The 144,179-nt window shown below is 38.7% G+C and overlaps 2 protein-coding genes across 6 annotated transcripts in view; both read left to right on the top strand.

Annotated features, from left to right (window-relative positions):
- il1rapl2 (interleukin 1 receptor accessory protein-like 2) overlaps positions 1 to 41,335 on the top strand; it is a 647,587-nt gene extending 606,252 nt beyond the window's left edge. The window contains exons 10-19 of the mRNA XM_061927700.2: positions 3,709 to 3,849; positions 7,040 to 7,100; positions 13,018 to 13,127; positions 21,008 to 21,153; positions 21,368 to 21,445; positions 21,527 to 21,643; positions 33,728 to 33,850; positions 34,135 to 34,377; positions 34,515 to 34,545; positions 34,785 to 41,335. Coding sequence (XP_061783684.1) covers positions 3,709 to 3,849; positions 7,040 to 7,100; positions 13,018 to 13,127; positions 21,008 to 21,153; positions 21,368 to 21,445; positions 21,527 to 21,643; positions 33,728 to 33,850; positions 34,135 to 34,377; positions 34,515 to 34,545; positions 34,785 to 34,873 — 1,139 coding nt within the window. The 3' untranslated portion in view covers positions 34,874 to 41,335. The remainder of the gene's footprint in view (positions 1 to 3,708; positions 3,850 to 7,039; positions 7,101 to 13,017; positions 13,128 to 21,007; positions 21,154 to 21,367; positions 21,446 to 21,526; positions 21,644 to 33,727; positions 33,851 to 34,134; positions 34,378 to 34,514; positions 34,546 to 34,784) is intronic.
- A 12,525-nt stretch (positions 41,336 to 53,860) lies between these two features.
- On the top strand, positions 53,861 to 136,745 carry LOC133575337 (traf2 and NCK-interacting protein kinase). Of its 5 annotated transcripts, none has more exons than XM_061927993.2 (33): positions 53,861 to 54,007; positions 62,946 to 63,011; positions 88,857 to 88,913; positions 91,258 to 91,383; positions 91,705 to 91,815; positions 93,317 to 93,407; positions 93,541 to 93,671; positions 94,633 to 94,687; positions 94,824 to 94,902; positions 96,171 to 96,343; positions 100,286 to 100,358; positions 100,509 to 100,632; positions 101,126 to 101,230; positions 101,321 to 101,455; positions 103,176 to 103,235; positions 107,472 to 107,783; positions 108,354 to 108,488; positions 110,265 to 110,399; positions 112,069 to 112,139; positions 112,611 to 112,690; positions 113,873 to 113,961; positions 114,219 to 114,313; positions 120,169 to 120,256; positions 120,438 to 120,602; positions 120,947 to 121,052; positions 122,013 to 122,168; positions 122,269 to 122,412; positions 124,045 to 124,179; positions 124,289 to 124,389; positions 125,174 to 125,323; positions 134,271 to 134,430; positions 134,637 to 134,776; positions 135,001 to 136,745. In XM_061927993.2, exons 1-33 carry the CDS (start codon positions 53,951 to 53,953, stop codon positions 135,082 to 135,084), a joined length of 3,789 nt encoding a protein of 1,262 aa, XP_061783977.2. In that variant the 5' UTR covers positions 53,861 to 53,950; the 3' UTR covers positions 135,085 to 136,745. The 5 variants fall into 5 exon arrangements, 4 of the variants coding, with proteins under 4 accessions (XP_061783977.2, XP_061783975.2, XP_061783978.2 ...); XM_061927991.2 differs by having other exon boundaries at positions 114,216 to 114,313; XM_061927994.2 differs by lacking the exon at positions 107,472 to 107,783 and having other exon boundaries at positions 114,216 to 114,313.
- Positions 136,746 to 144,179: the final 7,434 nt, after the last annotated feature.

The raw sequence follows: 144,179 nt of genomic DNA, 5'->3' as shown, positions 1-144,179 counted from the left end.
GACCTTGCTTAGTGGGTATGCAAATGTACCAGTTTTTGGGCAGTGTGTGCGCTCTGTCCTGAGTGCATTGAATGAAGAAACCAGACAAGACAGTGCTGAGTATTTGTTTTCTCATTTAAGAGCGTAAGGGAGAGTCTCCTGTCTGATTTAGTGTGCAAGCAAGTCAGCACCCTGGCTGGGAGTGTGGCTATTTCTGTTTGCAACAATGTCGCCTGTATAACATTTCCAGAAACAAATTCTACATCATAGAATCTACAACCTTTGTAATGTTTTAATGTATGTGTGACATCATTATCATCCATCCATTCATTTTCTACCGCTTATTCCCTTTGGGGCCACGGGGGGCGCTGGAGCCTATCTCAGCTACAATCGGGCGGAAGGCGGGGTACACCCTGGACAAGTCGCCACCTCATCGCAGGGCCAACACAGATAGACAATCGAACTCTAAATGCAGAAAAATCATACGAGGAGGCACTATGATACCTCCAGTTACAACACAGAGTCAGTATGAATTGGGGTGGCGTATGTGAGCCAGCAGGTACTTCTTGTTACCATACACCACCTTTTTTCCAAAGAAAAACCCAGCGGCTTTTTTTTCCCAAACTTTATTTACGCAAACAAAATACAAGAAATATATCGTAATGCTCTGCTGTGTGAATAAAATAATGTAACTACCGAGACAGCAGCTTGTATATACAAGCTCAAATACATGCAAATAAGAGATAGGACCCTAAAATATTTTTTAATTCTATGAAATTAAATAAATGTGACTAAGAAATATTTGATAATTTGTTTATGAGAGTGAATTATTATCTTATTGTTATATTTGAGCAGAATGTATTGCCATTTAGCGCATCCATCCATTTTCTACTGCAACTCAACCAACTCCAAAGTGCCTTACCTGCTTTAAACCTCACTGCAGGTCACTGATTTAGTCCCAAAGATGAACAAAGTACTACAATATTACAATAATGTGCAGTCTATTGTTAATTTTACACTAAAATAAATGTTTTTTAGAACGCTCCCTAAAATACTATAAGAGCCGTAGACCATCCAGAATCTACCAATTGATATCTCTCATTTATTATCTGTATATGATCGCGAGAGATATAATTCAAGATTCAATGATTTGTCATGTCAATCCATGGTAAACTGATTTGATTTAGTACGGAGGTCATTGTTCAACCAAACAATCATTCATTTCATGTATTCATTGTCTACAGCAGTGGTTCTTAACCTTGTTGGAGGTACCGAACCCCACCAGTTTCGTATGCGCATTCACCGAACCCTTCTTTAGTGAAAAATAAAATGTTTTATTTTTTCAAATTCAAGAAATGTTTTTTTACTGGTGCACAAAATGAACCGCGCATGAACATCACCTTGTTCAAAAAACAAAACCAACCTAGTGCACGAACTCACAACAAATTGCACACCTTACACACATTATCATGAATTGATTAACGCGGACCCCGACTTAAACAAGTTGAAAAACGTATTCGGGTGTTACCATTTAGTGGTCAATTGTACGGAATATGTACTGTACTGTGTAAACTGTACTGTTTCATTTAATGTATTCTCTTCCTTTGCAATCTGCGAGTAAAAGTTTCAATCAATCAATCAAAAAACCTGCAAATCAGATGGAAAATTAGAGGGAACATTTTTTGGGGGTATCCATAATACGCCGATAGGGAGAAGTTTTTATTTACACGATAAGTCGGATGTGTCTTTACTTCCGTGGCGGAGGCTCCGCCGAACCCCTGAGGCCGACTCACCAAACCCCAAGGGTTCGATCGAACCCAGGTTAAGAACCACTGGTCTACAGCCTAGCCAGTCCAGGGTTCAGAGGGCAGTCAGTCACAGTATATTGTATATAATCATACTCACATTCACACCTATGGACAATTTAGAGTTTCCAGTAAGCCTGACAGGCTTGTCTTTGAAATGTAGGAGGAAGCTAGAGTACCAGGAGAAAACCCACTCAAGCACAAGGAGAACATGCAAAACGATTCAAACTGACTCAAACCTCCTCCAAACAAACACTGAAGTTGAAGTTAAAGTGTAAGTTTTCTGAGGTTGATGAAAGAGCATAACAGTGCACCTGCAGTAGAAATGTGAGATGCATTCAGAAAACCAGTGAAAAGCTGTTATCTGTGCAAAAGATTGGGGAGATCTAGACCATTCAAGTGCCAATCGGGTTATAATGTGAAATGGTTTGTGTAGTTGTCATCCCCGTGCGTTTGTGTTTTGGTATCGAGAGACCGAGTGTCAGCAAGATATTAATGGACCACATTTACAATGGTGTCTTTCACCAGCCATGTTCCATGCATCTCCCAACCACTCCTATTGCCTGTGATAGCGCTATCATTCACTCAAAGACACCACTACAGACTTGAGTGAATACAGCTTGCAATATGCTGCTGTAGTGTCTCTGGTCACATGTACTAAAAGCAGCTTTTTGTGACTCTAGTTTTGTCGTTGCAGGATGATTTTTGCATAGGCAAAAGTAAATAAATATTTCTAAAGTGAGACATTTGTTGTCAAAATAGGATCTCGAAATTATCATTCACGCGTTAATTTCGTCAAGAATTGACTAATGCAATTCTCTTTTCACTCTCTTCAACAAGACAACGCTAAAGAGACTTCAGACTGTACAAAATGCAGCTGCCAGACTTTTGACCTCTGCACTAAGAACAGCCCATATTACCTCCATGTCATCCAGTCTTCATTGGCTTCCAGTTAAATTCCGCATTGAGTTTAAGATTTTAGTCCTGACATTTCGTGCATTGCAGTACATCACTGACTTGCTGTGCCCCTACTCTTCAGGGCGCAGCCTCCGGTCTTCAGGCCAGGGTCTTCTAAAGATCCCAAAAACTTGTTTTAAAACCCGTGGAGACCTGGCATTCCAGGCTATAGCTCCCAGACTCTGGAACAATTTGCACCAGTCCCTCTGTGATCTTGACTGTGTTGGAACTTTTAAGAAACATTTGAAAACTTCTCTTTTTAGTAAAGCTTTTAGTCATTGCCCTTTTTAACTATCATTTTTAATCCACTTTGTATCCTTTTTATGATGTCGCCCCTGTTGTTTCAAATTGAATTGTTGTTTTACTTCACCTATGTTTTGTACAGCGCTTTGAGATTTTATCTGTTAAAAGCGCTTTATAAATCAAATGTACTTACTTACTTACTAAAGGACACACCCATGCTGTTAGATGGAACATACTAGCTGTGTCATTTAGTGTCTGACCTCTGTCAAGAATATTGTCAATGATCAAATGAGGCAGACAAACAACAATCAGCTTTGACTGATGAATTATCCTTTGACAGCCAAGTCATTTAAATAACTAATTTCATGCGTCTTCTCTGGCTTGTGTTTGCGCGATGGAGTGTCTTTGTAGCTCTGTCATTTACTTGGGTTCAATTCAAATCAATCTGTTTTTTATTGGCAAGAATGTTCATAAAAAACGGTGAACAATACCATTATATATGATTATCAGCATATGTATCATACTAAACATGTGTAGGTTAATCAAGATTGTATGTTTGTATATTTCACAAACAAATTGCATTGCTATTTGTGCAGAGACAAAATTGAGACCTGCAGAATTATGTATGTGGTTATTTATACTGTGAATGTAATAGTTTCACATGAGTATCTGTTGTGATCGTGTTTGTTTTATTTCATTCCCTCCCCTCTCTCTGTGAGTGCAGATATGTATCGTCTGGAGTTGGCTGGTGGACTTGGGGTCATATTGCTGCTGCTGGGAGTCTTCACGGCACTTTATAAGTGCTACAACTTGGAAATCATGCTGTGCTACAGGAGGCATTTAGGCAGTGATGAAACCGAAGATGGTAAGTGTTCCAAGTGTTTTTACCAGCAGGTGTCATTACAACGCCAGTTGATACAAGTATAAATGTAGTCCCTTTGCATGGTTCTGATAGGTACAGCAACAGATATGATCCAAAACCAGAAACACATAAACACCATAGAGCAGACGCAAGAGTAAAATGCCAAAAACCAACACTGCATAACAGAAATTCTGTGAATCAAGTAACAAAATGAAGGTTAGCAATGCTACCAACATTTGTTAGACATAAAAAGGAGCAAAAACATACACTAAAACCATATATACATACATACATACACCATACATATACCATACACAACATAAACCATACATACTGCATACACGTTTTTATCTTAGTTCCTGAGTTATTCAATCCAGATTTCAGTGCAGTTTAATCAGAGTAATGTTGAATATTTATTGATCACACATGGGTAAACAGTTATATTCTTCCAGCATCATCAGGATGACAGCCTGACTCCTCACTGCCAAGAAGATCTAATGATGCCAGCCAATTTCTGTGATTACCAATTATCTATCCTTTAGACATTACAATGCACTGTAGAGAATATGAAATATTATAAACAATATTAAAATATGTGAAATTGTAATGAATCTTTGCAATAATGGTTTGGAAAAAAAATACAAATGTTACTTTGGAACTATTAATTACATGTAATATAGATAGGGGAAACATTTACAAAAAATGTATGAAGTATTTTACATATACCATGAAATTAGATACATTTAATGAAGAGTTAACAAGTACAGGAAGGAAATTTAAACACATTTGTAATGACTGTACTTTTTAATCTATACAGTACATAGTTTTTAATGCCAGTCTGATATCCGGATAAATATTTGTGAAAGAACAGTTCTTACTTGCAAAGAAGCGAGGAAATTGGATTGTTCTTGTTTGCTGTTGTTCCTTCACTCGGGCCCCATGTCAGCAGTTCATTGGCATCTCAAAAAATAATGTCTAAATTCTGGATAACGAGGACTGCTGAAATGAAAAAGGTGTGAAAGATGACATTTATGACACACTAAAATGGAGTAGGATGTTTGTGCCATCACGTTCATTGTCATCGACTCACAACAACGTCCTGACATTTTTTCCCCCAAAGATTGTCTCATTCCACGAGAAGAGTGGGCATTAACAAGCTTCATCAAACAGAAGGAGTCCAGTTGCCTCAATTCAACCTTCTCTGGTTACCATAACTGAGAATCTACACAGACAATTCAACAGTCTTACAATAAACTCAAAGACTCCAAAAACAGGACAGAAAAATGGTTTCTGCTATGATGTTAGTTTATTTCTAACATGCAAACAGTTACAATGTATTACACCACAATTTACAGTTTTACATTTTAAAATGTCCAAAAAGGAGTAGGAAGAAACTCAGTTTGAAAATAGTAATACAAACCCCGTTTCCATATGAGTTGGGAAATTGTGTAAGATGTAAATATAAACGGAATACAATGATTTGCAAATCATTTTCAACCCATATTCAATTGAATGCACTACAAAGACAAGATATTTGATGTTCAAACTCATAAACTTTATTTTTTTTTGCAAATAATCATTAACTTAGAATTTTATGGCTGAAACACGTGCCAAAGTAGTTGGGAAAGGGCATGTTCACCACTGTGTTACATCACCTTTTCTTTTAACAACACTCAATAAACGATTGGGAACTGAGGAAACTAATTGTTGAAGCTTTGAAGTGGAATTCTTTCCCATTCTTGTTTTATGTAGAGCTTCAGTTGTTCAACAGTCCGGGGTCTCCGCTGTCGTATTTTATGCTTCACAATACGCCACACATTTTTGATGGGAGACAGGTCTTGACTGCAGGCGGGCCAGGAAAGTACCTGCACTCTTTTTTTACGAAGCCACGCTGTTGTAACACATGCTGAATGTGGCTTGGCATTGTCTTGCTGAAATAAGCAGGGGCGTCCATGAAAAAGACGGCGCTTAGATGGCAGCATATGTTGTTCCAAAACATGTATGTACCTTTCAGCATTAATGGTGCCTTCACAGATGTGTAAATTATCCATGCCTTGGGCACTAATGCACCCCCATACCATCACAGATGCTGGCTTTTGAACTTTGCGTCAATAGCAGTCTGGATGCTTCGCTTCCCCTTTGGTCCGGATGACACGATGTCAAATATTTCCAAAAACAATTTGAAATGTGGTCTCGTCAGACCACAGAACACTTTTCCACTTTGCATGAGTCCATCTTAGATGATCTCGGGCCCAGAGAAGCCGGCGGCGTTTCTGGATGTTGTTGATAAATGGCTTTCGCTTTGCATAGTAGAGCTTTAACTTGCACTTACAGATGTAGCGACAAACTGTATTTAGTAACAGTGGTTTTCTGAAGTGTTCCTGAGCCCATTTGGTGATATCCTTTAGAGATTGATGTCGGTGTTTGATACAGTGCCGTCTGAGGGATCGAAGGTCACGGTCATTCAATGTTGGTTTCCGGCCATGCCGCTTACGTGGAGTGATTTCTCCAGATTCTCTGAACCTTTTGATGATATTATGGACGGTAGATGTTGAAATCCCTAAATTTCTTGCAATTGCACTTTGAGAAATGTTGTTCTTAAACTGTTTGACTATTTGCTCACGCAGTTGTGGACAAAGGGGTGTTCCTCGCCCCATCCTTTCTTGTGAAAGACTGAGCATTTTTTGGGAAGCTGTTTTTATACCCAATCGTGGCACCCACCTGTTCCCAATTAGCCTGCACACCTGTGGGATGTTCCAAATAATTGTTTGATGAGCATTCTTCAACTTTATCAGTATTTGTTGCCACCTTTCCCAACTTCTTTGTCACGTGTTGCTGGCATCAAATTCTAAAGTTAATGATTATTTGTAACAAAAAAAAAAGTTTATCAGTTTGAACATCAAATATGTTGTCTTTGTAGCATATTCAACTGAATATGGGTTGAAAATGATTTGCAAATCATTGTATTCCGTTTATATTTACATCTAACACAATTTCCCAACTCATATGGAAACAGGGTTTGTACAATTGCAGTGTGTTGCACAGATACACTGCTTGCTTGGGGTGATTCATTTATATATTTTGAGAATTGCTTTGGATCATGTTTATGCTTTGTATGGTATCTTGGTATACAGCACAACCCCTGGTTATTCATTTCTCTCAATCTCTGTATTTATTTCTGTGTCCAATGTAGATAATAAAGAGTATGACGGATATCTCTCTTATACGAAAGTGGATCTGGATTCATTGGGCAGGTCAGCCACCTCTGTGCACACATGCTATATTTAACATTGTCTTCTTCTTTATCAACTCTATTTAAACAGAACACACACTTATGCAGTACACACATTACTGGCCAACACATGCTAGTTTACTAGGGTGTAAGTCAGGGGTGCTTGGTATGTTTGACTCGGGGGCCACATTGGGTTAAAATAATTTTGCCCAGGGTGGGGCTAAACACACTTTTTTTTTGCATTTCTTAACAAATTGCCTTATTTCAAGGTGTAATTGCTTGACATTGTTGCTTATCTAATATCTAACATGGGTAGCACTTAAGTATGGGGAACATATTCTGTGGAACATATTCTAAGTAACAAAGACTTAATTTACAGTTATTTGGACACTAGGGGGACATATAGGGTTAGGGTTAGGGTTACTATTAAGCAATAATTCTGAGGTTATTGAGGGAAGAATCTTAGTTAATGGCTTACTGGTTTTATAATAAGGTCATGCAGAATAAGGCATTAATAAGTACTTAATAATGACTAATTAAGGGCCAATATGTTACTAATTTGCATGTTAAAAAGCAACTAATTAATGGTGAATATGTTCCCCATACTGAAGTGTTACCATAAATGGTAAATGGGTTATGCTTGTATAGCGCTTTTCTACATTCAAGGTACTCAAAGCGCTTTGACACTATTTCCACATTCACCCGGGACGGTATTGCTCGGTTGGTAGAGCGGCCGTGCCAGCAACTTGAGGGTTGCAGGTTCGATCCCCGCTTCCGTCATCCTAGTCTCTGCCGTTGTGTCCTTGGGCAAGACACTTTACCCACCTGCTCCCAGTGCCACCCATACTGGTTTAAATGTAACTTAGATATTGGGTTTCACTATGTAAAGCGCTTTGAGTCACTTGAGAAAAAGCACTATATAAATGTAATTCACTTCACTCCACTTCACTTCACCTATTCACACACATATTCACACACATAGCGGGAGCTGCCATGCAAGGACCTAACCACGACCCATCAGGAGCAAGGGTGAAGTGTCTTACTCAACCCTCAGGTTGCTGGCACGGCCACTCTCCCAACCGCGCCACGCCGTCCCCATAAGGCATGGGTGTCAAACTCTGGCCCGCGGGCCAAATTTGGCCCGCCGTGTAATTTAATTTGGCCCTTGAGCCAATATCAAATTAACATTAGAGCTGGCCCACCGGTATTATACACCGCATTCACCGCTAATACTCATACTTGCCAACCCTCCCGATTTTCCCGGGAGACTTCCGAATTTCAGTGCCCCTCCCAAAAATCTCCCGGGGCAACCATTCTCCCGAATTTCTCCCGATTCCCACCCGGACAACAATATTGGGGGCGTGCCTTAAAGGCACTGCCTTCAACGTCGTCTACAACTTGTCGTCATGTCTGCTTTTCCTCCATACAAACAGCGTGCCGGCCCAGTCACATAATATATGCGGCTTTTACACACACACACAAGTGAATGCAAGTCATACTTGGTCAACAGCCATACAGGTCACACTGAGGGTGGCCGCATAAACAACTTTAACACTGTTACAAATATGCGCCACACTGTGAACCCACACCAAACAAGAATGACAAACACATTTCGGGAGAACATCCGCACCGTAACACAACATAGACACAACAGAACAAATACCCAGAACCCCTTGCAGCACTTACTTTTCCGGGACGCTACGATATACACCCCCCCCCCCCGCTACCACCAAACCCCGCCGCCCCCAACCCCGCCTCCGCCCACCAAGTTAATGTTGATATTTACCTCAGAAGGCTGCAAATAAAAAAGATGCATAACATTTTTTTATTTTTTTTTTATTTAATATACCATTGATGTTTTTTCGTTTGTTTTTTTAAAGTTGATTTTGCACTGTTAAGTTATATAAGCGTTGCTTGTTCCATATTCAGTGTTAAAGCAAATCAGTGTAGTAAACTGAGCAATAATTAACGTTTTATTCATGCACTTTCTCTTGCTTCTTCAAGGCTTGAATGTCTGATTCATTCATTATTGTTATTTTATTTTCAAATGTATTTTCAGCCTGTGGAAAAAGTTAGTGTTGATATTTACCTCAGAAGGCTGCAAATAGAAAAGAGGCATTACATTTTTATTTAAATTTTATTTGATATGCCATTGATATTTTTTCATCATTATTATTATTTGAAACTGGATTGTGCATGTCACTATAAAGTTATATAAGCCTTGCTTGTTCAATATTTAATGCAAAACTTGTTTGGGTCCCTATTAAAAGGTTGATTTGTTCAACCTTGGCCCGCGGATTTGTTCAGTTTTACATTTTGGCCCACTCTGTATTTGAGTTTGACAACCCTGCCATAAGGCATTAATAAGTACTTAATAATGACTAACTAAGAGCCAATATGTTACTAATTTGCAGAGGTGTGGACTCGAGTCACATGACTTGGACTCGAGTCAGACTCGAGTCATGAATTTGATGACTTTAGACTCGACTTGACAAAATGTAAAGAGACTTGCAACTCGACTTAGACTTTAACATCAATGACTTGTGACTTCACTTGGACTTGAGCCTTTTGACTTGACATGACTTGCTACTTTCCCCAAAATCCAAAGCTTAAAAAGTTATTTGGGAGCGCTCCGTATCTTTCATTTTCTTCGTCTGTGTCTCTCCGCGTGTTGTTCCTGTCAGCTGGTGTGCTGTCAGTACAACAGCCAATCAAATTAGATCTACGTTGTTTTCATCACGCAGCATTCATCCAATCAAATTGCAGTACAACCAATGAAGAAGAGTTTTTCAACAACGTGCCAGTGATAAACAATTATGCCAAAGTTGGTTTCGTTCGGGTATAAAAACTACGACTTGGTCAACAAAAAACGAATTGCCGTATGCAAATCACGCAGTTCGAATATTACAGACGGAGACGCAACAACGTTCAACATTTGAAGTTGCACAAAGAAGGGTAAGTTTTGAATGTAAGATAACGTTTATTGGCTAAGTAACGTGACTTTTATTTGCTGTGTAGTTAAATCAGTGAGGCTGCAAACTCACTGCTAACGTTATAACCATAGACATCTTATAAGTAGACGCAGCATAGAGCGCTACTGCCTACTGGCGCAGACGAGGCGCGGGGCCGCCATCTTGGAGTGGTGATCCGCTCCACTCAGTGCAATTCATTTGGCAGGAGCAATGAACTGTCAGCGCATTTAATTTATCTTACCTCACTGAATACCACTGATTTTCACCCCCTTTTTTGTCATACGTGTAGCTATGATAACAGACACATGTTTTGGCGTGTTTTATTATTCATAGTTTGCTTAACAGTAATATAATATTCTTATACGCTATAAGTGACCAGACGTCCGAGATCAAAACTGGGAATATAATCCCAGAGAAGGGGGGAAAAACGGTAAACTATTTTTAAGTTGAAGAAACAATATGATTAGGTTATATATACATATGCGTATATCCTACATAAACAATGTATGAATACATTAGATATCTATATATCTTAGGGACCTATAGACTGTATCTCTGTTGCTTCAGCAGCAGAGAGTTTATTCTGTCTTGACACTTTGTATTGATATTTTCTATTACATTCTTCCCTTAAATGATCATGTTTGCAGTGATTGTTTTATATGTATTATTTTATGTAAGTCGCTTTGGATAAAAGCGTCTGCCAAATACTTAAACATAAATAAACACCTGAAAGTCTTCATATCAGCTAAAACCACCAATCTGTTTCACTGGATTCAGAATAAAACCAAATTCTGTTTTACCCAACAATGTTAGTATTTGAATATTGTTACTTGAAGACTTATTCCTGGTTACAATTATACTGTTAAGAAAGTATTGTCTTATACTTTGCCTAAAATGAGAATGCATCATAATCAGTGGCGGCTGGTGAATTTTGTTTTAGGTGGGGCTGAAAGTTTGTAAACCAAACCCCTGTAGGGGCGTCATCCTCCCCCAGAAGATTTATTTGTGATTTTCACATACAAATATTGAAGATCTTTGATCCTTCTCAACTCTGTGGTAATATTATTTTCATAAGATACAACCAATAGTACGTTAATGTTAAATCTTACTTGTGAAAAGTAATCCCCCGATTCCTATTTTCAACAGTCCGCTCATTTGAGCAGGAAAACGCTGAAAGCTGTCAACTGTCAGTTTAGGCTGCTCGCCGGCTCCTCATCACCACTTCAAGATGGCGGCAAATTGCTCACGTCACAGCAACCTGCGTCTACTTATAAGATGTCTATGGTTACAACGTCATTGCAAACACGGCAATCTGTTGCGTCCACTGCAGTTTGCTACGTTATTCATACTTTTTGTCAAGTGATTTTTTTTTAAGCAGGGTTGCATGAGGTACCTACACATAACGTTACGTTAGTCAATGTATCACACACAGTAACGTAACGTTAGTCAATGTATCACACACAGTAACATTACGTTAGTCAATGTATCACACACAGTAACGTAACGTTAGTCAATGTATCACACACAGTAACATTACGTTAGTCAATGTATCACACACAGTAACGTAACGTTAGTCAATGTATCACACACAGTAACATTACGTTAGTCAATGTATCACACACAGTAACGTAAAGTTAGACGGTGGTCAGCAGCACCGCGTATTTTAGCCACCTACAAAAAGACAAACATAGTCAAATAAAGGTCAGTTAAAATGTATACTATATTAAGAATATGTGTACATATTGCATAGGGTCCTGACATCTAAAAAGTACAACTCTGTTCATTGTTATGTTCATGTATTTGTTATGTTTTTCATGTGTATGCACACATAAACACACATACAGTATGAGATGAGATCAATGAGATAAGGTAAGAACAGGATAGAAACTGCTGTGGAACTAGTTACAATGCAATATGCCATTGAAATACAATGTTAACACTTTTGTGCAAATAAGTACAGTTGCACTTGTTTTTTTCAAATGTGTTTATTCTGTAAAGGAATGAGTTACATGTTTAAAATGACTGGTTAATAGTGCTATTTTGAAGTGCAATGTCAGCACTATGTTTTTCCCTGCTATTTCAAATGCACTTGTTTTAATAAATAAATACAGCGTTTTAAAAGCATACACAATCTGTGTAAATATATTAGTCTGTGGTTAAACGACTTGAAAGGACTCGAAACTCAAAATGCAGGACTTGGGACTTGACTTGAGACTTTCCAGTCTTGACTTTGGACTTGACTCGGACTTGCCCTGTCTTGACTCGGGACTTGACTCGGACTTGAGGGCAAAGACTTGAGACTTACTTGTGACTTGCAAAGCAATGGCTTGGTCCCACCTCTGCTAATTTGCATGTTAATAAGCAACTAATTAATGGTGAATATGTTTTCCCCATACTAAAGTGTTACCCTAACATGGATACAAATTAAGACATAACCCGCATAATTGTTTCCATTTCCTGAAGTCTATAACTAGTTGAGCAAAACACAATTTTATTTTGATAATTGTTACGTACCTTTTGCACTGGATGGTACTTACTCAATCACTCCAACTTGTATTGATACTTTTCTGGTGGAAACACCAGGTACTGTCAGGTACAAATATGAGTACAGCATTTGTCTTGTTCTGCCTTGTGCGTTCAATGACATGATTTTTTCTTGGGCTTCCTGCAGTAACATTTGAAAGTGCAGAACTGCCCAAAGTCAATCCCAAGCTGGTACTTGGCAGTAAAAAAAGTGCAACATCAAAATGTGTATCTTGGTGTACAGTGCAATCCCATTATGAGGTGGGTTAAAGTAGAGCCAGCCACCTACTGTGCAGAGTTCTAACAGCAAGCTCAATTTGCAAACAGTCCCATTATGTTTATAGGCGAAGGCAAGTTATCAGTGGCTGGCTGCCGTCAATAAAAGAATGTATACACTTGATGATGTACTTGATCATGCTTTTGTGTGACTCTTGACTTATGCAGAACGAGCAGCGATGAGGAGACGTTTGCTTTGGAGATCTTGCCTGACGTGTTGGAGAAACATTACGGATACAAGCTGTTTATACCAGACAGAGATCTCATTCCAAGCAGTAGTAAGTATCCATCAGTCATCTCGCTATCGACCCGGCTTGGCACACACAGAAGCCTAAAACACCCAGAGTGATTACTTTATGTGGTTATGCATCATAACATATTCGCAATGCGCTGACACACATGCTATGTATTTGGTCACAGTTGTACCTCTCTAACGTCATTGGGCCAAATTCCAGCCAAAACACACATGCTAACGTGTTTCTGTCATTCTTAACCCACCACACACACACACACACACACACACACACACACACACACACACACACTGAGTGGAGACATTCTATCCACACAATTTTTCATCATTTCTGGGGTTATGTGTCACTCTCTGTCCTGTACTCAAGGGGGAAATTTGGCTGTTATTGCTCTATCTGTCAATGCTCTGACCTCACTTACACACACACACACACACACACACACACACACACACACACACACACACACATACATTCCAACAAACACTATCAAAGATGGACAACCACAGTCTTTTTAGAATACCATAGCATTTTCACTGAAACTATTATTTTGCTGGCAACAGATATTATCTGTGTTGTATTCATGTTTTATCTTCAACTCTGTGAATGATTTCAAGTCTCTTCTGACAAACTGTTCTTGCTAGTAAAGATGGAAACACAGCTGTTGTTGTAAGTGTCTACAATGACCGCTTGAGGACATCAGTTATAATTTTTTTTTTTCTTAGCGCAAGTGTACCGACACATTCTTCTTATCTCATATGCACATTGAGCGTTAAATCAGACAACTAATAATTGTGTTTGTTTTGAATTTTTCTGATTCATATATGTATACATTTATGTATTGTTGCATTTGAAACAATTGTATTGTTGATTATAGATGTAATTATTGCTATAATTCATTATCAATCGTGCTATTTCTATTGTTATTTGTATTGCTCCATTTGTAGTGTAATAATGTTCATTGTCATTTCTGTGTTATTAATATTTACTTCACTAACTGTTTCTTTGCTATCACTTTTTGTATCATATTTGTACGTATCAAATTAGCTGATGTTGTTGTTGCTTTTGTTTTTGTTGTTGTTGTCTCTCTGTCTTATCCCCGCAATTTCCCCCTCTGTCTTCCTTTTTTTCTCTTTATATCCCCTCCTGCTCTGGTCCGGCTGTGCCAAACATTAAATAAATCCATTTAACAAATTCAAATACAAATAAAGCAACAAGAGAAGTATTCCACACTTCTCTTTTGTAAAGTAAATCTGTACAGCATATCAGTGACGTGCGGTGAGGTTGATGGCTGGTGAGGCACTGACTTCATCACAGTCAAATTTACAAACATATGAACCCTAAAGAGTATCTTATTCACCATTTGATTGGCAGCATTTAACGGGTTATGTTTAAAAGCTCATACCAGCATTCTTCCCTGCTTGGCACTCAGCATCAAGGGTTGGAATTGGGGGATAAATCACCAAAAATTATTCCCGGGCGCGGCGCCGCTGCTGCCCACTGCTCCCCTCACCTCCCAGGGGGTGATCAAGGGATGGGTCAAATGCAGAGGACAAATTTCACCACACCTAGTGTGTGTGTGACAATCATTGGTACTTTAACTTAACTTTAACTTTACACATACAAACTGTAGCACACAAAAAAGCACATTTAATTAAAAAAACTTTATTATGGTCTTACCTTTACTTATAAGTGCGAGAACAGTGGTGTTTGTGTTGGAGGAGTTGTGAATGAATGAAATATGAAATCCATGCTGCAGTCTGCAGGTGTACCTAATGTTGTGTCCCTGCAGTCGTTCACGGCTCCTCCGGCGCGAGCATTGTTGTTTTTGCACTTTTTGGCTTCTTGTTAAGTGACTTTTTTTGGGTGGATTCGGTTTTTGCTCGTGGAGGGTTTGGGTGTGGGCTTTGGTTGGTGTGGCGCTTCCGTCGGGGGGTGCATTCTGCGGCGGGGGTGCATTAACCGGCACCAGGAGACGGGATTACTGCGAGCCTCACACAGTGCGTCTTCGCAGCAGTTTTATGATTGCTCAGCACAAGAAATACGTTACACACATACAGTTGTTGACAAAATACACTGTACATTATATACCTCAGCTAACTAAACTATGGAAATGTATAATATAGTTCATATAGCAATACGGTCTCACTGCACAGCAGGCCAGCAGTTAGCCGAGTCCGCAATCCATGGTGAGGCACAACTGAGTGACGTGCCTCAACTGGCTGCTGATCACCGCACCGTCTCTTCTCAGTATTTGAACGACAAATGTGAAAATTCAGCGATTTTTAATAAAAATAATCTAAAACTGGTGAAGTTAAATGGAAAATAACTTTATAGTATAATCACTGAATACATATAACAATTTAATTTTTTTTTTTTCTTTTTACATTTTTTTTCTTTCCATGATGGCAGGTGAGGCCCCGTCTCACCTGCCTCCAGTGACCGCACGTCACTGCAGCAGATATGGGCATCTATATCAACAATATGATTTGCCCAAGTGGCTGGACAGGACATGATAAAAATCATTAAAAAAAAAATCAGATTTCTTGATGATTAAAGATCAGTTATACTGTATATCATGATGCTTTTATTGGACGACAACTGTACACATTGACGAGCAAGAGGCAGGGTGGATTTGTGTGCACAGATTTAATTATCTTTGGAGGTTTCCAAACACATACATAAAGATACAGATTTACTGACCTTTAGTTCAGTTTTAATACATGTTTTATAGTCAATGAAACACGGAGGTGGTTAGACAAAATTTGAACTCAAGTAAGAGCATCGTTCGAGCTGTGTTTTTCGATTACTGGGTCGTGAGGTGCCAGGGGGTCGCATGCACAAGGAGGAGTTCCATTATTTCTGTCTACAATTTAGTATTCATTATGGCTTCTCGTACTACAGCAGTAGTTGGTGTGAGTGTGCATGTGTGTGAGAGAGAGAGAGTGTGTGAGAGAGCCACTACTACAGCATGCGCTACAAAAGAAGCACTTTTTACAGTCACTAATGATGCTATAACAGTGCTAATGGTAGCTTATGTGCAGCTAAAACATAAAAGAAAACATCTAAAACTTACCGCAATGTGTTTTCTTTAGTTGAAAGTGGAATTATTGTAGGCTGAAACGTAATCGTTTCCACTGACACAGATGACAGCGCATGATACAAAAGTTATTTTGTCTTGTTTGTAAGTAAACATTGACATCGCCTCATCTGGCATAATTTCCTGTTTTATTGTGTGAAGTTTGTGTGAGGTCATGTGACTGCTAGGCTCTGTTTGGTTGGTGAAATGGAGTCAAACGTCACTAGTGCTGGAAGAAGTTTCTCTAACAAGCCAAATGAATGTGTCTTTGCGAGCAGATTATAAATAATTGCGTTATAAATAGATCCAAATAAAACTCAATGTAAAAGTAGCTTTACTTCTTTACAAAAATACAAAAAGTATGTTGCATTAAAACTACTCTGATAAGTGCAATTTATCTAAAAAGTTACTTAAGTAAATGTAATATTACTTCTTACCCCTGATGGAACATAATATAGCCTTGTCTTCCCAATTCTGAAAAGCACAGTAGATAGGCGGTATTTGTGGTGTTTGGTGTTATGTTTCGAGACCATCCACAAATAGCAAGTTAATGCGAGTAATTGAGACGGCCATAAAAATGTCTGTTTTTGACTCGTTGATAAATCCTGGATTTTAATGCTGCATCGCGCCGCCACTGTAAGCTAAGCCAATTTGCTTCTTCTCCTCCAAACTTTCCTGCTAGGTTGACATGGACATTCTCCTTTGATTTCGGATCAACATTTGCACCAAACTGACCGCTGTCATTTTTAAATTAAATTCAGCTCATGTCTCACACATTTACTCACGATAAATTAGAAAATGTTTAGGTGTTCACTATAACTAAATGACAATGAAAGATGATCAGTAAAACAGAAGGAATTAGAGTCCTTGTCTAGCCTTCAGCCTGATCATCAAGAGTAGTGCTTTTATCAGCACTAATATCATGCCCTACTTTTTATGCTATTTTTATGATTTTATTTTAATGATTCTTATTTTGGGGGAAATGTATGATGATATTGTTTTACACAATTACAAAGATACCAGCCAGGTGAGATAATAATAATATAAATGTCAATAGAGATGTAGGGTGGTTGTTAATACATTTAAAATTAAATAATCAAAAAAGGAAAGGCAAGCATACATAATTGTATCAATGTTGTGCCAATTAATCCTGAGTGTGAAATTGCAGTGGGTGTGTCAGAAGATTTCTCATTATTTTAGCAATTCGTGCTAATCATCTGAAATAATAAACAGCTGCAGGGACCTACTTTTTTTTTTTTTTTTTTTAAACAATTAAGACTCACACAAACAGCACAAAAAAAAAAGGTCTTTTTAGGAAGGTTTCTTCATCAGGTTGAAGCAACGCAATTGGATCATCAAAACTACTTGGCGCTATTTTCTGAACTATAAAATGAAGAAGAACATAAACTCTTGGCGGATTTTCAGTTTGTTTAGAAGTGAAAGTTCTGACTTGACTGTTTTCTTGACACACGTCTTGCACCGGAAATGTTGTACAACATTCCTGACAACGACAAGGGTCATTTGAGACGTAATGCAATGAATGTATTTCAATGTATTTAAGGATACCTCAAGCAAGGAAGATGTCTAAACATTCCACTATGTCACTTTATTACTGTATGTGTATGAAATATTCACCAACAACTGTTTTCTATTATTGTGAGATTGATGGCCATTTCCCAAAATGGGTGCCATGTGCTTGTTGTGAATCTATCAAAGTAAACTTAAATTGCTGTCTTTGTTCAACTCTGTTCTGATAATTCACACAGGGCCTGATTTACTAAGATCCAAATACCACGCGCTTAACAGCGTGTGCAATCTATCAAATTGTGTGTACTATTAACGGGCGTGTTGCGTGTGAGCGACTGACACTGCATGTACAATTGTAAAGTTGTGCAGGCCGCCTTATTTAAATGAGGACTTTGTGTGTACTATACGGGGCATCACCATCACATACCTACTCAGTGGCCTAGTGGTTAGAGTGTCCGTCCTGAGATCGGTAGGTTGGGAGTTCAAACCCCGGCCGAGTCATACCAAAGACTATAAAAATGGGACCCATTACCTCTCTGCTTGGCACTCAGCATCAAGGGTTGGAATTGGGGGTTAAATCACCAAAATGATTCTCGGGCGCAGCCACCGCTGCTGCCCACTGCTCCCCTCACCTCCCAGGGGGTGATCAAGGGTGATGGGTCAAATGCAGAGAATAATTTCGCCACACCTAGTGTGTGTGTGACAATCATTGGTACTTTTAACTTTAACTTTAATCACCACGGAGACACTCGATCAATTACTACATATTCATTTTATCATGCTCCTAGCTGTGGCGTTTGCTGTGTTTTCAAATATGCAGGAAACATCTACCACCCATTTTTTTTCAGCGCTGAAGGTGCTCATGGGAGAGAGGCTGCACTTACTGTGCTGAAGACGCAAAAAAATGCATAGGCTAAGAATTTTTTTCCATATAGGAGATACGTTAATAATATATATTACCAATGAAAAAACGAACAGCGTTAACAAAAAAAAATGGCAGCGGACATAAAAAACGCATCAATTAAATTTGTTTTAATCAGTCAATGAGGGGAACTGCACTTTTTTAGGAATTTTGCATATCGTTCCAAATCATTCTGAAAAACATGATGACGGATGGATGTGTTTAATGCATTCTAAATACTAAATAAATTCAATCAAAAGTCCGCTTACAATGAAGCATATGGAAACCGTTCGATTCTGCCTATAGAGCCCCTAAAAAACATCCAAATACCTTCATTAGGGTTTTATATACATGATGTAAGTATATATGTAATGTAGTAAAGGGAACATTTATATTAACATTTAATATTTACGTTTTGTGATAATTTTAAGCATACGTGGTTCATTAACTAATTGTTTTTTTCTTCATCACTGGTTTCTGCTCACTGCAGACTTTATGAGAGCCAACAAACAAAATAAAACATCTCTTACTGTATAATGTCCACTGTCATTAGGATGCCGACTGCTAGGATGTTCATATATTCCTATTTAAATGCAAAAAGGCTCATAATCCTCGCGAAGAAACGGGGTGGTGGGGCGATAAGCGATTTTCATTGAAAAAAGTGTCCCAATTTGTCGGATTATATCTTCAGCCATCTACTTTTCAGGTGAGAGGCATGATTTAGGATCGACAATAAACGTACTGGGAACAGGGAAACGAGGAAGCAGTCGATGATGTAAACATGGGCACACGGGAAGTGATCACAGCGCCGCCATAAAAAGTTTGTCTGCGTTAGCGCTTATAATAACAATATCACTAATACTTGGTTAATATTCAAGTCACCGCTTTTTGAATGGTTATTTATCGGATTTTATGGGCGGAGCTCCCACTGGCTCCACTGTAAGCAAACTTTTATTTACGTTTATTTAATACTTAGAATGCATTGATAAAAATCCATCCATTGTCATGTCTTTCATAATGATTGTGAACGATAGGCAAAATAAATAAAAGAAAGTGCAGTTTTAAACCACCCAGCATGCAGCTATAAAATTATAAAATTATGTTGCTAAAATATAACTTTTTTTTTTCTTTCTTACAGACCATGAGAAATGTTGACGCACACACGTTTAGAACGTAGGATTCTCTGCCAATCGTCTGTCTTTGCAGCGCGAGCACCGAGTGTGTGTCAGTTTGCACATACTTTTCAGACGTGCTCAATAGTGCTCTCAAAACAGTGATGAGTTTTGCTAAATCACATACTTATATATATATATATATATATATATGTATGTTTGTACATATATATATATGTATATATATATATATATATATATATATATATATATATATATATATGTATATATGTAAGTATATGTATATGTATATATGTATGTATATGTATATGTATATATGTATGTATATGTACTGTATGTATATGTATGTATGTATATATATATGTATGCATGTATATGTATGTATGTAAAAATATATATGTATATGTATGTATATATATATGTATGTATATAAGTATATGTATGTATATATATATATATATATATATATATATATATGTATGTATGTATGTATGTATGTATGTATATATATATACATATATACACATACATATACATACATATGTAAATATGTATATACGTCCATATGTAAATATGTATGTATGTATGTATGTATGTATGTGTATATATGTATATATATACACCCAAAGAGCTTAGTTCATATACATATACTGTATATACCGTATATATACTTAGAAATGAATCAATTACATCAAAAACCACATTTAGGTAACAGGACTGGGCTGACAATTCAACCCCCTGACTTATAGTCATGAATTAAATATCATGAACATCCAAAAAAAATAAATGGTTGAACCTACTTTTGGCCTCCACATGGCCTGCAGAGGCTTTGAATTATGTAACTTCTTTTGGACTGTGTCACTTATGGAACATTCACTTTCTTCAGACAGGGACACTACTCAAGTTTGAATTGTCATTATTAGTTTTTTGAGAAAATTGACTTAAAATAAAGCTGAGATAAGTAACACAAGCCACATTCATTTGTGCATAACTGTGCCAGTTTGCACACACATTTCAAACGTGCTAAATATAGACGCAAAACAGTTTCAGGGTTGATTAATTACATTGTGAGCACTAAAAGATTACTTTGCATCTTCTCCTCCTACTATTGTAGTGTTTAGCATAAATTCTGCATGTACATGAAGACTGACACGCTAAATGGATTGTGCTCGCTGATAGGCTCATTTAAGTGACGCCTTTTTCAGGATTGTACATTTTTCAACCAGGTCTTTTTCTGAAAAGCCTCCATTTTTTGTCTCTCTTCTAGCATACATTGAGGACCTGGCTCGTAGTGTGTTGCAAAGCAGACGTTTGATCATTGTTTTGACTCCAGAGTTTGTGGCCAAAAGAGGCTGGAGCATTTTTCAGATAGAAACACGCCTCCACTCTATGCTGGTTACAGGGGAAATCAAGGTAAAAGTCAAGAAAAAGAGAAACTTGCAAACATGTTACATTAGCTTTTGACCATCCAGAGCTTCCACATAGAATTTTGTTCAGACATATTTTAAAGGCAATTTTTGGTAAATGTCTACTGTAACTCCTAGAGTCAAGTTTTGGAGTGTTAGCATAAGCAGTATTTAATATCCTAATGTTTATTTTCATTGTTTTTTTTTACTTGTCTGCATAGGTAATCATGATAGAATGTGCAGATCTAAAGAGTGTGATCAACTATCAAGAGGTGGAAGCACTTAAGCATACAATAAAGGTATGTAAAAAAATATAATAAAGCCAGATTTCTCATTAGCAATATAGATCAATAAAATACCATCTCTTCACCTCTCCTCAGGTTTTATCTATCATTAAATGGAGGGGTCCAAAGAGCAATGAGCTGTCGTCTAAGTTTTGGAAGCAGGTGATCTATGAGATGCCAGCTAAACGAAGAGAGACTTTGTCCAGACGTCAGGTAAACTGTTGCTGTTGTCCAGCGAGTCTGTCTGATTGACAATGAATCTTGACTCTACCCAGTGTTCTTCATTCCCAAGTTGATCCATTTTCTCTTTAACATGTGGCTGAAGTTAGCTTGGTTTTCTTTATTTTTCTCAAGCCATAAAGAAGGTGTAACATTTACATTCAAGTTGACATTGAAAATGCCTTAACCCTGTAAGACCCGGACATAGAAATACATGAATAAAAAAATATTCAACCTGTCAGATGGTGTTGTAGGGGGCATTTGGGAATTAAAATGAAGTGTTGGCAAATTTTTCATATTTTGATAAGGTTTTATGGAACCGTTGTAACGATACAACGTTGGGTGAAAAGGGTAGCAAAATTTTCCATAGGCCATTTGTATTCATTTTCTGAACATGTTCCACATGTTTTCACTTCAGTCAAACAACTAAGGGTTCATTTGGATGCTTATTGCTCATCACCTTGACTCAGAACACTGTAAAATAATAATTATAATAACAACATTACTCATTTTTAATGAAAAACACACATTTTCAGGAACTTCTAGGGTGGTCTATGCTGTATATACAAGTTGGCTTTGCGTATGATTTTGGTAATGTGTCATGTGTACAACACTGTTGGTGTGATCAAGTTCTGCATTGTTCTTCTGGCAACCAGCATGCATGTGCTGACTATGTTCACTTGCAGTGAAAGTCCAGGAAACAGTTCTTGCTGTCCGAGAAGCATAGACGCACTTCACACTTGTGGCATTGTGTGTTGGTGTACCCAGTAGGGCAATGCCTGCAGCGGCCTCTCGTTGTTTTCTTGGGTAAATGCCCAATCTGATCGTGGCGCACATCCAGTGGCAGGTGTCCACACGATTTCTTGTATGTTGTGCTGGTTGGAGCCGAGGATGGTCTCTTGTCAGTGACCGGGCTGCTTTAGTTTGCAAAAGTAATGTACAAATGTGCACAAAGAGAAGGACAACATTAACCTACCCATCTATATGCTTATCATAAATACCATTATCATCCTAGAACAACAAACTTTTACTAAGTTGCAGCAGCACTTAGCAAATATACATACCGTATTTTCCGCACTATAAGGCGCACCGGATTATTAGCCGCACCTTCAATGAATTACATATTTCATAACTTTGTCCACCAATAAGCCGCCCCGGATTATAAGCCGCGCCTACGCTGCGCTAAAGGGAATGTCAAAAAAACAGTCAGATAGTTCAGTCAAACTTTAATAATATATTGAAAACCAGCGTTCTAACAACTCTGTCCCAAAATGTACGCAAATGTGCAATCACAAACATAGTAAAATTCAAAATGGTGTAGAGCAATAGCAACATAATGTTGCTCGAACGTTAATGTCACAACACACAAAATAAACATAGCGCTCACCTTCTGAAGTTATTCTTCATTCGTAAATCCTTCGAATTCTTCGTCTTCGGTGTCCGAATTGAAAAGTTGCGCAAGCGTGGGATGCAAAATGGCCGGTTCCGTCTCGTAGAAGTCATCGGAGTCAGTGTCGCTGTTGTTCTGTGAATCCTGCCTTCCGGAAAGCTCGGACCACAGTTGTGACCGAAATATCTGCCCAGGCATTTACGATCCACTGGCAAATGTTGGCGTATGTCGTCCGGCGCTGTCTGCCCGTCTTAGTGAAGGTGTGTTCGCCTTCGGAGCTGTGTGAAAAAAGCCACCCGGCCTCTTCGCGTAAACTTCCCTTAACCACTCGCTCATCTTTTCTTCATCCATCCATCCCTTCGAGTTAGCTTTTATGATGACGCCGGCTGGAAAGGTCTCTTTTGGCAAGGTCTTCCTTTTGAATATCACCATGGGTGGAAGTTAGCATGGCAAGCTAGAACCACAGTGAAGGATGACTTCTCATTCCCTGTGGTGCGAATATTCACCGTACGTGCTCCCGTTCCACAGTGCGGTTCACAGGAATATCAGTTGCTGTGAAATACGGTAGTAATCCGTGTGCGGATGGAGAGATTGCGTCTTTTTATGAACCGGATCCTTGTCGCTTTGTAGGAGCCATTTTGTGGTCTTTACAGATGTAAACAGGAAATGAAACGTACGGTGATATCCGCGCGTTTTTTCTTCTTCTTCCGGGGGCGGGTGGTTGCTTACAGTAGAAGAAGAAGCGCTTCCTGTTCTATGGGGGCGGGTGCTTTCCTTGGCGGTTGCTTGCGTAGAAGAAGAAGCGCTTCCTGTTCTACCGGGAAAAAAGATGGCGGCTGTTTACCGAAGTTGCGAGATCGAAACTTTATGAAAATGAATCGTAATAAATCGCACCGGGTTATAAGGCGCACTGTTAGCTTTTGAGAAAATGTGTGGTTTTTAGGTGCGCCTTATAGTGCGGAAAATACGGTAGTTTAGTTTAGCCTTCTGCATAACTAAATGTTTTTTTTTACTTTTAGTTTGCAATATTAAAGTGCAAATGTGCACAGACAGAAGGAATAAGAGTGTGTAAATTAAAATATATTGTAGATTCCGAACAAAACATATATATTTAGACTACACAGTATCCTGGTAGGTAAACTAGTCACAAGGGAATATTTGCTACCACATTGACCCATGGTTGTACATATACAACCAATATAAAACATCATCTAAATCATATTTTTTTGGAGGTATTTCACAATAATAACATAGGTACATATTCTAGACATTATAAAGATCACAGTAAAAAATATTAAATGCATTCTACGTACATTGATTTGATCAATTTGGTCCAGTAAAGAAAAGGGTTGTCACTCTGCGAAGATTTTCAAGTTGTGTGAGATTCTATAGCCTATGGGCGGTCCTTAAATACAAATTTTGAATGTAAAGTCATTGTTAGACTGAACAATAGACCCTAATGACTATGTTAATGTGGTGGGTGGGGCAAAATGAAAAAACTTTTAACCCTTTTTTAAATCAAATAAAAATTTTGTAAATACATCACTGTGGGTCTTAGAGGGTTAAAGAAAAATGACTCTCACTTGTTTTTGACACTGCCTGAGTGTTACCCATTTGACAATGTATTTCTCATCGTGGTCGTATTGCAGGGATGTAGAACTGCTCTGTGTATTGGCTTGTTTCTAAATTGCCTACCGAAGCTCTTCTTGTTATGACGCAGACTATGGAACTATGAAACTATATACAGAGGGGTCTCACTCACGGCCCACGGTACCATCTATAGTGGCCCCCACTTGACTTCATAGGTTAGTGTACAATAGATATAGATTCAAGATTCAAGAGATTCAAGATTCAAGATTCAAGATTGTTTGTTGTCATATGCACAGTTAAACAGACAGTTTGCCGTACAATGAACATCTTACTTTGCTAGTAATATACCACACTGAGCTATACAAATTTGAAGACATTGCAGTGATCTTGTATTGTACTAGATCAGGGGTGTCAAAACATACGGCCAGGTTTTATCCAGCCCGCGGGATGAGTTTGCAAAGTATAAAAATGAGCCGAAATATTTGAATGAAAGAAACAGCTGTTCTACATCTGTCAACTAGATGTTGCAAGAGCAGTTCTTTGTATCTTTGTAGATTATGCTACATATGTAAAAAATAAATAAATAAACCACATGATGTTAGTGCACCAGTCGAGGAAAATGAGCAAACTACATAAATACTGTAATTTGATTTTGATATTATTATTTTTTTATCTTGATAGATTCAAAATTAACACCAATGAGTTGACTGATGAACATTATCACATAATTTATTCAGAAAGTATAAATAACGACAAATAAAGGTAGAATACTATTAACCGCAACATGTAAGTGTAAAAAAACAAAAAACAACAGCATTATGATTTGTACATTTTCAGAATGTGCTTGTTCTATTTTTAAGGTATCGTGCCGTGATTTTACCAGTCCGGTCCACTTTGAAGTAGATTTTTCTCCATGTGACAGCCGATCTAAAATGAGTTTGACACCCCTGTACTGGATCGAACACTAACTGCAATCACGGTGCTAACACAGAAATGACAATAAAACAACCACACAGTGGGCAACTACTGCTACTACTACTCAAGGTAATGATAAACTATGGTAACTCTGAACATGTAAGTTTATCATTTTTTTTACAAAATAAGTGTTGCAAAGCACTGCGGACTGCTTTCCGGCACCAAGTACATGTTTAAAATGACTGTAGCTGTTTATTATCCTCCATAAGCAGTAGTATACTTGCCCTGTGTGTGTGTTTATCTCTTATGTGTTAAGTTACTGTGGGATGGTTTTAGCATTATTTATTTCATGATAATGTGAGTAAGTTGTGTTGAGTAATAACATCCTGCTGTTTCAATATTCAAGTTTGGTAATGGCCACTGATTGCTCAATCAAAGAACATTTCCTATGAGGCATCTCTAACCATCTCCCGGGGAACTCAACTGTGTCAAAATATAAGATTTCTACACTCAATGTTATATCTATAATGACTTAAGGCCGACAGCCTCGGGCAGGGAAATTCATTTGAATAGTTTTAGGGGCCACATTTCCAGAAAGCTATATTCTAAAGAAGTAGCTTCCTCTACAGTAAACATTTGGTTTTGGTCTATTTATTTGTCAGAGTTACAGGAGCGCTCTGCTATTTTTAATGATCTTCTGCTCAAAAAAATTAGTCAAAGAATCTGCTGCAAAAATGGGAGCCTTACACGTTTTTTGAACTAAACTTGCGGGCCACCAGTTGGCTAGTTCAAATGATAAAAAAGAGAGGACCTAAGATGGAACCTTGAGGAACACTACTAGTATAACTAAAGTTGAACAAATTACTGCATCTGATGTAAATAAGCTACAACAACACCTTAGTTGCATAAATCACATTATGGAGAAAAAAATGGTAACTGCCAAAAAGGAGAGGAGGACTTAAAGGGGTGCTTTGAGGAACGCCTCAGTTATATAAATCAGAAGTTTAGACCCCGGTGTTCTATGTTTGCTAGCAAGGCTAAAATGTCAATGCACTGCACTCTCTAAAAGCCCTAGATGCTATTGTCACATATGCATGTACAGTAGATGGCAGTATTGTCCTGTTTAAGAGTGTCACAACATTGCTGTTTACGGCAGACGAACTGCTTTACGGTAGACGAAAACGTTACTGCTGTTGTTGTGTGTTGTTGCCGCGCTGGGAGGACGTTAATGAAACTGCCTAACAATAAACCCACATAAGAAACCAAGAACTCACCCTCGATCATTCTACAGTTATAACGTGATTGGGCAGGCACGCTGTTTATATTGTGGGAAAGCGGACGTGAAAACAGGCTGTCGACACGTCACTCAGGTCCGCATGGAGCTGGAGGGGGCGTGGCCTCCAGCTCCGCCTGAATTTCTGGAGATTTTCTGGAGAAAATTTGTCCCGGGAGGTTTTCGGGAGAGGCGCTGAATTTCGGGAGTCTCCCGGAAAATCCGGGAGGGTTGGCAAGTATGCCAGTGGGTGTATACATTTCCATCATATTAATATTTTACAACACTAAACGTATGGTAACACTGCTTAGTTTAAGGTATTAAGTGGTTCAAATGCTTAAACTGTATTGTTGAATATACAACATAAACATTCTGCAAGATGGTATTGTAAAAAAAACAAAAAAACATAAAGATACTCAAATGGGTATGAAAATGTCGTTTATTTTATGTGCTTTTGCTTCCCTCGAGTGCAGACATTTACAGGAAACAGATGGTGTGTAAAGTGCACACTGAATATATGTAAATCGGGGGTATGAAAATAAGAATGACTGCATAAAGTGTGTACACCTCAGGTGGTAGATGCTCTGATAAGCAAAATCATGTCTTCCTGCAGCTAAGAGGGAATGCTTATGACAGAAAAACAAACAATGCACAGAATCTTCAATTAGAATACCAAGTGAATGGTGCCCGCACTTTATTAAGGCAAATGGACATAGTGGATACACATGACATACAGTATATATCTAACGCAAGCACTACAGAGAAGTGCCTCTCAATTTCTTATCCAAAGAAACCTTGTTTTAGAAAAGACAAACCATTTTGACGTCACGTTATCTGTAAGCCATGAGCGTACTGAATTTGTGCATAATGCTTTTCAGCTTGAAGCATGTACTAAAGACGCAAGTGACGCTGTTGCATGGTCTTCAAAATATTATTGGAGATTTAAAAGATATCACAAGATATGAAACATATTTCTTTGGAGGCCTAAATCACATTTTCCCTGTCCCACTATTTTGTTGCGACAGCTTTTACTGGCTCTTTAAGACCGGGGCAAATGAAATCACAGTAAACTACATCTTTACCTGATGTGTGTTAAACTGAAGCTATGCCGCCTGAAGCCTCAACCAAAAACATTATGAAAAAGTAGTGGCATTAAATATACAGTATTGTAATGTTTCTCAGAGTGTGAAAGAACATACATTTTGCCTGAAAAGTGCAAAAGTATTCCAGAAAATCCTAACATATACAGAGCATGTGCTTCTCCTAACTTGAATTAATTACAGTTAAAATGTGTGATAATATATCAATCAATCAATCAATGTTTATTTATATAGCCCTAAATCACAAGTGTCTCAAAGGGCTGCACAAGCCACAACGACATCCTCGGTACAAACATATAATTATGTTTGTATTATTTTTGTATTCTGCTCATAAAATGTTGGCACCAAGACAATACAGGATGTCCCTGGTATTAGTTGAGTTTTAATGTAGGTCAGAAGAAGGAAGTCTCAATAATGAGACCACAACGCTGCTGAGTTATCGCTGTCCATTTCATGGGAACAGATCCTTTCACATGTTCAAAGATACCATCTTTATTCTTCATGGTGGTCACGACAGTCCAACAGCCTAGACCAGTAATTCTCAATTATTTTCTGTCAATGGGACGAAAAAAATATCCACGCCCCCTCTTAATTTATTATTTAATTAATTAAAATAATCATCATCGGCGGTCACTTGAACGAGTATGACTATCCTCCTGTTAGGAGTGTATCCCTTTACGGAGGATGCCTGTGCGTGACTTTGTTTTACGTGGGGAGACTGGTGCACAGACAGTCACCACACGATCCTTGACAGAATCGGGTCAGGGTCCAGTGGCATGGAGTCCAAGACGACTGGGGACCCTTTTCTGCTGCAGCCTTCTTCCACCATCGCAGCCGTTGTGGTAGTTCTTAAAGGGGAACATTATCACAATTTCAGAAGGGTTAAAACCATTAAAAATCAGTTCCCAGTGGCTTATTTTATTTTTCGAAGTTTTTTTCAAAATTTTACCCATCACGCAATATCCCTAAAAAAAGCTTCAAAGTGCCTGATTTTAACCATCGTTATATACACCCGTCCATTTTCCTGTGACGTCACATAGTGATGCCAACACAAACAAACATGGCGCATAGAACAGCAAGCTATAGCGACATTAGCTCGGATTCAGACTCGGATTTCAGCGGCTTAAGCGATTCAACAGATTACGCATGTATTGAAACGGATGGTTGTAGTGTGGAGGCAGGTAGCGAAAACGAAAATGAAGAAGAAACTGAAGCTATTGAGCCATATCGGTTTGAACCATCTGCAAGCGAAACCGACGAAAACGACACGACAGCCAGCGACCCGGGAGAAAGCAAGGACGAATTCGGCGATCGCCTTCTAACCAACGATTGGTATGTGTTTGTTTGGCATTAAAGGGAAACTAACAACTATGAACTAGGTTTACAGCATAGGAAATACATTTGGCAACAACATGCACTTTGAGAGTGCAGACAGCCCAATTTTCATCAATTAATATATTCTGTAGACATACCCTCATTCGCTCTCTTTTCCTGAAAGCTGATCTGTCCAGTTTTGGAGTTGATGTCAGCAGGTCAGCGAAGCTAGGGTCGATATTCTTCTCTTGATCATCTTCGGTGGCATAAGGGACGGTGTCAGCCAAGACATCCAGGGGGTTTAGCTCGCTCGTCTGCGGGAACAAACTGCCGCCATTGCTTGTCGTGCTACCGAGGTCCTTTGTCCCTGAATTGCTCACACACTCCGGCAGATTCAATGGGGGTCTGGCGGCAGATTTCTTTGACTTTATAGTTGGAAATGCATCTGCTTTGAGTGTCGCAGGATATCCACACATTCTTGCCATCTCTGTCGTAGCATAGCTTTCGTCGGTAAAGTGTGCGGAACAAACATCCAATTTCTTGCCACATTCGCATCTTTGGGCCACTGGTGCAACTTGAATCCGTCCCTGTTGGTGTTGTTACACCCTCCGACAACACACCGACGAGGCATGATGTCTCCAAGGTACGGAAAACAGTCGAAAAAACGGAAAATAACAGAGCTGATTTGACTCGGTGTTTGAGAAAATGGCGGATTGCTTCCCGATGTGACGTCACATTGTGACGTCATCGCTCCGAGAGCGAATGATAGAAAGGCGTTTAATTCGCCAAAATTCACCCATTTAGAGTTCGGAAATCGGTTAAAAAAATATATGGTCTTTTTTCTGCAACATCAAGGTATATATTGACGCTTACATAGGTCTGGTGATAATGTTCCCCTTTAAATCTACCGTCTTCCGCCTGCTCCGCCGTTGAGGTCTTCACCGTATCCCTGGCTAGGGGGCAGTCAGGTACTAGGCCTTTGCCAAGGGCCACCTGGGGTAACAGTAGTAAAGGGGTTAACCTCCTCGTGCCCCAAGACCCCATAGAGGAGCCTCCACTGCCGGATGCACTTTAACGTCATGCCCAGGACACTTTAAATTAAAATAATATTGACAACCTGATCATATCAATTTATTTATCGGAATGGGAATGTTGTCTGTCTATTTGTGTTGGCCCTGCGATGAGGTGGCGACTTGTCCAGGGTGTACCCCGCCTTCCGCCCAAATGCAGCTGAGATAGGCTCCAGCACCCCCCGCGACCCCGAAAGGGACAAGCAGTAGAAAATGGATGGATGGATGGTATGTGTCAAGCTATTAGTTGAGCCTATCTTACTTAAGGATATTATACTGTATATCCTCATTACCTACCTGTTTATGGTAGACCCAAGGGCTATGTGCACTTTGTTACATTTCCTGGTCAGCCTGTTAATTAATTCAAGCACTGCTGCCACCTAACTAGAGGTATGGGTATCATTCAAGTATTCAAGTCCCTTTACTTTGAACTTTCACTCTCCTTTTCTTTGATGCACTGCAATCAAAAGAGAAAAAAACTTAAGTAAAAAGAACAAAAGTGATGTTTTCTTTTCTCACCGAATGGGTACCGAAACTTAGCATGGTTTATGTTGGCACCGGTGCCAAAATAAACCGTTTTTTGGTAGTAATCACACACCAAAAAAATATTATCTATTGGTGCTTGATTTCAGTGCTAAATAAATGCTCGCTCAGCCAACTGCAACATATTGTGATATTGTGCAAGTAACGTCTTGTAAATAATGTAGCGTCCCGAGACTCCTGACACTCTTTTTACACGTTATTGGTAACTTAAACAAGCCACACACACATTTTGCCAAAGTGCTAGCCGCAACACAACACTTCCTCATTTAACACCAATCACGGTCACGGCAAGTGAGGTGCATTCGGGAACCTCGAAATGAAAGTTACTATTCTGTTCAACTTGCTTGTCACAAAATTTTGTAACAATAACAAAGCATTGCTTACATCACGCGACAACTGGCGGCCCGAAGGCCAATTTCAGCCCAGGAATGACACTATACCAGGGGTGGGCAATTAATTTTTACCGGGGGCCGCATGAGCAACCCCAGCACTGCTGGAGGGCCGCATCGACAATATTTCAATTAAATTTTGCTCAATATTACTTTTGATATACCGTAAGATAAATAAGAATAATAATAATAATTAATAGTAATAATAATAATTTAATTTAACCTAACTTAACTTTATACAAAAGCAGATTGCTTTTGATGGTTTTATTTTTAACACTGTCTTACACTACACTTCCTGATGTATAACACAATGCAAAAATGTCAATTTCTGCACAGGGTTAATTTAAATTTTGCATCCTCTTTAAAAGTCCAACATTTTTCCCCGTCAGATTTGGACAACATTCTGTTGTCACACTTGCCAGCTTGTCCCATTTCAGTCCTAACATGTCCAAACACGCATTTACCTGTGTGAACAAGTCATTACCTGTGGTTGTCTCTTTAATTGACTGCATGGCTGCCAGCTACTCCGTAATTTGAAAGTCTGCAGTTATCCCACGTAAGAAGATGAGCAGCTGGGCGGTGTCACGTACATCGCAGCTCTCATCCAAAGCCAGCAAACAACAGTCAAAGTCGGCCGTTCTGTTCTTCAGCTGAAGCTCCAAGTTTCCGGAAATATCAGCGCAACAGAGTCCAATAAGCACTCCTTAATAAACTCTCCGTCAGAAAACGCCTTACTTTTTCTGGCGATTTTGTGAGAAATGACGGAACTTGTCCTGACGGCTGCATATCTGGGGGTGTGAAATATGGCAAAAAGTCCTTGTTGGGTTTGCAGTTTTACCATCAACGCATCAGCCTCCCTTGCGCACTCTTCATCAGACAGATTCCGATATTTTTCCTCGTGCTTCGTCGTGTAGTGGCGATTCAAATTATATTCTTTAAACGCAGCAACCTGTGTACCACAAATTAAGCACACGGCGTTACCTTTAATTTCTGTAAAGAAATATTTGTCAGTCTATGTCTTGTTGGAAACACGGCATTCGTCATCAATTTTTCTTTTTTTAGCGTGAGCTGACATCTCGGTGGTAACCGTGCATCACTCGTCGCTGTGCACTTTCACTCACAGGTTACACCCGGACATACGCCCATAAATAAAAATTTTCAAAAATAAAAGCAGCACAGTTGTATTGCACGCATGACTTAGATGTTTTTTTAAAATGTATTTTGTAATTTGTGATTGCTGCTGTTCACATTCACTCACAATCACACACGCGCATACGTCCACACGGAAGTAATACAAATAACGCTTTTCAAAACAAAAGCAGCACCGTTGTATTGCACACTCGACATAGATACTTTTTAAAATGTAGTTTGTAATTTATGATTGGCCTCACGCGGGCCGGACAGGGACGCACAAAGGGCCGGATGTGGCCCGCGGGCCGCAGAATGCCCAGGTCTGCACTATACCTACCCCAGAGTTCAGTTCAAAACTTGGGAAACAAAAATTTCTCCAGCAAATTCCTAAAAACACTCGAGTGCTCCGGTTGTAGAGAGCAGGGGTTCCTAACCTTTTTGACCCCAGGGCCCAACTTTTCCACTCAAATTTTAAAACTGAATTAGTAATCTCAATTCATCTTCCGGAATATACAAAGTAAAACTAATAGTGAAGGGAAAATTCCGGACACCCACTCCGTAGCTTTCTGGAAATGTGGTCCCCAAAACAGTTGAGTAGAATATTCCTGCCCCACAAATGACTTCGCCTACATATTATTTCACAGCATACACACTTTTTTCTACAGTATTATAGGTTTACATGGTTAAATGGCACACCTTGAGGACAATCCCAAGCTTCAGAACCTTGTCATGTTGAAATGCAATTATTGGACTTATTTATCCATGGAAAGTCAACTTTAACAATATAAGTCTAAGAATAATTGTCTTTTTCAATTCCTGGGCAAATGAGCACTCTGCTAAACATCTTCACAAGAATACTGAGCATAAACCTTCCATCTTGCTCAGTAACCTATTCAATAGGCGTGTGGTGGTGTGGCTCGGTTGGTAGAGCGGCTGTGCCAGCAACTCAAGAGTTCCATGTTCAATTCTTGCTCATTGGGCACTACGCTTTACCCACCTGCTCCCTGTGCCACACACACTGGTTTAAATGTAGCTTAAAGATGTAGATAATGGGTTTCACTATGTAAAGCGCTTTGAGTAACTAGAGAAAAAGTGCTATATAAATATAATTCACTTCACTAGCAATACTTTGACTTCTTGCCTTGGCTCAATGGTTTCATTACTTTGAGAAGAAGCAGAGTACAATTTAATTACTGCATTAAAGTATGTAGTTGTCAGCATTGTTGTTATGCACCTGAATGGCAATGTTGAAGGTTTTCAATCTTTCTCCTAGGACAATTTTAACTTACTGACGTCCAATCACTTACTCAAACATGTTAATGTTTCCCCGGAAATGTCTATTGTTTTGTTTCCATGGTAACAGGTAATGGACGCAGGTGAGCAGGGCCTCTTTGGAGACCTACAGACCACCGTCTCCACCATTGCCATGACGACCACCTCAGCATCCCTGGTGCCGCCGATTGAGAACCGTCATGGACATCATCAGGTCAACTATTACCGATACAATACTAATAATACCAGAATTTTTAGAATGCCATTTAATATCTCATACTAGTTTGATTCTATAGTTGCCATGTAGTGTAGGTTTTAAGAAAGCTGTCATATGTTTGAGGTTTCTCAGCTCTTTTATAATTTAGACTTTGTTTCCATTTGTGATCTTTTTTTATGATCGTGTTTGATCCCGTGCCTCTTCATGGGGTCAATTTAATTGTCATTCAGAGTCATGCTGCATGATAAAAGTTTAAAGAAAATGTCTGATTTCTTTGGTAGGTTTCCTTGGCAACAGAGATCCCTGACTACAACCAGATGACCTTGCCTCTTGGAGGGGGTCACATGGCTACAGCAGCCCAAATGAGGCATTTCTGCCGCAGCTATGAGTTCCATCTTCCCCCACAGCCTTCTGCCCTGTCGCCTCCCCTCCCGCCTCCTCCATCCACCATGCAGTTCTCCACTCTGGGCCCTGGGGGGCGCCATGTCTATTGTAACATCCCTATGACCCTTCTGAATGGACAGGTGGGGAACAGTCATTGTTTATCACTTGGAAGAGAGTTCCTAGTTGTGTATTCTTTCTTACCCCTCAATGTTCTTGTTTGTGTGCATGTCCCCAGACTTTAAACCCATTGAAACTAAACCCCCTTTTTTCTCCCTAGGGGTTCAGGGCAGTTGACTGGGGAAGAAGAGGTCTGTTTGGATAAAACAAATGTAGAACGCAAATGTCATCCACCCTTAAATATGTTTGTATTTCTCATAGATTGGGCTGTAGATCTGTTTCATGTGATATTGTGACCACATAGGTGACAGTGCACCCTTGTCATACTGTATGGCATTGTAGGATTTACATATGATTAGGATGTAGAAGATTACAGCCAAAGATGGAGGTAATAGCTGCTCATCAACTCGTTGTTTTGTGTGTCTCGTAGGTTTCTCAGAGCAACACACTTGGAAAGAAGCCCAAAGTCCACCTGAAGAGCACCTTTGTACCAATCACCAGCAGAGAACTAAGCTCTGATATCTGGTAGAAACACTTCTTTGCTGGTACTGGATTAAAGACTACTGGTTTTGCAAAGAACTTTGACTGGGGACACAGGTTTTTGGACCTTGTACAGACATTGACTTGGGCCCTTTCCATCCCACGCTATGAACACAAACTGCTCAAATACTACAAGAAGGTGTGGGTACAAAGTGTTTGGACACACTCAGATTATCAAACTGATTGTATATTTGTATTGAACCTACCACTGATACAGTTTGATTCAAACTGGTAAGCAGGAAGTTAAGGATTAATAACAAGCACGAACGTGTTGAATTTTTGATGTTTAGACATGAAAATGTCCTCGGAAAGGTCCAGGATATCAAAACAGTATTTAGATATTCACCAATCATTGTGTTGTATAAGGGTAACACTGAAAAGACAACAAAATAAAAATGTTACAAGAATGAAAGACGATCAACTATAATACTGTATCACAAATTTTAGAGAGTAAATATTATAAAACTATGCCAATAAAGTTACAAATATTTTAGGAACTAAGTCCTAATAAAAAAGAAGAATGTATTTACTGAGCTTATGTCAAAATTTGGTCTAACTCTAGAGCAAATCACCATAATAATTATTTACTAATAGTTTTTCTAATAAGGGCCATATCCTACATTTGCAACATTTCAGACTTATGATTATGTTTAAAATGTTGTACTACACAATGTGAAAGTACCATATCATGAGGTCGGTGTACTCTTAAGTTATCCCTGCTTTCATTTTCACACCACTCCTAAATCGCTTACGAGAACTTTTCAAAATGTTAATTTCTTAAACTTTAGGAATTCTATTTATGACACCTTGCCTCATGCCCAACATCACTTCATCTTGAAATTGGCAGCGAGAAAATGTTTCTTGGAAGTTAGAACTGTGTCTTTAAACTAAAGTCAGGCAGTAATTTCAATATTTTTTGGTTTTCTGGTGAGCTAAAGACCTATTTAACAATCACTGAGCGGTGGCAGGGGTGGGTGGCTGTCGCCGATCTTTAACCCATGACTAATCGTAAGCATGGTGGTCAAGTCGCAGGGTGCCGAATCCAAGCATTTTAGCCAAGATGAGAAGAATGCAGATTTACCCTGAACACAATTTAAGATTGAGTAGTCCAAAGCCCCCAAAATGAGAAGAATATAATTCCGTAAATTATATAAAATTCTTCTTTTTTAAGATCAAACAAAGCCAACACAGGAGAACATTTTTTAAATAATTATCTTTCAGGAACAGTCCCAAACGTTTGCTCAATCACATGATACTGTTTCTATTTATGAAGATTGATGTGACAAAACATTATTTATTTCATCCTCAATGTATACTTAAAGTAACTTTAATGATGTAAAACAAAAAATGTAATAGTGTAACTTAGCTGGGAAACAATTTAATTCTCCTAAAATTGGGGCTGTTTTCTTTTAGTATTACCACTTATTCTAATACAATTATTTATGACTGTCATTGTATTTGTCAAAGTAGTAATACTATGTTTTCATAATAGTACAGCTTTACTCATATGAATTCTGACCTTTTACTAATATCTTATTATAAATATTATTTTTCTTTGTTTTGACAATCTCGTTTTTGTCTTGTGATATTACATCTTTAATACCATACCATTATTTTTGTTTCTCATAGTATTGTGAATTTATTTTCTTAATGTTTTTATGTCACACTTTTTTTTTCTAACATTGCAACCTAATTCTGATCAAATTACGATGTTTTTATTGCAATATTATATATTTATGAAAATTGACTCGATTTCTTCTCGTAGTGTTCCAATTGTCTACATTTAATATCGCCAGATCTGGCCCGCCACATCATTTTGTGTGGCCCGCAAAAGCCTAGAAATAAAGTGTGTCAATAAAATACTTCATCTTTCTTACTAAATGTACAGTATTCATTATTTCCATTTTGGCAAAAAAAATGTATGTGCTTCATGAAATTGCATATATTTTCAAACTCTAATATTATCTGCAACAAATAATATATTTTGTAATACAATTTTAGATCACAATAAATACTTAAATATCTGCTTGTCACTTCATGACACGGATGTAAAACTCATTTTTCATTGAGGGCCACGTTGCAGTTATGGATGCCCACAGAATGTCGTTTTTAACAGTGAATATAATGATGTTATCACGCAATTGCCTATGCATTTGATTGCAGTATAATATTTCTTTACGTACACATTTACGGATAACTTGCTTTTAAATCATAAGTCAATGTTACAAGCAGATAAGTATTTATTTTGTATTTTAAGAAAAAAATATTTGAAATGTATCTTAATATAATGTTTGTTGCGTGATCAAATAATGTTAAAGCCAAAGACATGCAATTGCTTGCAGTACAGTGCATCCGGAAAGTAGTCACAGCGCTTCACCTTTTCCACTTTTTGTTGTTTACAACCCTAATCCAAAATGGAATAAGTTCATTTTTGTCCCCAAATTGTACACACAATACCCAATAATGACAATGTGAAAAGTTTTTTTTTTATTATTATTTGCAGGTTAATTAAAAACTCAAAAATCACATTTACATTTGTATTCAAAGCCTTTGCTCAATACTTCGGTGATGAAACTTTGGCAGCAATTACAGTCTCATGTATTTTTGAATACGATGCCACAAGCTTGGCACACCTATCTTTGGGCAGTTTCACCCATTCCTCTTTGCAGCACCTCACAAGCTCCATCAGGGTGGCTGGGAAGTGTTGGTTTTCATCCAGGATGCTGCATTCATCTTTCCCTCTATACCAGTGGTTCATCATCATCATCATTCATCATCATTTCTTTTTATTCCTTTCATGAAAATGCATATACAAGCCATATACAGTTGACACTTTCATTGTTTTTTTGTTTCTTATACATTTCCATGATCAGAAAGGAGCAGATGGAAGAATACTATTCTTATATTTATCTGCCCCCTTTTTAACAGTGGTTCTTAACCTTGTTGGAGGTACCGAACCCCACCAGTTTCATATGTGCATTCACCAAACCAGAACCGTAATCATAAAATGATGTTATTATATTAAAGAAATACTAATAAAGATATATCTTACAAATGGAAAGTTACAGGAATGGACACATGATTCCATGTTTACATCTCATTGTGCAACATGTGAATGTTTTAGTGGGAACTAAATGCGATATCTGAAAGGGGTACACATTATTTCCAAAACAGGACCCCCGCCCAGACATATAATACTAGTACACAGCTCATGAAAAACAATATGTTATAGTCAGTGTAAATGGGCCAAAACACTTATATTAGAAAATAATCTCATGGTAATAAAACATTGAACTTGTTATTTAGTCAGGTTTGGGACAGGTGTGCTGCAGGTGTAACCACAGTGCATGTGCACGTTTGACGTCGCTCACATTTGCTCCACCGAATGCTCAATGAGTTTTTGTGTTTGCACATATGGAAAATTAGAGGGAACATTGTTTGGGGGTATCCATAATACGCCGACAGGGAGAAGTTTTTGTTTACACGATGAGTCGGGTGTGTCTTGACCTCCGCGGCGGAGGCTCTGCCGAACCCCTGAGGCCGACTCACCGAACCCCTAGGGTTCGATCGAACCCAGGTTAAGAACCACTGCTCTATACTGACTAGTTTCCCAGTTCCTGCCACTGAAAAACATCCCCACAGCATGATGCTGCCACCACCATGCTTCAGTGTAGGGATGGTATTGGCCTGGTGATGAGCGGTGCCTGGTTTCCTCCAAACATGATGCCTGGCATTCACGCCAAAGAGTTCAATATTTGTCTCATCAGGGTAAAACTAACCTGTCTCACGACGGTCTAAACCCACGTTCCCTATTAGTGGGTACATTAAAACTGGAAAAAAAGAACACTTCAGCATGGATTCTATTTTGAATGTACTGTAGGCCAGTTTCAAACACTTCATTTTTTTTATTTTAAAAATACAAGTTTGTGTCAAGGCGAACTTGTATATCTGCATTGTTCTAGCCAAGTAAAATTTTAAAATGACAAATGCTTTCCTAGTTGTTAATCGGTTAAACCATAGCTGAATAATTGTTTATTACTGCATTTGAAACTGTTTGTCTTTGTAGAACAGTTAGTTTAATGCTGTTCGTGAGGTACAGCATAGGTTAAGGGAAGTCCCAAAGGCAGAAGAAACCAGAGCACTGTCTTTACATGAGCTGTTGTGTTCTTCACTGTTTTTTTATCTGATTTTATTTATTAAGATTATTTATTATATTGATGCTATTTATTAAGAAATAAACAATTATGTAAAATAAGCAGCTTCATTTATTTTAATTTAAAGTAATGTATATTAAAAATTTAATCATCCTGTATCTTTAAGTTACATTAATTATGACAGTGAACTTAAAATCATTGTTTTATTTGATGGCCTTCCTGCCCTGACATTAGGCCTTTGTTCCCCTTAAAAGGTTGACAACACCAAATACCAAGTGGCCTTGCCCCTGATAAAATTCCAGGCCTGTTTATGTAGATGTGATTTTTTTTAATTATTTTTATCTTTAATACATTTGCTAAATCCACATTGGCATTATGGGGTGTTGTGTGTAGATATTTGGGGACAAAAAGGAATGTATTCCTTTTTGGGAATAGACTGCAAGATGAAAAATGTGGAAAAAGTGAAGCACTGGGAATACTCTCAAAATTGTCAAAATTGAAAGAACAAATACCTTTCTTAAGAAAGATTAATTGCTTTACCGACACATATTATTCCAGGCTTTCGAAGCCAAATTAAACAATGTGGTGGGCCAGATCTAACCCCCGGGCATTGATTTTGACACCTTTGCCTTACGATTTATAAGCAAGTTAACCATCCATCCATCCACTTTCTACCGCTTGTCCCTTTTGGGGTCGCGGGGGGTCGCTGGAGCCTATCTCAGCTACAATCGGGCGGAAGGCGAGGTACACCCTGGACAAGTCGCCACCCCATCGCAGGGCAAGTTAACCATTAATTTTTAAACTAAAATTCTAATAATCAAACGCATAGGTAGTTGTGTAACAACGTCATTAGGTGATCACTGGTACAAGCAGACCTCACTGCGATGTGGCCCTCAATAAGAATGAGTTTGACACCCCTGCTGTAAATGTTCATATTATGTTATTTTTCATGCAAAAACACAACTTCTTCATAATCTTTCAACCGTATCTTCTTGTAGTATTTTCCTCTCCCAGTGCTGCCCTAATACTTCACGATGTGGTGCTTAACCACAGAGCAAGAAAAATGATACAAAATCCCAAGATGCAGGTATTTAATTAGACACCAAGCACACCTGACATTTTGGAATGTTGATTGTTCTCAGACAAGCGTGGTTGTCTCATGTGATGGATCTCAAAGAATAATCCTTGGACCTTACCAACAGACAAATATACCCTAGCATTTGTCTATCTGATACCAATCATGGACTTCTTAAACAATTACAACCAGAAAATATATATAACTGTAAAACTAATTTACTGGTGTGTGTGGAAATAATCTACAAACATTTTTTTTTGCTTCACTGAGAGAACGACAATGGAAAGAAATAAGCAGAGGTCAGTGTTCAAAAGTGTGTAGGGAACATGGATTTTTCTATTTGCATGATCACCCAATTAGATCCAAGAATAATAGATAGACACGATCATTTGATATTGAAGGACATATTTTAATTAGTAGAGTAAAAAGAGAGGTGCCTCTCCTAAATGTTCAGATTGTTGTATTATTTATTTAGTTTTGACAGACTTTTATTCTTTATCAACTTTAGTGAGTTTAACCTGGGTTGGGTTTAAACGTCCGTTTGTTTCAATAATCTCTGTACAGCTTCAATGACGTACACCTACAGTAAACCTATACAGGAGTGATTTTTCTTCTCCCCTTACAGTTTCTGTTCAGGGTTTTTTTTTTCTGTCATTCTGTTCCTTTTTCAAGTTGGACCAGCAACAGTCAGCCACACCGAGTTCTTCTTTGTGAGCTGTAAGTACGACTATTATTCAAACAATTATTATTGAAGAAAAGGGGAGCCAATTTGAATTTATGCAAACGTACTGTCTTTGTCTTTACAATAATAGAACCAATCAATTCTGGATATTTGAGATTGTAATACAGTACTGAATATTTGAGTTGTTATATCCACTGGCAATATGAAGCCAAGTGCTGATCTGCTTCATTTCTTTGAATATGTTTTTTTGAAATATTGGTTGGAATAATCTAAAAAGAGAATAAAATGAGTTTGTTTTCTATAATGTGGATTCCTCGACCTGGTATTGTTTTGCAATGTGTATCTATGGGCTTTGAGTGGCCCCTAAAGGGGCGCCAATAGTTATGTGTTTCTCAGGTGTGGTACGCATTGGCCGCAGCGGTATTCAGCTGTAATACAGCATTTGGGGTAGTGATGACGATCAAACAAACAGAAGGAGTCTGGAGCTAAAGTCATAGAGAAGTTTCTTAAGTACAAAAAATATGACTAAAGAGGTGAAGCTTTATTTTCATTTGCATTTAAATTTCATTGACATTTTAGTTAAGAAACCCTAACTCATTCATTTATTCAAATATTCATAATTTATTTATTTTAGCAAAACATAATGTTCTCATCAGTCATTTATAAGTCCCTTCTTATAGAGTATATTTGGTTTTCTAATCAGCCTGATTAAAAAAAAATATTTTTTGTGATTAACACATGGTTTCATATCATTTGACAAGGTTGTAGGTCAGGTATAATCTTTGAATATGATTAAAACCAAGAGTAAGATTATTAATTATGGCCCCTGTGAAGTGGAAAAGTTGGACTCTGAGGTTAAAAAAAAAAGATGAAGAACCCCTGATTTAGAAGACCTATATGTTACATGCTGCAGCCCTGCCAGGTCCAAAAATCTGGATGACCGCCTCCTTAAATTTAAGTTCATACCCTGCAAATTTCAATTACTGCTTTTCAGGAAATATAATTACTGTCGAACAGGTTTTCATCCACGGATGAACGTGCTCCATCATTGCATGGCGACGTCTGAATGCACACCGGGGCTCTCAAGCAGAGTCAGTAGGAGAGAAAAAAAACTTAAAATGGTAAGACAACCCCTTCAATTAAATCATACTTTTATGTGTTTGAGAAGAACAAAGTAAATAAAGCGTAATTCATTTACATTAGCTATGTGAAGGGAAATGAGCAGCAGCGCCCTCTTGTGGTAAGCATAAATTGACTAGCGTCAATGCAAATCCAGTCTTTGTATTTTGCTATATTTCCTTATTTCGACTTGGGTTATCTCAGTTGATAAAAACAAATGCACCCATTGGAGGGCTTTGTTTCAGGGTCATGACCTCCTCAAGGCGCTCACACTCGATACAGTAAGTGGAAAACGTAATGTTATTTTTCAATGTCGCTCCATTGGCATGTCTATGGAAGTTTCCTTAAATGTTGATAATGTGACACTGAGTGTGAACACAACCTTTTTATTGCAGCTGTGTGTGTTCATATGGGAGCACAAATTACAACATACGCCGTGGCGGGCCGTGCGTTTCCCACCTAGGCCTTCAGTGATGTCTGACTTCAATGATTACCTCTCACAATACCATACATACTGTCAACATTTTAAATTAAAAAAACATAATAAATGTGAAAAAATTCAGAAATAAAATATCTGAACTCACATTTTATCGCCGGGACAGCTGAGCTAGCTTCCGAGGTTGGCCGGCATAGTCTCACAAGATGTAGTTTCTCTTTAAATATCCTACCTGAAAATGGCCTTGTAAATATATGCGTTGTCTTGTCTAATCATAAAAGATGCAGACGAGGCGTGTAGTCTTGTGAATGTTGTCTGTCTATCTGTATTGGCCCTGCGATGAGGTGGCGACTTGTCCAGGGTGTACCCCGCCTACCGCCCGAATGCAGCTGAGATAGGCTCCAGCACTCCCCGCGACCCCAAAAGGGACAAGCGGTAGAAAAAGGATGGATGGATGAATAATAAAACATTTCTTATTTTATTTTTTATTTTTTAACTAGGAACTTCTCGCGGGCCGGATTTTGGACGCTGACGGGCCAGATCCGGTTGTAGTTTGGGGACCCCTGGTCTATATTGACAATATAAAGTCGTTCTCATCAAATACCTGATGCAATTGTTCGATTTGAATTCAAACCGTAACCATCCATGCATCTTTAATTCTCTTGTCTCAAAGTAGGCTTGCAAAGCCATTCGCTACCTGCTGCCACCTACTGTTACGGAACCAGTACCAGGTTACTCTGCTGATCTCTAGACAGCACAGACACTCAACAACGGCACATTATTTGCGGATTCTAATTATTGGTTTGCAAAGAAATTGATTTTTACCCATTAGGTGAAATTTCCCACGGCACACCAAACAATATCACACGGTACACTAGTGATGGAGGTTGAAAAACACTGTAATACACAAAATAAATGATTGGATAATGTGTTTTCCCATGTTTTACTATTACTCTAAAACGTACATCTTTCATTTTGGCCTGTCCAGCTACTGCGGGAAAATCATGTTGTTGTTGTAGATGCCCATATTTGCTGTACAGTTTTACTTCACAAAAGAGAAGTGTGGGATACTTCTCTTGTTGTCTTATTTGTGTTTGACTTTATTACATGGATTTATATTAATGTTTGGCGCAGCAAGAGGGGATAGAAAGAAGGAAAAAAACGAAGACAGAGGGGGAAATTGCGGGGACAAGTGGGGGATTTTTTCCAAAACATACGTCTAATCCTCCTGCTGGCCCCACTATGGACTGGACTCTCACTATTATGTTAGATCCACTATGGACTGGACTTTCACAATATTATGTCAATGCATCCGGTCTCCCCTAGAGGGGGGGTTCACCCACATATGCGGTCCTCTCCAGGGTTTCTCATTGTCATTCACATCGACGTCCCACTGGGGTTGTGAGTTTTTCCTTGCCTTTATGTGGGCTCTGTACCGCGGATGTCGTTGTGGCTTGTGCAGCTCTTTGAGACACTTGTGATTTAGGGCTATATAAATAAACATTGATTGATTGATTGAATGAACTTAAAAATAAAGACAACTTCAGATTGTTTTCTTTGCTTAAAAATAGAACAAGCACATTCTGAATTTGTACAAATCATAATGTTGTTGTTTTTTATTTTTACAATTACCTGTTGCGGTTAATGGTATGTATACTTTATTTGTCGTTATTTATATTTTCTGAATAAATTATGTGATATTGTTCATCAGTCAACCCATTGGTGTTAATTTTCAATCTATCAAGATAAAAAAATGATATCACATTCATATTACAGGATGTTATTTATGTAGTTTGATCATTTTCCTTGACTGACGTACTAACATTATGTGGTTTATTTTGTACACATGTAGCATCATCTACAAAGATACAAATAATTGCTACTGCGACATCCAGTGGACACATTTAGAACAGCTGTTTATTTCATTCAAAAATTTCAGGTTAATTTTTATACTTAGCAAACTCATCCCGCGGGCCGGATAAAGCCTGTTCGCGGGCCTGATCCGGCCCTCGGGCTGTACGTTTGACACCCCTTGTCTAATCCCTTCAAGCCACACCCCCACACTCAAGCAAGTTGCATAGCCAGACAGCATTGGCTACTTAAATAGAAATGTTCCACTATAACACTGTTTCTCAAATAGTGTGTCACGAGCAGCAGGGGAGATTTTCATTATTTGTTTCTACACTCTAGAAGTGATGTTCGAATGCAGCTAAGTGCAAGCAATGATCAATCTAATCAACTGGCTTTCTGTTCTACCCAGTAGAAGTATTAAGTACACAAGAACGTGTGTCTAAAGCTAACAGAGGAGAACACATGGATAAGTTTGTGACAAGAATGGAAATGAAAAAGGAGGCTTTGTCAACAGCAAGAAAAACAAGTGACGATAACTAGGATAAAAAAGACCCAGACATAAGACCAAGCAGCTTTTAGATTTATCGTAACAACAGTAGGAAATTAGGACAGACCATTGTGTGTTTTGTTTTATTCTACGACACTTTGCAACATCCTATCTCTGTGAGATGTTTTGTTCTACTGTTGCTGCAAATAAAAACCAAGTACAGACCAGCAGGTTAATATTGAGCAAGATATAAGAGTAGCAATATCAAATGTGAAGTCAATTGAAAGGATGTGCAGTGCAAAATGGGCTCAGTGCAGCCACTAAATATGAGCAGAACCCTCTCCTTTTGTAGTTTTACTCGTTGTTGAAGTTGAATGTGTTCATGTAAAACAGACATGCTGTGAAATAATATTGAAATAATTACTCACAATTACTCAGAAATGCTCAAACTGATGCATGATGTACAGTAGTTAACCGTTTGAAATGTTTCACGGATCAAGGCTATCTTAACTTGTCTTCTGGATTGGACCCGATTTACTAAAATCCTAATACCACACACTAAACAGCATGTGCAATCTATGAAATAGTGTGTACTATGAGTGGGCATGTTGCGAGTGATCTACTAAGACTGCAGTACAATTCAAAAGTGGTGCACATTCTTGGTATCATGTGGTGTTTGTTGTGTTTTCAAACAAGCAGGAGACATGAACCACTTTTTATGGGCAAAGTACAAAGTACATCTACAATGAAACCCACTTTTTTTCTTTTTTTATCTGCGCCCAGGGTGCAAGAGAGGTTGCACTTACTGTGCCCAAGACGCAAGAAAAAAACATACATCAAGAAGTTTTTTTCATATAGGAGAAATGTCAATAATATATGTTATAAAAGAAAAACCAAAACAGCATTAAAAAAACGCCAGCAAGACACCAAAACCTATCAATTGAATTTGTTCTAATCAGCCCCTTAAGTCACCCGGCGTGCAGCTATACAATTAGAAAAGAGTTTTGCTGAATAGAGTATATGTCTACATTTTTCTTATTTCCAACTGAACATGCAAATATGTTACCACACACACACACGTATGATAGTCTATCTGTGCAGCTTGAGCATCGATCCTTTCCCACGGCCGTGTGTAACTGTCATTTTGCACTTACTTTTCAGTCGCGCTAATACAACGCTAAAATAGTGCTCACAAAACAGTGATGAGTGTTGATAAATCACATCGCATGTGCTGCACAATATATTTGCATCTTCTCCCATTTCTGCTCGCTTAACAGACGCAATCCACTTTGCACACGTTTAGGAGATTGGCTTTGTGTGTGCTATCAAGTTTGCACGTGTTTCAGTACACGCAAAACTTGAGTAAATCAGGCCCAAATGTTCAAGGAAAGTAAATGCAAACAACTTTTTCATTATTAAAAAAAACTACAAGCCATGTTATTGCAAATTTCTGCACAAAACAAACAAAAATAAAGATCATAGCTCTTTTTGTAGATGAATAACCCGATAAAGCCGACCAATGTTTACAGTTTTAAAACAACAACAATGTTACTTTGTTAGCTTTATAAGAATGCACAACCCAGTGAATCATTTGCACGTTTATAGAATCACACAGGTTGAGCAGCCTTGTTGAAATGTTAAAATTTCGGTCTGCCACAGAGGTCATAAAAGAAAATAATTGAGAAGTATTTTGGGAGAAGCGGTAGAAAATGGATGGATGTACTATATGCCAGTGGTCCCCAACCTTTTTGTAGCTGCGGACCGGTCAACGCTTGAAAATTTGTTCCACAGACCGGGGGGGGGAATACAATCATGTGTGCTTACGGACTGTATCCCTGCAGACTGTATTGATCTATATTGATATATAATGTATATATTGTGTTTTTTATGTTGATTTAATAAAACAATGTTCTAATTTTTTTCAGACTGTATTGATCTATATTGATATACAATGTATATATTGTGTTTTTTATGTTGATTTAATTATTTATTTATTTATTTATTTATTTATTTATTTATTTATTTATTTTATTTTATTTATTTATTTATTTATTTTGCAGCCCGGTACCAATCGGTCGGTGGTTGGGGACCACTGCTATATACAATTTGCAGTATAATAAAGTTTTTGTCATTTAATAATGCATTCTTTGATAAACAGGTGGTGTTTTTATGAGTCTTTTTTTTTTTTTTTATGTCAAAGGAATTTCAATGGGGAGCGAGCTACAGACACTAAAACCTCTGTCACCAAAGTGTGTGTACGGAAGTGAGAGCAGGCAAACATCAGAGCGCCCTAGCTTTAAGGAAGGGGTGTCGGGATGTTGGTTGATAATGTGTGCTGGGGGGATTTGTAACAAACTAGTAAGAATGCATGTGCTATAAGGAACGTAAAGGTGAACGTTAAAAGAGGGTTGGGTTGGAGTTAGAGTTCTAAACATCCTGCAGACAGTCAGAAACCTCGCTGGGCATGCTGGACAGATCTCCAAGTGATTAAAGATTATTTTCCTACACAACCCTGTTGACTATTTGTCTGTAACATTGAATGTTTCCTTGTCATAGGGTACTGATCCCCCCTGCACCCTCCTTTACACAAATGAGCACAAAAAACACAACTCATTAACATGTATCTTTATACAGAGGTCATACAATGATGCTGTAAAATTTTGATGACACATCATTTCAGTTATAAGTTCCTGAGAAACTACTTTAGACTTTGGTTGACTTGTATTTGATTCCTTATTTGTATTTTTCTTGTCACTGATAAGGTACTAGAGACGAAGCAACAAACCATGAAGGGAAGTCACTGGAATGTGGTCTGATTGTTACTAAGAATGTTGTCTTGTTTAGATTGATTTGACGCCAAAGATTTGTGTGCGTGCGTGTGTTTGTGTCTGTGTCGATGCGTGTGTGCGTGTATGTGTGTGTCTGTGCCGGGGCGTGCGTGCCCGCGTGCATGCGTGCGTGCATGTGTGGCCGTGTGTGTAGGCAGCTGACCCTGGTGTGAACAGGGCCACTGTGTGAGACTACAAAAAGAGCATTCTTTACTGTGACACAAACTACACTCTCACACACACACACACACACACACACACACACACACACACACACACACACACACACACACACACACACACACACAGTCAAAGAGAGTGAGAGTCACTTGCTGTCTTTTGGTCATAATCCTATACTCCTACAAAAAATACACACACACATTTTTGTGTCAACCCTGTAATAACATGATAAGATATGATACGACATTATATTGTATGATATCATACCTGCTACATATGTGGAGTCTTTCAAATCAACTTTTAAAACACATTTTATGAACTGGCTATTAGACTTAGACTTAGACTTCCTTTTTATTGTCATTCAAATTTGAACTTTACAGTACAGATAAGAACGAAATTTCGTTACATTAGCTCATGGTAGTGCAGGATAAAAAAGCAATAAGGTGCATGTATAAATAATTAAATAGGTTACTGTACAGATAAATATATTGCACTTTTTCATATGCATCCACGTTTATGGATGTATGTTATATTGTCTTTTTTATTCCAGCGAGTTAATCCATTTTAGGGGGAGTTGAGGGGATAGAGAGAAAATAAAAAAAAGGGAAAATAAAATAATATATAGGGAAAATAAAATAATATATATTTTTATATATATATATATATATATATATATATATATATATATATATATATATATATATATATAAATATATATTATTTTATATATATATATATATATGTATATATATATATATATATATATATATATATATATATATATATATATATATATATATATATATATATATATATATATAAATATATATTATTTTATTTTACAGAATAAAAAAAAAGAATAACAAAAAAGACTGCATTGATTCCATTTTATTTAACTAGTGTATTTAGAGTAAAAAAAAAGAAAAAAAAAATGAAAAAAAATAAATAATAAAAAATATATATATATATATATATTTTTTTTTTTTCATTTTTTATTTAAAAAAAAATGAAAATAAATAAATAAATGAAAAATTAAAAAAATGAAAAAAATGAAAAAAAAGAAATAAAAGAAAATTGTGTATATATATATAATTTTCTTTTATTTATTTATTTATTTATTTTTCATTTATTTATTTATTTATTTATTTATTTTTATATATATATATATATATATATATATATATATATATATATCTCCTCTCTGAGCTGCCACCTTAACGTGGTAGAGGAGTTTGCGTGTCCCAATGATCCTATGTTGTCCGGGGGCTTTATGCCCCCTGGTAGGGTCTCCCAAGACAAACTGGTCCTAGGTGAGGGATCAGACAAAGAGCAGCTCGAAGATCTCTATGAAGAAAACAAGCAAGGAACCCAGATTTCCCTTGCCCGGACGCGGGTCACCGGGGCCCCCCTCTGGAGCCAGGCCCGGAGGTGGGGCCCGGAGGTGGGGCACGATGGCGGGCGCCCCATGGGGCCCGGCCGGGCACAGCCCGAAGAGGCAACGTGGGTCCCCCCTCCAATGGGCTCACCACCCATAGCAGGGGTCATAGAGGTCGGGTGCGATGTGAGCTGGGCGGCAGCCGAAGGCAGGGCACTTGGCGGTCCGATCCTCGGCTACAGAAGCTAGCTCTTGGGACGTGGAACGTCACCTCGCTGGGGGGGAAGGAGCCTGAGCTAGTGCGCGAGGTGGAGAAGTTCCGGCTAGACATAGTCGGACTCACTTCGACGCACAGCAAGGGCTCTGGAACCAGTTCTCTCGAGAGGGGCTGGACTCTCTTCCACTCTGGCGTTGCCGGCAGTGAGAGGCGACGGGCTGGGGTGGCAATTCTTGTTTCCCCCCGGCTCAGAGCCTGTACGTTGGAGTTCAACCCGGTGGACGAGAGGGTAGCTTCCCTCCGCCTTCGGGTGGGGGGACGGGTCCTGACTGTTGTTTGCGCTTACGCGCCAAACCGCAGCTCAGAGTACCCACCCTTTTTGGATTCACTCGAGGGAGTACTTGAGAGTGCTCCCCCGGGTGATTCCCTCGTTCTACTGGGGGTCTTCAATGCTCATGTTGGCAGCGACAGTGAAACCTGGAGAGGCGTGATTGGGAAGAATGGCTGCCCGGATTTGAACCCGAGCGGTGTTATGTTATTGGACTTTTGTGCCCGTCACAGATTGTCCATAACGAACACCATGTTCAAACATAAGGGTGTCCATATGTGCACTTGGCACCAGGACACCCTAGGCCGCAGTTCCATGATCGACTTTGTAGTTGTGTCATCGGATTTGCGGCCTCATGTTTTGGACACTCGGGTGAAGAGAGGGGCGGAGCTTTCTACCGATCACCACCTAGTGGTGAGTTGGCTGCGATGGTGGGGGAGGATGCCGGACAGACCTGGCAGACCCAAACGCATTGTGAGGGTTTGCTGGGAACGTCTGGCAGAGTCTCCTGTCAGAGAGAGTTTCAATTCCCACCTCCGGAAGAACTTTGAACATGTCACGAGGGAGGTGCTGGACATTGAGTCTGAATGGACCATGTTCCGCGCCTCTATTGTCGAGGCGGCTGATTGGAGCTGTGGCCGCAAGGTAGTTGGTGCTTGTCGTGGCGGTAATCCTAGAACCCGTTGGTGGACACCGGGGGTGAGGGATGCCGTCAAGCTGAAGAAGGAGTCCTATCGGGTTCTTTTGGCTCATAGGACTCCTGAAGCAGCGGACAAGTACCGACAGGCCAAGCGGTGTGCGGCTTCAGCGGTCGCAGAGGCAAAAACTCGGACATGGGAGGAGTTTGGTGAGGCCATGGAAAACGACTTCCGGACGGCTTCGAAGCAATTCTGGACCACCATCCGCCGCCTCAGGAAAGGGAAGCAGTGCACTATCAACACCGTGTATGGTGAGGATGGTGTTCTGCTGACCTCGACTGCGGATGTTGTGGATCGGTGGAGGGAATACTTCGAAGACCTCCTCAATCCCACCAACACGTCTTCCTATGAGGAAGCAGTGCCTGGGGAGTCTGTGGTGGGCTCTCCTATTTCTGGGGATGAGGTTGCTGAGGTAGTTAAAAAGCTCCTCGGTGGCAAGGCCCCGGGGGTAGATGAGATCCACCCGGAGTTCCTTAAGGCTCTGGATGCTGTGGGGCTGTCTTGGTTGACAAGACTCTGCAGCATCGCGTGGACATCGGGGGCGGTACCACTGGATTGGCAGACCGGGGTGGTGGTTCCTCTCTTTAAGAAGGGGAACCGGAGGGTGTGTTCTAACTATCGTGGGATCACACTCCTCAGCCTTCCCGGTAAGGTCTATTCAGGTGTACTGGAGAGGAGGCTACGCCGGATAGTCGAACCTCGGATTCAGGAGGAACAGTGTGGTTTTCGTCCTGGTCGTGGAACTGTGGACCAGCTCTATACTCTCGGCAGGGTCCTTGAGGGTGCATGGGAGTTTGCCCAACCAGTCTACATGTGTTTTGTGGACTTGGAGAAGGCATTCGACCGTGTCCCTCGGGAAGTCCTGTGGGGAGTGCTCAGAGAGTACGGGGTATCGGACTGTCTGATTGTGGCAGTCCGCTCCCTGTATGATCAGTGCCAGAGCTTGGTCCGCATTGCCGGTAGTAAGTCGGACACGTTTCCAGTGAGGGTTGGACTCCGCCAAGGCTGCCCTTTGTCACCGATTCTGTTCATAACTTTTATGGACAGAATTTCTAGGCGCAGTCAAGGCGTTGAGGGGATCTGGTTTTGTGGCTGCAGGATTAGGTCTCTGCTTTTTGCAGATGATGTGGTCCTGATGGCTTCATCTGGCCAGGATCTTCAGCTCTCACTGGATCGGTTCGCAGCTGAGTGTGAAGCGACTGGGATGAGAATCAGCACCTCCAAGTCCGAGTCCATGGTTCTTGCCCGGAAAAGGGTGGAGTGCCATCTCCGGGTTGGGGAGGAGATCTTTCCCCAAGTGGAGGAGTTCAAGTACCTCGGAGTCTTGTTCACGAGTGAGGGAAGAGTGGATCGTGAGATCGACAGGCGGATCGGTGCGGCGTCTTCAGTAATGCGGACGCTGTATCGATCCGTTGTGGTGAAGAAGGAGCTGAGCCGGAAGGCAAAGCTCTCAATTTACCGGTCGATCTACGTTCCCATCCTCACCTATGGTCATGAGCTTTGGGTTATGACCGAAAGGACAAGATCACGGGTACAAGCGGCCGAAATGAGTTTCCTCCGCCGGGTGGCGGGGCTCTCCCTTAGAGATAGGGTGAGAAGCTCTGCCATTCGTGGGGAGCTCAAAGTAAAGCTGCTGCTCCTCCACATCGAGAGGAGCCAGATGAGGTGGTTCGGGCATCTGGTCAGGATACCACCCGAACGCCTCCCTAGGGAGGTGTTTAGGGCACGTCCGACCGGTAGGAGGCCGCGGGGAAGACCCAGGACACGTTGGGAAGACTATGTCTCCCGGCTGGCCTGGGAACGCCTCGGGGTCCCACAGGAAGAGCTGGACGAAGTGGCTGGGGAGAGGGAAGTCTGGGCTTCCCTGCTTAGGCTGCTGCCCCCGCGACCCGACCTCGGATAAGCGGAAGAAGATGGATGGATGGATGGATATATATATATATATATATATATATATATATATATATATATATATATATATATATATATATATATATATATATATATATATATATATATATACAGGTAAAAGCCAGTAAATTAGAATATTTTGAAAAACTTGATTTATTTCAGTAATTGCATTCAAAAGGTGTAACTTGTACATTATATTTATTCATTGCACACAGACTGATGCATTCAAATGTTTATTTCATTTAATTTTGATGATTTGAAGTGGCAACAAATGAAAATCCAAAATTCCCTGTGTCACAAAATTAGAATATTACTTAAGGCTAATACAAAAAAGGGATTTTTAGAAATGTTGGCCAACTGAAAAGTATGAAAATGAAAAATATGAGCATGTACAATACTCAATACTTGGTTGGAGCTCCTTTTGCCTCAATTACTGCGTTAATGCGGCGTGGCATGGAGTCGATGAGTTTCTGGCACTGCTCAGGTGTTATGAGAGCCCAGGTTGCTCTGATAGTAGCCTTCAACTCTTCTGCGTTTTTGGGTCTGGCATTCTGCATCTTCCTTTTCACAATACCCCACAGATTTTCTATGGGGCTAAGGTCAGGGGAGTTGGCGGGCCAATTTAGAACAGAAATACCATGGTCCGTAAACCAGGCACGGGTAGATTTTGCGCTGTGTGCAGGCGCCAAGTCCTGTTGGAACTTGAAATCTCCATCTCCATAAAGCAGGTCAGCAGCAGGAAGCATGAAGTGCTCTAAAACTTGCTGGTAGACGGCTGCGTTGACCCTGGATCTCAGGAAACAGAGTGGACCGACACCAGCAGATGACATGGCACCCCAAACCATCACTGATGGTGGAAACTTTACACTAGACTTCAGGCAACGTGGATCCTGTGCCTCTCCTGTCTTCCTCCAGACTCTGGGACCTCGATTTCCAAAGGAAATGCAAAATTTGCATGGTTGGGTGATGGTTTGGGGTGCCATGTCATCTGCTGGTGTTTTTTATTGTTATTTTGTATTTATTTGCATTTATTTTTTTTCTCTAATTACACTAGTTAAATAAAATGAAATCAATGCAGTCTTTTTTGTTATTCTTTTTATTTTTATTATTCCGTTTTGCACTTTTTGAGATAGCTTGACACCGTTCTGTCTCCAAGAAGTCATCTTCTTATCCATAGCTGCATTATGAGGGTGAGGGTGGAAACGTATCAAGTTTTTTCCTTCAGTTGGGATCTGTTGACTGAGGTTTTATGCAGTTTTTCTTGGCGCTATATGACAAGAAGGAAGCAGAAAACTATTTGTTTTGGAGCTGCGTGTCACTTGAGAAATTGTGTGTGCGGACACAGATGGAGAGAATGAACTTCAAAATTAAAGCTATAATATTGAGACTTGAGAACGACACATTGGAACCGATAATCTTGTGAAATTACAAAAACTGCACAGTAATATGACAAGGCAAGGTGAAAATGTGACTTACTTAAACGAAAAGGACGCAGTCACGTAAGTTAAAAAAAAAGTTACTGTCCTGCCTGCAACGACGTGTGTTGTGAAAGGTCTAACCGGAAATTGTGGGTTGTACACAAACGGCAGCTTGATGCTGCTAGCAAAACTTGAGAATGGACTCAAGAGACAATTCCGTTAGTTTGACGAGGAAAGAACAAGAGCGTCCATGACTTGACGACGTCTAACAACTCCTTCACAACTTTATTGGCAGCAATGTCGAGAGAAAACACCACGCGGAGTTTGGACAGCATCGACCTCGCTGCACTGAGAGTAAGACACGACTTAATTTCTTTAATTTTAATGAGGGATTTGTGTAAACACTGACAGCAGTACTGGGTGTCGCTACAAAAATGTTACCGTGACGTCACACATTGTATGTGATGCCACAAATTGTCACTTTAACTTACTGTTTACCAAGTTTGTTGTGTGTCAACTTGTTAAGTGTTTTGTAAGACATTCTTAGACCCCCTTGTGGTTAGGCGTGACTTTTACACACATTTTTTGAGGGGGGAAAACGTCACATCTGGGATGGGCAACTGTGTGATGATAAATGTCACTGAAGCCAACCAATTACACACACAAGAAAAACTTGTCAACCCATTTAGATCGTTGATAAGACTGTATTTTTTAATACCAAATTATTCTTAGAATAGCACAGAGCTGGTAAATGACAACATTCAAGTGCATTAAAGTGTACTCACTACAATATGTTTACTACTACTATGGCTGGGCGATATGGCCTTTTTTTAATATTTCGATATTTTAAGGCCATATCGCGATACACGATATACAGTATACCTCGATATTTTGCCTTAGCCTTGAATGAACACTTGATGCCTATAATCACAGCAGTATGATGATTTTATGTGTCTACATTAAAACATTCTTCTTCATACTGCATTAATATATGCTACTTTTAAACTTTCATGCAGAGAAGGAAATCACAACTAAAAAAATCACTATTTTTTTCATACGGTGTTAATATGGAAATGTTTGCCTCGGCATTTTGATGGTGTGGACGTGTGGCACCGAATGGAGATATTGACGTGCGGAGTAAGCCCTCTTCATTGTCTAGCGGGTGACTTTTCAAATGATGCTACATATTAGCAGTGTAACTGAGTGTCCTGGGTTCGCCTATACAGTGTACTTATCTAATAAAATAATAAACGAGAGACATTAGAGCAGGTTCGGTAGCCACCGCTTCTTTAATGTCAACATCACACACCTTCTTCCACAACCACACACACCCTATGTCACAGCCCTACAGCAACAACTCTGGAGGGACAAAACTCCTCCTCCTTACCTAACACACTCCGGTAACTTGGTACACCCTGAACTGTTTGTTACAGCAGTAATGCTACTTTTTATAGCAACGCTTTAAATTAAATTACGGTTGTCTGTTCGACATATTCCCACTTGAAGCCAAACCACCGCCAGACGATAGACCCCATGCTGTTTATCTTGGGAATTAATTATTCCTCCATTTGTTACCAGATTCACACCTTCTTTCTCTTGTATTACCGCTAGCACCGCTCCGCTAGCATCACAGCTAACGTTACCCATGCTGCTACCTCTCTGCTCGGGGAGGGCGTGTACGTATGTGACGTATGTCGTGACAGTATGTGACGTGTGTAAGAAGGTGCGCTTGTCTGTTTGTGAGAAGCAGAGACAGAAAAGAGTGAGGAGAACCTGTAGTGTAATGCCCGTAGCTAAAAGCAACTGCGTGAGAACGTATACTCGATATCACGATATAGTCATTTTCTATATCGCACAGAGGCAAACCCGCGATATATCGCGTATATCGATATATCGCCCAGCCCTAACTACTACATATTTCACTGCTCAACACTTTTGTGGCTCTTAGTGCCCACTGTTTTGAATAGGTAGAAATATATATTTTTTCCCACTAGCATTCATCGTTACACTACGGAGCCCCTAAAGGGACATGGAGAGAAAAAAATGTTTTGCGAGATCTCGCAATGCTTTTTGCGAGATGTCGCAAAAGTTTTTTTTCCTATGTCAGTGAACCGGAAGTAAAACAGACACACCGCTGAAAGTCTCTAACATGGCCGTTTTCGGTCCCACTATCACCTCTCACAATCCTAGGGCAGCCCCCTAAACGTTGGACTGCATCAACGTAATAACCCTCGATCAACTTTGGGTCACTACTCATGGTATAGGCATTAAGCCAGATTATTTTCCTGGGAAAAACATTGATGCTTCCGTTGATACAAAAGCCATATGGCTTCAGTTTGTCATAGCTGTCCATGTGCCAAATTAAGTTAGGACCTCTCGAAAAGTAGCTCCGTCGTCTTAGGCATCTCGCTTGCCTTTGTGACACTCCTCTCGGATCCAGCTCATTCAACACCAACCGCACATCCTCTTTCTTTATTCGTAGTCCATGTTCTCTACATTTAGCGTACATCCCGTGAAGCTGGCCAGAGTACTGTAGTTCGTTGCTGATGAATTCAACCAGGACCGCAAGATCACAGTACCCATTATGACGAGAAAGCCCCTCGCCCTGAGTATTCTTTTCAGATGTCTTTCACTTATGTCAAAGCCATGTCTACGTGCAAGAACAGATTTGATGCCTTTATATGTTAGCTAACATATGTAGACATCTAGGCCAATACCAAATTAGAAATCAATAAACTTCTCCCACGGATGATGGGTAGGCTCCTCCATCGCTTTGTCTGTTTTACTTCCGGTTCACTGACATAGGAAAAAAACCTTTTGCGAAATCTCGCAAAACATTTTTTTTCCTCCATGTCCCTTTAGGGGCTCCGAAGTACACTACCTGAAATCAATTTACGGCAGCACATTTTTTACAATTCACAAACACTTCTGACTAGGTTAGGTATCGATTACATCACAAATGTCCAAAGTGCAGCCCGGGGGCCGTTTTCGGCCTGCAGCTAGTTAATTATTGTCCCTCGACATTCTGGCTGCACGATTAATCAACATCGAATCGACATCAAGGTTTTAATTAGTGCGATAAATAACCGGCGTCAATGACAATTGTGTGACTGACATGTTCGGCAATCCGAATTGTTGAGCCTCACTTTTGTCTCTCGCTTCAAGCAGACGACTCACTCTGTGCATCCTTCTCAGAAGCTGAGCCCGTTTATTTAACTAAACACAGCCTCTTTTCAGCCATACACAATCTTTGTCTCGGTGGGCGGAGAGCGGAGCACCAGCTTTACACACACAGGAAGCACGTACAGCTTGCCCAACCCCACCCCCCACCTCGCAACTCGCCAGTGAGAAGGTCTGCAAAGTAACAAAAATCTGTAGGAAAAACAAATCTAATTACAAATCCAAATGTCCCGTTGTGGTATTATTTCAACTTCAAATTGGATGGGCAATAGACGCCCATCAACACGAACGAACAAGTGAGAATGCCGTGATCACATGATGGCTATAAACAAAAAGACAACGTCCAGCCTCATTTATCCAACTGGAAAAACAGATACACTTTAAGATGTTCAATATTTATTTGAGTAACATTTTTGGTGTATTTAATTTTTTGTTTATTTATTTAGGATAACAAAGTTATTTACCTTCTAATTACAGTACACTTGTAAACAATTCTACAGTAATTATAAATAAAAGTGTATATCCTTTTAAATGGTTACTTTCAATAGTATTATATATTCAACACTACTTGACATGTTTTGAAAATTAAATTCATTAATTATTAATGAGGCACTAACTAATTAGGTACAACTTTCTCAAATAGCTTAACATATACATTATAGATTATACAATTTACAATGTACTTAAGAATGTACATTGATGTGGTTAATGTACAACATGTATCAAAGTATTGTATTCTTTCAATACTCAGTATACAGCCCTCGTGGAAAAAAGTTTGGACACCCCTGGTTTAGGTATTACCCCAAACTGGTGCCAAATCAGTACTTTTGAAAAGGTGCCGGTGCTTAATTGGTGGCTGAACGGGTACTTAAAAAGTAAAAAAGGATGAAAAATGTCTAAAAACAATGCATCTTACTTTTTACTGAATTTTGTGAACAGAATAGTAGTTGAAATACTTCAATGATAAAAATTACCAATTTGAAATAAAATCCACAACAGATATTATGCAATTGTTTGCGAAATGTGCCAAATTACTCTACCGTACTTTAAGCACGTACGTTTTGCTGTTTAAGTGCATACATGATTCTGCACAATTAGAGACTGAATTAATCATTAATATACAACTCTGACAATGTTAGGCTAACATGTTTGCTGGTTGATCCTACATGCAAAAGTAATGTAGTAAAAACGCACTCTGAGAGCATAAACCTGTATCCTAATAGTTAAAAGCTCTGAATCCAGACAATGATCCAGATCACCCCGAAAACCGTCATCATTTCTGACATTTTCCTGAAAGTTTAATCAAAATATGCTCATAACTTGTTGAGCTAACTGTAGTGCAAATGACAGAATCAATCAATCAATCAATGTTTATTTATATAGCCCTAAATCACAAGTGTCTCAAAGGGCTGCACAAGCCACAACGACATCCTCTGTACAAAGCCCACATAAGGGCAAGGAAAAACTCACCCCAGTGGGACGTCGATGTGAATGACTATGAGAAACCTTGGAGAGGACCGCGTATGTGGGTAACCCCCCCCCCCCCCCCCCCCCCCCCTCTAGGGGAGACCGAAAGCAATGGATGTCGAGTGGGTCTGACATAATATTGTGAGAGTCCAGTCCATAGTGGATCCAACATAATAGTAAGAGTCCAGTCCTATAGTGGGGCCAGCAGGACACCATCCCGAGCGGAGACGGGTCAGCAGCGCAGAGATGTTCCCAGCCAATGCACAGGCGAGCGGTCCACCCCGGGTCCCGACTTTGGACAGCCAGCACTTCATCCATGGCCACCGGACCTGTGCCCACCCCCCCTCCACAAGGGATAGAGGGCAGCAGAGGAGAGAAGAAAAGAAACGGCAGATCAACTGGTCTAACAGGGGGGCTATTTAAAGGCTAGAGTATACAAATGAGTTTTAAGATGGGACTTAAATGCTTCTACTGAGGTAGCATCTCTAATTGTTACCGGGAGGGCATTCCATAGTACTGGAGCCCGAATAGAAAACGCTCTATAGCTCGCAGACTTGTTTTGGGCTCTGGGAATCACTAATAAGCCGGAATTCTTTGAACGCAGATTTCTTGCCGGGACATATGGTACAATGCAATCGACAAGATAGGACGGAGCTAGACCGTGTAGTATTTTATACGTAAGTAGTAAAACCTTAAACTCACATCTTAAGTGCACAGGAAGCCAGTGCAGGTGAGCCAGTATAGGCGTAATATGATCAAACTTTCTTGTTCTTGTCAAAAGTCTAGCAGCCGCATTTTGTACCAACTGTAATCTTTTAATGCTAGACATAGGGAGACCCGAAAATAATACGTTACAGTAGTCGAGACGAGACGTAACGAACGCATGAATAATGATCTCAGCGTCGCTAGTGGATAAAATAGAACGAATTTTAGCGATATTACGGAGATGAAAGAAGGCCGTTTTAGTAACACTCTTAACGTGTGACTCAAAGGAGAGAGTTGGGTCGAAAATAATACCCAGATTCTTTACTGATTCGCCTTGTGTAATTGTTTGGTTGTCAAATGTTAAGGTGGTATTTTTAAATAAATGTCAGTGTTTAGCAGGACCGATAATCAGCATTTCCGTTTTTTTGGCGTTGAGTTGCAAGAAGTTAGCCGACATCCATTGTTTAATTTCATTAAGACACGCCTCCAGCTGACTACAATCCGGCGTGTTGGTCAGCTTTAGGGGCATGTAGAGTTGGGTGTCATCAGCATAACAATGAAATCTAACACCGTATTTGCGTATGATGTCGCCTGGCGGCAGCATGTAAATACTAAAGAGTGCAGGGCCAAGAACCGAACCCTGAGGAACTCCGCACGTTACCTTAACATAGTCCGAGGTCACATTATTATGGGAGACGCATTGCATCCTGTCAGTAAGATAAGAGTTAAACCACGACAAAGCTAAGTCTGACATACCAATACGTGTTTTGATACGCTCTAATAAAATATTATGATCGACGGTATCGAAAGCAGCGCTAAGATCAAGAAGCAGCAACATAGATGACGCATCAGAATCCATCGTTAGCAGTAGATCATTAGTCATTTTTGCGAGGGCTGTCTCCGTAGAGTGATTTGCCCTGAAACCGGATTGAAAAGGTTCACAGAGATTGTTAGACACTAAGTGTTCATTTAGCTGCTGTGCGACAATTTTTTCGAGGATTTTCGAAATAAAGGGAAGGTGGGACACCGGTCGGTAGTTTACCATGAGGTCAGGATCAAGGTTAGGTCTTTTGAGCAGAGGATGAATAACCGCTTTCTTGAATGCTAGGGGAACAGTGCCAGAGGAAAGTGATAAGTTTATAATATTTAGCACTGATGGACCTAATAATACAAAAAGCTCCTTGATAAGTTTCCCAGGAAGTGGGTCAAGTAAACATGTTGTTTGTTTTATCCCACTTACACGCCGTAATAGTTCCTCTAATGTTATTTCATCAAAAAGAGAGAGACTATTTTGTATTGCAGTATCCGTTGTAGATACAGTTGTATCTGTGTTAATAGAACCCAGTTGTAGCTGGGATGCGTTGTCTTTAATCTCCTTTCTAATGAGTTCAATTTTCTTATTAAAGAAATTCAGAAAGTCATCTGCCGAGTGGGTGGAGCTATTGCGAGGAGTCCCTTGTTGGGTTAGCGATGCTACTGTACTAAACAAAAATTTAGGGTCGTTTTTGTTGAGGCGGATGAGATTTGAGTAATATTTAGCTTTAGCTAAGGTAAGCATGCGTTTATACGATATTAAACTATCACTCCATGCTTGATGGAAAACCTCAAGCTTGGTCGCGCGCCATTTGCGTTCCAACTTTCTACATGATAATTTATGAGCTCTGGTTTCTTCTGTAAACCATGGGGTGCGCCTTTTAGGGGCCCTTTTTTGTTTTAGCGGTGCTGTACTATCAATGGTTTTGCGCAGGGCATTGTCAAAGTTGTTAGTTAGGTTATCAATAGAGCCGACATAATTTGGGAATGGTTCCATTACCGAAGGCAGTAGGTCAGCAAGAGTCATCGTTGTGGCAGCATTAATGTTGCGGCTGCTATAGCAGTTATTATTATTATTAGTTTGTTGACAATGAGTCAGAACTTCGAATTTTACAAGGTAATGATCGGACATTACTTTAGTATACGGGAGTACCATAACTTTGGAGGTGGTGACACCCCTGACCAGCACTAGATCTATCGTATTACCGTTGCGATGCGTAGGTTCATTTATTATTTGTGTAAGACCACAGCTATCAATTATAGTCTGGAGCGCCACGCACTGAGGGTCCGATGGGGTATTCATATGGATATTAAAGTCCCCCATTATGATTATATTGTCTGCGTGCGTCACTAGATCAGCAACGAACTCTGAGAATTCATTGATAAAGTCCGAGTAGGGCCTTGGGGGGGCGGTAGATAACAGCCATATCGAGAGGCAGCGGTGCGACAGACCTCAAAGTAAGCACCTCAAACGATTTGTATTTATTATTTAGGTTAGGGGTAAGGTTAAAGTTTTCATTGTATATTAGTGCGACACCCCCACCCCTTTTAAGGGGACGGGCAATATGCGCATTCGTATAGTTAGGAGGAGATGCCTCATTTAGCGTAAAAAAATCGTCTGGTTTGAGCCAGGTTTCGCTAAGACCAATGACGTTAAGATTGTTGTCTCTAATGACCTCATTAACTAATAACGTTTTGGGAGACAATGATCTTATGTTTAAAAAGCCCATATTATAAGTATTGGGCTGTTTTGACGAGTTTTTGTTTAAATTATCTGTAGTAGCAATATTAATAATGTTGCGTTTATTATACGTAGTGCACTTTAAATAGTTTCGACCATATCTAGGAATTGATACGACGGGAATTTTCAGATTGTTTGCTTGATGCTGCGATCGACTGAACGCATCATGATTTGCCACCTCAGTAGAATGCATACCTACCCCGGACACATTCACAACAGAAAACACATTATGTGAGTTGTGTGTTATTCTAAGAAAATTGCTATGCGTACAGGAATTATCCAGCCTGGTGCTGGCTAGTTCTAGCTTAACTGACTCCCCACCCGGACTAGCAGGCTCTGTAATTGCCTGTGACCGGGCTTGCTCTAGTGTAGTTAGTCAAATGTGACTTAAACAGTAGTCTATGTTTTTAGACAGGATGATGGCGCCTTCCTGGTTAGGGTGAAGGCCGTCTCTCATCAGCAAGCCTGGTTTGCCCCAGAAAGAGGGCCAATTATCAATAAACGTTAGTCCCTGTTGTCTACAGAAGCTAGCCAGCCACTTGTTAAGCGAGACTAATCTGCTATATCTCTCATCATTGCCTCTCGCAGGCAGGGGGCCAGAGAAACATAATGAACACTCTTGTCAGTCATCCACTGTCTTTGTCTGTGGTGTGCTAGCATACACATGGAAACATAAATGTAAGGTAACATAGTAGAAATGATCCAGATTTCGCCCGAAATCTTATCAGTAGTTCTAAATGCTATTTCGGACATTTCCGGAAAGCTTCATAAAAATCTGCCATTTTTGGAGTTATACTGCTATCTACTGTATCTAGCTAGCTAACTAACATACAAACTAACAGCAATGATTACATTAGTTTATGAGCAAAATTAGGTTACTGTAGCAATCTAGTTGTGTTCTCATGTTGGTATTCAGAATTACGGTGTCCTTGATTGCACCTTGCTGTAAATGAGTGCACATTGATGAAGAGTTGTAATTGAGAGTGCAACGATGCACACAATTCATTTGGTTTGATAGTTAAGTGTCACCATTTGATATTTTTTCGATACACCAAAGATAAATTTGAATGCCTTGTTTGACTTGTACTTTATTGAAGTGCTATGTTGTTTTAACCCACTGTGTCCTGCTTTGTTAATCACATGTATACAGTACAGTGTTAACAGCTGCTTTTGTCATATTTGAAACGAAAGCTCTTTGGAAGCCAATTGTAGTGCTTTTTGCTGATAATGTCATCCAGATTTGCAATTCCACTTCCTCAGTCACTCTCCCAGGACAATTTTGCATTGTGCAACTTGGAACTCAGTATAAACACAGTTCATAATGTTATACTGCTATACTAGACTTTTCTTATTTTTGTTAATTTTTCTCCACCATGTTTTCTGCAGGATCCAGCAGGTATCTTTGAATTGGTAGAGGTGGTAGGCAATGGAACCTACGGTCAGGTGTACAAGGTAAGTTCTGACTTCTGGGTCCGGCATTCACACTATTCTGCAGCCATACATTCAATTGTGAAACATTTTGGTGCATAAAAGCATCTTATGTCTGCATGCAACCTCTGTTTTCTTCAAAGTTTGAATCCGTTTGTCCAAAAGTAAACTGTTCTTTTTTGAGTTTACATTTTTAACATTTTTAACGCTCATAAGAGTGTAAAAAGATCTTAATCACAGGCAATATAGTTTGTAATAATATAGAAACAATCAATTGACAAATACAATTACGACTTGCAAAGGGTTAAGATTAGTGTTTGTACTTGAAAGGAGAGTCATGGCACATAATTCAGTCTCACTTTTCAGTGTAGATTCCCATCTACTACTTTTGTTATTTTTGTTGTCTTCTTTGCCATATTGTACAGAGCAGCCAGGAAAAGGAGTGCAACTTTTCTCTGCATGACACAAACTTGTTTGCCACAAGAGTGGCAGTGATGGTATGTGTGTGTGTCTGTGTGAGTGACGTAGTTTTTGAAGTACCGTATTTTTCGGAGTATAAGTAGCACCGGAGTATAAGTCGCACCGGCCAAAAATGCATAATAAAGAAGGAAAAAAACATATAAGTCGCACTGGAGTATAAGTCGCATTTTTGGGGGAAATTTATTTGATAAAACCCAACACCAAGAATAGACATTTGAAAGGCAATTTAAAATAAATAAAGAATAGTGAACAACAGGCTGAATAAGTGTACGTTATATGAGGCATAAATAACCAACTGAGAACGTGCCTGGTATGTTAACATAACATATTATGGTAAGAGTCATTCAAATAACTATAACATATAGAACATGCTATACGTTTACCAAACAATCTGTCACTCCTAATCGCTAAATCCCATAAAATCTTATACGTCTAGTCTCTTACGTGAATGAGCTAAATAATATTATTTGATATTTTACGGTAATGTGTTAATAATTTCACACATAAGTCGCTCCTGAGAATGAGTCGCACCCCCAGCCAAACTATGAAAAAAAAACTGCGACTTATAGTCCGAAAAATAAGGTATATAAAAAAAAATTTAAAAGTCGCTGAGTTGGCAACACGGATCTCTCCTGCTACATCTTCTTATTCTCTGGCCTACCATGTATGTTATCATTTGTATACAAGAGAGGGCAAACAGTAGCATGCACACATTTTTTTGTGGCAGTCCAAATTTATTCTGGTGGGCCTCAACAAATACAATTATTTTATGTGTGGTATGCCGTATTTTTACCAACATATTAGTAAAGCTACAAATTATCAGGATGTTTAGTGTTATTTATTTTCAAGGCATGTGGGAGGTATTAGTAACCATTTTATTAACATGCTTTTTCTAAGAAAATTAGCATTTTTGTTACCTCTGTGTTAAACTATACAGATTACACAATAATATCTTTAATTGTCCAACATTTTTAATGCATTAATCTTAAAAAACGTATTTCATTTTTGTTTGAGCGTTGGCAGTAAGTATACTGTTCAAACTTTATATTTAGGAAGTTATCTTTCAATTCACAAGTGTCAGCACTGACACAAAGTTTACCACAAGATTTGCGTCACTTCCAGTAAAACCTACTTCAGTTACTTCCGCTTGGGTGGAAACAAACTAAACTGAAATTACATACACACAGACGCACACACCAACAACATCAGCATGTGAAGCACATTTTAAAGCTCCCAAGTTGGGTTCACTTCCTCATTTTGATGTATGCTTGTGTATGCATGTATGAGTTTAGTGGTTTGTGGTTTTGGCCACGTTTAGCTTCATGCCGTTGGTGGTGTAAATCACATGCTTTGCTGTCCCTTAACCTAGTGCAAAGTTAGAATGTCGTAATCAATTTATCTCTGCTTTACTGAAATATGATGCAAGCGTAAAAGCCCTGTTGTGAAATGCCTGTATCTCGGACAAGTTTTCTGGATTTTGTGAGTCGCCTCAATATCCTGGCTTGCAGTGGAACCTCAAACACAAGATGTTCCCGGAAGCTGTTGGACATCAGACTAGGGCTGTCAAAATTAACGCGTTAACTCTTGTGATTATTAACAAAAGAATAATCATGAATCATGAACACACTTAGATTACTCATGCAATTTATTTCGACTGTACAAGCTCTTTTACCTTAAACGCTATAATGTCACTGATGAGATCAATGCATATGTCAGTCTCTCATAATGATTATGAACAATTGGCAAAATTCCCCCAAAATGCAGTTCCCCTTTAATAGTGCAATATTAAATAAAACAACATATGTGTTAATGCCTTGTGGCATTCACATAACAACTAACTATAACATAGAGGAAAACAGGCTCAATCAGTTTCAATGACTGTGACTCAGCGAGTGATTCAGTGTGCACAGGAAGTGGAAAGGAGAGTTGATTTGAAAAAAGAAACATATTTGTTGATGTTTCTTTGGGGCTAATACATTTCTACAAATATAGTTAGACGAACAGGGGCATAGTTAATTACCGATTACCTAGTTTATTCTCTTAATTTGACAAGCCTCGCAAAGGTAGGACGAATGACCGAGTTGATGGTGACAAAAACCTGTGAGTGCCGATTCACTAACTCTCGGGATTTGAACGTCGTTCATGACTCAGAGATTGGGTTGAGTATCCTGCAGAGTTGAATATAAGTGTCTGTGTTTATGAAAGCTACTGTTCCTGCGTTATTGAAACAAATACCAAACATAACATTCTGCACACAGTTGTATGATGGCTGTGGGGGGAGGATCTTCACTTTCGCCTTTCATGACCGCTTGCATTTAGCGAATAAGTGCACGGCGCAAAGAAACACTCCTTTCTTTCACTTTCAATGCTTTCCTCTTCTTCCTAAAAATAACGTCAAAGTCGCCAATTTGCCACTGCAGAACTCTTCTCCTGTGTCCGATTTTCGGACAAAGCAGGTTTGTTTGAGATATTGTTAAGTGGATTGATAATATATTCGCCCCACTTTCATTATCATTTGTTAATGACAAGAACGAACCCCGAAGCGCCAAATCCAAATGTAGTGAAGTGTGAAGTGATTTACTTTTATATAGCGCTTTCTCTCAAGTGACTCAAAGCGCTTTACATTGTGAAACCCAATATCTAAGTTACATTTAAACCAGTGTGGGTGGCACTGGGAGCAGGTGGGTAAAGTGTCTTGCCCAAGGACACAACGGCAGTGACTAGGATGGCGGGTAAAGTGTCTTGCCCAAGGACACAACGGCAGTGACTTGGATGGCGGAAGCGGGGATTGAACCTGCAACCCTCAAGTTGCTGGCACGGCCGCTCTACCAACCGAGCTATACCGCCCCCTATAAATGTATTCATTTATTTGTGACCACAAGTAAATGGGAAACACTGTGGTGTGTGTGTGTGCGTGCTTACGTGTGTGTGTGTGTGTGTGTGTTTGTGAGTGTGTGTGTGTGTGTGTGTGTGTGTTTGTGAGTGTGTGTGTGTGTGTGTGTGTGTGTGTGTGTGTGTGTGTGTGTGTGTGTGTGTGTGTGTGTGTGTGTAGGGTACCAAGACATGATAGATAGAAACATCGATTTAACTATGTTCTTTTTATTATCATCGTCATAATTATTTAATCGGCTTACAATTCAAAGTTGATTAAACGTTCATCCCTACATGGAAGTATAACTCATCTGGTCCACAACCAAACCTAAACTTGACTAAGGGCATATGCAAATTCTTAATGATCCAACACGTTCAAAAATACATTTCCCATTGTAAAGTCAATAACAACTTAACTTGAAGAATACTATTGTCAGACTAAACTTTGGAATGCAACTGGTGTGTTACACCTTGCAAGCATACATACCATATGTTACGTCAGCGCAGGTTGCATTGCACTTTACTGCCACCTAGGCCTGGGCGATATGGCCTAAAAAAATGCCAGATTTGTTCACAATATTTACGTTTTTTTCCCGATTTTTTTTTTTCTACTGCTTTTTAAAAAAACAATAAATACAAACGGCAAAGATCATTTAAAACAAGTTTTGCTTTTATTTGATCAAAAACTAGTTTTTTGAAATGTCAATGCATACATTGCATTTTACTCTTGCAAAATTATAGTTTGTACAATGTTTTCATTTTTAGATCAGATATACATTTTACTTTTTACGCAATTATTTTCAAAGAACTAAATTAAGAGCTACCTCAACCTCAACGCAATACTTCTGTCTTGAATAAATTACTTCTGTAAACAAAAATGGAGCATTGTACATTACATGCAAGTAAATAATAATCTCCAACATTGAGATTAATAATGTGTAAACTTAAAACTTCCGTCTTGAAAAAAATACTTCTGTGAATAAAAATGTAGCATTGCACATTGCATTCAAATAAATAAACTACAAAGAAATCAATAAAGATACCAATAATCATTAAATAGTAATAAAAAGCAATCAGAACAATAAAGTACAAACGTAACTCTTAAATAAATTAGTTCTGTAAATACGAATGTTGTATTGGTATTAGTAATTGTATGCAAATAAATAAACAAGTAAAACATTGAGATGACTATATAGGTTTAGTAAGTACCCCGCCTTCCGCCCGATTGTAGCTGAGATAGGCTCCAGCGCCCCCCGCGACCCCAAAGGGAATAAGCGGTAGAAAATGGATGGATGGAAGTGGCTAAATGCAGGCTTTTCCTAATGTATCCTGGGGTCTTTATTTGTGTGTACTGATGTCAAAGACAATGTTCACTTCATTGCACATGTTATAGCACTATATGGATGATTAAATGAGTTATGATTTCACGAGAGTTTTGCAACAGCACTCGTGTGTATGAGCTGTCCAGTTTGGATGCGCAGAGCGACCGCTTTAGTGATTGCTATGTGCATACTGTACATAGTACCTTGTGTAAATGATTCCACCACAGAAAGCTGCTTCTTAGCTGTAGTTCGTTGTTGTTGCGTCGTGTTTGTCTCGGAAAGAGTTGCATTTCCCCGACTCGGCTCGATGCTGTTTCAGATGCTGGTATAAGTTTGTTGTGCTGCTGTCTTTTTTTTAGAGAAACTTTGCAGTGTGCAGTCATTTATTTCACGCCTGTTGCCACAATTTTAAAGCACTGACAACACTTTACTTTTCTTTGGAACACTCGTCTCGCTCTCGTTAGCATTTGCATTAGCCATGTTTGCTAGGCTTGTGGATCTCCACTAACGAAGTAAGGGAGCGGGCGAGGGTTACGGAAGTTCATAGGACAAAAAGCATGCTGAAGCATTAGGAGAAAAACATCAAGTTTAAATTTTTTAAATAATCAGCAAAAAAAGAAAACTCAAATCTATCGATCAAACCGATAGGCAGTCGTTACCTGTAGGCAGTAAGCCCAGGCTTACTGCCGCCTACAGAACTGGAGTGGAACAAACATGTTTTAGGCCCAAAATAGTTGTTGTTTGCGCTGGTGTACAACAGTTCTGTTACTACGTGATACACTGGGGTCGTTAGATTGCCAAGATTACCAAATGTTGTCATTGTACAAGAACAATGCAGGCAGCACAAAAAATGCCATCAAACTTATAAATGACTTTCACTGTGTCTTATTTTCTTTATTTAACTTTAGGAACAACATCTTAAACAACACTACCATTTTACTCAAAAACTCGTTATGTTTTGAAGGATGGCTATTATTTTCTCCTCGAGCTCCCTGTCCCATCAACGAGCCTTGCTGGCCAGGGCTAGTTGTTTCCACTGCTCTGGGAGGAGCGATTATATTAAGTAGTTTTCTTTTGACTTGTCTTATTGCATGCATGCAATAAGACACTGTCTACTGTCGCGTGGGCAAGTGCGCAATGGTTTTTTTCGATCAAAAACATTCCCCACTCAAATGACTTTCGGTGCCTTCTGTGAAGAATAACAATGTGTGTTTGTATGTGCACATGTGTGTTTGTGTGTTAATGTGTGTGTGTGTAAAAAAAATAATTCCAGGGTATAACAATCTCAAATTTAAGCAAAAAAAATCATGTTTCAGATTCTTTGCCGAAATATAGAGCTCTAATTGCAACATTGTCCGGGAATAGTACTCCTTCTACAAACATTTAAAAACAAAACCCTCAAAATTCTGCAGATGTTAAGCTTTGCTGTTATGCTTTCCAGCTATGGAGTTTAGAAGTAAGCAAACTTTCATGTTTATGGCCACACACCAGGATGAAAAAAGTACCGTAGTGTTATCTTTATCACGGGGTGTGCCAACACACTTATTATTTTGTCATGTGAACCAACAAACATGAAGTCTAAGCATTTGGACCCAATGATATTACAATTTCAGATGTGCCACTTTGTATTATGATTGTAGACAACTTTTATCACTACTTTCCCTACTTTTATATGTGAAACTCAACTTCTTCTTTTCCATCCTGATATACATGGTTTGCTTAGAGAAGATGTGCAGTAGTAATGATAACACGCACATGGCATATGGCTCGATTAGACATTCATACAGGAGATGATAGGAAACTGCCTTGATCCAAAACGAATAATGGAATAATAGTTCATATGTAAGATGTTGAGATATTTTCCTGCATCAAAAATACATACTCAGAAAGTGCTAATTCAGGTCACTTGGTTGATCATGCAGTCAAATTATGTTATTTGCATCAATGCTCATTTGTGGAGTGCTTGTTTCATTGATCAACGGAACATTGTCTTTTGTGATGCATAAGATACTTGTTGAGCAGCGACATTTATTGTATTTTGAGTCAACAAAAGTGAGTCCTGGATGTCACTTATACACTTTACAGCTCTGCTCCAGTTTTCTATTCCCTTTCATACAGACGTTGCCGCACCTCAGGTACATTTCTGATACTACCTCAGAAGCCATTTAGACAAACTTTATTGATCCACAAGGGAAATTGTTCTAAATTTCTAAATTTAAATACATTCTAAATTTCATTCCATGGTCGACTTATACCTCCAGTGACACAATGGTAAAAATACAGTATTTATTTTCTTTTAATCGCAGTATCGCCATATGGAGATATAACGATAACAATAATGTTATTGTGAGCCATGTTTATTGTATTGTATCGCAAGGTAGATTCTATTTTACAGTACATATTATGAACTGATGTCTATTGTAAGTTTAAAGTTATAGAATTAATAAGTCAATTAATCTTTACATGTATGAATTTGAACGTGTTTTAGAAAGAGTTTGGGCTTTAGGCCTGGATTGCCAATGTATTTGCTGAAAAAGGAAATGTTCCCAAAGAAGCACAGTAAGGCTTCTATTGTACACACATGTCTCTCTTACACAAGAGAAGAAAAGTACATCATTTATCCCATGACTAAAATGATTTGATTTCTTAACCATAAAAACAGGATGTGGAAGAATGGCCCTAGGATTGGGTGACTTAAATACAAGACCATTACCCTATGGAATATGAAATATTATTTTCTACTTCCCATCAAATTAATTGAAGATTTTGCCTGTATAAAATGGCAGCCGTCTTCTCCTTATTGGTAAGCATGAGTGATTATTTTGGCATGTTGAATTGAGAGGACAATGCTTGTGTTGGAGACACAAGTCTTCTCTGGAATTTCCGCAAATACTTTCCCAATTTTTATGAAATGTCGCCACAGTGATTTAGCCAGATGCCACAGGCGCACAGTGTAGCCATTTTTCAACATTCTGGTGTCATCTCAATTCATATTAAGTGCCAGCTCAATCAATCAGTTACACAAATGATGAATGTAACGACTGTCATTGTGGGCCAATAACAGTTGTCATAAAACATATGAGCAGTTTGGAACTTTTTTTTTGTGTACTCAAAGGTTTAATGCAGATATGTCACAAACATATTTTTCATAGTACAATGTATTTTGCACACCGTTATTCGTGTTGATACAGGATACAAAATTGAGCCAGTCATAGACAGGTTTTTTCAATCAAAATTGTACATTCCATTCTAGGAAATCAAAACAGGAAAGAGGTCAACAAAACAATAGCCTATTTTGCATGCAAACACATACATAACCCCTTAATAAAACACTAACACGCTTGAAGAATGACCTGAATGTAGGAGATGCTGACAAAGACAGAAGGTCACACTACATATGAATGTGAAAAAAGTTTTAAACTTCAGACAAATAGGTCTGCATTTTGGTTCCAGTAGCATGTTATAAGAAGTTACACACAACTTTTGTGTTTTTATCCATTACAAAATGTTTACTTAAATTAATAATTATTTGACCATTTTAGGTTGTTTTATTAAAACCGAAACTGTGCAAAATGTGCAAACCCAGTGAAGCAATCACTGATTAGCAGTGAGGAAAATTGGTTGAAAATTGCTACAGGCAAAGAACTGACAAAAATCATTAATGTATACAATATTTGACTCCATTTCTGTCAAGCAGCTTGGGTTGGAGGTAATTGAAAATTAATAGGGTCCTTTGAAATGGAGAATTAATCCCTTCATGATACATCTGCCTCAAAGCCAGGTTCTGGTTGGAATCTGGCTTAGACCTCTATGTGTGGAGTTTGCATGTTCTCCTGTTATTGCCTTGTTATTGGTATTGCATTAGCTCAGGAGGTCAAACTCAAACTTAGGAGGTTTTTTATTTTATACTAGAGGGGGCAGAAGAGGAGGGTGGACTGCATCAATTTTAAATAACTCACTAACCTCAAATGTAGTTTCTTTTAACAACAATTACACATCATTTGAGCAGTACACTTTTGTTTTTGGTAGCCCCACCTTCTGTGTTTAACGGTTTATAGATCCCCGACACTTAATCTCTTTTATTAGTGAATTGTCTGAACTTTTATTGTTTATCCAAACTTCCTATAACAGGATTTTAACAACTGGTGATTTTAATTTACATGTTGATGACTCCTCAGATTTACTATCCAGAAGGTTTTAAAACATTTTAAATTGTTTTGATTTAAAGCAGCACGTCACACAGCCGACTCACAACGGGGGACAAACCTTGGACCTGGTCATAAGCCATGGCCTGTCCATTGGTGTGTGTGACCACTATTGTGTTTTAATATCACCAGTCTTAATCAGCATGGGCCTCCAAAGAGAACACTGAGGAAACGCTGTCTATCTTCTGAAGTGGCTGCAAATTTTATTGAGGTTTTACAAAACGCTCCTGCGGAAATTTTACCTGCATCATGCGACGTCATCTCTGAACCTAGTAGCGCCACTTTTAACAAAAACAATCAAAACAAAACCTACACCTTTGTGGAGAAACAACAAGTTATGTCAATGAGAAATAAATTGCAGGAATGCAGAGAGGAGATGGAAGAAATCCAAATTAATGATACATGTTATCAGGTTTTACATCAACAACTGAAGACCTACAATAACACAGTCAAACAGGATAGAATTCAACATTACTTACAATTCATCACAGACCATAAAAGCAACCCCTGGTTCCTCTTCTCAACTTTTTCTAATTTAACAAGTACAACTTTTAATAATGCTTTTAAAACACCCTTTGCAGACCACTTCACAACGAAGATCAAAGACATCAGATCTGGTCTCCAAGCACATTAAGTTGTATCTGCTGACACACCTGATCTGTTGTCCTTGCCTTAGGAAACACTGGAAAGTTGTGTCCTAGTTGATGCAATGACACTTGGTCGTGTTTTCTCCCAAGTAAACCCAACAACCTGCCTTTTAGGTCCAATTCCCACATCACTCTATGAATTCTTTGAGGAACAGCTTTTAACTATTATGAACTGCTCTTTTCAGACTGGGGTCTTCTCTTCCTCTTTTAAAACGATGGTGGTGAGGCTCCTTCTGAAGAAGAGCAGTTTGGACCCAAATGTTTTTAATAACTACCAACCTGAATCCAACTTAAAGTTATTTAAGTAAAATGTTAGAAAAAAGTGTTTTTAACCAAGTCAAAAACTTTTTAAGTAGAAATAACATTTTAGAAATACATCAGTCTGGTTTTAGGTTGAACCCTAGTACCGAGATAGTACTTTTAAAGATTTTAAATGACATCAGGTGCAAACTAGATAATAAAAAGCTCACAGTGTTGGTTCTGCTGGATCTAAGTGCAGCTTTTGATCCAGTAGACCATCACATTGTATTTATTTAGACACCTGGTGACCCTCTCTGGGACTGTTTTTACCTGGTTGCACTCTTATCTTACAGAGACAGATGTTTTTATGTAAGTATGGATGCATGTTTTTCAGGAACCCATAAAATAAGATGTGGGGTTCCCCAAGGCTCAATTTTAGGTGCCATTCTTTTTAATCTTTATATGCTGCCTGTTGGGGACGTCATTAGGAGACATGGCATCAGTTTCCACAGTTACACTGATGATACACAGTTGTACATTGCCATGTCTCCTCTTGACACAAGACCAATAGATACCCTTTTTATCAATCAATCAATCAATCAATCAATCTTTATTTATATAGCCCTAAATCACAAGTGTCTCAAAGGGCTGCACAAGCCACAACGACATCCTCGGTACAAAGCCCACATAACTTTAACTGCATTATAGACATCAAGTCATGGATGGCATTGAATTTCCAACAGCTCACAAAATAGAGGTTTTAGTTATAGGCCTCGAAGACCAGAGGGAGAAACTTTTACTAAAATTACAAAACTCTAAACCAGTGAAGTTGGCACGTTGTGTAAATCGTAAATATAAACAGAATACAATGATTTGCAAATCCTTTTCAATTGAATACACTGCAAAGACAAGATATCTAATGTTAGAACTGAGAAATGTAATCTTTATTTTGCAAATAATCATTAACTTAGAATTTAATGGCAGCAACACATTGCAAAAAAGTTGGCACAGGGGCATTTTTACCACTGTGTTACATGGCCTTTCCTTTTAACAACACTCAGGAAACGTTTGGGAACTGAGGAGACCAATTTTTGAAGCTTTTCAGGTGGAATTATTTCCCATTCTTGCTTGATGTACAGCTTAAGTTGTTCAACCGTCCGGGATCTTTGTTGTCGTATTTTACGCTTCATAATGTGCCACACATTTTCAGTGGAAGACAGGTCTGGACTACAGGCAGACCAGTCAAGTACCCGCACTATTTTACTACAAAGCCACGGTGTTGTAGCACTTGCAGAATGTGGCTTAGCATTGTCTTGCTGAAATAAGCAGGGGCGTCCATGAAAAAGACGTTGCTTGGATGGCAACATATGTTGCTCCAAAACCTGTATGTACCTTTCAGCATTAATGGTGCTTTCGCAGATGTGTAAATTACCCATGCCTTCGGCACTAATACACCCCCATATCATCACAGATGCTGGCTTTTGAACTTTGCACCTTTAAGAGTCCGGATGGTTCTTTTCCTCTTTGGTCTGGAGGATACGACGCCCACAGTTTCCAAAAACAGTTTGAAATTTGGACTCGTCAGACCACAGAACACTTTTCACTTTGCATCAGTCCATTTTAGATGAGCTTGGGCCAAGCAAAGCCGGCGGCGTTTCTGGGTGTTGTTGATAAATGGCTTTCGTTTGCATAGTAGAGTTTTAACTTGCACTTTCAGATGTAGCCACAAACTGTAGTGGTTTTCTGAAGTGCATCAAAAACCGACATCAGTGTGTGAAGGATTTAACACGAGAAGGTCTAGAAATTTAATCCCAGAGATAGGCCCGCTAGCTCACACACATAGAATACAAAGACAGAGCACTAGCAGAGCTAGTCGTGACTCGCTAGTGAGAAGCAATACAAAGCAACAAAAATTAAGAGGAAAATAGATTACAAAAATAACAAAGTAACCCGACCCGGTTTTTCCAACTGGGGAAAAAAACTGCACATCAAGATATTTATAAAATGTATTTAAGTGCAATTTTTGCTAACAGGGATTATTGAGTGTCTATTTTTTTGGTTTGTTTGCTTATGAGCATAAAATGTATTCACTTTTCTATTGAAATGGTAAAAAAACTAATTACAAATCAAAGGTATTCTGTTTCAAGAAATACTTGCATTATAGGAGTTTAACGATTCGTTTTAACAACGATTCTATTCGATATTTGCGGCTGTGTCTGATTCAGGAACAATTTCACATTTTACAACGATTCAATCCAAAACGACCCAGTGAGTTGAAGTCGATTCAGTAACTTTTTAGCGAAAACAAAAATCAACCAGTGTGACTTGACCAAACTTGAAAAAGCAACCAAAGCCGCCTTAGTTGTGCAATATAACTCCTCTGTTCATCAATTTAGTGAGATATTATATGTACAATGACAATGTACATTATCTTCAAAATCAGCACACACTTACACGTACCCCAGGAAATGTGAATGTTTTTTGTTCTTAAAAGGTGCCTGCACATCAAGGGTTGGAATTGGGAGTTAAATCACCAAAAATGATTCCCGGGCGCGGCCACTGCTGCTGCTCACTGCTCCCCTCACCTCTCAGGGGGTGATCAAGGGTGATGGGTCAAATGCAGAGAATAATTTCGCCACACCTAGTTTGGTACTTTAACTTTAACATTCAGTTAATTTGACTCTTACATGGCAGGACCTTGCAATGTGACTACTGCGCACACGTCAGTGACGTGCGGTGAGGTTGATGGCTGGTGAGGCACTGACTTCATCACAGTCAGATTTACAAACATATGAACCCTAAAGAGTATCTTATTCACCATTTGATTGGCAGCAGTTAACGGGTTATGTTTAAAAGCTCATACCAGCATTCTTCCCTGCTTGCCACTCAGCATCAAGGGTTGGAATTGGGGGTTAAATCACCAAAAATGATTCCCGGGCGCGGCGCCGCTGCTGCCCACTGCTCCCCTCACCTCCCAAGTGGTGAATAAGGGGATGGGTCAAATGCAGACGACAAATTTCATTACACCTAGTGTGTGTGTGACAATCATTGGTACTTTAACTTAACTTTAACTTTACACATACAAACTGTAGCACACAAAAAAGCACATTTAATAAAAAAAAACGTTATTATGGTCTTACCTTTACTTATAAATGAAGTCCACAACTAAAGCCCTCACTTAAACTTTCCACGTGCAAGATTGAATCTATTTAAAAAAGTGTAACCGAGGGTTTATAAATGTCGCCTATACTGTATGAAACTACAAAATAACAAACACGGAGGCTCCAGTTTACACGAGGACCACTTTATTTACCTTCTTTCAAAAACCTCCGCAACGTGACATCACTTCCGCTCTTAGCGCCTTCAAAATAAGAGCTCAAGGCATATACTGTATAACAGCGCAAAACAGGAACTTAACATCACAAAGAGGAAAGCCCATGAAAATAAGTTACAAAAGTTATTTTATAAGAAGCCAAAAAGTGCAAAAACAATAATGTTCGTGTTGGAGGAGTTGTGAATTAGGTACACCTGCAGTCTGCAGGTGTATATAATGTTGTGTCCCTGCAGTCATTCACAACTCCTCCAACACCAACATTATTGTTTTTGCACTTTTTGGCTTCTTATGAAATAATTTTTTAAAATAGATTCAATCTTGCACGTGGAAAGTTTAAGTGTGGGCTTTAGTTGATATAACAATTCTACGGCGGGGGTGCAGGAGGCGAGCCTCAGCCAGCGCGTCTTTTGCAGCCGTTTTATGATCGCTCAGCACAAGAAATACTTTACACACATACAGCTGTTGACAAAATACACTGTACATTATATACCTCAGCTAAATAAACTATGGAAATGTATAATATAGTTCATATAGCAATACAGTCTCACTGCACAGCAGGCCAGCAGTTAGCCGAGTCATTGCGCAATCCATGTTGCGGCACTGAGTGACGTGCCTCAACTCTGTCTCTCTGTGTCTCTTCTCAGTATTTGAACGGCAAATGTGAAAATTCAGCGATTTTGAATACAAATAATCTAAAACTGGTGAAGTTAAATGGAAAATAACTTTATAGTATAATCACTGGATACATATAACAACTTTTTACATTTTTTTTCTTTCCATGACTGCACGTCACTGGCACACGTACATCGCAATGAGGATGCTCAAACGATATACCGTATTTTTTGGATTATAAATCGCTCCGGAGTATACGTCGCACCGGCCGAAAATGCATAATAAAGAAGGAAAAAAACATATGTCGCACTCGAGTATAAGTTGCATTTTTGGGGGAAATTTATTTGATAAAATCCAACACCAAGAATAGACATTTGAAAGGCAAGTTAAAATAAATAAAGAATAGTGAACAACAGGCTGAATAAGTGTACGTTATATGACGCATAAATAACCAACTGAGAACGTGCCTGGTATGTTAACGTAACATTCAAATAACTATAACATATAGAACATGCTATACGCTTACCAAACAATCTGTCACTCCTGATCGCTAAATCCAATGAAATCTTCTTCCTCGCTCCTGGTACGCGCCGCTCCCTTTCTTTCTGCTGCTCGATCGCCGTTTTCTGCTGCATATTTCACTACGTCCAGCTTGTAATCTGCAGTATATGATTTCCTTTTCGGTGCCATTTTTGTTCAGCCCTTCTCAGTTTTTATAAGTTACCGCCGATGTTAAAATGATCCATTTTAATAGCTACGGACGTAGTAGCAGGTAGCATCCCATGACCCACAATGCACTTCTGCCATGACGCACAATGCATTTCTGCCATGACCCGCCCCCGCCGAATTCTTATTGGTTGACGTGTGTGTGACGATTGCTGACATTTGTTTCGTCTCTTACGCGAATGAGATAAATAATATTATTTGATATTTTACGGTAATGTGTTAATAATTTCACACATAAGTCGCTCCGGAGTATATGTCGCACCCCCGGCCAAACTATGAAAAAAACTGCGACTTATAATTCGAAAAATACGGTACAGTATTTTGCAGCCCTAATCAGAGCTAACAAAGATGCAGAAATATCACACACATCTGGACAATACCATCTCTTGGTTGGCTCTTATGCTAGTTACAACAAACATATTTAACATATTCATTCACACTGGGGCTGGGTACCAAATCAGATACTTTTTTGGCACCAACCGAATCCAGCCCGTCCTACCGGGCTCCGATTCACAAAATATCCAACGTTGCTATGTTTCAGTACCTGGGTTGCACCTGACGTCGTGCCCGGTTGCCAACTCAGAGCTTTTCGTTAAAGTATAATTGTGCGGCCATATTTGACGCACTCTGCTGCTACATTCCTGCAGTGTTGAGTGACCACCGCACAATTAACGTAAAAAAAATCCCAAAACTTCCCAAAAAATTACTTATTGCACTCATTTTGCCAAAATCTTCATTAGCTTTGGACTAACAATCACAGAGAAATTGTGACTTTTGTTTGAAGTATGTCAACTGTGGTGGCTGCCTTCAATGTATTTGTAATCACTGTATGTATCGCTCATTATGTATTGTTCTAACTGATGTTTCTTTTGTGTAACATGGTAGAAGATTAAGTTTACATTTGTAGTTATTTCCCCATATTTCTGCACAATAACTCAGATATGGTGACACTGGCGAGCAGTCGAGAATATGGAGGGATTTTTGGTCCAGGAAATATTTTGCTTTACTCATTTTTGATGTATTTCATGCCTCTTTTTGTATGTTTTTTTATGAGACTTACAGTTAATTTTGTCATCTATTAATACAACCGAAATGTGGTTTATTTTTCTCATTCAATGTCCGTCTATTCATATTTGTGTTTTTGACTTTCTCTATTGCTGCTACCAAATTGCATTATGTTGGTTTTATTGAGATTCAAAAATAGTCTGTTTTTGTCAAACCATCTCTTAAATGTATTAATTTATTCTGTTATTATTTGTATTAGCTTCCGTATGTTCTGTCCTGAACAAAATATAGACGTTGTATTGTTTGTTCGCACAAGACGCTGTAATCGGTGGCTTTCCAGTGTTGATGGCGAACCTTCACCTCTCATACTTGTCTTATATCCGGCTTGTGAGGGAAGTGATGTAAAAGTTTTCCACAATGCTCACGGGTGGAGCAGCCCCATGCTGCACAACAGGGCATTTATACATGTTGAAAAACTAACAAGGAAGCACCGCAAACACATAGTATCAGCTAAGGTTGTTAGCAGTCATGGCACCCTGTAGTCACGTGAGGGTCTTTTGACCAATCATTGAGGAGATCGCCTAAAACCACGTTGGCCATACTCTCTTTATACAGGACTCTACCATAAATTATACGCTGCTGCTATCTAACGTCTTGTACTTGCAACTGTAATTGCAACTTAATATCATACCTAATGCGATAATTAAACAGTTATCGAAATCAGCTCATTTTTTGTATTGCAATACAAATGTAATTTTATTATCAAAAAACAATTAATATTTAGTTACAAACACAAAAATACCAAAAATCGGTACCATTAAGTACTGATATCGATTCCCAGGTAACAAAAATGAGTACCATATCGGTTCAAATGTGAGCGTTACCCATTTCTATACACACATTGCTGGTATGAGCAGTTTTGCTGTTGTTTCACAATTAGTTGTAAGAAATCTGTTTGCATTTTTTCTTCAACTTAGATAACAGTAACAAAAATGATTTTGTGTTATTGTGAAACATTGGAAGATTCAGTGATATTTGAGACGGAAGATCTCAGATTGTTTAAACCCTACTCATAGCATGAGCGCTTTCATGCAAACTTGCAGACTATACAACATAGTTGTAGATAGACTTCTTCCTGTAACAGGTCATGTGTTGTTGTTTTGGACCACACTGGAGAACAATTGCTGATAAAGATCTAGCCAAATAACTTTCACAGAGGGAAAACATACTGTAGCCTAGATTCAATTAACCTCGATTCACTATGAAAATCCCCCATTTGAAAGAGACATTCATTTTGCACTCAAATAAGAAAGCCAAGACAACCACTTTGTTAAGTTCAACAGTCATAGTACTGCAGTATAGGGTTTAAATCTGTTACACTACATGACATCCAAGCATATTTTGTGGATTACAAAGACGTTGCTGAAGTCTTACGTTTTTGTCAATACAGTATATTGATGTTGATAACCTATTTTAGCAGAGGAAAGTAATAATGTATATGTATATATTTGTTTTAAATACAGCTTTACATAGATGTATACCTGATGACTTATTTAAAAGGGGAAAAATATTCCGGCTTTGTCATGACTTATTGAGTCCTCATCTTAGATGATGACCTCCTTCCCCTCTGACCTCCTTATTTATTCAACATAGCTAACCACTGTTTTTCTGTTGTCAACAACACACCCAAGGCATGCAGCCCACACACACACACGTTGGCAGCAAAAGACGTAATATGCACAACATTAATAGTCACATGGTAGGAATATTGGATACGTTGCTATTCCTATGACAATGAGCCTTGTTCAAATAGCTTTGTAGTATTCTTAGAATGTTTCAAAAATAACTGGACTTTTATTTCTGGATATTATTGACAGTAAAATAATGCAGATATGTTAACTACAAAACAATACAAAAATGAACTAAAACCGTGATCAACTTAAGGCAGATTGTGCTTGTTCTTCTCACTCACCGTCTTGTCATCATTTTCTTTCTCAACGCATTCACACACTGGGCGTTTCCCTGTTTGTAAAAGGAACTTCCCTTCTGTGCAAGCCACTTCTGTAATGTGAGAGTGTGTGTGCACGCATTTATGTGTGAATGTGAAAATTATCACTCCACCAAAGCTAAGTGTTGCAGATGCTCGGCTGCTGATGTAAAGTAGCCCTTTTGTGGTTTTAGATTACAGCTAAGATATAGTAAAATAGTTTGTTCATCTAAAATGTACACTGTTCACACATTCAGAAGTATGTCTATTTATGTATGCTTTGTTTTTCCCCCAGTTTTAAATGTTGTTGTAGTTAGTGTACGACCAAACATTGTGTGTAACAAAACTAGTTCATTTGCCCGCATAGAATTCTTTAGAATTGACTGCCCAGACAAGAAATTTCACATGCTGGTAATGCAGTCTCTGTGCTTTATTTTACTGACTACGACTGTAAAATAAGCCGTAGAGCACTTTGATAAATAAGGTGAGACGAACTAGGGAATTAAGGAAAAATCTTTCGCCAAAGTACGAAAGTGATGTCCTCCCCCTTGCCCGTTGCTGTCTTTGCCAACAAGTCTGTCATTTCAGTTAAAAGTTATGTTAAATATTAATTTATTAATTTTGTTCTTCATTTCTCCTTTTGCATGTATAATTAATTATCGTCTATAAAATGTGTAATGTGTAGAGATGTACGATAATGGCTTTTCTGCCAATATCCGATATTCCGATATTGTCCAACTCTTAAATACCGATTCTGATATCAACCGATACCGATATGTACAGTCGTGGAATTAACACATTATTATGCCTAAATTTGTTGTGATGCCCCGCTGGATGCATTAAACAATGTAACAAGGTTTTCCAAAATAAATCAACTCAAGTTATGGAAAAAAAAATGCCAACATGGCACTGTCATATTTATTATTGAAGTCAAAAAGTACATTATTTTTTTTAACTTGCCTCAAAACAGCAGCTTGGAATTTGGGACATGCTCTCCCTGAAAGAGCAATAGGAGGTTGAGGTGGGCGGGGTTGGGAGGGCGGGGTTAAGGTGGGTGAGGGGTGGGGGGCTAGGGGGTAGCGTGGAGTGTATTGTAGCGTCCCGGAAGAGTTAGTGCTGCAAGGGGTTCTGGGTATTTGTTCTGTTGTGTTTATGTTGTGTTACGGTGCGGATGTTCTCCCGAAATGTGTTTGTCATTCTTGTTTGGTGTGGGTTCACAGTGTGGCGCATATTTGTAACAGTGTTAAAGTTGTTTATACGGCCACCCTCAGTGTGACCTGTATGGCTGTTGTCCAAGTATGCATGGCATTCACTTGTGTGTGTGAAAAGCCGTAGACATTATGTAACTGGGCCGGCACGCAAAGGCAGTGCCTTTTAAGGTTTATTGGCGCTATGTACTTCTCCCTACGTCCGTGTACACAGCGGCGTTTTAAAAAGTCATAAATTTTACTTTTTGAAACTGATTCCAATAATTTCCGATATTACATTTTAAAGCATTATCGGACATCTCTAGTAATGTGTTAATGATTTTGGGTGTCTGGAACAGATTAATCACATTTCATAGGTAAAAATTGCTTCGGTTTTTACCAGATTCGGTGTTCATCTGACTTTTTGGTACGAAAAGCGAGGAATTACTATATTTAACGTGTTAAACAAGAAGACGTATTTGCTGTTACAGGTCACTTGTAATAAAGTGTTCTCAAAATGCAGCTTACGCAGCTGATGTCTGTGACTTTTGACTAGGGTTGGGCGACATGACTGAAAACTGTATCGCGATATAGGTTTTTTTATATGGTCGACATCGATAATACATTTTTTTTTTCATGACCTATGAAATATATAACCTGACTTTAGCCAGATCCTTGTAATTCGCTGAGCTCCACACAAGGATCTGGGCTCGAAAACAATGCAAACTCCTTCATGATAGCAAAAAATAATGAACCAATCAGGATTGCCGGGCGGGATTTCATAGATGTGACGTAGCGCCAAAGCGACTGTTTGATTCAAACAACAATGGCAGCACGCACCGAGGAGTCGTGTGCTGACATATTTTCTTTGCACAAACAACATCGATCGTCTACTGACATTGCTGCGTTGTTTCGGTAAAAGTTCTCTAACTCTGTCGTTATCCAATATGTCGGCTGTTCTGTTTTGGATTTCCCAGCGTCGCTCTCATCAGCGTCACTCTCATCAGCGTCACGGGTTGATTTCGATGTGAGTGGTTGAAGTAGCATGTCATTCAAGATAACGGACAAGTGGTTTATCCAATCACATACAATTATTTTTTTTACAAGGCCCCGCCTTCTAAAATACATCTCCTATTGAGAAGTCCCAGATCCTTGTGTGGAGCTCAGGGAACTACAAGGATCTGGCGAGAGTCAGGTTATGAAAAATATATTAAATGTTAACATTTTTATTTCAAATGTAACCTTCCTCTGATTATATTCCCGTAAGCTATCAAAGCAAAAAGGAAGGGACATGTCAACACAACCATGAAAAACACTCAACAATCAATGTACACAAAATTCTAAAATCACAATAACCACTTAAAAATAACCTCTTCAAATTAAGATGCAAAACTAAGGAATATGTTAAAAATGCTTAATAAATTGTAACAAAATAATACCAAGTGGGAAAATGTAAACATAGAGAAACCTGAAAAGAACATTTTGTTGCAAGTTTACTGCCAGGAAGTTACGTGGTCTGTGTAACATTTATTTTGACCTGTTATTCATATTTAAGTATGGAAATAGGGAACGGACGAGGTTTGAAAAGAAAAGATGAGCGTGTCGAAGGAGTATGGTCCGTTTGAAAAAAATCCTAAAAACTGCCACACTGTCATTGTGACATTTCCTGTTTTGACGACAATATCTTGAATCTCTGTATAACTTATTTTTAATTCTCTTCTCATTCAATGCAAATAATCAACAGTTAGACAGCGAGATGGCGCAACAAAACTTGATAGTTGATATTGTAACGTGATTGGCTGTGTCCCTCCCATTGCTCACTCATTACTTCTTGTTAGCTGGGTTACCAGACCGAGTTCCTTTGTTTATTCAACCAACCATGTCTCATTATTTCCAGTTTCTTCTTACCAAAAATATATATATGAATGCCATTTGACCCTTTTGCGCCAAAAATGTCATGGAATCTGTAGTTCCTAAAACTATACGTTCCTGTAGAAATGTTTGGTTCGTGTTTCCAACGCATTTCACAATTCAGGGCAGTTTATACAAATTAGTCTGACGACATATAGAGGAGTGGTTTAATATTTTTATACACTGATACCATGTAAATAAACAGATACAAGTGTGTCAGTTAGTTTACTAAAGTCTAAGTAAATGAAATACAAAGCAACAATATACAAAACAATATGATTTAAAAATTTGCCTGCAATGTCCAAAAATCATCCTCTGTTTAAATGATGAATTCATGAGGGTCAGGCGATTCCTTTTGGTCCAGCTTAGCTGTAAATAACAATATATCAAGAATAAATGTCAGTGTTTAGCTCACGCCAACAACACAAACACATCGGATTTAGCGTTAGCTCATTGGCATTAGCATTTTGTTCACTCAGGTTGAGACTAATAACTAAACAAATGGAGTGCCATTGACTACTTTTACAACATGTAATCAAGTAAATAGTTAATATTTGATGTAGTTTACCTTTGTTCTACTTTTGTATAGTTATATACAATATCCTCTATTTTACATTTATCCAATGAGGTCGCCGCTTCGAGTCCGGCTTCAAATGCGAATGTAAATGTATTTAGTCTGTCCACTTCTCGTGTCTTCGCGTTACGAAATTCAGTTTGTAAAAAAAAATTATAAACAACAATAAAATGCATTCAATTTAAAGACAATAGCTGAGTAAAAACACTGCAGAAGAGATTATTCTTCAGCACAAAGATGCCCCACAAAATTTCCTGCAAGTTGAAAGTTTCTTTTGTTCTTCTTTCTCTCCATTGTCAAATATTTCATATTAGAAAGACACAAGAAATAAGAAATAAACAAGTTGCCACGCGTATTCTAATGGTGATCGTGTGTTTGAAAAATATGTTTTAGGAACGCCCCACTTGTGTTCAACCAATCAGAGTTCGACAGCACAGCCCGCCTCTGATAATGTTCCGGGAACCTTCCAATAGTCGCATCTAGCCGGGACGAATTCCGAAAAGTGCCTGAAGAACTGAATCTTTGTTTTTGGTGGAAACACAGGAGGAACTTTATTTAAATGGCAAAATGGGAGAATCCCTGTAAAAGTTATTGCAGTGGAAGAGGGCCTATTGTTGTGAAATGTTATGGACGTACTACGTCAAAGAACAGCTGGCTGTAATGAAATCTTTAAACACAAATCACTTATACTTCTGCAAATGATTTTTGGTTTAAAAAGTTCAACTTCCTCTCTTTTGGTGTTTGACACCTCCTACTGTACTTGATATAAGTAATGTGTTGATTGAAAGACAACAATCAAGCTAAGGCAAATGAAGGTGAATTGTTTTAATCATTTTAACCAGTTTTGAATACAACAACATTTAGATAGATATCTTGGTTTAAAGTAGTAAAATAGTGCACAAAATAGACTGTGAACTATTCTGTCTTTTAAAACATGTTTGTTATTGTTTGCAAGAGAAAGAAAAACAAATCGAGCCATGAAAGAGCGAGACAGGCTAAAGGAAGGAGGACAGTGGTGAAAGGCAGAAAGTCCAAGCACAGAAGGAAGGAAGAGGGAGAGAGACTGATGAAAACTGGGGAAGAGGAAAGCAGCCCCTGAGAGAATTATAGCTTTGTATTGTGCCGATGACCCTTGTGTGTTGTTACACTTAAAACAAGTCATATTTTTTCATACAGACTTCCATAATTCACAAGCAGTGTCTGTTATTCATCAATACTTTTCATAGAACTTATAACGCCCAACAAAATTTTAAATTAATGGGGAAGGTTGACAAGGAGATCTTACTGCTTCCTTCCTTCATTTAAATTGGTCCTTCCTCCAGAAACAAAAAAAATCAAATGTCTGACAAAGAACAGTAATCCTAAAATATGACTGCTCGATGAAATCTTGATTGTCTCCTTCGACCATTGCCAGAAATGACCAGTGAATTGCTGGCATATCACATTATCATATATTTGTCTTGTAATTTCTTAATATGTTCATAGGAAATTCGGTTTTTAAGAGTGTAGGTGTCAGTCTTACAAATTCCCCTTTCCAAGATGTAGGCCTGTTGCTTGTCAGAAAATGTCAGGACTCATCAGCGTCTTTGGAGAAGCGTCTGGCGGCAGCTAATGTGTTTCAGATGAAAACACAAGTTCTAAGTATGTGAATGACTTGCCCCGGAAGAGATTATTCAGTGATATTAACACTGATAGTCAATACAGCCTTTCACGAGTAGTCTACAATGCAGTGTATTTTTTTCTGTAGGAAAACTGAGCATTCCCTTTGAGATGTATACAGATCCCCGAATTCCACATGCATGAGATTGCAACATAAAAAAAGCCGTAACTGTATTACATTGTGCATGTACTGGGATAAACTGTAGGATTACCAGCACCATATTTCTTGATGTTTTTTTCTAGCAGCATATAACTTGCAGGCTTATTGTTCTCTGTAGACAAAAAGACAAAGACAAGATTGAGGCAGACACATTGAGAAAAGGAGTGAGACAGAAACTAGCAAGTGGCACTAAATGTTTGTCACATTTGTCTATTTGCTGTCCATGTTATAAATGTCTCTATTGTATCTAATTAACATATGTATGAATATATTACAGTAACCTTTTCACTGGCACAATATTTATAGTGTACTATGACATGCTTGTGTGCATGTGTCAATGTGTGTGAGTGTGTGTGTGTGTGTGTGTGTGTGTGTGCGTGTGCGTGTGTGTGTGTGTGTGTGTGTGTGTGTGTGTGTGTGTGTGTGCGTGCGTGTGTGTGTGTGTGTGTCAGAGAAAGCAGTGGTATCTTGCCTTGTTTGTGTGTACTATATGTCTGATTCGAATAGCTTTTTCACAAGTGTTAAGCATATCTGTGTTTGAGATGTATTGAACAGTGTCAGAAAGACCAAAAGCTTTCTCTCATTAATCTTGGCTGAGAGCTATATGTGTACGTGTATTTGTGTGTGTGACAGTTACTTATGCATGCTTTTAATAAGTAGCCCAGTAGAACATATCACATTTATAACTTGTGGTGGCAGCACTGTTAGCAGACGATGAGACAGGACAGACAGGAAGGCCATTTCCTTATTTATCACAGTTGAGCTCCTGTGCCAAAATTCAGTGCAATTATGGAAATTATGTCAAGGTTAGAATGAGTACGGGTTAGTGGGCTTGACGGTTGCTCTTGCATCTAAAAAACATATTGTATTCTTTATGAGAGAATATCAGCTATCTGTCAGTGTGTCTGTTTAATGGCTGCATGTTCAGCACAATATCAGTGATGCACTATTGAGCCTACAGTATGTGGCCCTATATTATACAGTGGACCATATGGAGGACAGTTGTTGTGTATAACAACTGGAGGTGGGAATCTTTGGCCACCTCATGATTCGATTACAATTCAGGAGCTACGATTCAATCAAAAATCAATTATTGATGCATCTTTAAATTATGTGTATTGATGCAGTTTTACATTTCATTTTGTTTCACTAAATAAGTGTTTATCACTTGCAACTTTTAAACACAGTGCATTTGTAATAAGGAACAGTTAAATTAATTCCCATTACAATTATTAAATGAATAGAAACGTGCAAAACTTGAACATAAGTGCCCTATAATAAAGGAGCTGGTCGGATCTCTCGATGAGGTGGCTCGCTGCAGTCTGCCACATTTTAGAACTGTCTGCATTACTTTATTTACAATAAATAATTGATTCTCGATTATTGACGTTTACTAATCGATTTTATAATCATCCATGTTCGAATTGCGATGCATTTAAAAATCGATTATTTCCCCACCTCTAATTACAACCAACCAATTTAAGATAATTCCTTACTTCTAGTCCTGTGTTCATGTTATGACGTCATCTTAAAACACACAGGCTCTAGTACGAAATATAAGAATGTTGATGAATGATTTTTTTAGTTGCTTGATCGCTGGTGCACTGCCTAGCCCGGCTCCATCTACAAAAATGGAAGCAACATACGTATGTTAACTTCATGACTTGTTGTTAAATAAGGACTAAACACATAAGGTAATGTTGTACCTTTCTTATGACACAGCAAAAAGTCTTGCTTGTCAAAGTTGCCCCATCAGGTGGAGGTTGGACAGCAATTGTCATTATTAGCACTGGCGGGAGTGTCGCAAAACCCATTTTGATGTGTCTTTTTTATTAATGTTGAGTGCAAATAGCAGCATGTTTACATTCAAACATAGAGTAAATCCTCTTATAGTGTGTTTAAAGCCAGCAAGGCAGTGTTGCTGAGCTTTCAAAATGACAGCGCACAACAGTGACTTCATCACAAGTCTCCGTTTGTGCGGTGTACACGCGCATACGCTAAGCGGAGAGATCTGTGCCTCTACACTTTGGCCAGCGTTTGCAAAAGTCTGCGTTTTTAAGGACAAAAGTATGCATTTGGGTATGGACAAGAGGCCTAAACGCAGAGATGAGTATGCGTTTATTAAGTATCTGTGTTTATGTGGACATGGCCTTAATGCAATGGACACTTTGCTTTAACACTTTTACCACAATCAATGAAAAAAAGTTGCGTCAGCTGTTGCCAAATTAGCTGATTCTGATCAAAAGTTGAACGCATCCTTGCGCATATTAGTGCTGGGTCGGTCAAGCTGGATGACAAAGCAAGGCTGTGCGCATGCTGTGGTTGAAGGATCTGCGGGCAAAGCGACCGCCCGGGCGACGCTTCGGTCTTGCCGGCAAGTGTCCAAAATCTACTTGTGATTGATCAAAATTTTTCAGTGGCCAAATTTTCTATGCATCCACATGCATTTTCTACCGCTTGTCTCTTTCGGGGTTGCGGGATTGCTGGAGTTTATCCCTGCTGCACTCAGGCGGAAGGCAGGGTACAACCTGGACAAGTCATTTCTAGTCAATGGTGTGTAAATAATAGCATTCCATTCAAGCAATGTATTATTTTAATTGGTTTCACGTAAAAGACCCACATTTTTAAGGTTGATCAAAATAAAATGCAATTAAAACTACAGCATTGATGTAATTTTTATTTGGGCATGTCTATACAGCGAGCTGTGAGGTATTTGAGCACTTATGCGTGTGACATCTATTTAGGTGTGTGAATTAATGGCTTGACAGATGTTATACCAAGTGTGTATGTGAATAGATACAAAAGTGTCTTCTGTCACGTTTTTTCATCTGTGTGTCATGTACATAGAACCTACATGTGCACCATAAATTCAATGACTATCATAACTCAAATTGTTTTGGCTACAGATCAAGCATGTCAGCTGATGTTACTCTTCATGTCTCCTAACAGGGTCGTCATGTCAAAACAGGTCAAATGGCAGCTATCAAAGTCATGGAAGTCACAGAGGTAAGGTATCATTTTATCGAAACAGACAATTTCACTTCCAAAATCTTCACTATTGCTTATATATAAAATAGGGGTGCATACTATATTTTTTCCAACCCGAATACAATCTGATAACTTCCAAGACTGATACCCATAATCGGTAACTTTTTTTTTTAAATCGATTATCAGAGATATTTTTTAATGTTATCGGATTTATCAGTGTGACAATATAATTCTTAATATTGGCCTGATTATTATTGATCCGATGATTATCATGTATACCTAATATATAAAGTATATACAATTTGAATATCTTGTATAGTAGGACTATGTATTAAATGGACAGTGGACCCAAGCAATATCTGGAGACGAGACAGAAGATTAGATAAGAAAAAGGAACATATCAGGCCCCTTCTACACTAAGGTTATCCAGGATGTATCCCACCTAACCTTATCCTTGTCCACACACACACACACAATGCCACCGTTTAAGACCTCCAGCCCCCTCCGTCCGCCGGCGCAATTAGGTGGCGGCACTAAGAGAGTTTTGCATCTGTCATCCCTCGTTCGTATATATTGTCTTCAAAATCTGTCTCTCCTTATTTTTCTTTTCTTAATTAACACTTTCCATTTTCCTCTTCCAAGTCCTTAGAGCTTAAATTATTCTTCTTTCTTTTCCCAAAGAATTGCCACAAAGCAAGGAAAAATATATAAAATGTTGTTTTAAATTGAATGCGGTCCTTATGTTATAATGTTCTGTGTTGCAATGTTTCATGGTTACGAACTACTAACGACTAATACGGTACAAAAAGAAAAGAAAACTAGTTTCAAGCTCAATGATTTAATCACTTTATCACTGAATGTTCTCTGTAGTGTGAGTGACTTAGATGTTCGATAGGCATCATTTAGGAATAGACTGAGGACCTCATGCATAGTATACCTTGAAAATGATTCTAATTGTTTGAACTGGAAATGGTCTGATGTTGTATGCTCTATTTTATAGTTTTACAGCAACATAGTGTGAGGCAAACTGGTGAGCAGTGGTAGATTTTCTAACCTTTGTTTGTGCTATCAAGTGTGCACAAGAACACAAATTGTCTGTTTGTAATAACAGCATGGTTCTGCAGTGTCTGACATGGGTTGGCTTTAATAGTGTTTTATTAAAAAGTTAAAATTATAAGTCGATTACTGTATTTGAATTATTGTCTGTAAATAACTTAATTAGTGGCTAAAATAACTTCAAAATCAACAAAGATGCCTGCTTGCATTTTGAACGTCAATGAATGTGTTATCATTAGCATGGTTGAACTCATTAGGATGTCTTGGTTAAACTCACACACAAATACACACTCAAGCCACAGGCAGGATGCTTTGTGTGTGAGCTGGTGTCAAAGTTCAAACTGTACCATGTCATTTTCACCCAGCTGTTCCTATAGAGATTTAGAGAAGGTCAGTGACTGTGAAAACCACACAGTTGTTTCCTGCTTTCTGGTTAACATCCACATTCACCTTCTTGACCTTCTTCACCTCTTCTTCTGCCCACCCAATCCACCGAGCCTAACTTAGATTTAGGAGTTATTTTTAAAGTTTTCTTTTGTTTTTTGAGGGAAAACAAAGACTGCTGTGCAACCCTCCTGGCCAAATGACTAACCTTGATATGTGTTGTTGAGTTGCCCAGTAGTGTCGTGATGCAGTGATTTACCTTAGTATACCAGACCAAACAAGACATCGTGCCAAACCCCAATATATTTGCTGTGTCGTAATGTATGGCTTTGTTGTCTGTGCTATACTATACAAATATATCAGGGCCATACCCTTACTTGATTTAAATGCTAATTCTTTGTCTTACCAAGACCTTTTGCACAGTCCACCTCTAACTTTCTGATAACAGTTTGAGGATGGCCCTTTTCTGTCCAAGTGCACAAAGCAAGTTCCATAAAATATGCTCTGACCTGACAAGTGGCCCACATTTCCACAAAATTCTAGAAAGCCTTCTTTTTTAGCTTAAGGGTGTTTCAAGAAAATGCATCAGTACAATTTCTAAAATCAGAAGTCTAAAACTAAAAGTGATCTTAGTAGTATTTCTCTCAACTGTCCATACTTGCCATGTAACACAAATGCCAACTGGCCTTTCAGCACAATTGTTTTATAAGCAGAATAGAAACTGTTCAGAAAAACACTCAGTTTAATTTTGCCTGATGTACTGTAAGATCTGCTAAGATTCCTAACTATTTTGATTTTACACATGAAACTTGCATTATACTATTTGATTTACAGACATAGATTTATTTTGGAGGACAAAAGTGATACTGAGTACTAACCAAGTACTCTAATGTTATTATTCTAATGTGTCTCTTTTGTGTAGGAGGAAGAAGAGGAAATAAAGCTGGAGATCAACATGTTAAAGAGCTATTCCCACCATAGAAATATTGCTACTTATTATGGAGCTTTTGTTAAGAAAGGTCCTGCTGGACAGGACCATCAGTTATGGGTTTGTACCTCTCCAATTTAAATTGTTGTTTTTAGTCAATGGATTATATGTCATTAACAAAGTGTATTTATGATTTTAGGTGTTTGAATGGATAGACAGATTTATTTTTACAAGTTGTGTATGTGAATGACAAACAGCTGTTAAGTTTCTTGTCTCTACACCATGTATAGTTCTACCTAAATGTGTAGCATAAATGACTATAATAGAGTTTATTGTAAACATTTTTTAAATATGTTAGCTTCCGATAAAGCAGGCAGGGGTTGATGTTTTTTCACCCATGTGCATTTGTTTATGTGTCTCTAATGGCTTCTGACCATCTAGCTGGTGATGGAGTACTGTGGAGCAGGCTCTGTGACAGACTTGGTGAAAAAGACAAAGGGTAACAGTCTGAAAGAAGACTGGATCGCTTACATCTGCCGAGAGGTGCTCAGGGTAAAGTTACAAACACTCAAGAGTTAAAACCACATACCCTTGCATAAATATGGTAGGCAGTATTATAATACATTCATTTTGTGGGCTGGCCACGATTAGATTTGACACTGTGTGACTGCACCTTAAACACATCATGACAAACTTGGTTTGCCTCAGAAAAGGAAAACGGATCATTAGAGATTATTAGTGTTGTCAGTAATCAGAGCCCTATTAATACTCTTAATCAGAAAAGCGACTTAACAACAAATCTTGTGGAGACTTTGTGGCAATTAAAGCACATATCGCTGTGTGCTTCTGTGGGCCCCTCTCCTGTCTTAAAGCACTGTATGTCTCCCGGGAAGTTTGAAGGACAATGAGCAGGTGGCCAAGCAACAATCTCTGTATTTCACAAACAAAACTACTGTCAGCTGCGACAACTTTCACGATTACATTATTGTGTCGTCCATCAGTACCCATTCCATTACAAGAGTTGGCAGTGATTGTTAGAAGGGAATGCATGAATTGTGCAACACCTCTTGACTGTGTGCTCATAAAAATGCTCTTGCATGGGAGCATACATCTTCAAGTTATATATTTGTTGCAATTGTGCTGCTATCTTAAATAATCCCAATTACCTATCTTGTAATTTGCTCCTTGTAATTAGCAATTGGAAAATATCATCTGAGACTATTGTCTAACATAAATCTATTTGTCCGGATCTAAAGATAACAAAATGTATCTTGTCAACCCTGGCCTGTGGGGTTATAAGTGCATTAGTTGAAGTGCTGCTGAAATGTAGTCTATATGGACATACGATAGTAAGAACGCCCGCCAAAGCATCCAAGAAAGAGACTAAACTCTCATGCTCCTTGAACAACAATCGTTTTATGTTTTCCCACTATGACTTGGATGGTGTCAGGAATTGTATTTTTGTTTTTCTGTGAGCTGGTATCGTTTTCATTATAAAAGATTGCAAGGTTTGGAGAAACAGGACGGGATAGTTGTGTTTTTAGTTGCACAAACAAATTCTGTGCCCAAATTATACAATCGGTCAGCCTAGTTGCAACATTAAAACTATGATGTTTCTTAGCAGTTAGATGAACGAGGGACAATGAGCTCTGGACTGCCGCCAGTGTTTTTTCTGCTGTCGTCAGCCATGCTGTCTTCTTATTGTTTCAACACCATAACATACGCACACCCGCACAGACACTCAGCATCGCATGGTGAAGTCATTGTCAGAATGAGGACGCACTTCCTCTGTTTATTTAACCCCTTTGGAGAAATGAGTGCACACACACGGAGACACACACGGAGACACACACATACACACGTTAAAACTCTACCACTGATTTGTTTCCTATTTTACTGCCTACACCAATCTTCTCTAGTATTTATTTCCTGAAGAGAAAAGCATCTCAAAAAGCTTGAAATACTATTACTTCTATTCAGTGAATGTTTATTACCTCATTTGTCATCTGACTGTGTGCATGTCTGTGTGTTTTTATGCATGTTTGTCCTCCAGGGTCTTTCCCATCTCCATTCCCATCATGTGATTCACAGGGACATTAAGGGACAGAATGTTTTGCTTACAGACAATGCCGAAGTCAAACTTGGTATGACACATGAACACATGCACTGTGGCATCTGAAGCACATGCACATCACTGCAGGCAGAACAATACACACTCTTACATTTTTGCAGTAAACACACGATCACACATTGTCTGCTGTATTATGTGTGTTTCAGTTGATTTTGGAGTTTCGGCACAGTTGGACAAGACCATTGGTCGAAGGAACACCTTCATTGGTACTCCCTATTGGATGGCTCCAGAGGTCATTGCCTGTGATGAAAATACCGAAGCCACATATGACTACAGGGTATGAAAAAAAAGTAATTAAAATAAAAAATGTTGTGGTTTTAGTTTTATAAAACTACATTAAACTATTGCCTTTTAGTTTTGTATGAAATATTGTTAAGAATACAGTGACACTCCAAAAACATTGATGATTTTCTTCTTTTCTTAATTTCTAAATGTTGTTACAGTGTTGGATGCTCGCGTCAAACAATGCCTAAGCGTCAAATCGTAACGTTCATGCATTTGGTCGTAACGCTGCAAGCCGTTTTGGATATCTATATATATATATATACATATATATATATATATATATATATATATATATATACACTTTAATAGTGGGCAATTTTTGACGTCACAGTGTGTCGGACGTACCTATATGTGCTAGTAGTCCGCCCCCTCCTCTCTGCTTCAAGCCGCTGTGCAGGGACTGTATTGTTTCCGTTTCTTGCTGTATGGAGGTTAATTTGAGTCTTCCTTACAAAAGCTGTTTTTGACACAGAATTTATGTAACTGAATTTTTTGCGTTTGAATTTTGTGAACTGATTTTTACATCTTATCAAAACACTGATGTGCAACATGCAGTGAGATATGCTAGGGAAGTTTATTTTTTTACTCTTGTCTGTAAAATTGTATCATTAAATAAAATATTTAATTAAGGGAAAATAGTTAATTTGTATCTAAAACGACAGCTTACCCAAATAAACCGTTTTGTAGGCATAAACATGACTTCTGGGAAACATTTACGCAAAGATTTATATCAAAGCATATCCGATTCATATTTTCTAGACCACAAGGAAGTGTATATAATGTAGATCAAAATCATCGTAAAAAAAAATATATATATATATATATATGTATATTTAGTTCATTACTTTCATTGTTTTAGTTTGTTCACATGCTGTGGTGTCATGTGCAGAACTCATCCAGATGTTGTGTGTGTGCACTTGGTTTAACATGTTTAAAATGTTTTTTCTTGACAGAGTGACCTCTGGTCTTTAGGCATCACTGCTTTAGAGATGGCAGAAGGAGCCCCTCGTAAGACATTCACTACACTATTACATTTTTATCGAATATGTTTTTTTTCTAAGGATTTATCTTGACTGCTGCTTTTTCCGATGCCCCTCCCTGAACATATATCTGTATGTGTGTGTGTGTGTGTGTTTGTGTGTAGCTCTATGTGATATGCACCCAATGAGAGCTCTATTTCTGATTCCAAGGAACCCTCCACCCAGACTGAAATCAAAGAAATGGTGAGCTTGACACGTGCACACACACACACACACACAATTACACTCTTTCCTTTACAAAAGTTACCAGAAAATGGTCAATACAAACATATTTTGAGTGAATCTAGGTCAATAGAGTCATACATATCCTCTTCTCTTAAACAAAGCATGTACTAAATAAGTGCCATTGATAGTTTTAATCATATCAAGGTAGAGCTGCAGTTTACCAAATTAATTTGCAACATTTGAATATGTGCAAAGTTCCTCAATTACACCCTTTTTACAATGTACTGTAGCTGGCAGCCTCACCACTGCTGCAGTCGCTACTGAGGCCATTTAAATGTTAAAAACAAATACTAAGGGGTATGATTTGTTGTAGCTAGTCATGTGCAGTATGGGGTCTATCATTAGTCAGGAAGATTTGCCATTGCCGTATATTCACAGGTATGGTAGGGATTTTAAAATACACAGCATCTAGCAAAAAACACATCCATTCAAACAAATTCATTTTTGATTGCACAAAACAATGACCTGTGACTTTTGGTAGATGCTATTTTCACAGATGTGGGCTAGTTTGAGGAAAGCTTTCCACAATAAATCACCACAACTTTGATTAACAAGTACTAATTATCACTATGTAAAGTAAAAAATTCCCACTCTCATTCCGTCTACTCCTCTATCATATTGTCTCCTTCACTTCTATACATAGTGGATAAATGATTCAGATTGAACTAGTGGCTCCATGCTGTATTTCATTCACTATTAATGCCATGAGAAACACAAGTTCATAGCACAGTCTTCAACAGTCTGGGGTATGCAGTTGTATCCCCGTCTTTTGCCTTTAGACTTCTCCACAGCTCAAGGCATACCAAAATGTGTTTTGACGCATCTTAAACATGCTAGGCTATGCTCCTCTGAAACATGGAGAGCTTGAATTTACGCCTGGGAAATACTCCTTGACCAACCTTTAAATTATTTTTTTATTTTTTATTAATCATTTTCATACAAAAGCTGAGTTTTTAAGTTTGGGGATGGTATGCTATTCTTTTAAGTTATTGATTACGTTTTGATTGTCATGCTGTCTGTTGTAAACCACTTTTGTATACTGCATACATTATCTTACCAGATGTGTCACTCTAGATTTAATTTGAGCTATGCGGAAACAAATAGAAAAACAATTATGTAATGGTACTTCAAAGTGCACACTGCCTGAATTATATTTAAAAAATACAGCTGAATCAAGTTTAATGTTTAAATTTGTCATTTTTGGCTTCTATTCATGTCTCACACAGGTCCAAGCGCTTTTTGTCGTTCATTGATAGCTGTCTAGTTAAGAATCATCTGCACAGACCCACAACCGATGCCTTACTTAGGCATGCCTTCATTCGAGATTTGACTAATGAGAGACAAGTGCGGATCATGCTCAAAGATCACCTTGACAGAACCAGGAAGAAGAAAGAGAAAGGTAACTACGTGTTGTTCTGAAATAAAGTATATACAGTATATTAATAATAATCTATGAGTCCTCTTCTGAGGAAACATCACAGTTCTGAATGTTATAATCTCTCAAGTGGATTAGGAAATATTCATATCAGTTCATATTGAAGAATTGTATCACTTGATTGTAGATCCGTTTACTCATTTTGTTAATACCAAGTTCAAGACTGAATCACCACTTACCCACTCAGTACTAAATGAATGAGCCTGCAAAAATGTATTTCAACAGTGTTTACATGTGTGCTGTATTACCTTTCTCAGTTCACTGCATTATCCATTTTTATTTTAAACTGTACACCTACCAAAACTCTCACATTGCAACAGCTGCAATTAAGGTTTCAACAGCTGTTCTGTTAAGGTTGTCAAAAAGACTCCATTGCTTCATTGTTGCTGATTTATAGCAAACTGGGAATACATATATTGTGTTTGATGTCACTGAGTTGTCGCTACTAAAGTGCACACTGCAAAAAAGTTAATTAACTGATAAACTGATCAACTCATTACAAGTAAATCCCTGCATCGTAAATTACTACTGTAGTTTGGACCATGTATGTGCTATAGACCTATTTATTTTGTTAAATATGTTTAAATATCAGATTTGTCATTCTTATTTTTAAAATCAGATAATTTTAAACGAATCATTCAATCAATCAATCAATGTTTATTTATATAGCCCTAAATCACAAGTGTCTCAAAGGGCTGCACAAGCCACAACGACATCCGCGGTACAGAGCCCACATAGGGGCAAGGAAAAACTCACAACCCCAAATGGATGTCGATGTGAATGACAATGAGAAACCTTGGAGAAGACCGCATATGTGGGTGACCCCCCCCCCCTCTCTAGGGGAGACCGGATGCAATGGACGTCGAGTGGGTCTGACATAATATTGTGAAAGTCCAGTCCATAGTAGATCTAACATAATAGTGAGAGTCCAGTCCATAGTGGGGCCAGCAGGAGACCATCTCAAGTGGAGACGGGTCAGCAGCGCAGAGATGTCCCCAACCTATGCACAGGCGAGCGGTCCACCCCGGGTCCCGACTCTGGACAGCCAGCACTTCATCCATGGCCCCCCCCGCCCCCCCCTCCACAAGGGAGAGAGGGGCAGAGGAGAAAAGAAAAGAAACGGCAGATCAACTGGTCTAAAAAGGGGGTCTATTTAAAGGCTAGAGTATACAAATGAGTTTTAAAATGGGACTTAAATGCTTCTACTGAGGTAGCATCTCTAACTGTTACCGGGAGAGCATTCCATAGTACTGGAGCCCGAATAGAAAACGCTCTATAGCCCGCAGACTTTTTTTGGGCTCTGAGAATCACTAATAAGCCGGAGTTCTTTGAATGCAGATTTCTTGCCGGGACATATGGTACAATACAATCGGCAAGATAGGATGGAGCTAGACCGTGTAGTATTTTATACGTAAGTAGTAAAACCTTAAAGTCACATCTTAAGTGCACAGGAAGCCAGTGCAGGTGAGCCAGTGTAGGCCTAATATGATTAAACTTTCTTGTTCTTGTCAAAAGTCTAGCAGCCGCATTTTGTACCAACTGTAATCTTTTAATGCTAGACATAGGGAGACCCGAAAATAATACGTTACAGTAATCGAGACGAGACGTAACGAACGCATGAATAATGATCTCAGCGTCGCTAGTGGACAAAATGGAACTAATTTTAGCGATATTATGGAGATTAAAGAAGGCCGTTTTAGTAACACTCTTAATGTGTGACTCATACGAGAGAGTTGGGTCGAAGATAATACCCAGATTCTTTACCGAGTCGCCTTGTGTAATTGTTTGGTTGTCAAATGTTAAGGTGGTATTATTAAATAGATGTCGGTGTCTAGCAGGACCGATAATCATCATTTCCGTTTTCTTGGCGTTGAGTTGTAAAAAGTTAGCGGACATCCATTGTTTAATTTCATTAAGACACGCCTCCAGCTGACTACAATCCGGCGTGTTGGTCAGCTTCAGGGGCATGTAGAGTTGGGTGTCATCAGCATAACAGTGAAAGCTAACACGGTATTTGCGTATGATGTCGCCTATGGATGCTAAAGAGTGCAGGGCCAAGAACCGAACCCTGGGGAACTACACACGTTACCTTAACATAGTCCGATGTCACATTGTTATGGGAGACGCACTGCATCCTGTCAGTAAGATAAGAGTTAAACCAAGACAAGGCTAAGTCTGACATACCAATCATCACAATATCATTGGGATTGCTTGGGAAATATGTTTGGTTTGCTAATATGTATTAGTTTATGTTCTTACTTTGAATGCTTTGAAGGATTCCACTGTTTTAAATACATAGTCTTGTTTTTTCAAATGATTGGAAAAATGCTCAGTGGACTCAAAAAGAGGAAGGAAAAAGCCCTGGTCTCACCCATCAGAATAATCAATTGAAAGAGGAGAAAGAAAGGAGAGGGAGAGAGCAGACTAGAGTTGGAGAAGCTAAGGCGGTGAAGAAAGTTAGGGAACAGAAAAAACATCTGGTTCTAATTTTCTGTTAGCTTATAAAAACACACTAATGACTGACAAAATATGTGTGTACCAATGAAATACTAGTCATGTTAATGTATGGGGAAACCATACAACTTTAGTTGAGAAAAAAAAGGTTACAATTAAGAAATGATGCAAAAAGGGTAATGTGATTGCATGCACGTCCAATAGTGATGTTAGGACAAAGGGTGCCTAAATTTTAGAGGATGGATCATTCCCCCAGGACTGTGTCTTTTGTGTCACCAAAAGCTGGCATAAAATGTGTTGTGTCTCAGCAAAACACTTTCTGTCTCAGTTAGCAATGGCATGGACCCAAATAACATCACCAACCAAGAGCACAGCAGAGAAATATAATCTGTCCACTACACATGTAGAATTGATCTGCCGATTCCCTTTGGTTGGCGCAAACACCTGCATTCTGTAACAGCTCCACATGTTAATTGCAACATATGGTGTGTCAGTTAAATGTGCAAGTTTTCCCAAGATACTTCCAGACCATATGTTGACCAAATGTTGTTGTTGTACGCTTCCTTGGACCATCTTCCTGCCCAATAGACAATAAGCTTACTGAAGCAGCAGTGGAAGTGTTGCATGCACATGCATACTGAGCCTCTAACATGGTATTTACAACTCAAATGAAGGCTTGTAGCTTCTGATGATTTAAAAATGGTTGTAATAATTTTTTTATACCACCATTTTTTTTGTTTACTCATACAGAGAAATATGTTAAAATCTGTCCGACAACTAGTTCAGCCTATAATACTACGGTAAGTAATTTGGTAGATGATGACTTGGGAATTGTCATGTATGTTCTCCACTAAACAAGACTTTCAATGTATTACAACACTTTCCCTACAAAATGGCAAAAATGCTTCTGGCAGGAGACACTGCTGTTGCAAATAGTAGTCATGGCGGAATTGTTAATCAAGACAAAAAGCCGCACTCTCAAAGAATCCACACAAGCACACTGCATGTACTGCTAAACCTTTCCCTCCAAGGCACCCACTGTGATCAAACATAATCTGTCCAACACCACGAGCCTACTTTTTTTAGACAAACTGCTGTTTTCAGACAGAAAGCTTCCTACACAGACAGAAAGCTGAGAATTGTGGGACAAGTAACGATGAGTCGACATGTGGTATGGGTTGTCTGCTGCTGTTGACATTGCTGATATTTAGTTTTTCTACAATATAAAAAAATACTATGTATTGCCATTCACTAATTTATTTACCTAAATTCATCAATAGATGTACGTATATTCTATTGTCTTAAACATTGTTGGTGTAGTGAATCACATAGCTAGATGACTGGCTCGGGATCAATTCCCACCCTCCATTTGTGACCCTGACTAGGATAACTGATAATGAAAATGGATGGATTGATTAATCATATTCTTGTTCTTCCTGCTGTGATTCTCAGAGGGCCCAGAGTATGAGTACAGTGGTAGTGAAGAGGAAGAAGACGAAGTCACAGAGGAGGAAGGAGAACCCAGGTAAAACCCATAATGATTTTATCAGCATAGTATCTACACTGCGTGCATGTTGATGACCATCATGTTGGTCGTCCTTTGTCAAGATTAGGTGTCCTCAACATGAATGACATGCTATATTTTTCTTTCTCCCTCCAATGTTTCCTCACTTAGCTCTATAGTTAATGTTCCTGGCGAATGGACATTACGACGAGAGTTCCTGCGTTTACAGACAGAGGATCGAGAGGAGGGTCGGCAGAGGGGTAACAAAGTTGGTGCGGCTCAGCAAAGACAACAGGTAAGTAGGATTTAGACCTGACAAATTATTTTATACTTTTTTGATTCATTTTAGTTATATCCCCCAAAGAGCCCATGCAAAGTCAATAAGGAGGTCTATTGCCCGTAGGCACAGTTACTCCAACCCCCGAATATTAACACTTATAAACCCATTTGTCCAATAAATGCATTCATCCAAGATGCTTGAGTTACCATAGGTTCTCAATCATACAGGTGGTTGTTTCCTGCTGATGTTTCCCAACGCTGATTGTTAATGTTTTTCAGGGTCCACACATTACTAGTGATTTTAAAAGTGTTTTGAATTTTTTATGTATGATGTTGTTGATAATCACAAGACTTTGAGGAAAACTAAATCTATTTGTACACCAGTGTTGTCCACAGTATTAATCAGTGTCGGCCACAGTGTTACTCTTGAGAGCTACAATAACGAGTAAAAGAAAGGCTGGCTGCCCTAATTTTGATTTGTATCGACTACTATCTATCTATCTACTTAGGCTGTGCAGCAATTAGCAGAGCAGGAACGATACAAGCAGCAGCTACTAGCTGATAGACAGAGGAGAATACAACAACAACATGAACAACGGCAAATGTTAGAGGATGTAAGTGCTATTAAAAGTATTTGTATTATTTTATTTATGTAACTTAAAAAAACATGTAGTATTAAATTGCCTTTGATTTAATTTTTCTAGCAACAGAGACGCCAACTGTCAGATGCTGCCTTTCAGTGGGCGGAGCTTCAAGAGATTATTCTTGGCGAGGAATCTGATCTCCAAGACAACAGAATCCTAAAAGATGACAGATATCAGAACAATGACAGGAAAAAGGTAAACAAATGTTTGCTTGGTGAGACTGCCACTGACTTTCTCTTATTCATGTGGCATTGTTCATTCCATTTAATCATCTCCTCTTCATGTAACAAACAAGGTCATGTTATCCGTGGCCAAGAGATGCATCTCACTGACAGGTTGCAAAATATCTTTAGCTGGCTAAAACTTAAAATTTGAGCTTTGTAAAAAATCTTTAAAAAAAAAATGTTTCTCTTTTTTTAAATGTAAGGATATTGTCAAATAACTCAAATATTACTTAGCTAGGTTCTTTTTTGGCAGATAGACTTAAAATTATTTTTGCTGTACCTATGCACATCATATCAACTCTTAGGCAACTGTCACATGCCCATAGTTGTGGTGTATGTCCATTGAAAAAAAACATGTAGCGTGCTTAAGATTTATTTTTAGACATTGATTTGAAGCTTAATGAAAGCCTTCCACACATACCGGCAAATTTCAATTGGTTTGTTATCACAGCACAAGGGAGGTATTGTAATTCTTCATATTAGAGGCACTCCATTTTCATTGCTATTAATATCTGTGAGAGTGTATACAGTCTGTGTGTTGCAATAGTATTGAAATACTTTAGTGGTTAACATCAACGCACAATAGAGCTTATGTTTCATTAGTTACCTGTGCCTTTGACTATATGGCAGGTTCAGTGAATCTATAATTACATTTCTTACAATTTGTCAGCTAACATGCTAATCTCTTAATTCAGCAGTTGCAAACTGTTCACATTTGAATTGACCTGCATGTCAGTGTGAATGACTATCTGTCATTGACTAATGATCGGTCCATGGCATACCTCAACTATCAACAAACGCAGTCAGCTGGGAGAGGCTCCACAGGCTCATATCTGAGATTAGAAGTATAATAAAGGGAGTGATGAATTTCTAAGTCTTTATGAGTCTTGAATTAGTCGTACAAGTTATTTTGTGTCATTGGAACATCTGTGCGTGACGTTTTCATATCTACCGGTGAGTTTTGTGCAGGAACTCTGGCTTCCTACTACATCCCAAAAAACATACAAGTTTGGCAAGTTGTTCAGTCAAAATGATCCTAAGGTGTTTGACGGGTAATCAGTCCTGTCACCTGGCCCAATGTCAGCTGGGATAGGCTGCATCTCACCCGAAACCCAAATAAGGTCAAGCAGTAATTGTATGTAAAATGCATGCACGGAATTGATTCTTCTTTCCGAGTTCTAGCCTCCTCACACGTATACCCTTTGAGTTGTGGTGAGTGTAAGGTTAAGGTCAAGTGTGAGCTATTTCCTTCTGCTTCCCTTAATCCCTACATCTGTAAGGATTATCCTAATTTTACAGATGATTAGGTGACCTTTTCTTCTGCAGGGTACGTACTCGCCTTGTTCTACTCCGTATTGGTACTGTACTACCAGCTATTATTTCTCGTACCCGATTGCTTAAGGTTCCAAGTATGATTGTGTATGGGTCAATAATTGATCATATTTGTCACACATTAAGTGAAGAACTCCTCACCATCTTGCAATCTCTGAATTTTTCAGTTACCACCTCTCTGAACTTATCGTAAGGCTTCAATATATCGTAATTGTTTTCATATTTTTGTTATTGCTTTGGTACATGGACATTCTGTATGTATTTGCCGGGAGGGTGATTGTTTTAAACTTAAATTAAATGTCAATAACAATTCTATAACATTGCTTTTGATTAACTGTGTGTTTTTATTTGTGTGTCAGGACCATGCAAAAAGACAGTGGAATGCTGATGTGTCCATAAGGCCTCTCAATTCAGAGCAGGTAATCAAACCACCAACTATTTGGTCATTGGGATTTTTTACAGTTGTTTCTTCATTTTGTATGTGTATAATATTTTGGTATCCCAAATGAGGAAACCAATACGGCTAAACAATGCTCAAAAGAGTGCAACCTTTTGACCTGAATGCAACATTAAAGACAAGCACTAGCTATGTTATTTAGAAGCAATGTGACAATTGTTTTACAAAGATATGTTCTAAATTGTGTGTGTAAGAGAGAGATGGACCCAGCAAGAGAGCCAATTGTTGTATGCATGCATGACAGCCCTAAAGTAAGATGGGAGAATTTAAAGAGTTGGAGCAAGGGTGGAGAAAGGGAACAAGTCAGTGAGATATACAAAGGGAAAAGGAAAGAAAGGCTAATGCGCACGGAAGCTGCAGATGGTTAGTAATAGAAAATGTATCAAGAAAAACAATGTAGTTCAGCCATGCAATTGATTTTCTCGACCCCTGATAGTACAGACTGAGTTTATCATTTTGACATGAAGTGAAGTGAAAAGGATTAGTTTTTAATTCTGTGTTTGTCAGGGACTCCCGTTAGGATTGAGAGAGACAGCCATGGCATACACAGTGCTGTAGCTGGGGTGTTAGATCCTGACAAGCTTTTAAGCCAACGTTTATCACAGCAGGCCCTTCACTTTTGTTCTAAAGCCTTCTCTTTCTGTCTGAGTTGTTCACTGCATGGCTTTTCTTTCTCTCCTTGTTTTCCCACTGTAGCGCTCCTTCCAGCATTCACAGCATGCACTCGTCTTTTTCTCTACCCTTCCTCCTGTCCTGTTGCTCAGTATTCCGTCTAAAATGTTGCTATCCATTCCCAATTGGTAGTTTGACTCATCATTTCACCAGCATGTTTCCCTGTGCTATCACTGCTGCATTTGTTTGACCCAGTGATGTGATTTTACACCCATCAAACGCAAGAGCTGTTCGTAAAAACGTGTTTACCAGATTTAGACACATCAGTAGTTTCACATATTTGCAAACTACAGCCACACTAATAAACAGTATAATGGTTATACAGTGTTACCTCAATTTCCATAGGGCTCAGTTTTAGAAGACATTTTTCGGCGAATGTTTTTCCGGTTGTACGACAACCAAACTAGTCCTTTGCACGCACAAAACATTCCACATGTGACCTAAGTCTTGTTGAGTTATTGATACACTGCCTGAGTCCAACTGTGTTTGTAATGTGTCGTTATTACAAAACATACCTGTGTTAGCCTGCTCTGAACGCTCCACCCTGAAGTCATTCTCCTCCAGCTTTGTCTTCCACTACTACATCATGACTGACTGACTGTAGTGCTTTGCTAACTAACACAATTACGCCCAGAGATGAGAAACCTTCACGTTTAAACCAAAATGGTACCAATTTACGGTACCTGAGAATCACTGGTTTTACTCAGCTGTACAGATTGTAGGTGTTTTTCTGTGTGTGCATGTGGTAATAAATGTTAATTGTTTGTTTGAAAATTACATCTAATTTAGTTTTATTGAACATTGCTGTGATAATAATAACTGTACTGTCCAGTTATATCTTATTTTCTTACATTTCTGAGTCTAATTTGCAAGTGGTAATAAAGTAGACTTTGCATGCAGTTGCATTTAAACTGTCAGGATTGTAAATACAGCCAACAAAATGGAAAATAAGTTTCTCTTATTTGGTGGATATACTAAGATATCATTGCAATTATGCATATCCTCAGTCTTTGTCATTAAGTTGAATGTGCCAGTCTTGTTTTTTGTTGAACATTGTGTTTATACTGTAAACAAATAGTGTACTTATTACACACCAACTGTATTATTGTAGCGTGCATTTTAGTTGTAGTTTTGATTATCAAATTTGGAGGTGTTGAAATTGTAAAGTCGCTAATGCTAATCGGTAGCATGTATATAGCCTATCTAATGTAAATTAGCATTGAGCTAGCCCATTTTGAAAAGTGGAGCCTTATTTTTGAGTGCTTTCTGCTAGGCATGCTTGTTTTATTTGTTGGCATGGGAAATTGTATAATTCCCAAAAGGCCGGACTGTCTTTTTATATATATATATATATATATATATATATATATATATATATATATATATATATGTATATGTGTATATATATATATATATATATATATATATATATATATATATATATATATATATATATATATAAACTTTTTGACTTGGGGGCCGCATTGGGTTAAAAAAATTTGGCCGCGGGCCGGGCTATGTGTGTGTATGTATGTATGTATGTATGTGTATATATATATATATATATATATATATATATATATATATATATACATATATATATATATATATATATATATATATATATATATATATATATATAAATGTTTTTAACCCAATGCGGCCCCCCAAGTCAAAAAGTTTGGAGACCCTGTGTTAGATGTTTAGTTGTGCATTTAATTCGTCATTCATATGTATTTTGCAATATTTTCTGCAAGTAAAACTTTAAATATTATCTATAAATGTGTTTGTTTGTTTTTTTTCATATTTCTTGGGTGTCTGGAACAGTTTAATTGAATTTACATTTCTTTGATTATATTTTTGTAGAATTCTGTCTTTGTCTGTCCTTTTGGAACAAAATACTAATGAGAATTGAGGTACTACTTTGTTAAATAAATACCTTTCTGACAGGGTAAATCAAAAGGTATCTTTTTATCTTTATAAAGGTAGATTTTTGACACAGCAATTATGTTTTAAATGATCCTGAGCCTTTAAGTTTAATTATCTTGACAGGACTCTTCTGTGGCCCAAGGTTTTGGCAACACTATAGGTTTTACAAGAGAAACGGCCATCTTAATAAAACATACCATTTGCAAAATGTGCCACACTGCTGTTAAATACACTGAAAGCACAACTAACCTTAAAACTACTGTAATCTGAAATGACAACTTCAAATTAGCATCCACTAAGCATATTTGAATTAGGATGCATCATGATCAGAATGCAAGATGTATCTAATCATCTTGTCGATGGATGTAGAAGTATCGTAAAAAGGTCATGTTATGATTTGTTTTTCTACATTTAAAACACTTCCTTGTGGTCTACATAATATGTCATGGTGGTTATTTGGTAAAAATTTTGCATAGATTATGTTTTACAGACCATTGGCAAGCCACTTTCGGACCGTCACTTTAGGATGCACCGTTTTCTGGGTGATTTTATTTACGTGCCTTCACTTCCACTGCATCTTTACCCCATCAGCCATGTTGTAGTTTTTAGCGCTTCCTACTGACAGATATAAGTTTGAACTATACGCTACTTAGTATTAGAAATGGCAACAGCGAAGGATGCATGCGCATGTAAGAGCCAGTCTGCCCCACAGCAAAATGATTAAGAAAAAGAAGGAACTTATTGATTAAAGCGTCGGACTACAATGGCAGACTCACGCAAAAGCTCTTTAGGTGAATTTCTACCATATATGGAGATATCCGCTGAGTCACCAATTGGAAAAACGTCACAAAAGGGTTAAATTCAAAACGGCTCATTTGGAGGAAGTATGAATTCAGGAATACATGATTGTTTTATAAATAGCTATGCCATACCTCCATGGTTTGATTTTAAATTTTAAGGACTTATGTAGATCTCCAATACACAAAAACTGGTACCACTCGGTAAGAAAAGTTAGGATTGCATAACCAGTCCACTTTGAATTTATTGGATCTTTGCTTGTTAATTGAGATGTAGAGACCATAGTAGGGTCGAGACCAGGGATGCCCATCCCTAATATGTACAGTGCTCAAATTTTCGATATATCTATCGGTCCTGTGCACTGTAGACCTGTACAATAATTGACAATTTCCTATTTATTACACTAGCTCACTGGTGTAGTGATAAAGGTTGATTTCCACTCATTGACGCTAGGAACACACGTGATGTGAATACAGAGAGGTGTATATTTAAAATACACTTAGATTCAATGTAGTATAATAATCACATTGTAACCATAGATTCAATGTTTGTAAAATGTTTTAAACTATATTATGAACAGAAATATAAACATTGTAATGCATTCAACCACGCCCTTGGGAGCAGTGGGCAGCAACTGTTTAGTTTGTTTAGTTTTTGATTCAATCTATCCCTTGTTCATGATCACCAGCTTATTAGTAAAAACACTCCCAAACCATTATCATAGACACAAATTCTGCTTTAATTAGTCACTACCTTGCACTATATGTTTCTATGTGTGCTTTCCCTGTTTGCTGCATAGAGAGCTGCGGCTCCAAACCCGCTGCTTCAGCTTAAGGCCAAACAGCCTCGTCCGTCACAAGCCAAGTCCCAGCCTCTGAGCCAGCATCAGCAGCCCCCAGCCGTCAGGAGATCCCACCGCACCCTGCCTAAAGACCAAACGCAGCTCCTGTCCCTGCAGCATGACCACAGACACAGGGAGCGAGAGAGGGAGAGGCATAGAGAAAAGCCAGACATGCCTATCCAAAACGTAATGGCTAACAGTGGGAACACAACTGCCGCTTCTGCCGCTGCTTCCTCGCCCTGCCACCGTGCAAACTGCAAGCGCTCAGCGGTAAAGCATTGACTTCCTCAGCTATCAAACACATTTTTATCACAGCCATTCCTCATATGTTATAGAGTCTGTTTGTCCTTGGCAATGTCCTTGTATGTCCACCAGCCACTGAGCTTCTGCTGTTGCCACCTACTTCTTTTTCCCTGGCTAATTGCCCTGTTCGTCTTGGTATTCCAATGTATGTCATGTTGACAAACTTTACTTGAAAATAATTAATGTTTCGGTAAAACCATCAAGATTTGGAGTATTGGAGCCATGATTCAACACCTTGTTCAGTATTACTTTTCTGCAGCTGTATTACAAATTCCAAAACATAATAAAACGATTTGGCTTTTGCCTTGAAGTAAACGGGACTAGGCATGGCACAAAACCATTCATGGTATCATGAAACAGTGCAATTGTTGTGTTTGTATTTATCACGTAATACACAGACAGTCTAAGCCAATTGAAGTTCATATTCATACAGTATATAGTTTGGTCTTACGCTTAATAGTCCCCTGTATATTGTGAACATTTTTGAGACATTCTAGTCTTACCTCCCCTACAGAAAAAATGTCTTTGATTTTGTAGATGGATTACGGGGACTCAAATATAGCCAGGATGCTTATTGCTGCTGGCCTTCCCAGTCAGATGCACTCAAGACTAGGCTCTGGGAGCAACTCTAGTCCTTGTACCCCTGCCATGCAGAGAGCTCACCTAAACCAGGTATTACACAACTCCATCACATAAACAAACTAGAATAGAACCGTTAAGGGCAAACACTATCAATATATCAACCTCAGATTTGTTCCAAACTGGAAACATTTACAAAGTCTAACTGAACATCATAAAGGCTGCATGAACTGGACAGTAACATTTAAAGGGGACCTATGATGATTTTAATCTACTTTAAAAAGTTGACCTTGTGGTCGAGATGATATGTATTGGATATGCTTTGCTGTAAATTTTGCTCCACAGTCCCTATTATAATCCTTTTTTTGAGTCTGCAAGATGTTCGATTTTGGAGGTGTTTCCAGATTACAAATGATACCATGCCCACCCACCTGAAGGCGTTCCCAGATTACAAATGAAACCACGCTCACCCTCTCCAAAAGTATCATTTTTTATCCTTTGAAAATGTACACTGTTTTAGTTGTCACCACTAATTTTTTTTTGGAGACACAGTTAAAATAAACCTCATAAACCTTTTAAAGTGTCACCCTATCACAATATTAGGTACGCCTGCACACTCACTGATCAATTCAGACTATGCATAAAAAAGCTGCTTTTGCAGCATTTATGTCACTGTATGTCGCTTGTCGGTATTATTATGCGCATACTAAGATTAGATGAAAATTATACTTCATCTTCCTTTTTTTGTGTTAGCCTAAAGCTGCTGAGAGCTTTACTTAATGTCCAAATAAGTATGTCCACCTCACTCTGACGTCACAACGTAGCCAGACTGCAAAACCCCGCAAACAGAGGCATCCAAAACTGCTACAAGCTCACACCACAATTCATGAACCTTATAGTTTGATGCTTTTAAATGGTCAAAAACGAGTATCCAACATTTTAACAACATTTATCTTAGTTGCATTTGAACTTTTATGACAGAAGGCTTATTGTGAAGGTGGTTTGCCTTACAGATACATCTCACACATTGCTTCCTGGGTTTGACTTGTCTTTTTTAGGTGCATACTGTAAATGGTCTGTCGAGTGAGCGAGCCAGTCATTTTCTTGAATTTACTATCGGTCTGGAACTGGACCTGTCTTTCCATGAAGAACATCAGAAAGACTATTGGACATGTCTATAAAGCAGGATAAGACGATAAGACGTCTAATAATAATCATTACAATCATAAAAAATGACTTGATGTCTTTAAAACGTAAGCACATGGCCCTGAACACGGTGAGTGTGTTCATGACTGTGCGTGAAAAAATCATCCCAAAAAATCTCAATCTAAATACTAAGCAAGAAAATTGAGTCACATATTTTCCAGATTCATGTAGCCCTTATAAAAGAAAGGTAACCACTGTAAGACATAAACTCTACTAAATGTTGCTTAATGTAGCATAAGTCACAACGCTTTACTGCAGCTTTGAATGTGAGTTAGCACACTTATCTAGCTTTTGGGGTAATATCCTTCTTCATTTGGAGTAAGTGTCGCAAAAAGGGAAGAACAAAAAAATACGTACGCAAGTGAATCCTTCAATTCTCCCTGATCTGAGTTCTCGATTACAAATGCTTAGATGTCGGATGACATAACGTCATCATGTTACAAAAAAATGATTTAAATGGCTTTTGAATATTTGATGTCCACAGAAATAAGGTCCTACAGGTATCATGAAATAAGCCAAAGTCTTGTCAAAGGTTCCTTTTTAACATTTTGATTTTTATAATCTTAGTCTAAAGTAAAGTCATACAGACTGTACAGTTAGGGTTCCAGCGTGCAGAACTTACAATACATATATTTTCAACAATGACTAAATTTGTTTCCCCAGAATGCCAATCTGTGTTCTAGTCGAGGTGTCACCCACAGCAGCTCCATGTCAAATATGGATATATTGCCTTTGTCGCCCTTCTCACCGACCTCAACCACTGATGATGTATTCTGGGACTCTGAAACTCCACCTAAGGTACAATTTGTCTTTTTTGCAGCCTGGGTAGAAAGCCCATACATTGTATAGTTGATAAACCCATATTAAATGCCCTTAATAGGGCAAAGTTTGTATTTTTTTCTGAATGTGACCTTGTGGCATGCTGCCATCCAAGGAGGAAGTTGTTGTTTCTTTTAAACTATACAAAGGATGTAGACTCCCTCACATGATATTATGTTTTGTGTGTCCCTAGCATCCTGTGCAAACTTTGTGTGTTTGTATTTTTCATCATTTGTTCGATAATGGCTCTAAAGTAAACATCTCTGTTATGCACACGCCACACTCACTTTCTCTCTCCACTGCTCCGTGTCTAATGTACATTACCTGCTCTCCTGCTAGGTCTGAACACAATACGCCATTAGGTGTATTTACACAGCATACAGAGTTAATAGAACAACTGATAACTACATCAATGACAGGAGGGGCAATAAAACTCTGAACTAACAGGAGGCCATATGGAGTCAATAGAGCAGTTAATAACTCAATTTATCCTGTGAGGGCTACTTTACAAAAAGAAACCTGTAATGGCTTTAAAAAGGCACATAATGAGACACCACTGTGTGTGCGTGTAGTACAGAATGTGAAAAAGTTGTCAAATGGATGATATGCGTTCAGCTCACTTCCTGTTCTCCCGGGTGTGTTTTCCTTTTTGTGTCTAGGCAGGGGTATCGTGGAGATGTAAGAGACCAAAAGGTCACCAGATGGTTTGACATGAATCTAAGATGGTTTAAATTTTGTAAAAACCTACGACTATGTGTTGAATTTGTACCTGTAGCAAAACTTCTGAAAAGGTGAATTTGCACTCAAAATAATCAGATTTTACAGTACGTACTATTTAAACCCCTTGTACACACTCTTTAAGTCTGTTTCCACTTTTTAAATCATAGTCCACCTGGAAATGGAGACATGTTGATCCGCTTTCCACACCGCCCTATCATGACTTGTAAATGCAAAGCAGCTCATAACTGTCAATCCACATAAATGGGCCTGCTGATCATCGGTTCCTAAATCGTGAATTGCTCGGGGTGGTACGAGATTTTGACATGGCAGTGGTAACTTTAAGTTGAACTATGGCATCACTCAAATCTTTTCCAGTTGAGACATGCCATGAAATAGATATCGCTCATTAATAGCACTGGTTTACTTCTGGTTCAGATTATGGGAATACAAAAGCAATTTAAAATTAAGCTTATCAGGCTTCCATTCATCTACCACATTGCCTGTGTGAAGAATATGTTTCTCATGTTAGTGTTTGTTGTATGTACCAATGTCAGCTTGTAGATGATCTCATGCACGTTATCTTTATTTTCATAGTTCACAGCTTTTGCTGTTTATGAGACCCCTGCTCTTATAAATAAAATGCATGAAACTAAACATGTATGTGTTTTTGTGTGCAATTCACATTTGTAATTTTTCAATTATTTTGTCAATTATAAAAAAAACAATACAAGTAGCATTTTTTTAACCAACTTGATCCAACAAAGATAAAAATAAATATTAACGACATCAGATATTTATATTGCTTGAACAATATGTTGTTTTGCTTGTTGCAGCAAGTCCAACAGACCCACATGTCGTGGCTGAATGACAAAAGTGTTAAAAGGATTGTTTGTGTCTTGTGTGACATTACATTTTAAACATTTCACAGGTCCCGGAACGAACTTCCTCTAAGTTCTACTGCAGAGAGCTGGTGAAAGGACACAAGAGGGCTGCGTCTAGGTAGAAATATGTTTTTAGACTTCCAACGTAGCGATGACAAAAATGAAACAAACAAAAGACTGCTTTAATTATATATATCAGATTTCCGTCACCTGGTTACCCTTAGTATGTTGCTGTTGTGTTTGTGTTCTCATGTCATCATGAAAAGTAGAACGAACCTGCTCATAGTATACTGGTAATTGTAATTTGTGGAAATGAAACATGTCTGTTAAGATGGTTGCCGGCCATTTAATATGCCGATGATGTAAGCATTCCTTAATATGAGGGTTTACAACAGCATCTTGCTTTATACTATAAGAAAACAGCCACATTTGAATTCCCTGGTTTGATTAATTAAACTAATGTTAAAGAAATCATCACAGCAACTGGCTTATCCTGGAAGAGAAAATTATCAAGTGTGTGTACCTACCTGATTGCAATTAACCTGTGATTTTGCTCTACCGCCATCTGTGTGTCTCTTTCTCCATCTAGTGGTAGTCCGGTGCTCACGACAGATAAAAGTTCAAGGTCTGTTTCTCATGATGTGACCTCTGTCAGCAGTAACCATCCAGGTCAGTTCCTGTCTGGATTGGATTGTGTTCACAGGCATTCAAGTACTTTCAAACTGTACTGTCATTGCAAAAATTTATCATTCTGTTTTTTTTCAAGACTTCTCTTCATGTTCATGACATCAATGAGAAAATACATTTGTTGTGAATATTAATTACAATGCCCAATACAAAAAAAACAAGCATTTTAAAAAATCCCCTTGTGTTTTAAAACATTATACAAGAACCAAATCACAAATTCTTACTATAAAAAGAAAATGATTCTCAATTTTGACAAACACTTATAGGTATTGATTTAAGCATATGTGGTCTGCGTTGCTGTTAAACTGCACTGTATCATACTAAAAGGATAATGAGGATCACAACATATTGTGCAAGTTTACCCAATTAAGTACCTCATATACAAGAAAATGATGTGTAGTAAGTCTGCAACGATTAAACAATTACATTAATTAGAAAAAGTTTAGATTTTGATTAGGTTTCTTTGATTAATTGTTTAATGAGTGAAATTATTACCAACATTTATAAAATCCGTACCCCATGGAGTGCCTGTAACTTTAAATATGCAGATTAAGTTTCCATGCGGCTGCTGCATTGCTGTGTCAATGCTGTGATCTGTGAGCAGATATTTTGTGTTTTTATTTTTGTTATTGCACACTTGATAAAAGTGCAGTTTCAGTGTTGATGATGTGCATTCACAAAGCAGAAAAAAACATTGCTTGATTCTACTATTTTCCCTAAAATACACATTGAGGTTATAAAGTGTGTTTTATCCGATTAATCGAATAAACAAAGCAATTACTTGATTACTAAAATAATGGATGGCTGCAACCTTAGTAGACAGCATCTTAAATATTCTGGAACAGAAAGAAGAAAAGCTGCAAATAGTTTTTTTTCAGGTTTTCATTTGTCTCAGACATTCATTGCTCAGTGTATTCTATGTACCCATAGTAGAAAAGATAAATATTTATAAAGCTGTTGTTTGAAATGTTGTCCGTATATCTGATAAATCACTGATAAGTAGATAATGACTCAAGGCTCGTGCCCACATTTAATCAGCTACAAGAAAGTCAGCTGAACAATCCCATCCAACATTAAATCTTTGCAATCAAAATATCTTGCAAGGATTGTGTTTATAGTGTCTGCCTTTTTGAACTGCAGTTCATTTGAATGTCTGTTCTGTAGACTACTTCATGCAAGAGAGTCCACGTGTGCAGCACCATCGACAGCAGCACAGACGGCAGCAGGATGACATCTACAGCAGACAATCACAAGTAAAAATAGTTTAATGGAAGTGTATACTTTCATAATGACGTGTTTACACAAAGTCTTTTCAAAGGTCAGATTATTGTTATCAGAAAAAAACAGTCCTGTAGCAATTTATCTTGGTGAACAAAACATGATTTGATAAGCACCTACAAATGCATGTACCCACAGATATAGCCCATATATGTGTTTTTATGATCTCTTTCACCTCATTTGTCTATTTATCAATCATATATCGTTTTATTTTATATTTCTAACAAAGCAGGGTGTCAAGTCTGCTCTCAGCCCATTCAACAAAGCCACGGAATACTCTTCCTCCAGTGATGAGTTCGGAAGCAGCGATGATGAAGAAAAGAACAGGTAACGTGAAACTTTGCAATTATATCTGTGTATAACAGGTCCCCCAAACCTTTTGACCCAGAATTTGGGGGCAGTGCTATCTATTTGTGTGTGTATACACATATATATATATATATATATATATACCGGTGTGTGTGTGTATATATATATATATATATATACGGATATACGGATATAAATACGCATGTGAGTCATAAAAAAAATATAAATTGGATTACAATGAATTAATATTTTGACCGCCAGAAGGCAGCGTGCATTGCACAGGCAGTGATCACGTGTTCATAGTTAGAGCAACGTGCTGTGCGCCCTTTAAAACAAACTCAGACGGAACTTAAGATAAAACTTAGGTGATTAGTTACTATTGCAGCACCAAACTTTGCTTATCATCGGGCCCGGTGCACATCAAGTCTAAAATATCATCTTAAAGTGAAACATGAACATAAGGATGGCGTAGCTAGCATGAATGCGATTAGGACAGCAAACAGAGAACAACAGAGTATGCTGGCTGAATGTATCTGCGTTTACAACAGATAAATTAGATAATACCTTTTCGAAATGGAAAGCTACCGCACGTAGAACACTTAGCCTCTATAAAGACCAAGTGCTGCAATATGTCGTTCATGTTGCCAACTAACGTCGTACAAACTGGAGGTAGTTTCTTCAAAAAAGAGATCCGCTCTTTTCATCCGAAAAGGTAAATAAACTTGTTTGTGTAACCGAGGTTTTGTAATTAGATGAAGTCCAGCAGAAAAGACAGACCATAACGAGGGAATCGAAAGGCGCGTCAACACACTCACTTTATTGTCAAGGCACCTTCTCACACACACACACACACACACACACACACATACAATAATAGCTTTGCAAATCACATCCCTTTCAACTGCTTGCAAAATGGCTTACATGTGTTTAAAGAACTGGTTAAACTAAGGAAGCCTTAATGCAGATATAAATGGTGCAATATGTAAAGTTGTTATGGGTGTCTATTGCATTGTCTATTAATATACTGTACATGGACTGGTGCCTTGGCGTGGCGGAACAGCTTGCGTGTCTCAATGACCCTGAGAGCTAGGCTGGCAGGGTGATTGTACCCCTAGAAGCCAGACAGGTCAAAGGCGAGAGACCAGATGAAACCCAATCCACCTAGCAAGCCTGGCAGCAGGGGCTGGTACGCTGAGTTGAGAGCGTGTTTGCTGTCACAGCACCTGAATTGACCTGTATCAGCCGCCCAGTGAGCAAAAGAGCACATCACCAATGGTCACATAACAATAGACCTAGTTAGTTGGTCACTGCGCGGGCAATTTACAAACTACACCAACTGTCACACGCCCGTGTTTTGTTGGAACCTGTAGTTGTGAGTCCAGAGGTGGAACTTTGTCTTGGGCAAGCATGCTTTCACAAAGTTTTTCCCAGGCGCTCTCCGTTATGAGCATCTCTTTTCTCCATGAGTTCAAATATTATGCCTCCACGACTGGCAACTTGGGAGTGCTCTGTTCTCAAGAGCGCTGTCATTTGTTTGTTTGTCACCCGAATCGCCTGAGGATGACCCTCAGAAGCGCTAGACTTGCCATTGGGAGGCTTTGAAGTTCACTAAAGGAAATGCCAAGTTGAAAATGATACCACGCTGTAATCAGCGCTAGGCACCTTTGCCAGAGGTGTTCGGGAGATTCTTGTTCCTCACCGCAGAGGCGTCATTGATCGTCTTCACACTTTCCTGTCAGATAAAGCCACCTTCGAGGAGCAGGGTGGTGACAGGATCTGAAACGGATGAGGTCGGTGAGGTCTTTCTTTGATAACGAGGACTCCTCTTGAGGGTCGGGTTTGTGGGATGTTAGGGAGATGAGACGTGGATGGTTGGAGGGGGAAGGGAGGCATCTCTTACGGATGATTGCATGGCGAGTTAATTGATCGAGTTGGTTGTCATATTGGGTGAGGGAGGAACCGAGCTCGGCTTGTTCATCGGCAAGGTCGTTGCCTGCTAGGTTACAATGGCCTGGGACGCAGATGAATTGTATCCGTTTTGAAGATGGGAAAGCCGATAGGGAGGATTGGATTGATATTATGGAGGGGTCTGTGGTGTTAGGGCGCTGTCGTTGCTCGGCAAGGCCTGCATGTACGGTAGGCGCCACCTGCTCGACATCCTGCAACTGCCACATATACATCCATTGCATGCTGGAATGTGCGCTCCCTTGGCATTAGATCTGAGATAGACTGTGCCTCACCTCGCAAATCAGGCCCCATTGATGCAGAACTACTTCGCCTCAACATCTCCGTCACTGCCCTTAGTGAAAGCTGGCTGACCAGCGTTGGCTCTGTTCAGGAAAAAAAATACAACTTATTCTGGAATGGATTCCTAGACGGCGACAGACCAATGCATGCCGTTGGCTTTGCAATTCAAAACAAGCTCTTGTCCTCAGTGGAAAACTCTGTGCCTATCTCAACCACGCCTCTCCTTACCGCGCCTTCACACAAACTGTGGCCCACCCACAATCATAGCCCCTACTGCCCCTACACTGACCTCTGACCTGGATCCAAAGGAAACTTTCTACAATCAACTGAGCTCCATTATTCAAAAGACCCACTAAACCAAACGCCTGCTGAATCTTGGGGACTTCAATGCCCAAGTGGGTGTGAACTCCAGCGCATGGCCTGACAACCTTGGAGACCATAGTCATGGCAACAAGAATGACAATGGACAACATCTGCTGGAACTCTGCAGCACACACTAACTCTGTATCCCCTCTTCCTTCTCTCTGGGCTGAAACTCCTCCAAAGTCACCTGGTGTCACCCTCATTCTAAACGCTGGCACCAACTTGACCATGTGCTGGTGAAGCGTAAGCACTCAAAAGATGTAACATTCAGCAGACTGTGACACTGATCATGCCCTTGTACGCTGCTAACTATTGTTGACCCCAATAAAGCTTCATCACGCCAGGCCCAAACCCACCACTTGCCTGGATGTTTCTCCTACTTATGCTCCTGCACTGCAACATGCATTCCAAGAAGTACTTGTGTCTAGCTATGCCACCTCGTCACTACATACAGATTATACTGACCATTCCCTCTCACCTGCGGACATAACCTCTGCCTGGCAGCACTTCGACTCTATCACCACGAAGGCTGCATTCTCCACCTTTGGAAAGCGATCCAGGTCACAGCCATACTGGTTCAAGGATAATGCCAGCCTGCTACTACCATCAGTTGCCTCAAAGCGCTCAGCCTGACTGTCCTGCTTGCAGCATAACACTTGCTCAAATAAGGCAGCATGGAAGCAGGCATGTCGCAATGTCCAAAAGGCCACTCGTACTGCCATGCAAGACTACTGGAACACACTATGTGACCGTATCGAGTCATGTGCATCCAGTGGTAACATCCGAGGTGTCTTTGAAGGCCTGAAAGAAGCTTTAGGCTCAGTCCCCAAAAAGTCCTCTACCCTCCGTTTCCGAGCTAGTGAATTCCTGAATGATCTGGAATCTCATCTGACACGTTGGGCGGAGCAGTATAGCATTCTCTATAGCCAGCCTGTCACAGCCAAAACACTGCTGCTGTTCCTGAGCTCCCCTCTATGACTGACCTGGATGCTGACATCACCAACCTACTCAGTGGCCTAGTGGTTAGAGTGTCCGTCCTGAGATCGGTAGGTTGGGAGTTCAAATCCCGGCCGAGTCATACCAAAGACTATAAAAATGGGACCCATTACCTCCCTGCTTGGCACTCAGCATCAAGGGTTGGAATTGGGGGTTAAATCACCAAAATGATTCCCGGGCGCAGCCACCGCTGCTGCCCACTGCTCCCCTCACCTCCCAGGGGGTGATCAAGGGTGATGGGTCAAATGCAGAGAATAATTTCGCCACACCTAGTGTGTGTGTGACAATCATTGGTACTTTAACTTTAACTTTAACCATTGAGGAAGTAAAATCTGCCATAAAAGCCCTTAAAAACAACAAGTCTGCCATAGCTAACAGCCTCCCTTCTGACGTTTTCAAGGCAGGTGGGGATGCACTTATCTCTGTTTTACATCATCTGTTTGTGTCTTGCTGGAACAATGTATATTTCCCAGATGTCTTCCGAGATGCTAATATCATCACTATCTATAAAAACAAAGGGGACAGTGCAGACTGTAACAACTACAGAGGAATTTCCCTGCTCAGTGTTGCCAGAAAGATATTTGCGCGAACTCTTCTACCACAACTACAAATCCTTGTAGACTGTATCCTCCCTGAAAGCCAGTGTGGGTTTTGTGTCGGTCGCTCCTCAGTAGACATGGTGTTCTGTGTTCGACAATTACAAGAAAAGTGCATTGAACAACAAAAACCTTGGTTTTTGGTATTTGTTGATTTGACTAAGACATCGTCAATTTTTAGCAAATTGAGAAAGCATGTCTGGTACAACAAGAACCTTTCCTTGCTCCTCAAAGTATGTGCATACCACACATGTGTACTTAGTACCTTACTATACGCATCTGAGTCATAGACAACATACCGAAGGCACAAACATTGCCTCAATGTATTCCACTTCATTCCATACTGGGCGTTTGTTGGAAGGACCATGTAACCAACTCACTCATACTGCAGAAAACAGGCTCCAGTGACCTGTACACAACTCTTAGCCAACACCATTTCAGATGGATGATACTTGCCTCCCCAAACTCTTATTGTATGGCGAACTAGCCAATACCCTGCGCAAACAAGGACGTCCCCGCCTATGTTTTAAAGACGTAATCAAGAGACACCTTGAATATTTCTCTATCAACATTGACAACTGGGAGGCTCTTGCAAGTGAAAGATCCAACTGGCGTGCAGCAAATAACAATGGCTGCAGAGTCTCTCAGGAGGCAAACATATCATTCTTGGAAGAGAGACGCTTAAAACCGACAGGAACGGCCATAGTAGTAGTAGTAATACCCTGTTTGCTGTATTATTGCAGATACTTTTAAAATGTGCACTTAATTCTTACTATACTTGCTGTCACCAAGTCTTGAGCAAATCAATGACTTGCAGTTCAGTAAAACATTTAAAAAATGTTTCTGTCGGACAATCTGACTACCCAATTTAATTTGTATCCAAATATTGAAGCATTTCCTTGAGCAAATTTGATTTATGCAAGCAAATAAAAACCTGTGGTTAATCTTGATTATTCACAGTTCAAGAGTGTGATTAATCTGAAAAAAAATAAAAATAATTAATCACTTGACAGCCCTAATACAGTATATTTACACACACACACACAATTATATATATATATACATATATATATATATATATATATATATTTATTTTAATTTTATTTTTATATATATATATATATATATATATATATATATATATATATATATATATATATATATATATATATATATATATATATATATATATTTGTGTGTGTCTGTATACTTGCTAGCAAAATTTCCCCCTCTGTCTTCAGTTTTTCTTCTTCTTTCTATCCCCTCCTGCTCCACCCCAGCTCTGCCAAACACTAAATGTATTCAAACATGTATTGAAGTCAAATACAAATAAGGAAACAAGAGAAGTATCGCACAGATATGGGCATCCACATCAACAACATGATTTGCCTGAGCATCTGGACAGTTTTTTTTGTTTTGTTTTATAACTTGTTGATGCTGGTGGGCCCTTGTTTGGTACAACTTGTGTTTATTAATAATATATTTTAATCCATTATTCAAACCACTTTATGTAACCATTGTCAGCGTTGTAGAGACCTAATAGAAAAAGTATACACTGACTAAAGCCCAAGATCTAATCACTGCACTTACAGCGCTTATTATTGAAATACATGCAAATGAATTGCTGTACTTACTGTCAAGTTGTGTTCTGCCTATTTGAAATCTCTGTAGTTGCGGCCTCTCCAACGGAAAAAGAGAGAAACATTGCAAACAAATAACCAATGGCATTGTGCTGCAACCTCATCACAACCTTAACCAGGTACTGACACACGCACGCACGCACACACACACACACACACACACACACACACACACACGCACACACAAAACCGCTCTTTTGTTATACAACCTCATGCAAGTTTATTCGCGTTAGCTGTGAAATACGAGCTAAATACACTGAATTTGCATGGATTGCTGTCCTTCTGAAATGTGCACTACAGAGTTCTCAGATGACATCAAATGATACCTACATGCTACCAGACCTTCTGCAGAAAATATCTTCATCGGGTCCTCACAACGCACTGAGCCAGCTGCAGCGAATGCAAGAGCGCAGTTTCTCACAATCACCGACAGCACCACGATCCCCTACACACCAGGAACTGCATGTTAGTATTAGGAGTGATTTATTCACAAACGCTTTAAAAAATACAATACAACATTTGTGGTTGCCATCTCGTGCATTCTAACCAAATTCAATTAGGTTATTTTGTGAGGTAATAATATACATGAAAAGAATGGTTTACATTACTGCTTTAGTAGTTGCATCAGTCACATCAGTCCACTAGAGGAAGGTAGCGAGTCAGTTGGCAGTGAACAGATCTAATACCACAATCATCTCTACTAACATACAGTACTCAGTATTTTTTGTGTGTTCTTGTGTTTATAGAACAACAAGCTCATAGTATATAGCTTTGCTTACAATTTGCTGTTGTGATGTTGTTTTCTTCAGGCTTTTAGCAGTCCAACTGGCAAAAACACCTCATCTTCCTCCTCCTCCTTCTTCTCCTTCATTGATCCCAGATTGATCCCTATATCTTCACCGCCACAGAGCCCCAGTAAGTAAACTTGTAGATGTAGTCCTCAGGTTACTAATGAGTTCCATTTCTTCAACTGTGATGTAAGTAGGAACTTATACCTAACTTACATCTAAATTAACACCAGAGTCACGCACTCTGTGTACAGAACACATGAATTATTAATAAACAAAGTAATACAAATATTAAATACAATAATTAAATGAAAGAGAAATACAATTTAAAAAAAAAGGCAGAACAACTTCTTATCACTGTTGTTGTCATGCACACTGGAAGTGGTCTTGCAAAACATAGACTGACAGGCTGATTGGGTGAAAAAAGTTCAATAACGAGACCACTACACTGCTTAGTTATCACTGTCCAGTTTATAGGAACTCTCATGTTTAAAGACACCATTTTTATCCTTGATGATGATCCTGGCGTTTGAACGTCTAAGACCGGGCAGCAAACCAATCAGTACGTTTACATTCACTAAAACACTAATTATTACATGAATTGGCTTGAAAACAGCTTTCTGTGGAGAACGATGTGCTGCTTTTCTTAACAATAATAAATTCGGAAGTGAAGAAGACAAAGCGACAGAGAGGGCATAATTTACATCAATAATGATACAAAGTAAAGATATAGAAGCTCAAATAATTCAATATTTTTAAAGAATATGATCAAATAAACACATACCTGTTAAATGAAGGAAGAGTGAAGGAGACAATTTTAATATGTGACATGACTGTTGTGCGTATTTTCTGACACACACATAACTATTTTGTTTTCTTTTTCCAGAGTTACTAATTTTTGGAACAATTTATGGGAGTGCATTCATAACCACAGTTAATCAAAGACCTGTACTGTATATAGCTAGGCTGTCTCATAAATACCAAAAAAACTTTTATGTTTCTTGTTTCGTATGTAATTAATAATTACAATGACAAGGAGTTAATCTACCAGACAAATTGAACACAGTTGTGATGATACTTTTCCCAGCATGCAGTAAGGGTGAGCCAATCAAGAGAGAGAACCACAGGAAGGGATCTGTCGTGAATGTGAACCCCACTAATATTCGACCACAAAGTGACTCTCCTGAGATCCGCAAATACAAGAAGAAATTCAATGCTGAGGTTCTCAGTGCTGGACTATGGGGTTGGTAGTGGTATTTATGTTTATACAACTGTGTAAAAAATTATATCACACTTTGTTATGTAAAATGTGAATGTTGATTTTTGTTTTGTTTTCTCTGCAGGTGTGAATCTGTTGGTTGGTACAGAGAACGGTCTCTGGCTGCTTGACAGAAGCGGTCAGGGGAAAGTCTACTCACTCATTAGCAGAAGAAGGTTTCAGCAGATGGATGTGCTGGAAGGACTGAATGTGCTGATTACTATATCAGGTACATGCACTGAAAGTTCACAGGTTTCCCCACCTAAAGTACATATCTACACATGCAAACACGGGCCCCTACTAAGGTTGCAGCTATCAATTATTTTAGTAGCTGAGTTATTGATTAGTTTATTTGATTAATTGAATAATCAGATAAAGCACACGTTATAGCTTCAATGTGTATTTTATGGAAACTAGTTTGAATAATTCTGCCTGCTATGGCATTGTTTATTTTTTTATGAAAATTGCATTTTTAACAGGTAATAAATGAAATATTAGTTTAAGCAGGTAATTAGTTTGTATAAAAACCGTGTTAAAAATAAAGGCTAAGTATGATAATGCTTTGTAGCACAGTCATGATAAAGAAGAAAGCACATTTTCTGGTCTAACTTTGATATATAGAGCATGTATTCAAAATTGTGTGTGTACTAACAATTTAAGACACATTTAAAAAGGTATTAATGGTAGAAGTGGTGTTTGATATTTGGACAAACAACTCGTTAGCATTAACATACAAATTCAAGATACAGTACGCTAACATGTTCTCAAATGCCCCATGTGTTTAAAAAAAAACTTTCGGTATGCGAGTCAAGCATATAAGATGCTATTCGCTGCCTGTAAAATAGACATTTGCCTTGTTTCTGGTTGTTTGCCCTGTAAATACGTACGGTGCTTTTTGATCATGTACTGCAGCATCGATATAGTGCAGTTGTGGAATGCCAGCTCTGTTTAAAAGTGGAAATATTTAATTCCTTTGTCTGACTTTTTATTTTTAAAATGATCCTAAACTTTTGACAGCTTCTGTCATTTGCTTTTGATCCTTTACTCTCTTTCCCCGGTGGGGCTGTTTTCCTTTGAGACATTTTTCTCCATCGCCACTATCTGCAGTTCGCCGCCACACAGATAAGGGCACCCACACCACCGCTCTCATGTACACTCTCGTGCAGCGGCTATGTAGAAACTATGACCACATATTTCAAGTCCCCGGCACTGTATGCGATCCAGATTTTCTCAATTTTTAATAGTTGGCTTAACCCAAGCAACAGAAATCAAAGCTTTTTTTCTAATCAAATTAATCAATTTAATGTATTAATCGGTGCAGCTCTAGTCCCTACTGCAAGTGCTATTGTATTCTTATAAAGGGGATATAGAAATATCAAGGACATATCAAGGATGTTTTGTTCCATATGACGAGGATTTTGAAAATCAGTTTCACTCTGGCACCTTTTATGCCCTGGTTGGATAGCTTCAAATTTGAGGTCTTAAGTGAGCTTGCTGGTCTATAAGAACCCTTTAGTTTACTGCCAAATCTATTAAAATAGGGGACGTGTCTCTAAATTTAAATGCAAGAAAGCAATTGTCATCATTTATTTGGTTGGCAATTTTCTGGATTCAGTGAAAATTGAAAATGTTCAACTGAAACTAGGCCTATATACACTATTGTTATTACTCATTATCATTAGTATTCCACCTAACTGCAGTATAATAAATGTGTTAGCAAAGAAGAAGAAACATTTCTTGGGGCCTTTGGGGGCAAGTTCAAAGACTTGTTTTTTTGTCCAAACAATAAGTATTCTTAACTTTATTTATTGGTAATTCGTGTATAACATAAACAGAAGTGAAAATCTCAATGTGTTTCAAGGTAAAAAGAACAAGCTCCGCTTGTACTACCTGTCTTGGTTGAGAAATAAAATCCTCAGGAATGACCCGGAAGTGGAGAAGAGGCAAGGTTGGACATCTGTTGCTGATCTGGAAGGTTGTGTACACTACAAAGTGGGTAAGTACACTGCTGCATTGACAAATGTTTTACTTTTCTTCATACTGTGAGGTGTTATTTAATGCAGGAAAAAAAATGTGAAGGATTATTTTTGTGTCTCTTTTTTCAGTGCGATATGAGAAGATCAAGTTTTTAGTAATTGCTCTGAAGAATGCAGTCGAGGTTTATGCCTGGGCACCCAAACCCTACCATAAGTTCATGGCCTTTAAGGTGGGTAATTTTCTGATATATTTTTGAATGCATTTTATTCCCATGGAAAATAAAGCGCAGCTCAATGAGTAAATATTTTATAGGATTTCTGGAATGGTTAAATTTCACTCTTCAATTTTATTTCCCTTTGTTACATGCTTGGCGACCCTTTCAAAAATGCCAAAACAATGAATTGTTACCGTAAACAATTAATATAGGTGGACTGAATAGTGCAGTGGTTCTAAAACGTTTTTCACCAAGTACCACTTCAGAAAAAACTTGGCTCTCTAAGTACCACCATAATGACTAACATTGAAATACAGTAGCGTAGTAGTCCTAAATATTCATAAGAAAACAAGGCAATGGTTTTATTTAACAAGTATATTTAATATGTTGGCTACTGTAACATTACACACAGTTTGAACAGTAACACTGTGTTTGTATATAGGAAAATAAAACACCAGACTTTAATCTAGTGATTCTTTGACGTACCACGAGATGGAGGCCGCGTACCGTACCACAGATTGAGAATCACTGAAATAGTGAATGAGGTCAATCCACAGCCAAACTCGACCACAAATGTGGATATGACCCATTCAGGCATATGAGAGCTTGTCTCAGGAGATTCTCATTACAGTGGTGCCCCATTTCTTCACATCCATGGTGGCCTGTGCTACTTGTGTTTCCTTACTTGGAAACAAACCAAAATATACTGTGTTGTTTGGTATGACATATTGTGCCAATGTATGTATTTTAGGTCAAATCTTTTCCATTTTGATTACGATTCGCTTCTTGTCTGCCTTAGTCTTTCAGATCTTTGCCACAGAAGCCGTTGTCTGTTGACCTGACCGTGGAGGAAGGTCAAAGGTTAAAGGTCATCTATGGCTCTTCATTTGGTTTTCATGCCATTGATGTCGACTCTGGAACCCCATACGACCTGTATCTGCCTACACATGTAAGTGTTCCATAGCTACATGATGATTCTGCAAAAAACATCATTAAATGTTTTTAGAATTCAGACCGCAAATTGGGAGGGTTGTTTTAGCAATGTTCATATACACGCAAATGCACAACATTCTGGGCTTATGTTTTGAAAAAAATCACACAGTTTCTTTAATCATTATAGTTATCTGTAATTTTGTTAAATGAAGACTGAAATAATCAATGAAGTCCAAAACCTGGCACGCTGGCTCACTGCATAGGTCAGTACATAATAAAGACAAGTCAGAAGAATAGTAATTATAATATATAATAATAATTAATACTAGTAATTATTCTTCCAAGATCTGTTGATTAATAGCCAGAAAGGCAACAGAGCCCACTCATCCTGGCCGGCAAGGCTTGCTAGGGGACGGAGAACAACGACAGTGCAGCGGGAGTCCTTGAGTAAAAGAGAATGTGAGAGAATTTGATGCAGCTTACTAGGTTAAATAAAAACATTGCTTGAACATGATCGTGACAATCGAAATCACAATACTTATTTTTGTCTGATTTTTTGTGCAGCCTAAGTAGAAGGAATCAGTTGCAGGGTCAAACATTGTGTAGTCATATTAAGAAGTACAATTTTACCATTATCATCCAATGTACAATTTAACTTTTGATACACTACATTTTGACTTAGCTATACTGTATGACACATTTAATGAAACCACCAGATGTGTGGATAAATAATATGGAAGACCAAACTGACTTGACTATTTTAACCCTAAATATGTAGGGGTATTTGCTGGCAAAGGTCCAGTGTGACCAGCATGGAGGTTAAGTTGCAGTAGGTCAAAATTGTGAAGTTGTCCTACAAACTTTGCCTAGCTCACTTTCTGCTATAAACTCAGTTAAATTCAGTTGCATTGTATGACAAATGTCAACCTATTGAGAAAACAGAAGTTTTACATGACAAAATGCATAAAGGTGGTTTAAACTCAGTTTTTGTGTGACTTTGACTATTTTAGTTTTATCGTATGTTTCTCAAATTTGATGTGGTTCAAACATAAGTAAATACTGAAATCATTTTTGCAGTAAATGCTCAAGATGAGATGTTATCTCAGAGAATAGTTTAATTATAAGTCAATCAGTCTGACATATTTTGTTATTTTGTATTCTATACCATCATTAAACACTATCATCATATCAACTCTCTACCCTCATTCTCTCTGGATGCACTTCCTACTCACTGTTGAAAGTGTCAGTCATGGTTTAATGATCTCTGTCTTGGGGTAGAGTGGATTGTACACATGACAATTGATGAATTTTGTACACTCATGCTCAGTCCACTCTCCTCCCCTGCTTTTATTTGTCCTGTTGTTGAGCTTTAGTTTGAACTGACCAAGAAAAAAAAAGACATATATGTGCAATTGAAGTAAAGAGTTAAATCATAATACTAAACAATTACTATATACTTATATATATACATATATATATATATATATATATATATATATATATATATATATATATATATATATATATATATATAAAATCTTCTGTATCAATTATTATATGTTAATTTTTCAATTACTTCTATCTATTTATGCCCAGCATATTTTCTGTTTGCACCTTCCCTTTAAAGCATAATAATGATTTCATCATAATCAAAAACATTTATTCCACATACATGGCAGTCTTTTTTATTTATTTATTTATTTTAGATTTAAAAATACGTTGCCATGTATTTGGAATATATTACATTTCAGTTTTTTTCTAATTTAATGGCGAGACTGGTCTGATGCTTTAGGCACTGACATCAAAGAGGTTGAGAAATGAAATAATCTGTGCATGAACAAGGAACACAGCATTCATAAAGCACATGATGGTCATTCTTGTTACCCATATTACCGACTATTGAGAAAAAGTGCACCAAAGCAGCCTGGAGCTCTATGTCTCAGAGAGCTAGCGAGACAGTGAGATAATATTTAGTCAACAAGACCATGAAGTGTGTGCTTTGTGCCTCATCATCACGCAAATCCATTCATCCATTTTCTACCGCTTGTCCCTTGCGGGGTCGCTGGAGCCTATCTCAGCTGCATTCGGGCGGAAGTGCCAGATAAAATTCAGACTCAGTATTCAAATCAGTCAACATGCAGCTAAAACATGAAAGCCATTGAAACCATAAAGCAGAGTGCTTGAGGTGCTTTAATAATACAGTAAGAACTGTCGTCTGCATACATTGCTCATAAGGTTGAAATGTCTTGGAAGACCACATATTTATCAAATAAAATCTCATGCCATTAAAATGGTAAGAACATTTCTACTGGTTTTATCTGGACAGGAATGAATTGATTTGATTTAACACCATTAGCCACCAATCAATCCATTTTAGTTCAAGCCACAGTTTGCAGAAGACTACAAAAAATGCCCTCACCAGTATAAGCTTTTTAAAGTTTTGCAGTAGCCCAGCCAGAACTCGGACCTCAATCAAAACTCAGACCTAAATCCATTTGAAAATCTATAATGACGGCTAGAAAAAAGAGATGCCTTGTCAAAGCACTATTACCAGGAATAACTGAAAAAAATTCAAAGCTGATAGACTTTTAGCTAAAGACTGAATGCTGGAGTTAGGGCTTTAACAAATACCAAGGGTGTGCTCATATTCCTCCCTTCGGTTTTTGTGTTTTTTTTAATTCAACTGTACAGGAAATATGAACAGTTTCAACCTTCCTGTATATTGTTTATTTGTAAAGTTAAATATTATACTCGCATAACACTTAAGCTATTGTACGTGGATTCGATTTTTGTTTTCAATTTGATTAGTCTCAAACATGCCACAAAAGAACTTCAATGTTTTTAAAGGTGCCATATGTAATAATTTAATGTCATTTCATCATTAAATGGCCCTGATGTCAAAAGGCATTAATAAATCATGTTCTTTTCGAATACCTTTATAACTGATAACGGTAGTTCATTCAAGATATATCAATCAATCAATCAATCAATCTTTATTTATATAGCCCTAAATCACAAGTGTCTCAAAGGGCTGCACAAGCCACAACGACATCCTCGGTACAAAGCCCACATACGGGCAAGGAAAAACTCACCCCAGTGGGACGTCGATGTGAATGACTATGAGAAACCTTGGAGAGGACCGCATATGTGGGTAACCCCCCCCCTCTAGGGGAGACCGAAAGCAATGGATGTCGAGTGGGTCTGACATAATATTGTGAGAGTCCAGTCCATAGTGGATCCAACATAATAGTAAGAGTCCAGTCCATAGTGGGGCCAGCAGGACACCATCCCGAGCGGAGACGGGTCAGCAGCGTAGAGATGTTCCCAGCCGATGCACAGGCGAGCGGTCCACCCCGGGTCCCGACTCTGGACAGCCAGCACTTCATCCATGGCCACCGGACCTGTGCCCCCCCCCCCCTCAAGGAAAAGGGGAGCAGAGGAGAAAAGAAAAGAAACGGCAGATCAACTGGTCCAACAGGGGGGCTATTTAAAGGCTAGAGTATACAAATGAGTTTTAAGATGGGACTTAAATGCTTCTACTGAGGTAGCATCTCTAATTGTTACCGGGAGGGCATTCCATAGTACTGGAGCCCCAATAGAAAACGCTCTATAGCCCGCAGACTTTTTTTGGGCTCTGGGAATCACTAATAAGCCGGAGTTCTTTGAACGCAGATTTCTTGCCGGGACATATGGTACAATACAATCGACAAGATAGGACGGAGCTAGACCGTGTAGTATTTTATACGTAAGTAGTAAAACCTTAAAGTCACATCTTAAGTGCACAGGAAGCCAGTGCAGGTGAGCCAGTATAGGCGTAATATGATCAAACTTTCTTGTTCTTGTCAAAAGTCTAGCAGCCGCATTTTGTACCAACTGTAATTTTTTAATGCTAGACATAGGGAGACCCGAAAATAATACGTTACAGTAGTCGAGACGAGACGTAACGAACGCATGAATAATGATCTCAGATATAAATCATTATTTCGATGGTGGTCCGTGCGGTCAAACTAGACATTTTAGCAGGGTAATGCCAACAATCTGTTCCAACTCCCGACAAAAATATTGCTGTGTAACTTTATAAATACATTTGGCTAATCGACATCAGTAAAATGTGGCATCTTGCAAGAAGCATAAACAAGAGAAGTTTGTTATATATTGTATATATTATGTAAAAATATAATATAAAATAATATAATATATCAGTATATATTATATACTGTATATATAGTATGTAAATATTACATATATGCCATTTTATATTACTATTAGGGTAAATTTTTGTCTACTTTATACCTTTTGTTTTCGCCCTCCTGTTGTGCCCTTGTGTGCATTATCCTTTCCATCCTTATCCTTTCCAACCTTTGTAACTGAGCTACTGTGTGGAACAATTTCCCTTGTGGATCAATAAAGTTTGTCTAAGTCTAAGAAACCTACAGCGTAGGACTCGTCGATTGCCATTTGACGTTCCTTGGAGTATGATTCAGATTTGGCTGCGTATCTGGCAACCTCAGACATGGGGAGTGGGAGGCGACGACAGAATTTGGACCGTGATTGCAGTACCATTTCTGGCCACATTATTACATACGGCACTTTTAAAAGTGCTTTATCATACCTGTGAAACTTACACTCATGTGATGTGGAAGAGCCATATCATGAGTGTAGTTTGTTTTAAATTGTTCTGCTTTCATTTTGATGCCACACCTAAATAGACTTGGGCATCTGTTTAATTTGAACAATTTCATTTCCAATTCCGATTCCTCATTTTGATTCCAGTTCCTCACAATTCTCGATTTGGGTTCTTAAATAGGCAGGGTCTTTATAAAAGTTTGCATGGTTTAAATTAGGACGTTTACAAAAGTAATTTTTGAATGAAATGTCCCTTTTATTAACTCAACAGACATTTTTTTAAAAGTGGCGACTGTTTCTTCTTTGTTGTTCGGCTCATATTCTGCGGTTATTTATTTCAGTCGAGCATTGGAACTAGGAATCAAAATTACAAAATGTTAACAATTTCAGGAGAATTACAGTGTTAATCCTGGTTCCCATTGATGCTCGATGCACGATGCCCAACCCTACACCTAAATCTCGTGAATGGTCAGGTACGAGTACTTGACAAGCTTTTCACCACAACTTTAGGAAGTCCTTGTATGTTAACTTGCTTGTTTTCCAGGGGTAATCTCTCTGTTATGTTCATATTTACATCTCCATATACAAACTGATTTGCAGAGTCTTCAATGCAAATAAATTGCCCACTTGCTGGTTCAACTAAAGAGAGATGACTGGTCATTTATTTATGCACTACTGTGTATATGTATTTGGGCAGCTTTCTTGTGACTCATATTCTAAAACATTTTGCCATTTTTTTTTCTTGAATTATTACATAAAATTTCATCCATCCATTTTCTACCGCTCGTCTCTTTTGAGGTCACACTCGGGCAGAAGGCAGCGTACACCCTGGACAAGTTGCCACCTCATCGCAGATTAAACTATATCATTATTATTAGGGCTGCAACTAACGATTAATGTGATAATCGATTAATCTGTCGATTATTACTTCGATTAATCGATTAATAATCGGATAAAAGAGACAAACTACATTTCTATCCTTTCCAGTATTTTATTGAAAAAAAACAGCATACTGGCACCATGTTCTGGACATTGGGGGTGCAGCATACACCAATAATAACACAGAAATGTAACTCATCAGATCAGAACTGAATCAGATATTGTACACGTTTCTGTTGTGAATAATAAAGAATTAATTTTAGGCTGCCTCTGAATAATAGCATGAAATATTCCAGCACCTTCATAACGTTTAGTTATACTAAAGCGTCACTCAAATCTAAATATATTTATATAGCTTTATCGGTTTATTTCCAAATTGGTAACCGTGCGTTTTCTCTCTCAAAACGGAGTCAAATGTGCCGGAGACACATTATCAGCCCCGCGTTGCAACAAAGGCATAACGTTAACGTTACTCACAAAAAAGCTGAACTCATGAATGCCTGTTGCCACTATGGACTTAAAAAGTTACGTACCGTGAGTTCCCTTCATCCATGGCTCCAACATGTTTCCTTTTCAGGTGCTCCTGAAGCAATGTTGTACTTCCGTGCCATTTTCAGGAAACGGTCTTCTTTGAAGTCTTTAAAGTGAAGTGTTCCCACACTTTTGACGACTTAGGCCGTACACTTTTCTCCATTGAAGCAGAAACGTCAAGATGTTTCTCCGCTAAACTATCCGTCCTGCGCCATTTTTCAAATGTTTCCAGACGGCGTCGTCACGTGAGCTGTACATGACACATCATTGGCTAGCTTACCTCCACCTCATGAGACGGAGCCTCAGCGGTGCTGTTTTGTACTGTTTTTGTACTTATTTTTATTATTGTTTCTCAGCTGTTTGTAAATGTTGCAGTTTATAAACAAAGGTTTATAAAACAAAACAAAAAACTCCGCGCATGCGCATAGCATAGTTCCAACGAATCGAAGACTAAATTAATCGGCAACTATTTTGATAATCGATTTTAATCGATTAGTTGTTGCAGCCCTAATTATTATATATTATTATTGTATTATATATATTTTTTCGGTAACACTTTAGTATGGGGAACACATATTCACCATTAATTAGTTGCTTATTAACATACACATTATTAACGTATTGGCTCTTAATTAGACATTATTAAGTACTTATTAATACCTTATTCTGCATGGCCTTATTATACAACTAGTAAGCCATTAGCTAAGAGTCTTCCCTCAATAACCTCAGAATTATTGCTTATTAGTAACCCTAACCCTAACCCTACCCCTTATATGTTCCCCTAGTGTCCAAATAACTCTAAATTAAGTATTTGTTACTTTAATAAGCAACTAATTAATGGTGAATCTGTTCCCCATACTAAAGTGTTACCATATTTTCATGTAACCAAAAAGGTTAGCTGTGCTAAAATGTGAAGGGTATGCTTGCTTTGTCAGCAATAGTGTACTATATATTGTAAAAGTGCATCAACAATGTTATTGGTGTATTGGCATACCTCTAACACTATAAACCTATGCTTGCACACATTTCTTCCACTACATGTTCTCACTCACACACACCTCAAACATGTGCTACTTTCGAAGATGAACAAGCAGAGGAGGTGAGAGTGTACCAGCGGACATATGAAGGGAGAACACTCTAAAAATACACGAACCCTGTCCTCTTTTTCTCAACCGTGTGTGTGCATGTGTGTGTGTTGTAGTATATTAGCCAGTCCTCACACAGCTGACTATTACACTGGTGCCTTATATTGTTCTTTCAGCACAATCATTGGCACCTTTTACCTACACACACCCTTAGACCGTTCACTTGGGAGAACACTTTACTCCCACACAAGCATCCGCGTGCCGACACACAGTTCATCCCTCACCCACACAAAGTTGCAGACTCTCACAGACGACACTCACAGCATCTATGGTAGTCGAGCTATCTAACAATGCTGATGCCAAGGCATAGGATTAAGATTGCGTTGCGTCTGTGGATGCCGGTGCTGATGCTGAGGATTGTGATGGCTAACACTCTGGTGATGTATACACCTTGACTATTTTCATCAGCCTGTTTGAGGGGGGTCACTGGGATTTGATGTGTGGACATTTTTGTTGTTCTTCTAAGACTTGGCTGAATTTGCTTGACTTGGTGGCTCCTGGCAATTATAGTGTAATCATCTAAATCCGCTGTTATATTCCAGGGTCTTGGTTAAGGTTTTCTGTGAGTATTTCTGACCATCACATACTTTTAAATGCTTACAAATGTGTTTATTGCTTTTAGGTGTATTGAGAAATACAAAAATAATTCATGTTTTTAATGAAACTATAAATTACTTTTTCTATGCTTCTTTAATGGTTTTTAAGAACTGCTTGTTTCTGATTGTCTTTATTTAACCTTTACATTTGCATTTTGCTCATTTCATCATTCCCCTGTAGTATTACAATATTACGCATACTATAGTAATTGTAGCTTAACTTAATTCATTCCTAGACTGTGATGTGAGTCAAATGTTTATGTAAGTTGGATCTCATACCTAAATTAACACTTAAAATACTCACACTGTACATAAAACACATGGAAGGGATAAAATATATTTTTTAAACTATTAGATAAAACAAGTAAATGAAACAGTAATAACGGGAGGTCTTCATCCCTGTATTTTTTTGGAAGGAGGAGGTAGAAGAGGCAAGACAAGTGTTGATTCTGGTCTTATGCTTAGTTATTACTTTAGCTTTTATACCTCCTTGTCATCATTACAACGTCCAGGTGGACGTTACAGTACGAGCGGTTGAGGCTTGTGCGGCTAATACATATTGTAGTCCTACTCTGTGTGATGTAACTAGTTCCTAAGATAGTCTTGTGTTTACAGTTCCAAATTGGTATTTTTGATAATTCATGGACGCATGTTTGGAACCACAATCCATGCACATACATTCATACATAGAAGTTGAGGCTCGGTAAGGTAAAGTAGTAAAAATGATCCAGGTCACCCCCAAAATCAAATCTTTCTTTCCTTTTCCCAATGACTGAAAGTTTCATCAAAATATGCACATTAACTTTGAGTTATTTTGCCAACTAGCTAATTTACGAACAGACAAATCCCATTGATCACATAATTTCCTGACAGAGGTCAAAATTAAAGTAAAAAAATATGTACTTTCAATTTTAGATTTTACTTTGTTTTTATTTTTCTTGATTACGTTGGTTATTTTAAGTAGTTTTAGTACGTGTTACCCAATATTCAGTCTGACATGTAGGAAAAAATATGTATTTTTTTACCTGATTTCAGAAATGGAATGTACTTTTTTGCAGTGTGGTCAAGGTTGTTGCCGTGCATATGACAAAAACTCATTGATTGACACCAGTTGATTCTGAACTATTGTTTTACTTACATTTTTGTACACACTAAATTAAGTTCTTAATGCGTGTGTGTTTCACAGATCCCGGGTACCATCCATCCCCATGCCATCATTATTTTGCCAAACAGTGCCGGTACCGAGGTTCTTGTTTGCTATGAAGACGAAGGCGTCTACATTGACACCTACGGCCGCATCACCAAGGATACGGTTTTGCAATGGGGAGAGATGCCCGCATCTGTCGGTGAGATTCATGTCACTTGTTTGTGTTCTTGATTGCTTGGAACAGACATGTTGTCAATAGAAACTTACAGAAACAAAATATGGTACACTTGCACACATTAATTCTGCCTTTACAAAGATTATTGTGGAGTAAATGAAGTACAGGACATTTGACCGGCATGATAGTTAATAATTGAACAATGCTTTATAATGTCCTTGTTTGTGTAGCCTACCTGCAGTCCAACCAGGTGATGGGTTGGGGAGAGAAGGCTATAGAGCTCAGGTCTGCCAACACAGGAAACCTGGAGGGAGTTTTCATGCACAAAAAGGCTCAGAAACTCAAGTTCTTGTGTGAAAGAAATGATAAGGTAGGTTGGTATTTTCCAGTATCAGGATTTGCAGTTAAAGGCAGTAGAACCTTGACCTATAAACCAGTTATGCGAGTTATATGAACACCTAGTCACCCACACAGTACACAATACATTAATAAAGATACACACCAATATGTGTAATAACATAAACAAAATGAGTAATAGTTGAAGTGAAACAACAATAACTTGATGATATGATGTGGTTCTTTCTCCTGTTGTAGGTCTTCTTTGCGTCAGTGCAGTCAGGAGGCAGCAGTCAGATTTACTTCATGTCGTTGGGTCAGAACTCTCTGTTCAACTGGTGACAGGTGGACCTGTGACACAGGCATCAGCTGCTTGTGCCGGCCGTCATCTTCCTCGATTTTTCACACTTGTCCTGACGGTTTGTCACACCTTACGGATGTGAGACGAGGCAAAGAACACACACTGACAGCGTCTTGGAGCTAATCTGCTTTGGACCTTATCTGGCCCAAAGACTCAGTCCTACGCCTTCACTGGATTTGTTTTTTCTCGCCTTTCCACACAGCAGCTGTTCTGCATACGGCTCATCTTGTGTGGATTATCTGTCATCGCCCCTCACAGGAGTTCACAGTTTCTGCTACTGAAGGAGTAAAAGCTGGACAAATAGAAACATTATCCATGCACTTCACAGACAAGTCAGTGTTAAGAAATGAATACCTTAGGATGGATTAGCAGGTTTTACATTGAGCCTTTTTAATATCCCTTCATTTTTCTAGGTTGCTTGTCAACCTTTAGAATTGCTGGGACTATTCACAGACAAAACTCATTATTAACTGTCAAACTCCATATTCTTTCTAAAACAGTGATACCTCGGTTCCTTTTTGAAATCCTTCAGGCGAAAATCCAATGTTTCGTTTCAGACACTCCAAAATATTAACAAAAAAAATATTTTATAAATAATAATTACATGAAAAAACGAACGTGAAAGACATATAAATGATGAATGTGTTACGTGCGTGGGGTCGCAGCTTGTTGCGAGGTTCATTCCCCCGGGATGCAAACGGACCACTCCGGACAGGACGTGCAGGTAGGAACATGATTTATTTGTAGAACTCAAACAAGTACCAAAAACTGAAAACAAACCAGAGGAAAAATGTGCTGATCGCACTCGAAGCGAACGCTAACACTTAGCATAGGCAAAAAGACAAGGAATACTCACGTAACTGTAGCATAAGCAAACAAAGAAGCCAGGCGGACTGACCGGCAAAGGCAGGCTTAAATAATGCCTCTGATTAGTGCTCGGGAACAGGTGAGCGTTCCGAACACCAATCAGAGGCAGGTGAAAATAATAAGCAACCATGGTAACTAAAACAAACTCAAGGGTGCACAAAACAGGAACTGAGGGAGTCCAAAACTAACCGAAAATACCAAAAACATGATCCGGGCCACGGATCATGACAGAATGAAATAGATAAATGAATATTTATTATCACTTTTAACTTTACTTGTGGGCAAAGATGGCGTTGAGCAAAGAGGGTCTAAAGGAGGATAGCCGAGCTGAGTCCTTTCATCTTCTTTCTCAAAGTGCTGGCAGAGGTTCTCTGATTGGGGATTTAATTCCACAAAAAAAACGTGCGCGCAAACAGACTATTTTTACGCATGATGGGTCTGATCTACTAAAGGTCTGTGCGTATTCAAACTATGGCTGTCAAATTTGTGATTAATCACAAAAAATATTGCATTAAAAAAAAAAATTAATCACGCAATCTATTTTTTTCCTTCCGCACATGCTCCTTTACCTCAATCGTGGATGAGTACCTGAAAGGTGGCGTGAGTTGTTATACGGCCAGTGATCAGGTCAGTGCAAAGACTGGTGTGTGGAACTTAGATAAAACTGTTTGAGCAAATAAATGACGTACATTCAAGTAAAACAATCAAATAAATGTCTGTCTGACATTCTGCATACTTCATACTTGCCAACCTTGAGACCTCCGATTTCGGGAGGTGGGGGTTGGGGGGCGTGGTCGTGGTTGGGGGCGTCGTTAAGAGGGGAGGAGTATATTGACAGCTAGAATTCACCAAGTCAAGTATTTAATACATACATATATATATATATATATATATATATATATATATATATATCCTGAAAATATGCAAACAAAACTGTGTTTAGATAATTGATACTTCAAACTTGCATAAATAAATATTAAGGAATATAACATGACTTGATTTCTGAGACCTTCAAAATGTAATGAATAAAATGTTAAAGTTGTTGATAAACAAGCAATTATTTTAATAATTAAATATGGTCATTTTAAATGAATTATTATGATAATTTAAAATTAATTATTTCAAATATGTTTATTTTAATGTATAATTAATTTGGATGTTTTTAGCAAAATATAGTAAAAATGTATTTAGTTTTTTTTTAAATTAATAAATATATTTATTTTTAGGTTAGATAAACATAATAATACAATTTGTCTCTCGTCTGGATGATTTAGTTCTTGTCACCCTGTTGTCCTCCCGTTGTGAAAAAAGGCTGTCCTCACTCAGGTCCTCATGGAGCTGGAGGGGGCGTGGCCTCCAGCTCCGGCTGGAAATCGGGAGATTTTCGGGAGAATATTTGTCCCAGGAGGTTTTCGGGAGAGGCGCTGAATTTCGGAAGTCTCCCGGAAAATTCGGGAGGGTTGGCAAGTATGGCATACTTAATTGCACATGTAGAGCTGATCTAAGCTCATGCGATCTATTTAGCAAGTTTGTCTTCATGTATGTGCAGAATGTATGCTGATTATTAGAACGTCTACAATACTGGGGGGACGAGATGCAAATAAAATCATTTAAAGATCGCAATGTGATTTATCAAGTCTGGAGCTATTAGCGGCCGCTGTTTTGTGTCTATATTCACTATGTTCTGAAGGTATGGGAAAACTGGCACAGTTACGCACAAACTGCTGTGAAAAGGAGGCGATGACATATTCAGATTTGTTATGTTGTCTGCTGGCTTTTCTTTTTTTAATGCTGTTAATGTTTTTCATAAAAGAGATATTTTATCAATATATCTCTTTAATGAATTGAAAATGTATTGCAACATGCATTTTGTTGTGACTGCATTACTCCAGCACACCATCACAATTCTTGCTGGTGTTTTTGGCCCAACACTCGTGTCTCCCAGAGCACAGCATGCTAAAATGTAGGTTTCATTGTAGATCGCACTGAAAGAGCTTCTTATAGCCCAGAAAAGATGGCGACACATTATGCATGTTCCACAACATAGCAAAACAATACAGGTTGGCGCATGATGCCTGTAAATGAGCGTCTCCATGGTGACAGCCGGTAGTAGATGCAAAATCCTCATTTCCTTTAAACGAGGCGGTCTGCACCACGTTTACTCGTGTTATCAATTGTACACACAGTCTTAGTAGATCAAATGCAACACGCTTCCTAATAGTACGCGCATTTAATAGTTTGCACACGCTGTTTAGCACTTACTACGTCAGGCCCTAAGTTTTGGCCATAACCTAGAGGCGGTAAATGAAAATTACCTATTTGTTTGAAAACCGCTGCGATGAGGTGACGACTTGTCCAGGGTGTACACCGCCTTCCGCCCGTTTGCAGCTGAGATAGGCTCCAGCACCCCGTGACCCCGTAAGGGACAAGCCGTAGAAAATGGATGGATGGATGGGTTGAAAACTGAGGTAACACTGTAGATAATTACATTCATTTCTCACTTTGAGTGAGATAACGTCAACATATTTCTTTATTCACGTGTTCTTTGCCACTGTTACTAATTTAAATATGATGACATTTTGCAACGACAAAAAGTGTTCATGGCCAAAAAAATGTGGGGTCTGTTCATTCCATACCTTGTATTAAACTCTCTCAGCAGGACAAGCTAAAAGTGTTTGAATTTGTGCGATCTTATTTTTAAGTTTTTTTATTCCTATGCTGACCGTATTTCGATGAATTATTCTGAACTTTTTTAAAGACCCCAGCAGTCAACACTCAAATCAGTCATGGAGGACAAACAAATCACACCTCCACACATTGAGTGGATAATATTTCCAGGCCTTATGCATGTTTTGTACGGATTAAAGATGTATAGTATATGATTTTTTTTTGTATGCTTTTCTAAATTGTAAAAATGACACCACATGTCATACTTATATTATTTGTGTTCAAAATTAATTTGTAGAGGTTATATTTGACTTTCTGTTTCTGATCCGAAGTGTGAACATCCACACTGAAGCCTGAAAAAAAAAGATCTAATTTAAAAGTGACCTTCTAATGTGGGAAAATCATATTCTTCATTTCTCACTCAAACAAATCAATGATGTGTGTAACACTCCTCCATGTTTTGAGTTGTGTTGCTTTCAGAAAAATGTGCCAAATGTTTTTCACGACCAGTTTATTTTTATTTTTTTTATTCCAGCTGGTTATATGAGAATGTTTGACACTGGAAAAGAGGAGTGTTGCTCTGTTCACTTCTAGAGGACGACATGCTAAGATTGATATTCTAGACTGAATGGAAGTTGACACACAGCATATCCATAAAGACTTGTTTGGCATACAGTCAAGCTGTACAACAATTGTCATACAATATATGGACATTATGTCATGGGACACATTTCTTCATTTGCCATTTTTTTCAGCAAACTTTCCTGTGACGTTTCATCATTTGGAAGCTGTAACACAAACTGTATCACTGCTTTAGTCCATGATGCATGACGATCACATCTAATGCGCTCCCTCCTCCACCTTCACTTTCATCTTCCTCAAGCTCACATTCTTCTTGTCTTTGTTCCCACGTCTTGTTCTTTCTCCCCCCCCAAACCAGCTGTGGAAGTGTGCTGTTGCATCTCTCAGCTTCTGTTAGTACTAAGAATGCAGTCTCTCCTCTTTGCGTCATAGAAACAATGTTGATATTTTTCAGAATGTTGACAGTTATCCACCAGAATACTCCAAGTTACACATTAACATTGATGTACAGTATCTCGACTTTCTTCCAAAGCTGCTTTCCCTGCACAGTGTTGTATTGTGGAGCCATGTGAGCGATGTACGTGGGAAAGAAAAGGTGGAAGTTGTTTGTTGGCTGTGGGTTTAGTTACCAGAAAAGACCATGAATGTTGTGTTAAGATGCTCACAAACAAATCGGACATTTTTATGTAACATTTTTTTATATAAAATTAAGAACTAGTGTAGCAAACTGGATTATCACTTTGATTTTATACAAAATAATGATGGCAGTTGTGAATAAGCCTTAAAGTGACCAAGTAGATTGTGTTTTTTTTTTTTACTTTTACTGTTTTTCTTCATCCTGACAGGCAATTGTGATTATTATGTAAAAAGAATACACATTTACTGTAAGAGCATACAGTATATTCTCCTTACTTTGTTTATTTTTGCACTGGATCTGCATGTGATTGCTTGGAAGTAACAACATGCTGATGCGTGTTTGTATGCAAAGAGGCGCAATGACAAGAATAAATATGTTCAATCGTTATTGCTTATTTCTCTGGACGCAAGTTAATGTGTTATTTCTGCTTATGTCGACAACCGCTTACGCAGATCGTGTCAATTTAAAATATGTTCAACTGTCTGCAGGCGGTCATCGGGTTACAAACAAGTTCAGTTACTACGAGAAGTTGGAAGTCAAATTTTAGTTTAAGTCCGAAATTATAACTAAATTAACACTCTGGTCACCTAAACTTACACAGAACACATGTAGGAAACAAAATGCAATTAAACTGTAACATATGATACCTATAAGAGTACAGATGAATACCGGTATCAATAAGAAATACCGATTTTGGTATCGGTATCGATAAAATCCTAACGATATACGTACATCTCTACTCGGGAGATATAATGTATTGCACAAAATGAACTTCAGAGGTACCTTGACTGAGTTCTTCTCAAATAGGGGAGCGGGCCGCCTGGGTGGGGGTCGCAGACTGGACGGGCATACTTGCCAACCTTGAGACCTCGGGGTGGGCGGGGCCGGGGGGCGGGGTTAAGGGGGAGGAGTATATTTATAGCTAGAATTCACTGAAATTCAAGTATTTCTTACACATATATATATATATATATATATATACATAAAATAAATACTTGACTTTCAGTGAATTATAGCTTAATATATATATATATATATATATGTATTTTATTTTATATATATATATATATATATATATATATAAATAAAATAAATACTTGAAATTCAGTGTTCATATATGTACACATATACACACACATATATATATATATAAATAAAATAAATACTTGACTTTCAGTGAATTCTAGCTTTATATATATATATGTATTTTTATATATATATATATAAATATATATATATTTATATATATATATATATATATATATATATATATACATATATATATATATATATATATATATATATATATATATATATATATATATATATATATGTCTTAATAAGGTTATCCAAAAAATAGTGCTCGATACCGTAGTAGAGCGCAATATATGTATGTGTGGGAAAAAAAATCACAAGACTATTTCATCTCTACAGGCCTGTTTCATGAGGGGGTTCCCTCAATCATCATATTCTTTGTTGTAAGTTGATCTACATTTCCGTTTTCTTTCATGTTAATAAGGATACAATGTAATGCAGATGTCTGTGATGAGGTGGCGACTCGTCCAGGGTGTACCCCGCCTACTGCCCGAATGCAGCTGAGTTAGGCTCCAGCGACCCCAAAAGGGACAAGCGATAGAAAATGGATGGATGGATGTAATGCAGAGGTGTACTTATAACACATTTAAAGACAAATTATTTCATTTACAATAGCCGCGGGGAGTGGGACGGCGCAAAATATGTTATTTTCTTCCCATGGGGGGCGTAACAGAAAATAATTGAGAAGAACTGGGACGGCGTGGCGCAGTGGGAGAATGGCCGTGCGCGACCCGAGGGTCCCTGGTTCAATCCCCACCTAGTACCAACCTCGTCATGTCCGTTGTGTCCTGAGCAAGACACTTCACCCTTGCTCCTGATGGGTGCTGGTTAGCGCCTTGCATGGCAGCTCCCTCCATCAGTGTGTGAATGTGTGTGTGAATGTGGAAGTAGTGTCAAAGCGCTTTGAGTACCTTGAAGGTAGAAAAGCGCTATACAAGTACAACCCATTTATCATTTATAACTGCCTTACCTCCAAGGTAAGGACACAAAATTCCCTTTTTTTTTACCAATGCATTTATTTGTGAGGACATGTATTATTTTTCTCGGTGATTATTTTGCTACCTATTGCTGCCATCATGTGTTCCTGGGACTCCTGCACAGTTAGGCGGGCCGGGTGGAGATCCGGGGCAACGGGGAGTCTGTCACGTCTGACAGTCCTCTCCTGTGTTCCAATAATAAATTGAGTAATCAAACAGAAGTCAAAGTCTTTTGTATCCTTTTTGACAGTGTTGGCATGTTAAAATGTAAAAGATTGTATCAAACCAAATATTACATAATTTTCACATTAAACTCTAATCTGGCTGTGAGCAGGCTACTGTATGCAAATTACACAAGTTATATTTATATTAGGGGTAATCAGAGTCACACACTCTTCTTTGTCCTATTATACAAAACCTACTTTTCTTACCTTCTGGTACCTGCTGATGTGTATTTGGGATCTGCATAAGTCCTGAAAATGTGCGCACGTCTGCCTATGTAGTCTGACACCATAATCAATCAACTCTTTTTCTCTGCCCTCTTGTTGTGGGACATTCATCCTCCACTGTTGCCATTTTTAATACAAAGTAACGTACAGCTGTACAAACCCTGTTTCCATATGAGTTGGGAAATTGTCTTAGATGTAAATATAAACGGAATACATCCATCCATCCATCCATTTTCTACCGCTTATTCCCTTTTGGGGTCGCGGGGGGCGCTGGAGCCTATCTCAGCTACAATCGGGCGGAAGGCGGGGTACACCCTGGACAAGTCGCCACCTCATCGCAGGGCCAACACAGATAGACAGACAACATTCACACTCACATCCACACACTAGGGCCAATTTAGTGTTTCCAATCAACCTATCCCCAGGTGCATGTCTTTGGAGGTGGGAGGAAGCCGGAGTACCCGGAGAGAACCCACGCAGTCACGGGGAGAACATGCAAACTCCACACAGAAAGATCCCGAGCCTGGGATTGAACCCAAGACTACTCAGGACCTTCGTATTGTGAGGCAGATGCACTAACCCCTCTGCTAAACGGAATACAATGATTTGCAAATCCTTTTCAACCCATATTCAATTGAATGCACTACAAAGACAAGATATTTGATGTTCAAACTCATAAACTTTATTTTTTTTTTGCAAATAATAATTAACTTAGAATTTCATGGCTGCAACACGTGCCAAAGTAGTTGGGAAAGGGCATGTTCACCACTGTGTTACATCACCTTTTCTTTTAACAACACTCAATAAACGATTGGGAACTGAGGAAACTAATTGTTGAAGCTTTGAAGTGGAATTCTTTCCCATTCTTGTTTAATGTAGAGCTTCAGTCGTTCAACAGTCCGGGGTCTCCGCTGTCGTATTTTACACTTCATAATGCGCCACACATTTTCGATGGGAGACAGGTCTGGACTGCAGGCAGCCCAGGAAAGTACCCGCACTCTTTTTTTACGAAGCCACATTGTTGTAACAAGTGCTGAATGTGGCTTGGCATTGTCTTGCTGAAATAAGCAGGGGCGTCCATGAAAAAGACGGCGCTTAGATGGCAGCATATGTTGTTCCAAAACATGTATGTACCTTTCAGCATTAATGGCGCCTTCACAGATGTGTAAGTTACCCATGCCTTGGGCACTAATGCACCCCCATACCATCACAGATGCTGGCTTTTCAACTTTGTGCCTATAACAGTCTGGATGGTTTGCTTCCCCTTTGGTCCAGATGACACGATGTCGAATATTTCCAAAAACAATTTGAAATGTGGACTCGTCAGACCACAGAACACTTTTCCACTTTGCATGAGTCCATCTTAGATGATCTCGGGCCCAGAGAAGCCGGCGGCGTTTCTGGATGTTGTTGATAAATGGCTTCCGCTTTGCATAGTAGAGCTTTAACTTGCACTTACAGATGTAGCGACAAACTGTATTTAGTGACAGTGGTTTTCTGAAGTGTTCCTGAGCCCATGTGGTGATATCCTTTAGAGATTGATGTCGGTTTTTGATACAGTGCCGTCTGAGGGATCGAAGGTCACAGTCATTCAATGTTGGTTTCCGGCCATGCCGCTTACATGGAGTGATTTCTCCAGATTCTCTGAAGCTTTTGATGATATTATGGACGGTAGATGTTAAAATCCCTAAATTCCTTGCAATTGCACTTTGAGAAACGTTGTTCTTCAACTGTTTGACTATTTGCTCACGCAGTTGTGAAAGACTGAGCATTTTTTGGGAAGCTGTTTTTATACCCAATCA

This window comes from Nerophis lumbriciformis, linkage group LG35, assembly GCF_033978685.3.
Source record: "Nerophis lumbriciformis linkage group LG35, RoL_Nlum_v2.1, whole genome shotgun sequence".
NCBI lineage: Eukaryota > Metazoa > Chordata > Actinopteri > Syngnathiformes > Syngnathidae > Nerophis > Nerophis lumbriciformis.
The sequence above is the reverse complement of the archived record's forward strand: the minus strand, read 5'-3'. Positions and strand labels throughout refer to the sequence as shown.

Coding starts and splice junctions, on each gene's coding strand:
- LOC133575337 (XM_061927991.2), top strand. CDS start 53,951: ATGTCGAGAGAAAACACCACGCGGAGTTTGGACAGCATCGACCTCGCT. Junction 91,384..91,704: donor GACAGGACCATCAGTTATGG/GTTTGTACCTCT, acceptor CTGACCATCTAG/CTGGTGATGGAGTACTGTGG. Junction 112,140..112,610: donor CACAAGAGGGCTGCGTCTAG/GTAGAAATATGT, acceptor TTCTCCATCTAG/TGGTAGTCCGGTGCTCACGA.